This window comes from Anastrepha obliqua, chromosome 1 (genome assembly GCF_027943255.1).
Source record: "Anastrepha obliqua isolate idAnaObli1 chromosome 1, idAnaObli1_1.0, whole genome shotgun sequence".
Lineage (NCBI taxonomy): Eukaryota > Metazoa > Arthropoda > Insecta > Diptera > Tephritidae > Anastrepha > Anastrepha obliqua.
This window is the reverse complement of record NC_072892.1, coordinates 119,621,321-119,765,499: the sequence shown is the minus strand read 5'-3', so window position 1 is coordinate 119,765,499 and position 144,179 is coordinate 119,621,321. Positions and strand designations below refer to the sequence as shown.

Here is a 144,179-nt window from a genome sequence, read left to right as displayed (position 1 = left end):
TATATTTTATACAGCGAGGAAAATGAAATAAATAGAATTGGTCCAGATAGTACGAAAACGTGCAGCATTCGACGCCAAGTTCATCTCACTAAGTGTAAAGCACGGGGGAGGTTTAATAATGTTGTGGGGCTGCTTTTCGTGGAACGGTATCGGGTCAATTCATCGTACTGAAGCTAACATAGATACGGTTAAGTCAGTTCAGACACTTCTTAATGTAATGCTAAGAAAATCACGGAAAAGAATTTACCGTTGATTTGGAAATTTCAACAAGACAATGATCCGAAGCATACTTCTGGTGTGGCAAACAAGTTTTTCGAAGGCAATTTGATCACTGTTCTGGATTGGTCATTTTCGAGTGCCGACTTAAATTCAATAGAATCTAAATCCAATCGAATAAAACATCTTTGGAAGGATGCAAAAAATGCACTCAGTACGCAGAATATTACAAATGCGGGTCAGTTATTCGAAAAGACCAAGGCAGCAGTGGAATCTATCCCTGCTGAACGTTGTAGGGGTTTAATGTCAATGCAAAGATGGTGTGCAGCAGTAATTAAGCAAAAAGGATTTTCATACAATATACGAGGGCGGTTCAATAAGTACCCGTGTTTGATGACAGAGGGCGTTCCTGAGGGAAGCTGGTGTTAGCATCGTGATCTGCCATCTATCAAACGACGGCAAAGCAAATTTCAGACTGATTGATTGGTAGTTTGGATTTGGCAGCTATTCGAGTAAGATGTGTTTCGTGATTTTCGCTAAGATCGAAAAGAGCGGTAATTCCTTTTTTGTTTTTGGATGCTTGCTATGGAGACGCTTCGCCATCTATGACCACAGTTAGATATTGGTTCAATGAATTTAAACGTGGGTGAACATCCGTTTTTGATGAGGATTCAGGAATCAAGTCCATGACATGATTTTCGCTGATCAACGAACGGAAGTGCGTGAAGTAACAGAGGTCATAGGTGTGTCGACGGGAACGGTAATTAATATTTTACACAATAAGTTGGCGATGAAAAAATTGTCGGCCCAATGGGTGCCGCGATAGCTCACAGCGGACAACTAGTGGATGCGGCTGTTAGCTTCGCAGCAGTGTTTGGAGCAATTCAAGCGAGATTCGAAGGAATTGTTGCGACGAGTTGTCACCGTTGATGAAACCTACCATTCATTATTACGCACCAGAAACTAACAAAAAGTCTCAAATGGAGAGCACTGGGTATCGTTCTTAAGTATTTTTCAACGGCTGTATACCTTAAATGGAGTTGGGTTGAGTTGAGCGTATGTGCCTTCCATACGGCCGAGATGTCTTTTCCTTATACTCGCCTTGGTGTTAAATTTGAGAAGCTTAAAGATTTTCCACACAAGTACTGGGAATGCTGCTGAAGTGACAGCGCTTGGCCGAATATAAATCCGGGTCGTTCCGGTTACTTAGAACCGACTGTCGTGGGAATGGACGTTTCAGCTTCTCCTTTTCAGGCGTTCTCTGTTAGCGACTCGCACTTTCTTCACTATGTGAATGGTGTTGATAAAATACTGGATTTTAACCAAAGTATTTATTTAAACAATTTTTAGCATGTTTTTGAAAAATTACCTGCACCTCAGTCGATGAGTGCTAAAATTGCAAATTTTAGAATCCAACTACTAATAGAAGCATTTTGAAATATTGAAGTATTGTGTATTATAACGCACAAATTTAGCCATTTAAAGGAGCCATAACAATATATTTTCTTTTTTTTTTTTGTTTTAGTCTATATACATTTACGTACAGGCAGAAACTTAAATAAAATAGCGTTTAACAATTTTCGCTCTCTCTCTCTCTCGTTCGCTCACGCGTGTGTTCGCTCTCTTTTTTCACTTTTTAACATTTCCATTCAAACACTCAAAGCGATCGCCAACTGTCGTCGATCACTCTTCAACTGCTTAACGCACTACAACTAATCAATTTTCATTTTAATGATATGACTTCAATAAACATACAATACATATAAATAATATAGCAATAAATCATAAACGAATCTAAACATATATATATATATTTATGTATATATTAACTTGTATGTGTAACACATTATCAACATAGCGTTGTCCAATATAAGCTAAGTAATGCACATTTCAGCATTAGAATTGTTTCACTAAAACACGACGTGAAAATTAATCTTCGATAACAGAACACAAAAAACAGAACAAAAAAATTTATTAAAATAACGTCCGAAATCAGTGTCTATGCAAATCTATTAAATTCAAGTGACAAACAAAACACAAACTTAAACTCAGCATTGAGTAGAAGCGTTAGCTTTTCGTGAATAGTTTTATAATGTGAATTTTTGCGGTGAAGGAGGCTTTATTTGAGTTGCGAGCGTAGGGTAGGACTCACACGTGAAGTGGCATACATGCATTGAATACAGCTATGGAAAAATAAACAGCAGCATAGGAAGTGGAAGTATTAATTGGATATTATTTTTGATATTTTTGCTTTTAATATAAACTTAGTTAACATAAAATGTGTTTGAATGTTTTGGTTTAGTTCTTTATGAAGCCAAACTAAAAAAACAATTAAAAAAAAAACAAAAAAAAATAAAATAAAAAAAGAAAAAAGAACATTTTTACTTTCATAGCATTTTCAAATTTGAAGTACTACTTAAGATTTGCGTTTCACGATTTCAATGTGCAGTTCTTCATACTAAGCCTAAAGTAATTAAGATTTTGTAAAGAAATGGGATGTTGTTGTTGTTGTAGCTCAAACATTCCCCATACATGTATGGAGAATGTTGCTGAAGCGACAGTCCGTGTTCGGATATAAATACACGTGGAACCGACTGTCGTGGGAGCGAAAAAATGGGATATGGAAAACACTTTTCTTTTTCAAAAATGTTAAGAAAATTTCAAGAATTTTGTGATCAGAAATGACTGAATTTAATTTTAATATATCCAGGCAGGTTCATTCAAATCAGCAAGGAAAAGTATTTTTGAAACATCACAGAATAGGGTTTGAAGGGTTCTACTAAGCTTTGTGGAATACGCCACAATTAAGTCAATCGCCAGTAAGTTCCATATAGTCGGAACGATACGGAGGCTTTGTACCGTGAAAGGCTATCACTTCATCAGAAAAAAATACAGGCAAATATGTGTGGATAATGTTTTAAGCTATTACAATAAGAACAAAAACAGCAATAGCAAAAAATCACAACTCCTTGCGCGTAATAGCCGAACGGAATAATGACTGCAGCAAAAAAAAAAAGAAAATACAGACGAAAGTAATGAAGTTTGCGAAAGTACAAACTAAGGCTAATCTATTCAAGGTGGTGTCATTCGAGCAACAACAACATTTTTCAAATAAGGCTTGTCAAAGGAAAGCGAATAGCAGAATGACAAACAGATAAAATTCGTTTGTCACGCATTCACAAACAACAACAACTTCCCGTCATTCCGTTTTACTGGCATTCTAATCACACCACCTTCTATGGATACGCCTTGGTTTTATGCAGTTACAATAAAAACAACAACAACAGCAAAAATCACAACTCTTTTTCTGGTAATACCAAAATGGAACAATTGATGCAAAAACTAAATATATAAAAAACGAGTGACGTTTGCGAAAGAACAGACAAAAAAAATAAAACAAGAAAAAAAAGACAAAAAAAGCAAACAACAAAAAAAAGAAAAAACAAAAAAACAAAAAAGAAAAAAAAAGCAAAAAAGAAAGAGAAAAAAATCAGAAAAAATAGGAAAAAGAAAAAAACAAAAAAAATGGAACAAAATGTATATAGAAAAAAAAGAACAGAAAACCCCAAAGCATTATAACAGAAAAGGAAAAAAAACAGAAAAAATATATAATAGAAAAGGAAAAAAGAAAACCAAAAACTAGCAAATAAAAAACAAAATAAATAGAAAAAGAAGAAGTAAAAACAAGAACAAATATAGGGGGGGGGGGGGGGGGGGGGGGGGGGGGGGGGAACGATCTACAAATTAACAGATTTCATCTATTTGAATATCTGCCAAGGAAGTGGACATTTTTGCAAGCCACTGACCCGAAACACAAAGCAAGAGCCGTTAAGAATATCTATAGAAAAAAAACAAGTTTGGATCGACCTGCGATCATTAAGCGCCAACCTTAGTCTCGTAAAAAATTTGAAAGTGACGTAAAGAGTAAATTACAAATACAAATTGCAAAAACAAAAAAAAAATAAATAAATAAATAAAAAACAAAACAAAAAAAAAAAAAATTAAATAAAATAAACAACAAAAAAATAAAAAACAAAACAATATATATATGTATATATAAATAAAAAAAATATACATAGATAAAAAAACAAATATAGGGGTTTTCAATAAGGGCGGGAAGATGTTGAAATGGAATAAAATGGCGTTTGCTGTGTGGCACGTAGCGCCGTCCTGCTGGAACCACATGTCGTCTAGGTCTATATGGTTCAATATGGGCCATAAGAAATTGGAAGGGCCACCACGTCTACCGAAAAATGGGCGCAATGCGCGCAACGTTTGCGTTAATGAACACTCATTTTGATAATAAAGTTTTATCATTTGAACGTGCTGTTCAATCGTGTAACTTGCCATGATGATTTCGCATAAACAACTGAATAATAAACAAAAGATTTGACAGATGTCACCAAAACAAAATGGCTGCCACAGGGCGCCAAAATCGACCCGCGCTAATTGAAAAACCCTTTATATATAAAAAAAACAACAACGAAAAATATATATAAAACACAAACAGAAATAAAAATAAATTAATACAAAAAAAAAAAAAATAATAAAATAAAAAAAAATATATATATATATAAATAAGAAACAAATATATATAAAAAACAAAAACGGAAAATATATATAAAAAACAAAAACGGAAAATATATATAAAAAACAAACAGAAATAAAATACAAAAAAAATTATTAAAAACAATTAAAAATATTAAAAAAATATATAAAAAGAATTAAAAACACTTAAAAAATGGCTCTGCGATCGCTAAGCTCCATAGAAAATTTGCGAAGTGATACAAAGGGGTAAATTATAAATTCAGATGTAATAAACATGCAGAAATGCAATAAAAAAAATAATAAAAAAAAAAAATATATATATATATATATAAATAGAAAAAAATTAAAAATAAACAAATAAAAAATTATTTTTGTTTCCAAAAATTCAGCGCGCTATTTATGTGCCCATGGCTGTATCATGGTGTATGTACACTTATGTAGTCAACCGAAATTTTTCGCACTTATTTGTCTGCCTCTATTTGTCTATTTGATTCGCGAAATTTTATCTTCATATTTTCATGAATTTGCCTTCAAATGTAAGCGCTTATTTAATGTGTATGGTTGTGTATGCGGCTTGTAATTACTTGTGAAATCTATTATGTGCACTATAATAAATTTTTACTATGATTTTATTTTTATATAGCTTTTCAAGTTTCAGTTTCATAGCAATTTTCATACAAACAAGATAACAAAGTTTACTTTACTAACGTCTCAAATCTATAGACATATGCACACATACGAATGTGTGCACAAGAGAGTATGCGCCGGAGATTTCCTAGTGCTCTAATGCTTCTCTGAACTGCTCGATCGGATTTGTTACGATTTTTTGTTTGATTTTTCTTTTTTTGTATTGCTGCCGTTGGTTGTTTGGTGTTGTTTTTTTATTGTTTTTGTGGTTTTCTCTTGTTTGCAATGCGTTTCGACTACTCTATTGCATATTAAATAAATGTATTATTTGTTTTTGTATTCCTGTTTTGTTGTTTCTTTCCTTTTTTTACTTTTAACAAGTTGACTTAATCATTACTAAAAATATTTAATATATTTATATGCATAATAGTATTGTTTTACATACTTTGCTTGTATATATTTATGCTAATTACAGTGGAATATTTGAAAATAGTTTTATAGTTTTCATTCAGCGTCATTTTAAATGGCGCTTTATTTTTTTTGCTTTTGTTTTTGTTTTTGTTTATGTTTTTTCTCTTGTATCTGTTCATATGAATTTTGTTTATGTGTTTCGCAAGTGTAATTTTCCTGCATTCATTTCACTCATTTACTGCATCAGCTTCTATTTACCCACTGATCAATTTGTTGTATACGCAGCTTTTCGATTTATTATGAAAATTCATTCCGGCGCTTCCAACGATCTGCGGCGGCTGCACTTCATCCGATTCTGTTCGTAGTTGTTTATATTTATTTTATCGAACTATATTACCGTGCCACCTGGAGGCGCCGCTTGACTTGGCGATAAATGCTGCGGTATATTTTGCTGCAAAAACACAGACACAAAGAGAAACACATGAAAGTTTTCATTATAAATTTTTAATTCCAACAGACTTACGGTGGCATAACCGGGTCGCGCCCATGTGTAGACGAAGCCATCCTGGCACGCTGTTAGAAAACAATCTTCTCGAAATATCAGAGCCGAGAGTCGTTCGTGCGCGATTTTCTTGCATATAAGTGGCTCTAGTAGTGGGCATTCATCGAAACGCGGACACGAAGGTGTGCCGATCAGTTTCATGGGATCGTAGGACGTCACCACCGCATTTGAGGCTGCACTCAGCGATGAGCTGTGTGAATGTGTCGTTGATTTACCCAGTTTAAGTGAGCCGAAGCTATGCGCTGTCGTGCTGCTGCTATTGCCCACAATTGCGCCACCGCCCCCGCTGCTACAGAGATCCGTGGCGCCGCCGGTTGACGTGCTGCTGCTAGCCGCACCGTATGGTTGGTGGTTATGATTGCTGTTGGTTTGGTTGTTGGACTTGAGCAGGCTCATGCCCTTGCGATGTGTGCGATGCGTCGCCGCAATTTGCGATGCATCGAAGGAACCGGAGATTGAGGTGGTCTTCTTTTCGGAATTGCTCAGAAAACTGAAATTCGATAGGCGCTGCGTGAGACTGTTGAACGCGGATACGCTCGAGTCTGAAGACTTGGTGGAACTGTTTGAGTTCTTGCTGTTGTAGCCGGACGTGGAGAAGGTCGATGCGCTGCCCTTGGTGTTGCCTTCAATTGAGTCCGATTTGGTGGCACTAATGCAGTTGGCAAATTTTATAGAATTACCTGTTGCGTTCGCCTTATTTGAGTTGTTCGCTTTGCTGCTGTTGCTATTCGCATTGGCGCCGGCGCCGGCTGGACCTGCCTCATCCGGTGGTGTGTTGGCATTCGACGATTGTGATGATATGGTGCAGTTCGCTGTTGAGAATTTACTTGAGCTGCTGTTGCTATTGTTCTCAGGACCTACAGTTTCTTTCGTTGGACTGCTGGCATGCTGTGATGGCGGAAATGTGCCCGATATATTACCTATGGCTATTGGCCGTATCACTTTGATGCCGTCCGCATCTATACCGCCGTTCATATAACTAGTGTCATTCAAATTTACGCTATTGACTCGCTGACGCAGCGACAATGGATGACGCAGCACATCTTCCGTTATGTCCCACAGGCAAATCTGTGTATCCTGACTGACGGAACCAAGACGGTAGCTAATGGCCAGTTTATCCGGTGCTAACGCCGCCGATGACGACGCGTCTGAACGAAAGGATGCTGAATGAGGCCGTTGTCGGGAATGATTTGGTGTAGAATTTTTATCATGCGCAACACCGCTCGCACCGATGGGGAAGTCAAACCCATTGCCAGTTGAATCGGCAGAGAAACGTGCCTCACGTCCAACGCCATATTCATTCATTTGATTTTCGTCGTCTGAAAAGTCACCGCCATCCCAGTTGGTATACGATGTGGTGTAGGGATCGAATGCCACCACAGACACCCACGACCGATGGCCTTGTCCGCGTGCTACCACACGGCGCTCGTGCAACGACCACACCGTCACCAGGTCATCTTCACCGCCCACCACAATGTATTTACCATCTGGCGACCAACAGACACATAAAAAGCCGCCAAAGTAGGAACGCGCAATGCCGAGCAGCTCCATGGTGTCGTAGTGAAAAACACGTAGAAAACCATCCTGCGATACGATAGCCAAATTGGAGCCACATGGCGAAAAGCAAAACTCGTTAATGCAACAATTCTCTGTGTTGAATATCCACTTATAGAGGGGATTACGCGTCGATTTCGATTTGCAGGTGAGTATTGTGTAGCCATCGCCCATCTTGAAGGGCTGATAGTTGGGCGCAGTCGGCGTGCAGGGGAGGTCCTCGTTGTATAAATACAGATTGCCCGAAGCGTGCGATGCCAGAAATAAGTTCGGTGAATTCGGCAACCATTTTAAACATGTCACTTTGGTCTTATCAATGAGCCGCTAAAGACAAATGTAAAACAATGGTCAGTTTGTATTTAAGGTTTAATTGAAAATGATGTTGTTTGTTAAATACTTCTTCATTGTATAGCTTCCGTAGTTCGCGAGGTCCTAGCTGTGGTGAGACGAGCTGAATTTGCCCTGTGGTGAAACCTACGAGTAGCGGCGCACCAGTTGGTGTGGCTGATGTCGCATTGAAGTCGTGGCAACTTGGATTAGTGCCTTTGTAGAATTTCTTGTCAATCGGTTTTGTCATTTCTGCGCCCTACAGAGGGAAGAAACAATATTTTAATATAAAATAAAATATTCAGTATATATATTGGAATTTCTCCGGAATTTATTTTGTGTGGTCATAATAACAAAATTAATTTTTAAATCGAAAGAAAGAAAAAAGAGTGACCAAGTAGCAACGTTAGTATTTCCATTTTAATGTTACATCCATCTGCCACGCTTATCGAACTCGTGGAAATGATGAAGAAATATTATCGAAATTTCGGCTCAGTTGAACGCAACGTGAATTTCGTAATCAGGTCGGTCATCATTAGACCGACTGTGTGTCCGCAATTCGTCGCAGCGTGGAAAAGTTATTAAAGCGTGAATACACACTGCTGCACCTTAAGCCTCCAACAAAACAGAGATTGGTCCGAAGTAGTAGAAGAAAAGTTGGCCTCTAATGTAGCGGCCAGGATCGCAGAAGACCCAGAAATGTTGACTATTTGAGGCGTGCGTCTTGATATTGTTCCACAAATAGAGGCACCTACAGTTTTAAGTCGACCTGGAATGGTTGATGGCTTAGCATGAGGCGCTTTTTCATGACAGAAATACAGTTGGAGGTTTGCTATTGTTAGCCAAGGGCATTTCATGACCGGAGATTCGACCCTCGACACTTCCGAATGATAGTGACGTACCAACCCATTAGGCTATGGGGAAGTAGCACACAAGAGTAAAATTTCTAGGCTCTCTATTTGAAGAACTACATCTCTCTATACTACGCATCTCGCCAAAGGCTTTAGAAAAAACCTTTCATTAGGTGGTTCATGCTCACGTTGGATTTCGAGTCCGGGCTCTCCCGAGTGATAGTTACGCAGAAATCCATTCGGCTGCGGCGGATACAGATTCGATAATAAATAATTTTTAATAAAATAATACTTAGTGAACCATATTTTTTATAGCGAGCTCTGATTTCACCAAGATAGCGTGGTTTCACAAGTCGCCTAACAATCGATCCATTTCCTAACTAGATCGATAATCGTCTCATCTGCCACTTTGATGATGTCATACGACATGCGCAGAACTACAATTTGACACCATTATACTTTTACTTGGACTAAGTAGGAAATTGCGTAGTAAAGTCCTTTCTCAAAGAACAAAACTAACACTTTATAAGGCTCACATCATGTCCGTCCTATAGTACATATGGCGCAGAAACTTGGACGATGACAACATTCGATGAGGCGTTCCTTGGGGTGTTTAAGGGAAATATGCTGCGAAAGATTTTAGGACCTTTGCACGTTAGCAACGGCGAGTAACGCTAACGAATAAAGATCCAGCGGCTTCGTTGGCTGGGTCATATCGTCCGATTGGAAACAAACGCTCCGGCTCTGAAAGCATTCGATGCGATACCAGCTGGTGATAGCAGAGGAAGAAGGCCTCTTCTGTGTTGGAAAGATCAGGCGAAGAAGGATTTGGCTTCACTTGGTGTATCGAACTGGCCCCGGTTAGCACGAGAAAGAAACGACTGATGCGCCTTATTAAACTCGGTAAAAATCATTTAAGCGGCTATCGCGCCAATCAAGAAGAAGAAGACTTTTGCTTGCAAGGTGCAATTAAAAACATTTTCGAGCTTTTTTTGGAAATGGGGCCAAAGGCATAGGGAATGTGCTGCAAAATTGGGTTGTGGGAATGGGCTTCTATAGGGCTGCACGAGGCAGCCATTTGAATGAGGCTCACAATTGATTGGCATAAGTGAGAGAATACAGAAGGTTGCGCATATAAGGGTACCGCTAATCGGCTCTCAGATACGTTAACGGGATCAGCTGTGATGTTGACGTAATTGTAGATTTTCGTTAAAAGCTTTTGGTTTATAAATAACTTCTTTCTTTTATCTTTTTTACATTAACCTAAGCTAACTTTTCATTTTTGTTTATAAATTTTCGCCATTTTGATTGTCTTTCAAACATTTCATCTATAACTGCATCACAGCAAAGTTATGTTTCTTTTGTTAAATCTTAAATCTGCACAATCTTAATACTTATGGTTAATTGAAAGATTAATTATTTTCAGTAAAGCAATATTTTTTTTATTTTTTATAGCAATTTTAAATTAGCTCATGGCCGACTCTTTATCTTTGAAGGAAGTGTTTCTGGTGTTGATTAAATTATTTCAGTTTAATGCTAATTTTTCCAAGAAAGAGAAAAGGTTTTTGTTCTTCAGAAAGAGTTTGAAAGAACCATACAGGGCTTTTCAAATACTTATGGCACAAATCTTATGATATCTCCATTTCCATACCAATTCTGCAAATTTCTCTCTAAGAAGAACTTGATACAACAATTTCGATATTAGTTCTAAGTATTCTCTTATTCAAAAAAAAAAAAAAAATATAAAAATAAAAATAAAGAATTTAAGAATTCACTCCCCATAGTGAACAACATAAACACAGGCAGGACGTCGGACATTCCCCTGCCGCTCCAGCACGCGTAACATATAAATAGGCTTTTTTAACGTGAACCTACTGGATATTGTAATCGCAAACACGCAACTTAAATTCATTAATCTCTGACGCACTCGTGAAATAGCTGCCAGTATTATCGCTCCCGAAATAGAAAAATGCGCCTATAATACACCCATACAGTCATACAGTACTTAAGTAGTGTTTCAGCAGCAATTATGAAATACGAGAATAACCATAACAAAGAAAGTAGATATAGGAAAAGCAAAAAAGTATGAGGTATGAGTATAAAATGATTAAATAGAACCGCTCAAATATAATTAGAACCAGCAAAATATGGCGGTGAGCAGCTGACTTCAAATGCTTAATTAGTTTACGGGATTTGCGATGGCAAATAAAACAAATAAAAAATAGAAATAAACTAAATGTGTGAACGAAAATAACAACGAATAATAAAAAAGTTAAACAGTTTACATTTTGGTATATTTATAATATTTGCATTAGGGTTGTCCTTATGTAAATTGTGCTGCTGTTATGTCTATCTAATCTAGGTACGGCTAGAATGGTTGCCCATGTCAAAGAATTCGGATGCGATCGAAAGTAAATCCAGTTATTCCCTGATCAGTTTCGAATGCGCCGCTATTGAGCATGGGGCCCTAATTGCCTCATGGCTATCGGAGTAAATATTTACTTTCTAAGTCGATCTAACGTGCGCAAAATAAAAAATCTGCAGGGAAATTTATTCAGAAATCAGGCTGAAGAATTTTTTAAATAAATATTATAATTATTAATGAAATAAACAAAAATAGTGCTAAACATTCAGTCGGTTCTACGGAACGACCCGTATTTATATCCGATCAAGGACTGTCACTCCGGCATATGTATATATATATAATTGGCGCGTACACCCTTTTTGGGTGTTTGGCCGAGCTCCTCCTCCTATTTGTGGTGTGCGTTTTGATGTTGTTCCACAAATGGAGGGACCTACAGTTTCAAGCCGACTCCGAACGGCAGATATTTTTATGAGGAGCTTCTTCATGGAAGAAATACACTCGGAGGTTTGCCATTGCCTGCGAGGGGCGACCGCTATTAGAAAAATGTTTTTCTTAATTTTGCTGTTTCACCGAGATTCGAACCAACGTTCTCTCTGTGAATTCCGAATGGTAGTCACGCACCAACCCATTCGGCTACGGCGGCCACCCAGCAGCATTCCCAAAAAATATGTAGAGAATGTTTATGCTGTTACAACAACAACAACTAAACATTTCACTAGCCCAAAATAACAAATTGCCCACAGTATTGAGGCCGTGATGATATAACAAAACGGAGAAGAGCAAGTCATTAATGGCAATGACTCTTCGTTGAGATTTTGATCTCCTCTCTGAGATAAGTTAACTGTTGCAGGTGTTCGCTAGCCAGACATTGAGTAATCTCCTTTGGTTTTTGGCATCTACTGATTGTGTTCTGATTAAGCGCTACGTCAAATATTGGGAAAATGACGCGAAGGGTACCCCGTGGACGTTGAAAGCTAAGCCGAGCGTAAAACAGATACCGATAGGCGCTGATCAAGATTGGGTATAGCAAAGTGAATGCGAGAATCAGTGCGTTTTCAATCGTCAGTGTATGGGGTCAAGGGCATACCCTCTGACGATTGAGGAAACTTCGAAATATAGCAGTTGAAAAGCTATGATTCCCCCTGGGAGAGTCAGCACTGTTCAAACCGACGATACTAGGACTGCTCTCTCCTTCCATTTTAGCAACACATATTTGAGTTTCCAAAATCTTTCGGAAAATATTAAGTAAGACCTTGCCATTTATTTCAAATTGATATAGGTTTGATAATATACTCAGCACAGAATGCAGAGAAGTTCCGCCCTTGGAACCACATGCTTTGATGCAAGCAGTTAGATAGTTATTCTACTATGTACACAGTTTTTCAATAAGGGCGAGTAGATGTTTAAATGGAATAAAATGGCGTTTGCTGTGTGGCACCTAGCGCCATCCTGCTGGAACCACATGTCGTCTAAGTCCATATGGTTCAATATGGGCCATAAGAAATTGGAAGGGCCACCACGTCTACCGAAAAATGGGCGCAATGCGCGCAACGTTTGCGTTAATGAACACTCATTTTGATAATAAAGTTTTATCATTTGAACGTGCTGTTCAATCGTGTAACTTGCCATGATGATTTGGCATAAACATCTGAATAATAAACAAAAGATTTGACAGATGTCACCAAAACAAAATGGCTGCCACAGGGCGCCAAAATCGACCCGCGCCAATCTATCGTTACGGATTTGAACTAGGTATTGTTTGAAGAATGGTAACACTTAGCTATCCTCTGATTTGACAGAAAATTAGTTTTATTCTTCCGCTGAACGAAAATGGTTGTATATACGCTCAAAGAACGCTGGGAAATTTTGCGACATTACTTTGAAAATCATGGTAATGTTGCAGAATGTGTACGAAAAGTACGTACGGCAATGGGAAGAAAAGCACCGAATGAAGCGTATGTGCGTTACTTTGCAAAAAAAATAAGAGAAAGTGGGTTGTTTATTGACAAACCAACGCGTGACCGACCAAAAACCGTGCGTACACCCGAAAATATTGCTAGTGTGACCGAGAGTGTTCGTGAATCACCAGAAACATCAGTTCACCGTAGTTCTCAACAATTGGACATTTCGGAGACATCATTGAGACGAATTTTGCGTAAAGACCTTGGTATGGTAGCCGAGGCAGCCATATGAATGAAGTTGTGTTCCATCATTAACCGGAAGGATTGTACTTTAAAATAAATAAAACAGTTTGGAAAAATATTGAGTAGTTTCTTTTTTATAGCATTTTTAATTCCGTAAAGTTATATGGCGGACCCTATATTATGATTAAGACAACAGGTAGGAATGTTCGAAGTATTGAAGTTTTTTATACTATCGATAATTTTTTTGACAAAATTATTGAATGATGTTTTCAAAGTAGGAATCTTTGAAATTTGTTTAATATTAAATGCTGGAATATCATATTGTGCACAGAATGTTTCGTGTCTTTGTCGTGCTCTGTGAAAGCGGGGCAGTCGTGCAAAAGATGATGCATAATCTGCACAGTGACTTGGTCACACGGGCACCAGTCTTCGTCAATGATTTTGAATCGCTTGGGAAGGTTATGTTAGGTTAGGTTAGGTTAACTCGGCTGGCATTAAGCCACGCATAGATCTTTTGGTCCCTACCAGGTGGAGACTGTCCTTTATTACGATTTAAAGTACGATGTCAACGCTTTTAGCGAACCTAATCAGCGAAGAAGTATGTATCTATTTTTGAGACCCTCAAACTGTGGGGCTCCCAAGCATTTCGAGCGCGTTTTTGATAGTACCGGACAAAAACACAGAAGATGCTCTAAAGTTTGCCTCTATATCCGGCATTTGTCGTTGCTAGCAATCCCTATTTTTTACTCAGGTGCAGCCAGTAGATTATGACCTGTCAGCATAACTGATAGTTCTGCAGTCTTTTTTTGGCGAGACCGTTAAATTAAATATAGTCAGTTTTTTGTCGTTAGTTTTACACATAACTTTTGCAGTTTTGCATGTGATCAGATTAGCCCACCTAGCGTCTGCTTTATATACGATAGTCCATTTCGTTGTAGGTGATAGTTATTTAGCGGTCTTTGTATGTCGTTCTCGTGTTCAAAAGGTGGGTTAACAGCACTTTTAGCTATCTCATCCACTATTTCGTTTCCTATGATGCCTTTGTGATTTGGTAATCAATAGATGTGCAGTAGGCCGGGTTGATTTGTGGGGAGGCAAAAAAATCGTCCATTGCTCTGTGAAAATCATATTCTAGGGATCAAAATGAGAAATTTTGCCGAAGGAACCATACCTCTAAAACGAATTCTGATGTCCCCCAATTTGGGTAGAACTTTTAGTGTCTTTTGTGGGGAGGCAAAAAAATCGCCCATTGCTCTGTGAAAATCATATTCTAGGGATCAAAATAAGAAACTTTGCCGAAGGAACTATACCTTTAAAACGAATTCTGATGTCCCCCAATTTGGGTCGAACTTTTTAGTTTCTTTTCTCAGTTTCAGTTTTGGTGTAGGCTAGCTCCGCGGGTTTCCTAATAGCAAAAATTTCCGCTTGGAAAATACTGCTCTGATCCGGTAGCTTGATTGGCTGCCTAATCCCTAGCTTTGAACAGTAAATACCCGCTCCCACTCCGTGTAAAGTCTTAGAGCCATCTGTGTAAATGTGAGAAGTTCTACGGCCAGGCTTCATGCCTTTGTGACCTCCTCCCTCTTCAATCGTAGTGTGAAACCTTCTTTCCCAATTAAAGCGTGGAGTCATATAATCTGTGGAACCTGCACTCCTCTTCCGTATTGAGCTATATCCGAATATTCTTTAAGTAAATACTCCAGCAGCCACTAACCTTCCCGCGGAACTTGGGAAGAATGCTACAAAAATAATAAGCCTTTCCTTAGAGGGCTAACTAATATTTTAACTATATTCCATATTCGTTCAAATACCATATTTCGGTATTTCGGGTGGTGATAGCACTTGAAAGTCTTACCAATCGTAAGAGGGTTTGAATCATAATAATGAGATAACGATAATAATACGAGATTTCGTAGACCGAAATTGAGAAGTTGCACAACTTCGTCGAGACGTAATTTTGGATGAGGTGGGTGAGAGATCTAAGAATTGACGCTTTTCTAAAGGTAAGGTTGCTAAGCAAAAATTAAAAATTGGGTTAGGTGAATGTAAACAAAGAAAATAATAGTGTGAAACAAGTGAGGATGCCAAAATTCTATCCGGACCGAACTTTATATACCCACGAACATTTAGGAAAATTTAATATTTTTGGAATCAAAGAAACTCACAGACTATGAGAGTTATATCTGCTAACGACAGAGGGTCGGACGGAACTTTCTCACCTTAACACTGAAAGACCGCCCATGAGATTTCTCGTGTTTCAGTGCCAAAACGTAAAAGACCGGCAACGAGATTTCTCAATTTTATCTCTTTTCTCTGCTAATTACCATTCTAAAGGTAATTAATAAATATTACAAAATATTGTAACGACTTCACATGCAGCAGGATTTAGTGCGTATATATAGTACATCTTGAACTTGCTGGAAACTGTTCCGTATTCTGTTAATAATTTCAGTTTAAAGAAAATTAAATTACCTGGAATAATGTCAACAAAAAAACTACTTTGTAGGAAAGCAATTCCTTGTCTCGGTAAAAAAAAGTCCAACAAGGGCATGTTGAATCTGTGCAATCCATAAAAGGAGCGAATCAAGGTATACTTTTATTTGTAACTTTTGTGCTGTACCTTTGCATAAAGGAATTTACTTTCAAAGATATCATAACCTGAGGAATTATTCAACTTATTTTAACAGCTATATTTATATATATTAGTTATAAGGTTAATAAATATGTAGATTTTTAATTTCCTAGATGTATTAATTTTTCACTCCAAATAAAAGCAAAATCTTTGGATTAAAGATCAGTGAAAGCAAAACGAAATACCTCGCAAGACTTAACACGTTGAGAAAACGCCAGACCATACAATTGGTGATCATAAATTTGGAAGCGAGGCTCAAATTAAATATCTAGGACTGCTTTTCAATAGAAGGGATGCTATAGAAGCATAGCGACCAACTACCGTAGTATGGCTATGGACCGAGATGCATGGAGAAAAATTGTGGGGGAAGTTAAGGTTCACACCGAGCTGTGGTGCTATGCATGATGGTGATTTATTTTTTGTATTCAAACGAGAAAATAGCCGGTCTTAGAGTAAACCTACGGGAAATAATATGGGGTCATTTGAGTGTTAATGACTTTCGATCTCAATAATATTTCGGCGGGTCTAAATATGATGGGAGCAATAAACGCACCAAGTTGGAGTAAAAGTTAATTAGAAGAAGGCATATCAGCAGAGTTTGTTCACAAATTGTCGTGTTGTCCAAAAAAAACATCACACATACCCTATGACCAGAAAGTACCGGGAAAGTTTAAATAAAACAAAACAGAGTCAATTTTCAGGCAAATTTATTTTATCTCCTGCAAAATATAACTGGTCTGAAGCAACACACATGTGCCGACGAAGGAATGGCCTTCAGCTCCTTCGACGCATTCTCTTTGATCTCGTCTATCGACTGAAATCTCCTTCCACGATGTGGTAACTTCAACTTGGGAAACAAAAAGAAGTCGCACGGGGCCATATCAGGAGAACACGGTGCTTGCACCATGGTATTTACTTGGATGTTGGTCAAATAATCCAGCACAATTTGGGCTCGCTGCGATGGCGCGTTATCATCATGCAAAATCCAAGAATTGCAAATCGACATTTCCGACCGGTCAGCCAGACAATAATGATCCGATGGCGCTAAAAAGTGACAGATGTGTGTCTTACAGTCCTACCAACATAATAAAAAATATGGGCCGGTTCCCACGTGAGCAATTTGTTTAAATTAAGCATTCCCGGTACTTTTTGATCTTAGGGTATACTTTATATTTTTCAGGTTTTTATTGATACATTTTCTTTTTTATTTATTTTTCCTGTCTATAAACTGCAAATTTCGAACCAACGCAAGGGCAAAAGTGCACAAACTACATATCGGATACCACAAAAAACAAAAATTGTTTGTTTGCAAAAAGTTCCATTATATGGAAAGTATTCAACGTCTTGGTGCACTCACAGGGGAAATTAAAACTACTCCTACGGCAGCACTTGAAAGAATACTCAACCTACCACCGATTGACATTGCGGCAGAAGGTCTAGCAGTTAGATTTGCCGCAAGACTTAACGCAACGTGTGAATCTATCTGTAAAACATACGGACATAGCCCAAAAGGTATGAGTTATCGGACCAATACGGATTAGGTGAAGAGATTTCGAACAACAATAGAAGAAGAAGGATGGAAAAGAGGTATAAAACCTAGCCCCAATATGCTTAATATGTTTACGGATGGCTCGAAAATTATGGAGTAGGTGCAGGGATTTATTCCGCAGAGTTAGACATCAGGCGGCCAATTAAACTCCCTGACCACTGCAGTATTTTTCAAGCAGATGTCTTTGCTGTAGGTAAGGCTGCGGAAAAAGCTTTCGCAAAGACATCAAGCAACGCCAAAATAAATATATACGTCGACAGCCAAGCGGCGATAAAAGCAGCAATAAACTCATATGAAATTTCAGCTAAAAATGGGAAGCCATAGAGAGATTAGTCGCAGACAGACGGTTACACATCTATTGGGTACCCGGACAGAAGGACATTGCAGGAAACGAAATTGTAGATGAGATTGCCAAAAGCGCTGTTTACATGTAATTCGAACAAGAAAACGACATACTGAAACCTTTAAATAGGTATACAATGACATCGCTGCGGACATGAAAATAAGGATAGACAGGAGGTGGAATAATCTAGCAAAACCGCGAAAAATATGTGTACTCAGAGTGCAGATAAATACGCCAGATTCCTACTAGCCCTGCTTAGAAAGGAAAGCAGAACTATCGTAGGTATACTGACAGGTCACAATTTGTTAGCGGCACACGCATACAAGATGGGAATTACAAACATTGATAGCTGCAGATTTTGCAATGAACTAGAAGAGAGGGAAACTTCCCACGACAGGCGGTTATACGTTATCGGAACGACCCGGATTTATATCCGGCTACGGACTGTCACTTCAGCAACATTCCCTCTATATGTATGATTGTTTATGCTGCTACAGCAACAACACAGGGATACTCGAGAACACTTTTTTTGTTCTTGCCCTGCATTAGCTAGAACCCGAATGAAATGTTTAGGAGCTCTACAATATGAGAGTTAGAAAGTATCTCGGGGTTAGAGATTCAGAGCTTAATTAGATTCGGCAAAGACGCTGGGTTATTACAAAAAGCCTACTACAAGGAAACATAAGGGTCAAGCTCCACTTGGTACCACTAAGGACCAATAGGTCTATTTGATGGCTTTCAGCCAGCCAGGTCAACCTAACTTAACCGAATCATATATTTTTGTCTCTAGCCTTTCGAACTGCCCTTTGCTCCCCCAATTTTTAAGTGATGGATACTTTTATGGCGTTAACGATCTCCTACTTCCAAAATATAGCTATATTATTAAAAATTCTTCTTTTATGGACCACGACTATATACATATATGTTTATGGTTCGATTCCTTTATGCTGCCACATCCAACCGTTATGTGAAAAAAATTATAACACGCTTGAGTAGAAGAGCGCGGACATAATTAGTGGTTTGCAAATAAAAATTTAGTATTATACCACCCCAACAACGGATTCTATCAAATTCACTGGGAGTCGGGCAGTAGGCCGCTGAATGCGTATTGTATTCTCCCAACGGCGGAAACAACTACACCAAATGCGAGGGTGGAGTACGGTACACTAGACAGGGCTAGTTTACTGAGGCGGCAGCCCTTGGTCGGGAAAAACCTGAGTCATTCCGGTAACGTAGAGCCGACTGTCATGGGAAAATAAAGCAAGGAGTTCCGTAGGGTGGTGTCCTTTCACCCTTGCTTTTAAACTTCTATGTCTCGAAACTCCCCCAAGCGCCACAGGGAGCCTCCCTGGTCTCCTACGCCGACGACTGCGCGATAATGGCGTCGGGCAATGACATTGATGGCCTGTTCGTTAAGGTAATCGACTACCTCGCCTGCCTTTCTCGCTTCTTCGCTGCGAGGAGTCCACAACTTTTCCCCATGAAGTCCACGGCGACCCTCTTCACCACAACTACTGGATCGGACAGTGTACAGACAGACAATCAACGAGATTCACCGGGAGACTCTTGCCACCTTCTTAAGCTCCCGACTCCCGACCCCCGAATGCCGTCATCGGAGTCCAACCACCACCCCACATACTAAACATTTGTCCGGTCTGTGAAGCCTACTCGCACAACACTAACAGTATGCAGTACATACATATATACATACACACATCTGTAGTAAAGACAAATTTGAGTTGGATAAGTGAAATCTTACAGGTTTTGTTTGTCAAACGACATGATGAAATTTGCTTATTCAAATCGCAATTCCATAGAACATTTACGTGCACGCATATAGCCATCTGCATACGCAAATATGTATGTCTGAATGAATTTGGAAGTGCACACACGTACAGACGGCACCCAACATGTGCTATGGCGATAATCTTGTTCACTTCGGAATGATATATAATATGTAATTAAGATATTGTATTATTTGTTAACGGTTCTTCGCGATCAGCTGTTACAGTTTACAGCCGGCTTTTTCGATCGCACCAAGTATTATCATTGTCAAAAGTCGTGATATTGCTGAGCAAGACATTGGCGACGTCATCCTTTTTAATCAGCCTCAACTGAAGTACCTATTTCGTCATCACTGCACCCGCGCTATCGTAAGAAGCGTCAATTTTATAGTTGAGTCGTGGCGATTATCTTCATAATTGTTGCATAAGAGTTCAGTGTGACACTGTATTGTCGCTGCTGATTTGACTGCCATTGCTGCGGATTGCTGTAGTTGTGTAGCTACATACGTTTACATTTACACAAGTGCATTGTGTTTAAAGATGTGTGTGTATGAATGTATATATAGGTGAATGTAGTTGTGACAATTGGCGTTTTTGCTGGCGCAACTACTTTTGTATACGTTTGTCACTTTTATTGTTGTTATAATTCAGAGCTAAATTGTTGTTGATGGCAACGGAGTGCTATGGACACGGTTTACAATGCCTCAAACACGCGCCAGCTATTAATACTCGTATGCTCACACATACCAGTACATATTTGCATGGAATCGGATGTGTGATATGGGGCATCGCTTTTCACGTCTCACTCCGTTTTCTCCAACCAATTGCAACGTGCAGTCAAGCCTTTTTTCCCCCATAGGGAACACTAAACGAAGTTTACTTTGGCACCTTTGTTTAGACCTTTTTTGATTGCATGTTTCTATTGCCTTTAATTTCTATAGAAAACAAAATTTGTCAGTCGATCGATTGAAGATTGAGAGCGGCTGGGCTGCGGCATTATTTTACGGTACGTACGTAAAACTACGTGAGGGCTAGTGCAGAGAACAGTTCAGAGAAATTCGCATTGATTCGTCGGTGACTGAAATGCATTTTTTGAAATGCTAACAATATTTTGGAATGATACAAATGTACCGAAGTGCACCTGGAAATAAAGGGTATTTCCAAAGTGGCGCCTAGATGTCAGTAGTAAATAATCCCTAGACGGACCTGTTTTTATGTCACCTTTGACATCTGTCAAGTAGACAGAGGTACAATTTTACGTTATAGAATAATGAAAATCGTCGATCTGTAAGAACGACATAATCATCCAAATGAGTCGGCAATTTAAAGGTTGGTGAACAAATTTAAAGAAACTCGTTCTGTAGAGGACAGAAAAAGGGCTGACAGGCCAAAAACTGAACGTTCTTGGGTGTTGGGCTGAGCTCCTTTTCTTATTTGTTGCGTGATTTTTGATGTTGTTCTACAAATAGAGGGGCCTACAGTTTTAAGTCTTACATTCTGCCCCACAAAATATATGTAGAGTTTTATTAGAACTAAGAGGAGATTTGCAATGCGACCTGAAGGTTTTTATGCCCGTACGCTTTTGTTTACTTTAAAGGTTGGTGAAATAATTTAAAGAAACTTCTTCGGTACAGGATAGAAAAAGAGCTGACAGACCCAGACTGGACGTGCTGTTGGGAACATTGCTGCTGCAGTGCAAAGGGTTGCTGAGCAACCTTCAACATCAATATCTCGACGTTATCCATCTCAACAATTAGACATTCATGAATCGACTTTTCGGCGAATGTACCTGTAGAAGTGCTTATGGTGGACATTTAAATGATGCCTTTTTCACATATGTATACATAATTGTTAATAGCATTATTTTGAATAAAAATTGTACGGGGAGTGCTGCTGGAGTGGCAGTCCTTGGGCGGATATAAAGTAAATTCAGATCGTTCCGGTAACGTAGAACCGACTGAGTTCTGCTACTCCGGTAGCCAAATCGCGAAGATGGCGCAGTTGCAGATATGGCAGATCGTATTTGTAAACCACCAAACCCATTCGCTTTGCCTCTTTATCCAGTTTGGAGAAGGCAGAACTAACAGCGCGGTTGTTAAGGCCGATGATATCGATATCATCGGCATACGTCAACAATTGTACGCTCTTATAAAATATTGTGCCTGAGCGATTAAGTTCTGCGGCTCGTACGATGCTCTCCGACATCAGGTTAAAGAAGTCACACGAGGGAGTCACCCTGTCTGAAATCTCGTTTGGTATCAAACGGCTCGGAGTGGTCCTTCCCAATTCTGACGGCGCTGCTGGTCTTGAGCAACGTCATCTTGCATAGCCGTATTAGTTTTGTGGGGATACCAAATTCAGATATCGCGGCATACAAGTAACTCTTTTCCGTACTGTCGAATGCAGCTTTGAAGTCGACGAAAAGATGGTGCGTGTCCATTCTCCTTTCGTGGGTCTTTTCCAAGATTTGGCGTATTGTAAATATTTGGTCGGGTTGGTAAAATCCTCAATACCAGTGTAAAATCTGTACTTCCATATGGTTCTCAGACCTGACTTATGTCGATATATTATTCTTTACTTCTAAACTTTCCTCCCACAACCAAATTGTGTGACACATATTCTATCATATATTTGTGAGTCTCGAAGTGCAGAAACTAAAGAAAAGATAACAGCAATGCAGAAATTCACAAGTCAACTGGTTGTGGTTATGGCGAAAAATCTAAATTCAATTGGCCTCTATGGTTATAGTTACGACTATGGAATTATGGCAAGTCACCTCTAATCAATCTGGGACCTGGACGTAGACGCATAGGTATAGACCTTTGTAATGAGGAAGATGGAACGCCACTCTGAAGTAATGCGAAAGCGGTTCCTGAGTGGACGACGGGTCCAAGCGAGGGGGAGTTTTTTTAGTCCCCAGACATACCATTACTGCGACGGCAGTATTTTAAACTCCCTCATCCGCCAAAAAAACCCTAAACCCTTGCCCATTTGTTGGTTCGATCAGCAAATTTATGGCGTTATGGTTATGGTACCTCTACTTTGGGCTTAAGAAATGACACTGAATGCAATTTGAAGTAGCCGAACATGTGCCTTGAATAAAGAATCATAAGGCTTCTTCGATTCCCCAAGCGGTAGCAAATGGCGAATATATGAAGCAACTGATATAAAGAAACATATCTTGGTAGCGTTGGAAAAGAGCTGCCAAAAATGTAAAAAATATTGAGTTATACCAGTTTTCTGAGGTGTAATCATACTCGATAGCGGCTAATCTTGCTCGATAACTTTGCTATTGCTTTCACATGCAAATTTTCCGTCAAGTGAGCAAAGCCCAGAGATAGCGAGCAGAGAAGTGACGAATTGAAGGCGCCTATAATATGATTATAAAATATTATAAAGATAAGGCTATGAAATGTGTATCTTCCCAACTGGGCACGTTGAACTATCGACGTTCACCCAACAGTGGATTTGGATTTATAACTGAGCACAGACAGCATTTCAAAAGCATTCACAAAAATTGTATGCGAAATATTTTATGCTGCTGCAACAACAGCGAACTATCCACAGATTTTGAACATAATTCAACTAAAAGCAATTAACACCTTCAGAGGGCTCACGTCATATGAGTGCCGTTATCGGAAAAACCACTTCTACTGCAGCCGAAGAGCCTAAATTTTCTGGTAAAAGCCATAGCGAGTTGAATTCCTGCTTACAATACCTCAAATAGACCGCGGCAGTGCCTATACTACTGTGTCCAAAAAATAAGGTGACATTGTATTTATTTTGAAAATTCTTTATTTATTCTTCCAAATCAATTTCATCCCCTTCAAAGTAATCCCCTCCCGACACAATGCACTTATGCCAACGTTTTTTCCAATTTTCGAAACACTGGTTGTAGTCACTTTCCGGGATGGCCTTCAGTTCCGTCTTCGTTGCAGCTTGAATCTCCTCTATCGTGTCAAAACGGTGTCCCCGGAGCGGTCTTTTGAGCCTGCTGAACAGCCAGAAGTCGCACGGTGCCAGATCAGGTGAATACGGTGGTTGCGGAACGATATGGGTTGAGTTTTTGATGAAATGATCACGAATTACGAGTCCAAAAAATTCAATGTTTTCGGTACCAGTCGAGATTTGACGCGCTTGAGGCCCAAAACATCCTTCAAAATGGTATTGACTGAGCCTTTCGATATGCCAACATCATCAGCAAGGTCTCTAATCGTTAATCGACGGTTTTTCAACACCAAATCTTTGATTTGTTGGACGTGAGCTTCGTCAGTTGAGGTTGATGGTCGCCCAGGACGCTCTTCGTCTTCGACACGTTCACGACCGGCTTGGAACTCACTATACCACTTGTAAACATTTTTTTTAGACATAGCCTCATCACCTAAGGCTTTCTGCACCATCCTCAACGTATCCGAAAATTGATTCCGCAAACAAAATTTAATGCAAATTCTTTGCTCAACAAATTTCGACATTGCAAAAAACGAGAAACTCACTTTTAGCAGCTCACAAAACGACGCGTATCTCAAACAGTAAATGAATATTTCACATGAAATTTGACATAGATGTCACTCACAGTACTACCAACCTAAAAAAAAAAAGAATTCTCCTAATCCTTCAAAGCGCGCAGTTTAAAATCAAATGTCACCTTATTTTTTGGACACAGTAGTATATGTATTGGAGAAAAGCACCGCCTATTTACTTTGACCTCTTAGGTGGTTCCCCTGCAGCACCTACACAATGAGGCATAAATGCTTCCAGTCAAGGAGAACAAAAAATGCTCCGCTAGCAGTTTTTCCTAGGGTGATACCTTCGGTCAGACACTTGCTAGAACTTGAGCTACCCCCAAGGTACGTCAGGAGCCATCTATTCAACTACACTAACGAGATCCAGAACAAAAGACACTTATAACTACTGGACCGGCCAGTATACGGACAAACATTAAACAACATTCATCGGGAGACACTTACCACCTTCCTATGCTTCCGACCTCTGAATGCCGTTATCGGAGTCCAACCAACACCTATTGCAGACGAAGATCTTCAGCTACCCCGCGAGGCCCGCGTAACTTTGGCCCAATTGAGTTCTGGATACTGTAGCAGGTTAAACTTCTACTTATTCAGAATCGACCCAGCCATACCCAATATTGGAAAAGCATGTGAGGGGACACCGCATAACACTAACCACCTATTCACATGCCCCATCAAACCTACTTAACTAACACCCCTCTCCCTCTGGACCCAACCTGTACAACATGACATTTTCTGGGTCTATCGTTAGATGAGTTTGATGAAGACGACCGGTAACTACATCGCACTTTTAGGGTTTAGTAAGATGCTGCAGCAACAACAACAACCCCTTCTGCGTTCTCACGGTAGTCAGTTCTACGTTACCGGAACGACCCGGATTTATAACCGGCCAAGGACTGTCACTCTAGCAGCATTCCTGAAACATTTATGGGGAATGTTTATGCTGCTACAATAAAGGTGACAACGACCTCTTCTGCTACGACGTTCCCACGAAATCGATTTTACCTCTTCAGACGATCAACTTTTGTTTGTAAAATATTTCCTGACGCGATTGAAATTAGATTCTGGTATAGCCGAGATATCTCAGGTTCAAGGAAACTGCAGTACATTGGGTGGGGGTTCCCACGATTGTTGATTCCACGTTACTGGAACGACCTGGATTTATATCCGGCCAAGGACTGTCGGTCCAGCAGCATTCCTCGAACATTTATGGGCAGTATAGAGACACCCTTGGCATGATAATGAAATTTCATTAATCTACATTACTGAAAAAATTGGAAAAAGTTATGCCATGAGGAGTTTAAGCTATGTATGCACATATCTACAAATTTTATTTTCATGCGCTTCAAGTGGCAAAGATATCTTTGAGAGCTAAGTACAAAATGAAAGTATGAGCAGACATCAATAAGACAATGGAATATTCATTTATAACCGTTTAAACAATATATACTATAGGTTCGTATGTATGTATTCACGTATGAAGGCATAAGAGCGCACAAAAATTGATCGCAATTGACGGAAATACTTGAGAAGCAATTAAGTAGATGCAAAACACGAGTTGACAAAAGTAAAAACAAAATCCAATCGCTTTGGTATTTTTTGTTTCAAGCTGTTTTAGCAAATACGAGTTGTTGTTCTTGTTTTAAGAAAGTGATTAAAAAGCTGATTGTTGAATAACCTACAGGTATGGAAATGAGAACTAAATCCCCGTATTTATCATATAAAACATTTAAATTCCAACTCTTAAGCAGGTCTCCCTGATTTGGGTACCAGGACATGAGGGACACGAAGAAAACGAGAAGGCATTTAGGCCATTTATCGGACCAACCCCATTTTTCGGCTTTAGCAAAAACAACCTAAAACAGGAAACCAAAAAATAGATCCAAATAAAAACTAAGGAATACTGGAACGGCACAAACAGCCTTGATTACTCCAAAAAAAATCCTGAAATTTCATTCCAACAGAGCAAAATTTGCTCTAACCTAGATAAAAGGGGCCTAAGATTACTCAGTGGAACACTTACAGGCCATTTTGCCTGCAATAAACATTTCAATACAAAAGAACTTAGTTTATGCAGGTTCTGCTGTGATGAAAAGGAGTCCACGGAACACTTAGTCACCAATTGTGAAGCATTCGCTCACAAGAGACACATAGTTCTGGGGTCGTATCTACTAGAGGATGAAGACTTACAAATGCTCTCTCCTAAGGAGATGGTTTGATTCCTCGCAATACTAAATAATTAAAATTTAGCGCTTAGGGGCGCACAATAGATCAATCTGGGCGCAATGCCAAAGGCCTTAGCCTAACCGGTACAACTATTACGATCTACACATCAGGACCTGGATGGCTACTCCAAGAGCATTTCGCTTCAAGCACAACCTTTTAGGATATGCTGGGCGGCAATGCCACCGATTGCCTGAAATATCAATAATTATTACGAAAAAAAATTATTGATTCACAAGTACACAACACAGGCGAAAACTAAATCAGAAATGGGCATAAAGATCTCAGAGCGAGCTAAGCGTCGCAGGCAGCAAAATATGTATGAATTGTATTTGCCTTATTGCTATTATCGCTGAATACTCATTCCCATGCACACAAGCATGCCATATCGACCGACAAAGTATGCTGCTACAACAACAACAACAATAACACCAACAAAGTGTACGCTGTTTGTTTATTGTTGGCTACAAAATTTTAATTTCAATTTAGTAATTTTGAGATCATCGAAGCAATGCCCGATGCTCTATATAGTTCGGTATTTTTTACAGCCTACCGCCGCAGTGCAGCACTTGTGGGCACTCTGGTGCGCACTGCGGTGTTTACGGCTGCTCTGCTAGCTTATGTCCGGCAACAATTGCTCGACAAATTAAATGATTGTTTGCAAATCATTTCAAAGCTTGCTACACACGAAACTATAATACCTATATATTGTATTTACATATTTGTTGTAAGGTCTATGCTGCCTCGTTGCATTTTCATTATTCTTTGTCACAAGCTTGGCAGCTGTTTTCCTCCTCGAATTTTAAACCACAGCAATTCATTACATTGTGCATATGCGCGTAATGCAGCAGTTTGTTTTGCTTTTAGTTATTACAAATTGAACAGTTTTAATTCAGTTGTTTGTTTACTCATTTGTTCTGTTATTACTTGAGTTAACATATTTGTAGTCCACTAGCAATTCGACGTTATCAACGCCAGTACTAGAGGCGGCTGGCTGCAACTTGCATCAAACAGCATGTATCAACAATAACAACAGCAATATGTGTTCTCATATATGTACATACATATATCGTATGTCTGAAAACGCAGCGGTTGGCCGTGGAGTGGCTGTCAGAGCTGTGCAAAAGTGGCTACCGCTGCAGTGTTGATTGAACGTCGGTGCGCAGCTGCGTCAGACGCGCATTAGATAAGATAAGAAGTATGTTTGTTATTTATTTAAATTTGTCTTTATTTATTTTCAGACTTCAAGCAGACGTGTATATCACTGCGGTGGGGCTACTTTTGACTTGAGAGAATAAAATGGAATGTATTTTGCTATTGAATTCGCATTCAGCATTCACAGTTCTATAGCGGCAACGTAAAAAGAGCTTACAAATATTAATTTTCAGTAAAGCAGCAAAAAATGCTGCAATACGAGATCTACTTTGCATTCGTTTTTCACGTTTTACTCTAAATCAACTCACCTTTTTCACACCTCTAAAAGCGTACACGTACAATTCCCTGCCGAAGTTAAAGCAAATCCGATCGCCTCCATAAATCTGACTTGCCAAGCCATTTTGTCCATCCGAACCGCCATTGATCATTGTGTGCATTGATATGCCTGCACCGAGCCGCGCATCCATTGCGACTGGCACACTATAAGCCAATTGTTGTTGTCCATTAACTAACGAGCCAGAGCCAGAGGCATTACTTCCATTGGTAGAACCATCACCGCTTCCTTTCGTGTTGTTCGTAGTTGAATTATTTGCATTGCCGTTCCCAGGGCCGCTAGCAGTATTGCTTCCACTACTGCCATTGCCACTTGCCACATTTTGACAAGCGGTATTATTGGGCAGCGACACAATAGAAACACGTACTTGCGGCGAGCTCTGATTGCTGGTGTAGCCAACGCGATTTGGACGCGAGTACTCCGATAGCGTGAGCAGCCGGTAGGTGCCCTCGCGCGTCACAAATTGAGTCTTTAAGTCGTCCTTGACATTCGGATCGAGTTGTGCGGCCATTACTCCGTATCTATTGTTTATTTGCAACTTGCTTGCTGACTGTAATATTGGTCGACAACACTGATGGCTGACGCAAGATGTGTGCTGCAATTGTTATTTGAAGTGTGTGAAGTGGCTAGAAACTATTCGAATGCCTTTACAAACCTACCTCTACACACCAACATTCGTTGTCACTGTCACTGCGCCACCTTCTTCCCCCTAACCGTTTGTTCGCCCAACCCCCCCCAAAAAGAATTAATATGAAGGAATGTTAATACACTTGCACGTTCTATTTGTTGTTGTTGTTGCGTTTATCGGAACACTTATAATTCCTTGCTTTCGCTAGATTTAAGAATTTTATTTGGATTTTTCAATGCACTGATACGCGAGAAAAACACTATGACCACCACAGCTATTCTTGCTAGCAGCAAGTGGGCTTGGGGGCGCGGCCGATAGCGCTGCTTTGCCACTGCTGCATTTGTTGTTGGGAGGAATTTTCTTTTTCGTTTCGCTTTTCACACTGGATGCATTTTCATTCCCGTAACTTCGTAATCGGCCACACGACAAATTTCGATAGTTGCATATGCATATGACGTAAAAGTTTCCGTTTTCAATGCATTTATTTAATTTATTGTAATTGCCCAGTCCACCGCTATTTGTAAGAACTTTTTGCACTTTTTCACAATTTTCCGTCGTCTTCCTGCGTTTTTACTTTCATTCTAATTTTTTCTCATTTTCTCGTTGACATTTCTCGCTAATTTGACAGTTGAGTAGAATTATTTAAAACAACACAGGCAACATTCTTTGGAACAGGTGAGAGCAAGTGTTGTCGTTTAGGCAAGTGATGGGCTATGCACCGCCAGATGACGCATGTAAATAGTGAACTATGTGCTCACTCACATGTAGGTGGCGCGATGTAAATTGTATGAGTAAGAGTAAATATTGAATATGATTTATTAAAATTAAAATTAATGCAAAATTGGACGTGATTATTTAGCTTACGAAAAATACGACAAATCGCAAAGAATTAATATACAGAATTAATTTTGATATTCATTTAGCGCACTTTATGTACTTAGAAATCAATTCAATCTGGAAAATGTTTCACAGAGAACGTTCATACACTGAGAAATTTCAGTGACTACGAATAGTGTAAGTTGTCAAAAAGCCAATCGACTGGGGAAACTTATTCACCACAATCAGCTCGAAGTGGCCGAAATTATGAGCGTCTAGTTAACAGATTTCAGCGCAGAGTATTTTCATTAATGTATATTCAGGGAATGTTAATGAAATGAGAGGTGCAAATGCTACTTCTAAGTATTTTTAATACAATAGAGCCTAGGAAGATTCCCTTCAGCTTCTCCAAGAGAACTTCAGAAAATGTCAAATGCACTCCAGAACAGCCAATTGCACTTCGGAGACTGCAAAGGTATTTCCGATTTGTGATAGTGAAAATTGAATTACAAAAGAGATCAGTAAACTCTTCATTTTTGCTCTAGCCATGGGAAAAAACTCCTTGTCGGTGTGATGTTCTACCTCTCTGTCACTAATAGCAATTTCTTCTAAAGGGGTTTCCAAAAACAGGTGTTATTTTGAATAGATGCCACTTTTTAAGCTGTCATTTTTTGACATTTGACAAGTAGAAACTAAGCCATTACTAAAAATGGAACGATACAACGCAATGAAATTATTAAAATACACTCTAAAAATGGTGAAAATTGGGCACAGGCGGTTCGTAAAACTCGGACATTTTTGGGTCATCGTGAAGCACCTTGTCGGAAGGCAATACAGAAATTGGTGAAAAAATTCGAGCTGTTGGGACAAGTTAGTGATGTGAAAAATAAAACCCGTGCACGTCGCTCAAGAACAGCCGAAAATATTTCTGTTATAGCCGAAAGTGTTGAAGAAAACCTAGGTTTGTCCATACCTCGTCCTTCTTTGGAATTAGGCATTCCACAAACGGCATTACACCGTATTTTGCATAAAGATTTCGGTTTTAAGGCTTATAAAGTACAGTTAACACAAGAACTCTGGCCGCCCGATCACAACAACATCGTTTCTTTGCTGATTGGATGGTTGAAATTCATGAAAATGACCCGGAATTCCATCGAAAAATCATTTTGAGTGATGAGGCGCATCTCCACCTCGGTGGCTTCGTCAACAAGCAAAATTGTCGGATCTGAGGCTCAGATAATCCAAGAGTTATTGTTGAAAAGCCTCTCTATCCTCAACGTGTGACTGTTTGGTGCGGTTTATGGTCCGTCGGAGTCATTAGACCTTACTTTTTCGAAAACTAAGCTGGAGCAACAGTTATGGTGAATGGATTGCGCTATCGAGAGGATTAACGTGCCACACAAGCAACGAAACCATTGATCTGTTACGGGGAAAATACCTCCAATAACACCTCTTATTGGGGAACCCTTTAAGTGAAAAATGTATCTACTGTGCTCTAAAAGGCAAGGCAAATATTTTATTTCCACATTACAAAATGTTGTATATGCCATGCTGATAATACGCATGTATTACAGTAATAAAGTACTTGTAAGCATTGTCTTATGGGGTACCCACAAAAATATACAATATACACCAAAACAGAGTACCTTTCTAGGCGAAAAAGCAGCAGCATTCTAAAAGGTTCTACAACACAATAAAAAACTATTTCATTCATAAACGAATGAGCACATTTGTTAAGGTAAAGTTCGTTCATTCTTAAGACAAGTCCACCACATTTCCCCTCATGCACTTGAACCGTAAAAAATTAAATTTTCTTTGGATAAAGACAAATATTCTAAAACTGAAATTGCAGAAATCACTGACGACCACTCGAAAATAGTCAACATCGCAATATTTTTTATTACTTAAAATTTTTTGGGATAGTAGATAAGTAATTAATTAACATATACTTTTATACAGAGGATTCTCCAATTAATTAAAAGTGCGCAAAATAATGAAGCCGTCAAGTTAGAAAATTACTTTGAAACAAGAGTATGTTTTTTTGCATGTAGTGTATCTGTCGGCGCAGATAATTCTGATTAAATTTGTAGTGCGACAGACGGTTGTTACGCGGATTAGTGAACAGCTGATTTGTTTATTGGACAGTTGTGTTAGTAAAAGATGGCCCGCAGGCAAGAAATGCGGGTATTAGCTGCTCTGATTCTAAAAAATCTTAAATTACAATTTCGCAAACTGCTCCGAAGTCTCAAAACAAGTAAACTAACATTGCATCCAGTCATTTTTGTTCTTCGCTTTAAAAGCTTCAGTTTTTTTCATTTTCTTAGATATTCTTCTTAATTTGCGCGATAGCCGCTTACGCGATTTTGGCCGAATTTAACAAAGCACGCCAGTTGTTTCTTTCTCGTGCTAACCGGCGCCAATTGGACACACCAAGTGAAGCCAAGTCCTTCTCCACCTGATCTTTCCAACGCAGTGGAGGCCGCCCTCTTCCTCTACTACCACCATCTGGTACCGCATCGAATACTTTCAGAGCCGGAGCGTTGGTATCCATTTGGACGACATGACCCAGCCAGCGTAGCCGCTGGATCTTTATTCGCTGCGCTATGTCTATGTCGTCGTAAAGCTCATACAGCTCCTCGTTCCATCGTCTGCGATATTCGTCGTTGCCAAAGTGCAAAGGTCCAAAAATCGTACGCAGAATCTTTCTCTCAAACACTCCAAGCGTCGCTTCATCAGATGTTGTCACGCTTCTGCGCCATACGTTAGGACGGGCATGATGAGACTCTTGTAGAGTGTTAGTTTTCTTCGTCGAGAGAGGACTTTAATACTCAATTGCCTACTTAGTCCAAATTAGCACTTGGTGGCAAGAGAGATTCTACGTTGGATTTTGCAGCTTTGATTCTCATTTCATGGATCTTTTCCAAAATTTGGCGTATTGTGAATATTCGGTCGATGGTAGACTTTCCATGTCTAAATACACACTGATAAGGTCCAATCAGTTGGTTTACGGTGAGCTTCGCCCTTTCACACAATACGCTCGCTAGAACCTTGTAGGCGATATTTAGAAGACTAATCCCGCGGTAATTGGCACAAATTGCAGGATCGCCCTTCTTATGGATTGGGCAGAGCACACTTAAGTTCCAATCGGTCTTAAAACCTTCTGTAGATATTAACTGCCATTTTTCGGCAATGTAACCATTGAAAATACTCCCAATCCGTTTAAATTATGAGTTGTTACCATTGCACTTAATTCCTGAGATAATTCCGAATTAAGTCGCTAGTCCCGTTTAACACCACCGCCGCTCTAGGCTATTAGATATACATACATTGTGCTTAAGACAACGCATGCGAACTGGTGAACATTTTTTGCGAATCGCGATACTTTTGCTGTGGTATTTTTTCATATGTACAGGGTTGGCCATATTAAACTGACCCATGTGATTATTAAAAAAATATGGAAAAAGAAACATTTTTTTGTGTTTCATTGTGAAAAACATTTAATTTAGTTCAAGGAGATTCGTTTACATCACTTTTTGAATATGATATCGCGCAAGTGGTCGCCCTTAGCTCGTATAGCGTAATGTGCCCGTTTTTCGGCGTTTTCCATAGTTTTGGCCAGCGTCTCGGCCGATATGGCGGCTATTTCCCGTCGGATATTGGCCTTAAGTGCGCCTAGTGGCTTTGGCTTGTTGACGTAAACCTTAGATTTCAAATAGACCCAAAGAAAAAAGTCCGGTGGCGTCAAATCCGGTGATCGTGGCGGCCAGTCAAAATCGCCGCTTTTTGATATCAAACGGCCAGGGAACAAAGTCTTCAATAAGTTGACGGTGGCATCACAAAATCGGTTATCATGGCCCGATAACGCTCTTGATTGACGGTCAATGGTTGGTGTTGACCATTTTCAAAGAAGAACGGCCCAATGACCATATCAGCGCAAATGCCACACCAGACTGTAACTTTTTGGTCGTGGAGAGGTACCTCTTCAATAATTTGAGGGTTTTCAGTGGCGTAGAAACGGCAATTTTGCTTATTTACGGTTCCGTTCAAGGAGAAATGGGCCTCATCACTCATAACGATTTGATGCCAAAAATCCTCATCAGTTTGGGCCATTCGGACGACAAAATTGGCATATTCCAAGCGACGAGGCTTATCGGCCGGCAACAGTTGTTGATTTAGTTGTATTTTGTACGGGAATATCCCCAAATCCAAACGAATGATACGTCGTAGAGTGGTCCGAGGGATGTCCAACTGAGCAGAACGACGATTACCTGACGTTCGCGGCGATGACTCGATACTGGCTCGTACGGCCGCGATATTTTCGTTAGATCGTCTTGGCCGCTTTTTATTTGGACGTCGGGTATTAGCCACAGTGCCGGAAGACAAAAATCTTTTGTACATTTGCTTGATTGCGTTCTTTGACGGCGCACTTTTCACTTTATTTTTTTTTCTCCACGCACGTTGCGTTTTTACAATCGAGAAGGAATTTTGAATGCACAGCTGAACAATTTCAGCGCGTTCTATTGGGGTGTACTGTTCCATGGTATAAATCTCCTTCGACTGACGCTTCCAACGCGATATGTCATTAGCTGATCTGAAATTACAGTAAAAAGTTATAGGGTTACTCAATGGGTCAGTTTAATATGGCCAACCCTGTATTTCTTATTACCTCACTTTGAGCCTGTGGCGAATTGTCATAGCAATTGAACGCTTTTGCAGATATGCATGTATTTGCGTTTGTACCTTACTTTTTCGCTTCTAGGCAATAGCAAGTCACCAACACTTGTAGCACCACGATGTACAAAGATCAGCTGATTTGCTGACGTAATAACCGAAACGATTGCGATTTGTTTATAACAGAGCTCGGCAAAACTGAGACTGTGTTGGTCAAAAAAGGGTGAGATAACTGTCTTTTTCCCAAAATAAGACATTGTTTCACTTTCTTTTTTGGTCCAAATACGCGCTAGGCCTTTGTTTCGGGGGAGGACAAAAATAAAAGTATATTTATTTACATTTTTTTTTTAATATTTATTTTACACAGAATATAGAAATTTAAATTTATTCAATTACAGTCATGTCATCTTCTTCTGGAACATCGTCATAAATAAAATTCTGAATTATATTCTGATTTTTTTCCAAATCCATTTCCTGTTGAATCATTGGCCTGAATCTCTCATGTCTTGCGATATAGCTATCGTTAAATGAATACTTCTTCTCTAAGTAGCCTCTTCGTAGTGCATTGGAAACATCATCATCCCTTATTTTGTCCCATGAATTTTTTACCCAATTCACAACTTCTTGTAAGCCTGGTTTTACAAAATTACCTCGATTATTTCTCATCATTCTGTTCTCAATATATCCATTGATTTCCATCCGCAAATGATCCTTGAATGGCTTGTTTATTGCAGTGTCATGTGTCTGGAGGCAACCAGTCATTCCTGCCGGAATCATTATTTGATTAATCGTCTTCTCAACCAGAAAGTTTTTCATGTCTTTAGCGCGGTGAGTACTGACTGAATCACAAACTAGTAAACCTCTCTTCTGACCCCTCAACAGTGGTGGCAGCACAAAATCAACCCACTTTCTTATAACTGCTTGGTTGCACCAGGCTTTTTCACTAACAATGACATAAATTCCTGAAACACGTTGAATCTGGTCTTTTTTACCTTTAGTGATTAAAAATGGCGATACTTTCTTACCATTTAGACGAATCGCCAAAATACAGGTAACACGTGCACTATCGTAACCGGTAGAAGGAACGTAAATTGGCGTAGAAGCTTTGTGGTGAACTGTCGTTTCAGCTCCTTGGCCTAGGAATACCGCGCTCTCACTCATAGCAATGATGTTGGAGAGTTGGTATTTCGAAAAATTCATGCCATCAACAAAAAGCTTAAACGGAAGTGCACGCTTAAAGACTTCAATGTCTTCCAGCTTAAACAATGTTGTTGATCTCCTTAGAGACATTTCATATCGTTTAAGGAAGTTGTGTCTTTTGTGGATAAATTAAATTCAATTGTTGTTTCAAGGGCACATTTATTAATATCAGCCTTGCACACAACCAGAGCCATTGCTCTCTTGCATGGAATTCATTCCCAGGTGCAATTTTCTAACTCAGAAAATAACGACTGCCGACCTAATCCAACTCTTCGTTTTTTCTCATTTCCTTGGTCCACCAGTTGACACAGGTAATCGTAGTCTGTACGCCATTTATGAACCATACGGAGATTCAGCATCTTCTCTTTACAGAATGCTACAAAATTTACACCCCTGGAGTCTTCCACGATTCCCTTTTTGTTCTCGACGGTATAGCTCTTTCGTTTTGTACTCATTTTAACTGGGCTTAAAAATTATTCACTTTATTTTTAAATAAAATTACGTATGAGGAAATAATCAGACTTACAAGACTGAAATGAATGAACGTTATAAACCTGCACTGTCGCTCAATGTAGACTGCTGCCTTATTGTGTATTTTTAAGATAAACTCCAAGAATTAATTTGAAACGTACTGTAGAGGTAAACAATTATTTTCCCGGAATATTTTGTTTCAAACATTTCTCTGAAATACGAGTACTAGGAAAAGTAAACGTATTATTACTTATACCTTATAAATCAACAGCATTTTTTAACGAATTCTTTTTGTCACATTATTTTAACTAAGGATTATTTTCGGAGGATCTTTTATTTTCGGAAAAAGATGGTACGTGTGAAATGAGCGGCCAGAATTGCACTGCCAAGGCTGCTCGGACGTAGCATCAATAGTTATTCTCCCAATTTTGCTTCAGATGGCAAAATCTTGAAATGATAGATTCACTTTTGGCGAATCCCCTACCAGCTGATCTTCAATCTTGAATCCGGAAAAATGTTATGTTATGTTATTTAACATTAACTCCCTGTCTGTAGCAACCTTCTCTGCAGCAACTGCAGCCGATTGGGAAACTGGCTATGTACCGTCAGAGAGCGCACGCAACTATACGCTGCGCGCACACACACACGCAGGTGGCGCGATGTAGATTGTGTTGTAACTAAATGAGAGAGTCGTAATGAATATTACCTTTAATTTAAATATTGTGTTAAATTCAAGAAACTAATAAAAGAAATGAAATAAAAAATAAAATTTTCTAAATACGTAAAAAGGAAAGAATTTTAGCGGAAAAGATGCGAAAAAGAGAAAAAGTGAACTAATAAATATCGATAAATATTTCATATGAATTTAAAAACTATTTAATTGACTGAAACAAAACAAATACTGATGGAATGGTGTTCAATTTCTAATTTCCTACTTTTAATTAAATGTAATGGAAATGCAAACACGGCAAACAAAGAAACACCGAAATAATAAAAGAAATTTGCAGAGATTTAGATAAACGAAAAGCGAGTGAATGAAGAAATAATGCCAAAGTAATTAAAAATTAAATTGCGCACAAGAAACATTTTTATGGCAAATCGGAAAGTAACAAGCCCTATATACACTAGTGTGCGTAATAATGGCAGCGATACATGTGGCAAAGTTTTGATTACAGTGAAATTTTCTTTGGCTGGACACTCACCGACAGTCAACTTTTGTCTGGGCAAGCGAGATGTCCGCTCAAATGGAAGATAGCTTATTTTGGAACTTTTTAATTTTTCAATTAATCGGATAGTATTTGCTATTTGAATAAAAAATTTTGATGTTATATCATTCAAACATAAATGTGTATGTGTTTTTTCAAAAGTGCGTATTTCATTTATGTGCATATAAAAAAATAGCGAAAATAAAAATAAATATTACACTTCATCCAATAAACTTCATAAAACGTGATATAATATATTAGATCGTCTTTGGCTTTCCATCTTTTTTTTTAACAATTCCAAAGCAGTAAGAAGTTATCACGGCAAAATCGCTTGCTCCGCAAAATCAACCGCTGCGATAAACTGTATCAATACTTTTGCCGTCGAACTGAACTCAGTGCAAATAGGGGATGACTAGTTTGGGGAAACCGCGTTGTAATCCCGTCTACTCTTGTAGAGTCATTTTTGGAAGCTCTTCATGCACCACATCCTGGCATCGTCAAAATGAAGGCCATTGCTCGAAGCTAAGATTAGTGGCCGAACATCGATGCGAAAATCGAACTCGTTGTGAAGAAATGCAGTTCATGTCAGCAAAATCGCAACGAGCAACCCCAAACAACAACACACCACTGGCAATCTGCACAACGTCCATGGTCCCGCCTGCACGTGCATTTCGCAGGTCCTTTTCGACGCAAATTATTATTCGTACTCGTTGACTCCTAGTAGGAGTCTCCTACTCTAAGTGGCTTAAAGTGGCCGTTGTTAATTCAACTTCTTTAGCGGCCGCTATTAAGGCGTTACGCCAAATATTCGCCACGTATGTATATACTACCTAATGAGTTCGTGTCGGACAACGGAACAGCTTTCACGTCTAAGGAGTTCAAAAACTTTATGGAAATCAATCTAATCCGACACATCTGTTCTGCACCGTTCCATCCCTTTACAAACGGGCAGGCGGAGCGAATGGTTCAATGTACCAAAAATTATTTGAAGAAATCAGAACCTGACACAAATATCGATCTCAGCCTCGCCAGATATTTGTTCAACCAACACATCACACTGCACTCAACAACGAACCGCTCGCCTGCAAAGCTACTGCTCAATCATGAGCTAAAAACTTATTTCGACAAGATTCAAACTCACGAAATAGTGTACGGTAAGGTCACCGACCCTGTCAGTACTAAACCTTTCAGTATGGGTTCGTAATCATTCGACTGGGCCGAGATGGATCGAGATCAGACTGGGCCTATATCTTATGAGGTTCGGTGGAACGACTCTAGGGTCAACAAACGACATTAGGACCAGCTTCGTAGTCGTGTGACATCAGAAGATTCTGGCGGCGAAATACTGTCAACCGAAGACGCCGAAGCCAGCACATTCTAATCATCTGATGAAGTTGATCCAAGTACTTCTGGTCACGTCGTGAAGACTTAATCGCCAGGGTCTTCAACGAATCGCTTCACATCGCCAACACCGGAAATACCGCGCAGATCGAATCGCGACCGACAAGCTTCACAATTCTACTCCGCCTCTGGGTGTTAAGGGGTGTCATGTATGAGAGTAACGCAGTTGCAATTGAGACACCGACCTGAGCGCATCGTCCCCACGGATTCCGATCAACATAGTTAAGCACACATTACATATATAAGATTGTAATATAGTTTTACTTCAATAAAGTCCATCAGTTCGCATGCGTAACGGTTGGAAACTGCATTGAAAGCTGCTTCGTTTGAGACATTTCATTACATGCTTCGGTGTTACTCTCAGTTTCTGTACTATTATCGCCATTCCACATTTCATGTTTTCATCAGTAACAAAGTCCAACCCGAAATTTAGGATTTCGATCTATGTATGTATTACTGTCTATTGTTATAAATTCATCAGAACTTAAACTAGATTCCCCAAGTAAAGAAGCAAGCGTTGCTAGCTAATCGGGACTCTGGCAAACCATCTTTGGACTCGAACTCAGTTGATGCATTTCTATTTTGTCAAACCCTGCTTTTTGGAAACAGTTTTCTATGGTTTCCGTCTGCCCAGGCTTCTTCTACGAATGTATTAGGAAAATCCAGGCTCTGTGAAAAGTGTTCATCGCGCGCTCAGGCCAACTTATGGTGTTCACCGATGAGGCATATTTTCGGCTTAAGGCTATGTCAATAAGCAAAACTGCAGTATTTCGACTGTAGAGCCATTCAAGGGGCTGTAGGAATCATCGGCCCACATTTCTTCAAAGACGAAGCTAGCGCCAAGGCAACAGCGAATGGCGAACACTATCGTGCCATGACCATTGAAGCCCGTGATCTCCACAACATTTGGCGCCAACTAAATGGCACTACTTGTCATACAGCCCGTGAAATAACGGATTTACTGTGTCGTCGTTTCGGTAAGGAATTCATCTATCGTCTCGGACCAGTGGATAGATAGGCCATAAACATCGTGTGATATCACACCTTTGGACTTTTATTAATTTTATTTGTGAGGGTATGTAAAGTTAAAATGCTTTGTGGGTAGATAATCAGCTTCGATTGAGATATTGGAAACCAAAATTACTAAAGTTATTTATGAAATACCTACCGAAGTCCTCTCGCGAATCATCCAAAATTGGTGTTTTCGCATAGCCGAATTACAGTGCAGTTGCGGTCAACATTTGAAAGGGATTACCTTTAACCAATAAATATCATGAATGGTTCTATACAAAAATAATAAAGATTGCCCAATCAATTTGAATGATATTTTGACCGCCTAAAGTAGTTGACGTCCGCTCAAGAGAGTATTTTGTTTGATTAACTACGAAAAGAAATCTCAATGCTTTAATAAGAGATTTTTGTATAAAGTTTATCAAAAATATTTGCCTACGTCCAGCCAAGAGAGGCTTTGCTTAAGAGAGAGAGAGAGAGAGAGAAAGAGAGAGAGAGAGGGAGTAATTTGGTCCGAAATTTATACTTAAAACTTAGTATGCATAGGAAAAATGTCCAACCAAGGGAGATGTCCGTCTAATAAAGGTATCCGTTAGGAGAGGTTTCACTGTATTTGGTTTCACTTTTATTTTTTTCATAAAAATATAGTTCAAATTTGGTACAAAATTTAAATAAGTTCGACAAATTTTCATCAAAACTTTAAAAGAATTTTTCATCTTGTGCATTTGCTACAAATAAACAAATTTCATATAATATTCATATTCATAAATTTTTTGTTACATATATGGAAGAAAATATTTATATGTAATAACTAATAATATGGAATAAAATATTTATATATAATAAAATATAACTTTAAAGTGACACTTCTTTATACCAAAATTTAATGGGCTACAAAACTGCATACCCAGAATTTGTTTAGAAATTCTGACTAAAAAGTTGGTAGGGTCTATGCAAAATTGTTAAATTGTTCAATTTTTCAATATTTTGTGCAAAGTTTGAAACTTTGAGTGACATGAGTTTTCTTTAAGTATCATATAAACTATATTTTTATAAAAAAAAAAAATATAAAAAAAATAAATAAATAAGCAAAACTTTGCGCTGTGTCGTGCTGCTATTATTGTGAACACAAGTGTAGAAGCAATAAAAACAGAAAACAGATAACTCTTTGAAGGAAATACATGCAATTCCTTTGAACTTGCAACGAGCCACCGCGCCATCGCTGAATGGTCAGCGCTGGATAAGAAAATGGTCAAATGGCTAAAGGATTTGTAGACATTTGCGAAGGAGTGCATTATTTTATTGACTGCATTTATATTCCATGTATGCACTCGTATGTGTGCTTCCTCAAATATGTATGACTATGTAACTGCCCATGTACATTTGTGGCTACCTCGTAGGAAAAGTGCGCAGTTACCAACTAGAAGGATGGATTTGTGTAGATCAAATAAATGAGGTGGATTTTCTAAGCACTCTGTACTAGCTTTTGATATAAAGTTAAGGAAAACGGGCGACTACTTTATAAGTCTGAGAAATTTGGCGAAAGGGATAGAATGTAAATTAACCGTTTGCAGCGCATTAAAAATGCTTAACAAACGGGACAAAAACAGAGAAAAGACCTCTGGAGCATGAAGTGAATATTAGCTGGCCTACATATAATATAATGCAGACCTGTTTTTGTCCGGAACACCAAGTAACATGGAAAGCATAAAAGGTCAAACTCATTACGTTTCGTGAAGGAGAAATTAACTTCAACTCTCATTCTTGGACAATTTTCTATGTGGTCCGAATACTTTCTAGGCCCTTAAAACCCGTCTCTCGATATAGATTTCATCCTGTATCAAAACCAAAGCCTGTGGAAGCACTTTGAAATTATAATAACAGAAAAATACCATTATAATAGCGATGGCTCCTGACAGGCGATGGCTACCCCTAAGTGCACTTTTTCCTTCAAAAAGCATCTAATAAAAATGTCATTCAGAGGCAGCATAAAACCCCTTCCGCTTGAGAGAAAATATCAATCACACCACAGATTGAGGAAGAAGCCAAGGGCCCATTGTGTGCAATCAACCTATACCAGGTATTGATCCAATCGGCCTAAAACAGACCATTTAAATTAGTTCATCTGGTTTTATTTGCCGATTAGAGAGAATATTTGGAAGATTGAGCTGGATAGAAAAGTCTCCGATTCGATAGAAAAAACGTATAATGGATCGTAACCTTTGTTGCTAGTTGTTCTCGTAATTATGTAATGTAATTACTTATAATTATATTTCAAGTGAAAAAATAAATATACAGATCGGCTTAGTGATAATCGTCGGCTGACCGAGATATGGTCATCAACTATTTCCGTAAATTTTCTGATATATTCCCAGTCAATTCAAAATACTTTAATTAAAGTAATAGTGGAATCTAGTCAGTGGAAATATAAAAGCTCTCTCTGGGAGCAATTCACAGCCGAAAACCACAACCAGGGATTGTTCGTGGGCTCGAGCACCTTAGAGTAAATAAAGTTTTTGTTTATCGCACCATTACTCGTTACAATGATACTGGCAGCATCGCGAAACGTCGTGGAGGTGGTCATCAAAAGACTGCAACGTCACGTGAAATGGTTCAAAAGTGAAGAAGCGAAATCCTCGACGAAGTCGCAATCGAATGGCGAAAGAACTGAAAATATATGAACATAGCATCCACCGCATACTGAAAAATGAAGTCAAAGTCAAGCCTTACAAGGTGCAAAAGGCGCATGATTTCACACCAAAGCAGCAACAAGTCAGACTTGAGAGAGCGAAGGAGTTGCTTCGCTTGGCCGAAAGCGGTCAATTTCCGAACATTGTGTTTTCTGACAAGAACATTTTTCAAATTGAGCAATTCGTAAACTCCCAAAACGGTAGGGTTTATTTGACCGACCGTTCATACGAGAAATTAAGTCATCGATGGGCCACCAGGAGGCAGCACCCGCCACAGGTAATGGTTTGGGCCGCTGTAACTGCAGATGGGCGCTCTCCAATCGTTTTCATCGAGACTGGCGTCAAGGTAAATGCGAAATATTATCGGAAAAGTATTCTGGAGGTTACTTTGAAGTCGTGGGCAGACAAACATTTCGCTAAAAAATAATGTTCCGAACTTCATGACGTCCACACAATGGCTATCAAATTCCCCAGATGCGAATCCGGATTATTGCCTTTGGGCCATTTTGGAGAGCAAGGTCTGAACTAAAAGATTCACCAGTCTCTAGACACTGAAAAAAGCCATTGTCCGCAAGTGGGCCAAAATACCTGCAAGTCAAATTCGGGCAGCTTGCGATTCGCTTCTGGGTCGTCTTAAGGTCATAGTCAAGGAAAAGGTGGTCATATCGAGCAAAAGTAAATGGATTCTTAATTTTGTATTATTCTCACACATTTTTTACTTTGAATAGAATAAAAGAAATTTTCCAAACTAAATTTATGGCCTTTTTAATTCTGGTGCTTACGATACTGGTTTTGATCGAGCGTTGAATGATGTTTTCTCAAACCAAATTGATGAATGAGAAGAAGTGGTTTATTTTCAATGAGTGACTGGAGTCTAGACACTTTAAAAGTATTTTTTTTAAAAAGCTCACACTTTACTCTTAACAAAGATATTTGCCGAAAGAGGACACTTTGTTGGGCAATTTACCAGGCTTAAGTATCGAGGCCTTGAAGGACTTGGCTTAACTTAGTGTGCCCACCTGGCGCCGGTTAGTACGAGAAAGAAACGATTGGCGCACTTTATTAAACTTGGTCAAAATCGCGTAAGCGGTTATCGCGATAATCAAGAAAAAGAAGAAGAAAGTACCGTGGTAATATAGCTTCGGCAAATTTCCAATATATAGGTACGTACCTCAAGCTGGGGCACTTGTTAAATAAACTGGTCAAATAAACAATGCAATTTTTTGGCAGATTACGAAGGACTTCAGCCGTGATTAAATCAAATCTAGCAGACTTTTCAAGCTTAATTTTTTTATATTTCTTTGCCAACTTCTTCTGGTGTAACTGGAACAATATATTCATCGTACTCAGCGCAGCGTCCAATAGGTTCTATTTCATCAGCGCTTTCATTAGAGTGAAATGTTTTTTCCAAATGTTCAGCCAATACATTATCTTTTTACGCGCTTGTCTTAGCTAAATTTCTCACGTTAATTTTAAGTGGAGTCAGGTTTTAAGTGGTTACGAAATACCGTTGATTTTTGAAGTTTTTTTCGCAGTGGTGTCACACCTTTTCTTTCTTCCAAAGTACATAATCGAATTTTTTGAAAAAGTAATGTGAAAGATAAATTCATATTAGCGGCTTTGAATTCGTTTCGAGGTCACTAATACAATACCTACAGGTTATGCGCTTGCTCCAATCTGTATGCATATGCATGTATGTATGTGTGAATAACACTGGAAATGGAGTACCGAAATGCAATTGCAGTGCTTTTACAACATTACTTTTACCAGCTTTCTCCATTTATCTTTCCTTTCTACTCTTTAGGCGAATGGATGACTTGCTGGTATACGGCGAGATGTGTGTGTGTATATGTTTAGGTACTCATCCGTATGCTAGTAATTGGAAAATTTACTGTAATGCAGTTGAAAGTTTTAAGTTCCTTTATTCGCTTGGAATGCGCAGGAAAAAACCCACTCACAGATATAGTATATAAAATAGTCTTCTGTCATATACATACAAACATATGCATTAAGAATTAGTAATAATGGGAGTACAACTTCTTTTAAGAGAACGAAAATTACCTCTATTTTTCAAACAAAAGGTTAGACGGAAAGACTTTAAAGATATCTACGTGCATCCATACATATTCATCTTAAGAGTAAGAATGTAAGGAGTGCTAAAGACTTAGTTCCGATGGAAGCCTTCTCTGATGGTACCAACGGCCACGTGCTAGTGGCATAACTCTGAGCAGGATCGACCATCCTCATGGACCTTTGCGAAAGTAACTCATAAAACGGTCGATATACAATAATAATTGGTAAGGGGAACGGAATGTCGTTTAAAAGACAAGAGATTATTTCATTCAACTATTGGTGAACTTTCAGATACACCAAATCCTTCAATAACTTAATTTATTCCCATGATCTTAAATTCGACGATTTTTGCAGTACTCAAGGCATAGGAATAAAAATTGGAATAGTATGACGCAGATACCAGTTCAGAGTCTCGACTGAAAACACCTAATTATTACTCGCATTCTTTCAAAAGTATTTTTAGAACATACTGCAGCCTGTATGGAATAATATCGAAATTTGATAAAATACGGGGCGGTTGGTTGGACATCGAGAGCCGTACTCTCGACAGTGCGGGCAGTGCTAACTAAGCTTAGCGCTTAGCATGCGTGTGCATGAAAGTTAACTCCAGGAGTGTACCTGCACTGGTACACAGAAGGCATCAACAGGCATAGGCACTGGGATATATGGCCCCAGAACCAAGCGTTCTGTTCCGGACAGGAACTGCCAGTCAGGAAACATTTAAGGCTTCGCCATCCTGTGAGATTAAGTCCTCACTTGTACTTGAGTGTATTGAGAAACTGAATCTGTTAGGAACGCACAGTCACATCAGCCTAATTGGGGTCCCTGGACACAGGGCTATAACTTGGAATGAAGTAGCAGACGTATTGGCAAGAGAGGCTGCGGCATCGTCATTAATAGAACCCGAACCCATCCTTGCTATGGAACAGCACACCATCGAGGAGAAGTTTAGGAGTGAAGAGCTAAGGCTAAAGGAGGCTGGTTTAAAAATTTTATAACTCTTCCCAAGAATAAACTGAGCATGCTCACAAGCAACTTCACAGGCCATTGCAGACTGTGTAGCCATCTGCATATGATCGGGATATGGCCCATAAATTTTTTCCGTTCCCTGCAACCAATCAAAGGAGCTTCCAATGCACCATCTGCATATGATCGGGATATGGCCTATAAATTTTTTCCGTTCCCTGCAACCAATCAAAGGAGCTTCCAATGCACCTTGTCCTTGAATACAGCGCCATAGCGCGAAGAATGTTGAGACAACTCGACCAATTGCAGCCAGAAGAAAGGCGCGTACGTTCAATACAACTTAGCTCTATCTTAAGTTCAACAAGGGAACTCCGACTGGATAAGGCACTGTGAGTAGAGGGCACTAAAAGCCATGAGGTCGAAATACAAACCTCAAATACATCTAAAACTATTATGCGCCAAGACCACCCATAATGAGCAGCGGATCGTTGAATGGGATCAACGTAAATTATAAAGGACTTTGTTAGTAAAAATCAGAACATCTGCAAAATTACTAACCGTAATATTAAAAATTCGAATAGCAAAGTAGCGACATGCATTCTCATGATGGGAACTTGGTCACAATATTTCATAAATAAAAAAAACTATTAGCCAACATAAACTTAAAAATGTTCGGATTATTACAAATAATAACTTCGTAAGTCTCTTCTTGTCCTTTAAAAAATATATACATTTATATTAAAATAATATATTTTTTCATTTATTTTCAATTGCATTTTGCTCTTTCACATGCTCTTTCTAGGTATGGTATGGTATGGCCGAGATAGAAAATTGCATTGATGGTTTGGTCCGAACGTCTTCTGGACAGTTCGCTTGGACTCGTAAAAACAAATGAGCATCGACCTTAGTTTTGACATCTCCAAACGCGAGTTTTTGGGTGATGGCTCGTTTGGGGTCTTCCATTCGGCATTTTGACGCTTAGTTTCAGGTTCATGTTGGAAACACCACGTTTGATCACCAGTTACAATGTTGTAAAGGAAGTTCTCGTCTTTTCTCGCCTCTTTAATGAGGTCTTTCGAATATTAAATTCTGAGCAATTTTTGGTCCTCAGTTAACTTGTGCGGAATGAAACATGCACAGACTTTTCGTTAGCCCAAATGATCAGTTAAAATGCGATAAATCGATGTTTTAGAGATATTAAACTCCGATTCCATGAACAATGTGCATTGTTATTTATGTCCTCACAATTATCTCTGAAACGTGTAAACCACTGATGAACTCTGGCACGAGACAGACGTTTTACCGATTTTAAAATAAAATTTGTTATTAGCTCTTTGTTCGCAACTCATTTTTGTACCGATGACACAGGCATACTGACACTTTAGACGCAATAACCTCGCTTCCACTGAACCGAATGTCACCAAGCTTTCAATGGAAGTCAGCTAGGGATGTAACTTCCAACGCACTAACTCATTAAAACGATGACGCTATCAAAAACATTTTTAAGACGCCAGCCTGGTTTATTTTGGACTTCACCTTGTAAATATGTTTAGATTTGCATATAATTTTTACAGTTTTAGGTTCGAATAATAAGGTCTTGTAACTGTTTGTGCTTTGAAAAAGAGGTAAAGAGTTGATCCACTGCGCAGGGGTATGTTCGTCTAAATACGTACACATATACACATCCATTTTCATTTAACACGAATATTGTCACAACTATACAATTCTATCCCGATTTTTCGGGATTTTAAAAATGCATTCAAGTGCCAAAAACAGGCAAGACTGTACTTTATATACCTGCGCACTTTTGGGTCAAAACAAATCTATTAGAATGAGTGTTACAGCTTTTAACATCATAGGGTCGGGCGTTAGTTTTAACATACAAAAATTGAAAATCTAGTAATTTTTGCTAGAGTTATCTTGCGCATGAATGCACAGACGGACGGATCGACAAACATGTCTAAATCGACTCCTCTCATCATTCTGAGCATAACTATGTATGTCTATATCTATATCGATTCCTTTATGGGATTCGGGGTAGTCAGAGGCCCGAAAAATGATGATTTTTGTTTTTGCTAGTCAATTGCTGTATTTTACAAAAATAAAAACATAGCATTAATACATCATGCTTTGACTTGATCTTAGCAAAATTTCTAAAAAACAAAAATTAATCATTTTAACAGTTATCGCTGTTTGCGTGGAGCCCGTTTTTCCAAAAGTCTGTTGCGGTGATCATCACAAGTCCGTGGAGATTAACCTAAAACCAGTCGGACAAGAGAAATTAGTTTTATTAATAGATAATCTTGTGCCTGATCGAATATTTTTTTCAAATTTAACAATATGGCGACCTCAGGAAATATTTTTCAGATTTTCCAGAAAAAAACCGACAATTAAGTGATTAAAAAAATCGAAATTTTTGAAAAAAGTCCTTCGAATATGCACGAGTTTTTTATGTTTTTCAAAAGTAGTATAAATTTTCTTGAAATCTACCAAGCGATTTTTAAGTTACAGATATGACCAGTTCAAAAACTATAGCTTTGAGAAAACGCATTTAAAGTTTTGCTATCGAGCTCCGGAGCGCCCCAGCGCCCCACACAATATTTTTAAGATATTATACTTTAAGTAAATGCAAAACAAAAAAATCCATTTTTTCAAAATTCTGACTACCGCTAACCTCTTATGCAGCCGTTAAGTGAACGAAATTTCTTATATAATACCCCTGGGCTTAAGTGCGTACGAATAAAAATTTTGCAGATCAATGGAATTTTTGTTATTTGTGAGTGTTATTTATTTATTTATTTTTTCCTTGTTCACTCCTCTTGGGAGCATAGGTCCTTGACAAGACTCAGACTTGCTTTGGTTTCGTTTAATTGTTTTTAATTTCTGGTAGGGTAGGTGATAAGTTGGTTCGAATCTCGGTGAAGGCAAAATTAATAAAAAACATTTTTCTAATAGCGGTCGCCCCTCGGCAGGCAATGGCAAACCTCCGAGTGCATTTCTGCCATGAAAAAGCTCCTCATAAAAATATCTGCCGTTCGGAGTCGGCTTGAAACTGTAGGTCCCTCCATTTGTGGAGCAACATCAAGACGCACGCCACAAATAGGAGGAGGAGCTCGGCCAAACACCCAATTATATATGTATATATATATATATATGTACATAGGTGATAAGTCTGCCGCTACCAGTTCTAAGTAGTGGGAATGCCCACATGTCGTTGCTTAGGAACAGCGCCTTCTTACTGCTTGGAGCGCCATCTGTGTCTCACATTTTTCTGGCAGAAGGATCGTACAGATGGTTAAGGATTTCGCTAAATTTTGTGTGTTTGCGCTATTACCGCGGACGCCCGCTTCCCCTTGATGGCGCCTCTGCAATAATGTAACTTTTTTGCTTGTTTTAGCAGCTACAATGTAAAGAATGCACCAACTATTGTGCGGAAGTAAGGATGGAAAGTATAAGCTTTTGGGGTTGAGGAATGGAATTGGAGGATGTTTTTAGAAACAGGGAAAGTGGGTAAATTTGGATTACGTTGGTTTCGAACCCACAACCTCTGGGATGGCAGGCTAGTGCACTTACGCTAGACTACCAAGGCAGAGTATTATAATACTCGTATTTGTCTGATTTTGAATGATTTTACATTAGTGCATTAAAAAAATAAAATTGTGTTTTTGCACAATGAATTTCTGGATGGCGAAGTTCGAAAACTCTTTGGCCCCATCGCAATAGACGGATGACTCAGAATGAGTCTAAAGTCTCAAAAGAGCTAGGTTTACCAGTTAATCCCCATTACAGGAGCAATGGAGAATTTTCAGAGAAGGATATTGTTGAATACTTTCTCTGTAAATGTCCGAGCTTGATAGTTAAGTAATTAAAGTCACTGGTGCTTCTTTCTTCAACAGCCTGGGGCTGTGTTTCAAGCTAAATCAAATCAACCTTCTCCACTGCATCAACAGCTCTGACCGGTCACAGATATCTGCCCGCTGTAGGCCTTAAAATGGTATCAAAATGGCGCTTTAGTGCTACTTGGGAGTGCCAGACTGGTACTTTAACCATTTCAGCTACCTATCATATTTGTGTGTTGCAAATACCTAAAAAAATAAACAAAACTTGGAGAAAGGTTTATTAACGAAAGATTTACTTGCCTTTTAAAATAAATTTCATACGCATCCCGGGATCTCGGGCGTGTTCGGGCGTGGTGAGACATGGAATCCCGAATATCGGTGTTAGATGTCTACCTACAACACTTTGCTTCTTGTCCACGACTTCTATGAAACCTGTGATAATGAGCTCATAAAGGAAATGATAAATGAATAAATAATTTGCACTGCCACTTCAATGGCATTGACAAAAGCTTATCAGTCAGGTGCTACGAGTAACTTCTACAGCACAGCATACCAAAGCAGGGATTGCACCGATCATATCACTTCTCTTCGATGATAATCAAACACATATCCAACTCTTTATTTACGATTAAAGATATTTATTGGACTTTGTATAAAAGAAACAACAAATACTTGTACATCTACGGCATATAAAAGCGATTCATATGAAACATTCGCGCGTCACTTCAACTTCTACAACAGTCTGGCTACAGCTTCAAGCAGAGATGCAACTTCTCAGTAAGTTTTTGTTGTTTATTTTGAGTAAAATTTCTCTTTCACGTCAGTTGTTAATAAATTCGCATTTTGTGCTTACAGTTTGCGCTTCGATTCTACTCAGCTTTGGTATCAGCACTTGCTCTGCTGCCACTAGTATGTACGATGGGAAACCTGGCTGTAAGACCGTCGGCGAGGTTGGTTCACTTTATCGGAATTTTTGGGATCCAATGCGTTATTGGCGTTGTGTTGGCCTAAATATGGAACCGCTGCAGCAAAGTTGTCCCGATGGCACCGGTTTCCAACAAAGTTTGGGTCGTTGCATTCCTTGGAAAGTTTGGAAATGGGAGACACCACAATATCCACCAAGTTGTCCTGATGGCGTGATGTGCTTGTCAATTGAATTGCGTCCGATGGTAGCGGGAATAACAACTCAAACACAGGTACACTTACCTTCACAGGCGTTAGTGCCATCGGAGACATTGGTGCCAACGCCATTACAGGAATCTCAGACATTCGTACAACCGCAGCCAGTCATACAACCGCAGCCCTTCCTACAGCCGCAGCCATTCATACAGCCACAGCCGTTGGCTGAGTCGCGACCATTACAGTCGCCGCAAGCTTTTCTCCCAAAATGGTCATTACCAACCACACAGGCTCAACTACCGAAGCGTACTTGGCTGCCCTCACAGTCTACACCGGAACCGGCACACCCATTAACATCCTCACGGCCATTGAGTCCCAATGATCTTTATATTTAAGAAAGTTGTTGAGTGAAAATTATTTGAATGTTTTATTAAATATTTTGTTTTGTATACATACATACATACTGAAATGGTGTTGGTAAATAGTAGTTTTTATTTTATCGGAGTTTATTATATCGGAGTTTTCCATCTAAGCCAGAGCGCGGGATGGATTTTACATAAATAAATAAAAATAAGTAATCAGTAATCAAAATTTTATTACATTACGCTTATTATGCGCTACCAAACCAAATCGGCAACGTTTTTGTACTTAAATGACAGCTTCAGGCACACGTGCCGTGGTCCAAAAACCACCAGTCGACTAATATTTTCTAGAAACCATTGAAGCGACCGCTTATAAAATCAAAAGGTTTGGCTCTCGATTTTTAATTTTCGACTCTATTAAAGAGTGAACCATTGGCTGGGAAAAATAGTACAAGGTGGAACAAAATTAATCACCCTTTAGGAATATTTATAATTTTTGCGTATGGCGTCTACCAATCATGTTTGACACTTCTGAACTAGGCAGATGTGATATACAAACATTATTCCGCCTTGCTTTCGGACTGTCGGAATCGGTAGATTCCCCGAACTCAGAGCACGGGAAGATTTTGTGGTTCCTGCTTGCTGTTTATGGCAGCCGATTTCACAGCAGAGATACTTCCAATCGGTTACTAGCCCTACAAGTAGCAAATGTTATGCTTGGTAGCAACGGCAACGGTGATCACTGATGTGAACTGCTCGATTGGTAACTAACCCGACCCCTGATAGGAGTTGCTACTCTTCGAGGTTGTCCTCGTCCTTTTACTTCAGATGCTGAGTCCGTGGTGACTAGCTCATTCGATCCCAAAGCATCTAGGGCCGGTTCGGCTAAACACCACGCCTGGTAAAGGATACATCAAGTGCGCATGTTCCTCGAAGAGTGAACCTCTGCTTCCGAGAGCCACGCGGATCGGTTTTCACCCAGCTTCCTCCCTTTGCTCTTCTTATTATTGTTATTCTTGTTGTTTTTTGTTTTTTTATTCGTATTCATCTTATTCATACGATTGCCTGTTCTCCGAGATAAGCTCAATTGCTTCTAAATTATTGGGGATCTCATTTAGTCCGCCGCGCCAGTTCCCCTTGTCAAGTTAAGATTACCATAACTTCTTAAATCGGCCCGGTATAGAGGAGGCGACGTTATACTTTAATATAGCCGAACAAACCTCCTGGCCGAAAGTCATCCAACAGGCACGGTAACGCATAACACCCTGGATTAAGAGGTGGAAGGCTCTCATCATGCTCATTCTGCTCGTCTTAACGTATATCGCAGAAGCTTGCTCGATAACAATACCCGATGAGGCGTCCCGTGGAGTGTTTGACAGAAAGATTCTACGGAAGATTTTTGGACCTTTGCACGTTGGTGACGGCGAGTATCATAGGCGATGAAACAATGAGCTGTATGAGCTTTACGGCGGTATAGACATAGCGCATTGAATAAAGATCTAGCGGCTTCGTTGGCTGGGTCGTGTCGACCGAATGGATCTAAAAACTCCGGCTCTGAAAATATTCGATGCGGTACCAGCTGGTGGTAGCAGAGGAAGAGGAAAAACTCCTCTGTGTTGGAAGGAAGCTGAACCAAGTCACGATAAAGACGCAAATATGGCTTGAGGACCACGGTCTGGAACTCGCCAAACATAAAACCGAAGTCATCCTTATGACACGAGGTCACATGCCACTCGAGGTCAGCATGCAAATAGGCGACACGTCCTTAGTGATCAAAAAAGTAGTAAAATACTTAGGTATTCAACTTGACTGCAGGCTTACTTTCTGAGCCCAGATACGGCATGTGGCTACCAAAACAGCAAAGGTCACGGGAATACTAAGTAGATTAATGACAAACATCAGTGGACCAACACAGAGTAAAAGAAAGCTTATTATGGCGGCCACAAGCTCAATTCTCCTGTACAGCAGCGAAGTATGGGGAATTGTGCTAAACTGCAAAGCCAAGCGCTCGTTCTCAAGTGGTACCAGACAATGCCTAGATCCGGTTTGAGATTCGACTAAAACTCAGCACTGCGTCAATGTGCTTGCGTCAGTATATAAATAATCGGGCAAACTTCAAATGCAATGCCAATTTTAGAAAAAAAAGGAAATATTGAAATGAAAACAAAAGGAAACAAAATTACTCAAATAATTGCGACGTAAGTAAAATTGGCGGTGCCGCACACTCTCGCGACTTAATAAACCATCCACAAACTTGGTACACGTATTTCTTCCTAACGCATTTAGATCTGACATAAATAGAGTGGAGATCAGATAAAAACCGCGCCCACTTTTTATATGTTTGAACTAAATTTCCGTCCGTCCGACTGATGTTATAAGCTGTAACTATCATTTTAGGTGAGTTTTTTTATGCAAAAACTAACAGTCAGCCCACATTAGATTTTATTAAAATGTGCACGGGTATACATATAAAGTTGGATCCTAACCTAATTTAGCCTTCCTTAGTTGTTTTTTATAATTTTATTTTATAAAAGGCTTTTTCTCTGAAGTCTCATCACGAAACCGGAAAAATAACATCAGTGAAGAATGTCATATAATTTTTTTATACTGAAACATTGAAAAGCCGCGTCTGATTGCTTCTGAACACTCACAGCTTATCCTAACATTTCACTTTGGGTATAAGAGCAACAAATGCATTTGCAAAGCTCGCTGAACTTTCGAAAGCACCAACCGAAGGCATAAGGCATTTTTATTTGCCTCCTACACAATATCAAATAATTTTCGTAAGTCTGAGCTGCTTGGCGGTTAGTAAAAAGTCTCGATTAAAATATACAAATTGTATTATAAACAAATAACAGAATAAACATTAAATCAATTTACATATGTAGGTGAAAGTTATTTTTGTACTAATTGTGCTTTTTATTGTTAAAGCAAAAGTTAAGTGAGTGCTTGGCTGTATCAACATTTCTGAAGAGTTCATATATAACTATCGAATACATACATACATACATAAATATGTAAATATGTACATGCAGGTTAAAGCCTCAGGATAAACAGATGTGTGCACATTAATGAGAGTTCCACATCTAAACCAATGTGCCTGCGAGTTTGATGGGAATTAGTGTAGGTCAAGTGCAAGCTTTGTTTGTGACGTGTGCCTAATTGTATGCTTTACAATTTTCGCCAACAGTTGTGCTTGTAATTATGCGTAGAGATGCTTGTTTTTGTACCCGGCAGTGCGTTGTATGGAAGTAGGTCAGTGGGACGTGTGCTCTCCCGCTCCCCAGCTGCCTTGACTGGCTAAGCTCTTTTCGTTTGTTTGGCTGTTACGAATGCAAACGAATAAAATTTTGAAGTGTGTACATTAGTACGCACCCTGCAGGAAAAGTGTGAGTGGAATAACGTTTCTGGTGCAGAAGTGAAATTTTTTGTTGCACATTTCAATAATGGAAAGGAGAACATTTTGTGGTGTTTGTTAATTTTTTTCCCACAATTTTCACGTTTGATAAATTTTTTTCACAGTTGAATGTCATAATGTTGGCTATCCGAAAAATGCTACTTTTCTCTTTGTGAATTTGACATTTGAGTGACGTCAGCACAAAAAATAAACAAATAGTGAATATTTTAATTTCTAAATGAAGCAAAATGATAAAAAAGAAGTGCCGTGTGTTAAATTGTAAAAACACAAATAAAGGTTTCGAATACAGTTTATTTTTCTCGCTTATTCTTCCTCTTCTTTACGTTTGCCTATTTTCTATGCTGACGTTGTGGACTGGGATAGCGCAATCGTGTACTCTGTCAGTCTTGGTTGGAGGTCAGCATAAAAATTCAGAATAAAAATCTGCGCGTTTTTATCAGAGGGCATTGATTTTAGAATAGAACGCTTTTTCAAAAGCCTGACAAAGGAATGCCAAATGTTGATGGCTCTTAGAGTGTGCTATTGTTGCTGTAAACCAACTTGATAAAAGAAAAAAGTCTGAGTCTTGGTTAGAGTAAGAAAAAAAAATTAAATAAGTAGAAAGTTTTTCCAAAACGAAAAGGCTAGTAAATATTTTCTCACAAATATTTTTTTTTAATCAAAATAAATTAATTTTGCATACTTCCCCTTGTTAAGGATGCTGGTTAAAACGATTTTAATGACTTCAATCGATTTACAAGACTCTTCCTTCATCACCAGATAATAGTCGAAGGGTGCTTAATCAGGTGTATATGGCGAATGAGGCGAAAGAGAGATCGTTTTCGCTATTCCAAAAGCAGACCGTTAACGGATAGACTAACAATAAACCTGGCCCAATTTCAACAAATTCAGAACTGACCAGTTGTTATGAAAGCCACGAGCAGACATATTCAGAATTACGTCAACAGTAACCGGCCACTGGCCTTTGAGAGACGATGATAGACGAGGAAGTTGGTGTGGCCGCACAACGACAGATGTAGAAGCTGCAATCGAGAAGAATGTAAGAAAGCACTCTTCTACTATCTGTGTGAGTGTCCAAGAATAGACATATAATGCTGGGACAATTCGCGATGGTTAACTTGAAAGAAATTGCAGAAAAAAGAAATAGACGGCATAGGCAGATTCATAGTCATCTTAAAATCTTTTGACTAATAAAAGGCAGTGGTCCTACAAATAGTGTATCAAAATGTCATCATTTGTGCTTCTGGGTCTGACCTGTTTCACTCAGACTAAACCTCCACCACAATCACCACCACAGAAAATGATACAACGAAATGAGAGACAACTCTTACTCATAATTATTGGCCAGCTAACAATTTTGAGTTATTCAGACCGAATTCTTTTTCTTCTTCTTGATTGGCGCGATAGCCTTGTACGCGATTCAGACCGAATACGACTTCAAAATGCAAAACACATTTACCTGATGAGTTGCTAATTATATTTCAAAGATTTTCATAAACGATTTATTATTATTTCAACGAAATCGCGCACTTTTGTCATTTGTTTTAGGGATAATTCACTTTGTAGCGGGCAAGGTCCGGGTTTCTTTTTGCCACTTTTTGTAGTATTTCATAGGGCATAAACTATCATCGGTGAATGCTTTTGAAACATTTGAGACGTTTCGAAATCTTACTTATTATTAGAGATCGGATTTTTATGCAAATTGAATATTTTATTATGATGAGTTTCTACCTAGGTGCGAACTTCATGTGATGTTAAACAAAAATATGCACTGCATAAGAATCCGATGTCTACTTATTATGCTCGATATGAAAACCTACCAATTATTTGCTTTGGGGGTGTTGCTGACATCAGAACCAAGATTCCTAGAACCTCGTAAAGTTACGGCGGTTGCGGATCAGAAAATGAAAGAATTCCAGTTCATTACTCTGCAAGAGTGATATGAAAAACCATTACATTTCTCAGTACCCAATAAGGGTTCATAAAATTATCGAGATTTGTGGCTTTCTGTTTTCTTCTCTCCTTACAAGGCAAGTAATATAATTAGCAATTTTCCTTCAGATTTCTCGATCTTCTACTAAGCGCTGCCAGTTTTCAACTCATCTCATATCGTCGATAACTGCATCTATCCATCTTCTCTTCCGGGAATCCAAATGCCAAATTATTGTACTTCATTCAGCATTAAGTTGAAAACCAAGGACGGCATCGCATCGAAAATTTTGTGTAACTCCACCATAATTTGGCATCCATTCTAGCTTGACACGGAACCACTCAGAGGTGGCTGAGAGGAGAATCGCGTATTCTCTGACTAATTTCGAGTATCAATGAGTTTAATGACTTGATTATTGCTCGCTTGAAGTACCCCACAGCCTGCTGAAAAATCACTACTACCTTAAAAACAATTACTTACTATTTAAATTTAACAGATTGAAATTTAAAAATGGAAAGAATAAAAATAAAAAAACACCAATTGCTTCTCATATCTCATAGAATGGATTTCCCTACAGGGTATTCACATACTGGCATTCGTGACTCAAGGGCAATAGTCATGTCGGCACTCAAGGCCATACATTTTAGTGCAAATATGACTTTTAAAATATTTCGCCTTCACACATCATGATTTCATTATTTCTTCAAATATTTAGTGCACACTTTGCCAAATATATATGTGTGTATGTCTATGTGAGTATGCATATACATGACCTTTAAATTGTTATTAGAGCCTTTATAACATTCTGTGATTTTACATATGTTACAAAGGCAAAAAAAAAAATATACGAACTGTTTAAGTCACTTTGAAGAGGTCGTAGGTCTGGTCGACTAGTGCAAGAAAATGTGTTGGGAAAATTTTCAACCCCCTCAAATTCTCAACCTGATAATAAAAAATCAATTTGTCTTGACCTAATTTACACAACGACCTTTAGAGCTTTTAATTTTTTAGTAATTTTAAGTTTTATTCTAGCTTTGGAAAGAAGAATCCTGACATTTTTAAGCCAACGATGTTTTTCTGAATCAAATTTCAATATATGGAACAAATATGCAAAAAGTATGAAATTTGCACAACTCTTTTTTATGTTTTCAACTTTGGTAGTTTTTTTCTTTAAATGTTGTTTTTTTTTTATTGTATTTTTTGGTTAAGAACAAATTCCTTAAAGCAGTTAAGAATTTTTGTATTGTCTTTTCACTCTTTATAAAAAATATCATAGCTTCATAACTGCTTACTTAATTCTGTAGGTTGATGCCTGTTTCACTCAAAATAAAATGTGTTTTTAGAAATTTTCTTAAATGTGTATACTTTTTTGCAAAATTGTTGAAAAAAAGCTGCCAAAGTAGAAAATTTAAAAAAAGTTGTGTAAATTTCAGACTGATTACAAATTTTTTCCCATATTCGAACTATTTTCACAAAAGCTTTATTATTATTTAAAAAATGCCTATATATGGATACATAGATTAATTTATATATTTTATAAAAATTCTTACAAAACTGTTTACAATATTTTTTATATCATTTAAATTAAATAAATGTACGGCAATGACTTTGAAAGTCACCTGCCGGAAAAATTAGGTAGATATTTGTTAACAAAACTCTTAATTTATAATAAATTGTCTGTACTTGAAAGCATCAGCAATAAAATTGATTACCTTTTTACCTTTTTTTACGGCCGCTCCAAAGAAAGTACAGCTGTATTGTTTTCATTGTGAGCATCGTTCAAAAAAATGTTGGATTCTTTCCTTCTCATTTAAGTTACATAAAAAGCAGTTTTCATTGCAAAGGTCATGAAGCGTAATGCAATTACTTCTGGCTTTAAAAATTCATGAAATCAAAAATTTTTCTTTTTCTTTTTAAAATAACTTTTGACGTACCCTATGGCCCAGTTCTTTATATATTCTATCGCTACTGTTTAGTGCTCTATTCTATATTTTTTGTCTTTTATTAGTGTTACTAGAATTTAGAAATAGTTTGTTTTTTTCTGCCCCCTTGCTTTTTTATACCAACCTTTCGTACCTTTTCAAATTGTAAATCAAGGGTGATTTTTTAAGAGCTATAGGAAAGTTTTTCAAAAAAACACACGTAAAATTTAGAAAAATGCATGCAATTTTTATCTAAATCGATAGTACAGTCCATATAATTTAATGTTTGAACATTATTTCATGCAAATGTTGACCGCGACTGCGCTTCAAATGGTCCATCCGCTTAGTCCAATTTTGGCATACTCTTCCCAATGTTTCGGCCGGTATCTCACATATAAATGCTTTAATGTTGTCTTCCAATGCGTTAATTGAAGCAGGCTCGTCTGAATAGGCATGAGCTTTAACATAGCCCCACAAAAAATAATCTAAAGGCGTTATATCGCACGATCTGGGTGGCCAATTGACAGGTCTCGAACGTGAAATAAAATGTTCACCGAACTCGCCTCTCAACAAGTCCATTGTTACGCGTGCTGTTTGGCATGTGGCACCATGTCATACAAGTCAAGCTCTTCCATTTTGGGTAAAAAAAAAGTTGGATATCATTTCACGGTAGCGCTCACCATTCACAGTTACGTTACGCTTCGCAGCATCTTTGAAGACGTACGGTCCAATGATACCTCCAGCCCATAAACCGCACCAAACTGTGACCTTTTTTGGATACATTGATAGCTCTTGCAATTCATCTGGCTGATCTTCACTCCAAAATCGACAATTCTGCTTATTTACGCACCCATTGATCCAAAAATGAGCTTCGTCGCTGAACACAATTTTTCGATAAAAAAGTGGATCTTCGGCCAACTTTCCCATTCACCAAAAATTCTGCGTTGCGGTAGGTCGTTCAGCTTCAATTCTTGCACCAGCTGTATTTTGGAAGGCTTCACTCCTAAATGCTTTCGCAAAATTTTCCACGTTGTTGAGTAACAGAGACCCAATTGCTGCGAACGGCGACGAATCGATAATTGATGGTCATCATTAACACTGGCCGATACAGCTGCGATATTTTCTTCAGTTCGCACTCTACGTAAGCGTGTTGGTGGTTTGATGTCCAATAATGTAAATTTGGTTCTAAATTTAGTCACAATAGCTCGAATAGCCGCTTCAGTGGGTCGATTAAACTGGCCATAAAATGGAAGAAGCGCGCGATAAACTTTCTTAACAGAACACGCATTTTAATAATAAAATTCAATGATTTGCAAGCTTTGTTCGTTTGCAAGACGATTCATGGTTAAATTATAGACCAAACTGAAGATATTTGACAGTGAAACAAAACACGAAACGTGCGTCAGCTGTTTAAACCAACTGTTTAAAAAGAAAAAAATCACCCGTTATTTTTGTTAGGAGGAGTGGGAGCCTCAAGGTTTCATATGCCAAGATGGTTTTTAGCCCCCACACGAAAAATCGTTTATTGCCGATTTGGCTCTTTCATTTTTCACAGTAAGCTTCTAGATTTTTTATGAAGCGTATTTATTTCATCCACTAAAACGACTATATCATCGGCATAGAGAAGCAGCCTTATATTTAGATCGTCAACTTTCAAACCACCACCCAAATTTTCATGTAAGTCCTTTGAATATTTTTTTATACTGTTATTATTATTTATTGAATTGATTAAATAAACTTAATAATAACATTAAGGTTTCGACTCTTAACGTAAATTATACATACGGAGTGTCGTGCCTTTAAATAGGCTCTCTTCGGCGCAACATGCCTATACTAAAGGGAAGTCCACAGAAACCGCCTTACACTCACTCGTCGGGTTGGTGGAAAAAAGCTTATCAGACAAAGAGTTTGCATTGGTTGCTTTCGTAGACATAGAAGACGCCTTCAACAATATAAATGCAAACGCCATAGTAGATTCATTAGAAGATTTTGGAGTTGAACCACACGTCGTAGCCCTGATAGAAGATATACTCATCAAAAGAAAGGTAACGGCTAAATTAGGAAGCACTACTCTAAGCAGACAGGTCTGCAGAGGCACACCGCAAGGTGGAGTCCTCTCCCCTCTTCTTTGGATCCTGGCAGTAAACTCCCTGTTGCTGACCCTGGAAAGAGGGGGTTGCGACGTCACAGCTTACGCAGATGACGTAGCAATCGCCGTTAAAGGCAAATATCCTAATACCCTTATGGATATTCTGCGCTCTAACATGGCCACGCTTAGAAGCTGGACTGAGAACAGGGGACTCGATATAAACCCCTCAAAAACTCAAATAATTCTCTTTACAAAGAAACATAGGCTCCCTGCAATCTCCCCGCTAATTTTTAAGGGTGTGGAGATTCCTTTGAAAGAGAATGTCAAGTACCTAGGACTCATATTAGACAGGAAACTTACGTGGAAATCTAATATTGAGGAAAGAGTAAAGAAGGCCAACGTTGCATTATACACTTGCAAAAAAGCGGTCGGTATCAAATGGGGACTAACACCCCGTATTACGCACTGGCTCTATACTTCGGTAGTTAGGCCAATCCTAATGAACGGAATACTTGTATGGTGGCCATCTGCTCAAAAGGCGACTTACGCTAAAATCATGAGTAAGGTCCAAAGAACAGCTTTTTTATGCATCTCTGGCGCTTTAAGGACTACTCCAAACAAAGCGCTGGAAGTGCTAATCAACTTACCTGCCCTAAATCTGGTAGGAAAACACGTCGCCGCCGCCTCGGCGCTCAGACTAAAAAGTATGGCGCTATGGAAAGACCGGTGCTTTGGCCACGCTTCCATTTTGCACTCTCTGAATAGTCATAAACAAGAAATAGACTACTCTATCCCTAGACTCACCTTTGAAAGGCTCTTCAAGACGAGTATACCGTCAAGAAGTGAGTGGCATACAACAAGGCCATGGAGAAGGGGGGAATTAAACTTTTACACAGATGGCTCCAAGCTAGACGATAAGGTTGGCTACGGAGTTTTCTCGAAGGAATTAGGACTGGAACTATCCGTTCGACTACCAGACTACTGCAGCGTCTATCAGGCAGAGGTACTATAAAAGAAGTGGCTATATACCTAAATACGCACGCCGTAACAAAAACGATTATAAACATATTCTCGGATAGCCAGGCGGCCATCAAATCAATGAATGCGGCTTTACTAAGATCGAAGGTTGCACAGGAATGCCGGGCAGCCCTAAATGACATTAGTGACGTATTCAAGGTCAGCCTTATTTGGGTTCCGGGACATAGAGATATTGAGGGAAACTGTAAAGCAGATGAGCTAGCCAGAAAGGGTACTGCTCTCCAACTGCTGAGTGATAAAAGTACCATCGGAATATCCATGGCCACGAGTAAACTAATGATAAAAAACCACTTCATCCAAGAGGCCAATAGGTCATGGAGATATGAGGATACGTGTCTAACAGCTAGGCTACTATGACCGCAAATAAACAAGAAAAGAACAAAGGAATTGCTTAGTCTCTCAAGAGACAATATCTCGAAGGTCGTGGCTTGTCTAACCGGTCACTGGCTATTTGGCAGGCATTCCTCGAGACTAGGAGTTTTCTCCCATGAATATTGCAGAAGTTGTAGAGATGAGGAAGAGGAAGAAACAGTTGAGCACTTCCTTTGCAATTGTCCAGCCCTAGCTAAAATCAGAGCAGGTTGTCTAGGTAAATACTTTTTTAATTCTCTTACAGAACTGTCTGGCGTGGGGTTGGCATCAATACTACGCTTCATAAGAGCCACGAAATGGTTCCACGAAGGAAGATAAATGAGGTTCCCGTGTAGCACAGTGGTATCACAACGGACCTGTAAGGTCTAAGTGAGTTGGTCGTGCAGACCGACTACCACCATAACCTAACCTAACCTAACGTAAATTATAGTACCTACAGCTTCTTGAACAAGGTTAAGGTTGTTATAGGGGACTCAAATATGCGTGACAGGGTTGAAAAGTCAATTCTTCTGGGACGTGACGAATTGACGGTATGCAACAGGGACCGAGCCAATGGATTTGGGTGGTGTCTCAGCCTTTGCTAGTAGTTCTGTTGAATTACTGCTATTTCTGCTGCCACTAATGGAACATTTACGTCTTGATGGATATTTTCATTGGTTATGTACCACGGCGCTCCAGTAACCATTCTTAATATTTTAGATTGTTTTCGTTGTATAATTGTAATATAGCTGGTACTTGCATTTCCCCACAGTTGTGACGCATACGTCCAGATTGGCTTGATGGCTGCGGGGAACGGAAGCGGGGAACGGGCATTGATTAGCCAATGAAGATTTTTCGTTTTTAGCTTCATCTGTCCACTTTTGGCCTCAATGTGCCTTTTCCATGCCAGGCGCCTGTCCATACGAACAGCAAGGTTTGTAACTTCTTTAGAATGGGGTATGAGTGTGGAGTTCAGATACACACTGGAGCTGTCGCTTCTATTTAGCGTAAAAGTCACATGCTTACACTTTTGCTCATTCACTTGGATTTCTCAGTCTGCCAACCCTTTTATTAGGTGTTTCAGTCGACTGTTGAGTTCACCCGACGCTCTTATTGGACACTCGGAGCGACAAAAGATTTCAGTGTCGTCAGCAAACGTGGATGTAAGTATTTGCGGGTTTTTTGGAAGGTCAGCCGTGTATATTACATACATACAAAAGCGGACCCAGTACACTGCCTTGTGGTACGCCGACTTTAATATCGACTTCATCAGTTAGGCAGTTTTTATATATTACCATAAACACCAGATTTGTAAGATAAGATACTAATATTTTGTGGGAGCGTTGTGGCAGTGTGCGTTGGACTTTGTAGATAAGTTCCTCTGCCATACCCTGTCGAACGCTTGAGCTACATCAAGATATATGGCTAAGCAATTTTACCGTCGTTCAAAAGCATTCATTATTTCGGAGCTGATGCGATTGACTTGCTCAATTGTACCGTGTTTCTCACGAAAACCGAACTGATGAGCCGGAACTATGTTGTTTTGCTGCATATGGGGCATCAGTTTTCATTTTAGCAACTTTTCAAATATGTAGTTTGGACAGAGATGTCAGCAGACTCATAAGTCTGTATGAAGCTGCTTCGGCTTTATTTCTTTCTGGGACCATTATTTCGGGATCATTACAATGGTCGATTTTTTCCATTGAGAAGGAAAGTGGTCAACTTGAAGAATTGCATTAAATAGCACACTGAGAAATCTAACAGCGCAGTTTGGAGTCTCTACTATCATTTTAGGAGATATTTGATAATTTTTTAGGATTCATCTCGTTCTCAATTATTGACTTTAGGCTCATGCGGAGAATTTTTCATTGCATTGTTACTATATTCAAGTGCTGATGGAGACTCACTTCCAAATTGCGTCAAATCGGTTTCAGGCAATTCAAACCCATTAGTTGGTGGGTTCGGTTGAAACATCATCCTCAAATGCTTTGCAAACACATTGCCTATTTCTGCATCTATCCGAGCCCAGGCGCCTTGATCGTCACGAATTAGTACCTCAGATTCAGTTGATTGCCTCAATGTTTGTGCCTTCCATAAGTGCAGATTAGCTGTTTTTATACTCTTTTTCGAGCTTAAGCGCTTTTCTTAAAGCTTTTTTGGCGTTTTTGAAGCGCACCTTAGATGCAGCTCAAAAAGTGAAAGAGACATCATACACTCTTCACACTCAAACTGCTTTATAGATACCTGTAGAATATTTTTATCATTGAATATTTTTGCAAACACCTGCTTGAAACTCTATGAGTTAGTTGTTTTCCTCAATCCATTAATGCAGCCAAGAATTGAAAACACTCAGTAGAATTTATGCACTGCAATTCATAACAGATATTCCTCTGTAATTTGTGACTTCCCTTCTATCACCTTTATTGAAAATCGGATAAAGCAAATTTGTTTGAAAAATGTCTCCCACTTTACGAGTTGTTTATAACTTACTGTAAATTTCTACAAGCTGGTCCCACAACTCGCTGGCTGAATTTTTTAAAATTCATATGAAATTTAGTCAAGCCCAGGCGCCTTATTAGCTTCGTTTTATTAAGCATTTTAACTATTTTGCCTACAGTGATTGGACAGTCCAAGAAATCATTTTTTACTTCCATAGCAGCGTAGAGAATGTTATTTGCTGTCCGGTTTGGATTTAGAGATAAGAGTTTATTAAGTAGAAAAACGTTACAATACTTATGTTATCGCACAATTTACAGAATATGATATAAATCTTAATTCTACATCATTATATTTATATATTTATCACAGGTTTGGTTTTTTAAACGATTTTTTCTTTTTTCGAAGGAAAAAACTACTATGAAAAACCTCCGCTTTACATCTTACAAGCTAGGGTTAATCTATACGCATTTAAGTACCACGGCCTAATTGAACATTAAGAAAGTTCAGTTATTAGCAGATTGTCCGAAAAACTGGAACGAATTTTGAATCTTTTAGTCAAATTTTGTATTTGATCTGACAAAATCTTAGTTTTTGATTCATCATGAAGCTTTCTGGTGGAGAAATGCCATGGGAGTCGTAGCATCATTTTGAGTACCTTATTTTGGCAGATTTGCAGTTTCTTGACATGTGACTTTGCGATATTACTCCAGGCTGAACAGGCATATAATATTATTGGCTGAAATATAGACTTATAAATTATTAGTTTATTTTCATCACTTAAGCCTGAGCGTCTATTTATTAGGGAATATAACATTTTAATTGCCAAATTTACTTTCTCCTGTATGTACTTTACATGATCGCAAAAAAATACTTTTTTATCAAAAATCACCCCCAGATATCGTACGGTATTGACCCACGGGATATCATAACTACCTAACCTCAAACCTGTACTTGGTATAAAGCAATGACTTCTTTTTCTAGTGAAAAAGATAGCTTGCGTCTTACCAATGTTTAATTTTATTTTCCAAGTACACAAGTAGTCTGCCATGTTTTGTAGTGCATCTTGAAGTTTGGTTACGATTTGGTTACCAAACGCATGCGAATAAAATATGCCAATGTCGTCTGCATACATAGCATATGAACAATTAGCTAATTTGGGAAAATCAGAGCAATAAATAATGTACAGTAAAGGACCAAGTACCGATCCCTGGGGAACTCCAGCGGGTTATTCGGTCATGTCAGAGTATTCGTCATTCAGAGACACGCAAAAGTAACGATTTTTTAAAAAGCAATTTATGATTTTTATTAATTTGTAAATTTATTAATTTGTAAATAAGACCATCATGCCATATCGAATCAAAAGCTTTCTCAATGTCAAGAAGCATTAAACCGGTTGATTTCTTGGATTTAAAGTGCCAGCAAAGACGGATTTATATTTTTGAACTAAAATAGTTTGTTGACCTCTTATTTCGTTTGCCAGAGCCACCAATCTTTTCTGCAGTTAATTTAAAAAATGCCAACATTTTTTTTCCAAAGGTATATTAAAACTTAAAATTACTAAAAAAGTTAAAAGCGATAAACCTTTTTTATAGATGAGGTCATAACAAACTAATTTTCTATGAATAAGTTGAGAATTTGGGGGTGTTGGAAAATTTTCGAATACATTTTTGTGAGCTACTCCACCATATCTACGACCTCTACTAGGTTACTCAAAAAGTTCATTTTTACTGTAGCACTGTGTTGTAATTTTTGCTAAATAATTTGATTGCAAGTTTTCGCACATTTTTGCACTGAAAATTTATTGTTCGTGTACTTTTGATTGTTATTTATACTATTAAATGACTTGGCTCATTTATATAATACTTATCTCGAAGCGCACTCGTATGTAAATAGAAACCAACAGCAGCGAGTAGTTTATCGCACTATTTACAAAACATGCCTGCATGTGTGTGTGTGAAAACTCAGTTGACAACGGGCCTCTAATAGAAATGAATCAGAAGCGCAGAGATATGTATATATTCTTATATACTCGTATACGTAAATGTTTACAGTCTTGAACAAAGTTTTTGGAGCGCTACAGTTTATATCTCATATTTTTTAATCGATATCGGTATCGATAACTGTGGTTTGACAGCTGAGTATGACAAACTGTGTTGACATTTCTGTTCAGTAAGGTTTGGCAAGCCATCAAATCATTTAGCGCCAAAACAACGCTTCCAAATTTTGGAATTTTTTACTAGGAAAAAAGGAAATCTGTTCGCGTGGTTCGTATTGAAGAAGAGACCGAAATGTCGATTCGTTGTCGTTCTCAACTTGCTGGCCTTTGCTCTTTGCAAATCACCATCGGTTGCGTCGCATTTTGGCTGATTGGGCACCTTAAGATTTGTTATTCAGATTTATTGGAAAAAATTAGTCGAAAATTGAAGAGATCGAATGGACTCGTAACTCGTAGCCGTGGCGGACATACATATGTCGGATATCATATTCTAAAAATAAACACTATGTCCATGTAATCGTTTTTTTTCTCTCCAAGACCTATTGGCCTCCTGAAGATTTTTTTTTTTATCCCTAATTTGTAAGTTGCCTTAATTTTCTTCTCTCCATGACCTATTGGCCTTTCGGAGAATATTTTTTTTTATGCTTAATTTGCAAGTTGCCTTAATTTTCTTCTCTCCATGACCTATTGGCCTTTCGGAGAATATATTATAATATTATTTTTTATCCTTAATTTGCAAGTTGCCTTAATTTTCTTCTCTCCATGATCTATTGGCCCTCTGAAGAATATTTCTTTTCATCCTTAATTTGCAAGTTGCCATAAGAATTCCAATGCTGCCTCTGCTTTCAAGCAGTGAAAGAGTAGTAACTTTCTTGGCTAGCTCATCGGCCTTGCAATTTCCTTCAATATCCCGGAACCAATATAAGGCTGGCCTTGAAAATGATGCTAATATCATTTAAAGCTGCTAGGCATTACTTTGATCTTAGTATAACTGCCTCCATTGATTTGATGGCCGCCTCATTGTCTGAAAAGATATTTATCGTAGTTTTTGTTACGGCGTGTGTGTTCTTCTTCTTTTTAATTGGCGCGATAACACGATTTCGGCCGAGTTAATAAAGCGCACCAGTTGTTTTTTTCTCAAGCTAACCGGCGCCAGTTGGTCACACCAAGTCCTTCTCCACCTGATCTTTCTAACGCAGAGGAGGTCTTCCTCTCCCTCTGCTACCACCAGCTGGTATCTCATCGAATACTTTCAGAGCCGCAGCGTTTGTGTTCATTCGCACGACATGACCCAGACAACGAAGCCGCTGGATCTTTATTCGCTGCGCTAAAGCTCATACAGCTCATTGTTCAATCGCCTGCAATACTCGCAGTCGGGTGTGTGTTGAGGTAAACAATCACATTCTGACCTAAGGTTATGACTAGGACTTCTGCTTGGTAGACGATACAGCAGTCCGAAAGTAGGACATATCATTCCAATCCTAATTTTGTTGAAAAACTCCATAGCCTACTTTATTTTCTAGCTTGGATACATCTGTGTAGAAATATTTTTCCCGCCTTCTTCATGGTCTTTGAGTTTGCCACTATTTTCTTGGGGGGATGCTAGTCTTGAGAGCCTGTTGAAGGTGGGTTTAGGGAAAGAGTATCGGTGCTGCGTAAGAACGCAATAAATAAACGGATGATTCTGGGTTCTTACAGTTGTGCTGACCGGAATTAAATGCAGCTACTCATTACAAAAAAAAAAAAAAATTGAAAGAATATATACATTTTGGCATACTAAATTTATATTTATTATGAATATTACATATTATATAATATTACTTCTAAAATGTTTCGCAATACTGTACTTTGGGGAACTATCTATAAACAACTTGCCCATGCTTCAGGTGAGTAAGTAATTGCTTGTTGTTTCTCTGCATTGATAAGTTAATGTTAATTTGGGAGGAAGGTCTTGCGCAAGTCTAAAGATACAAGCATTGACACCCTCACCATTATCAATGGCAAGGCGGCTTACAAGTTAGCGCGATCACGTGAAATATTACGAAAGCTCGCTTGAGGTTTACACGTGGAAACCTTCAAAGTGACAACACATTTTCATTTCTGAGTGTTTTCTGAAGAATGTTGTTAATACCCACTCATGTGTAAACACGCCCATGCATATCTATATAAACAAGTATGCAGCTGAAGAGTGAACAGAGCGCATCAATTAAAGTAATCATTTGTAATCTTGTCTGAGTTGAGATATCTAATAGTACGAGTATGCACGGGCTGAATAATAAAAGAACGGGTGATCAACAAATATCCAAAAGTATTTTAAATATAGATATTTAATGAAGGTTTGGAAATTCATACATCTGATCATTTACATAAATAAAGGTCGGTTTGAGAATTTTACGGTCGAAGAAAAAGTGAAGAAAAAGTAAGGGCTGTTTTAATTAAAAAAAAAAAAATTTTAAGAATTGAAAAGTCAATAGGACAATTTGAAATTACAAGCACGCCTAAATAAATCGACTGCACAGCATTTGCGAATTACTATAGCTACACACACCAACATGAATTGGCGCAAATATTTGTCAATATATATATTATATATATAATATAATTGGCGCCTACACCCTTTTTGGGTGTTTGTCGAGCTCCTCCTCCTATTTGTGGTGCGCGTCTTGATGTTGTTCCACAAATGGAGGGACTTACAGTTTCAAGCCGACTACGAACGGCAGATATTTTTATGAGGTGCTTTGTCATGGCAGAAATACAGGTTTGCCATTGCCTACCGAGGGGCGACCGCTATTAGAAAAATGTTTTTCTTCATTTTGCTCTTTCACCGAGATTCGAACCTACGTTCTCGCTGAATTCCGAATGGTAGTCACGCACCAACCCATTCGGCTACGACGGCCGCCTATGTCAATACTTTTGTCAATTAATTTGAATACTTTAGAAAGTAGAAGACTTATACTTGCTCTCTCGTTTGTTTTTAATGTTATTAGGGGGTGACATTGATTGCCCACCTATGCTTCAAAGTATTAATTTTCTTACATCACCCATAACTTGTTGTTACGTTCTTCCTTTCTATCTAAATCGGTTAGGTTAGGTTGAACAGGTTGAATTGCAGTCACGTTCGCTGAGCTGACCAGTTCGGTCAGCGATACTAAATGGAGCTCATTAGTTATGCGTTTTGAAATAGTCCATGTGTTCCGGTTTCTATTGCGAATTTAAGAAGATATTTCCAACCCACTGCTGATATCTTTTCCTATCCATCAAACTGTGGGGACCCAGATATTTTAAGCGTGTTTTTAATAACGCAGGAAAACCGCAAAGGAGATGCTCTTCAGTGACCCTACTCTATACATTCCTTGCATTTCTCGCTGGCCGAGATTCCTACCTTATAAGCATACGCTGCTACTGGGCTATGCCCCGCCAGCACACCTATCATAGCTCTAAAATCTCTTCATGTGAGTGATAGTATAAATCGAGTACGACTGTGATCGTTACGTTTCCACATGATCTTTATATTCCTACAGGTGGAAGAGTCTCCCATCTTATCCTAAGTTTTCTGATTGTATTTTCGTCTAGTTTGTTGTATAATATTCGTATTGACTTTGGTATTTCTTTGGCAAAATCCGAGGATAGAGAAAAACCCAATTATTCGTTATATCATCTTCTATCTCGCTCCCTTCAATGGCCATATGGTCTGGAATTCTGTAGAAATGTAGCTTACAATGCACTGCTAACCTTTTTACTGCCTCCTGAAGAACGAGCTTGCTCATTACACTAAACTATGTAATTGCTTTAATGGCTGCCTGACTATCTATGAAAAAGCTAACCTTGGAGTTGGTCGCAGTAGTAACACAAGCTAGGTCTGCGCCTTTCCAACTGCGAAAACCTTAGCCTGAATACACTGCAGTGATTTGGAAGCTTATACGCTGGACAGTATATTCCAGCGCCTACTCCACATTTTAGAACCGTCCGTATAAAAGTTAAATGTATTGAATCTTTTTCCCCCTTTAAAAGCCGGAGCCAAATAGCCATATTGACTATATTGTTACGTTTGAGAGATCGTAAAGGATTTTTAGTCCTCCTGCAGATTTCGCCGCAAGGTTTTCTGCGAAAAGATCTATAGGTGGTAGGTCAAATAGGTCGAAGACCGCCGTTGGAGTCGATCTGAGTGCTCTTAGGGTCAATGTATGAAGAGTCACGGTCATAGTCATGGTGTGGTACCAGAGTACCATAGAGAAGTATTGGTCTGACCACTACTGTGTAGCACTAATACAACCGAGAGAGAGACATATACCCCAGGTTGCCCCAATCATCCATTTACATCCTGGGCCTTATTGGCATTTTTCACCTACATTTCGTTTCTCGAAATTTTTCTAAAATTATTTTTCTCAAAACCGTGGCATGACAGCGCTCAATAATATATCGAAAATCAGCCTTATATAAAGAAAAATACAAGTATACCCAAGAATTACTCAAGACGTGGTCATTCGAAGACGAATTGTGAGAGTAACTTTGGCTTCTACGTCTTAGGAGACTTAACAACACAATTGTGCTCGCTCATTTTACGCTCTTAGACTCGTCCAAGTACAATTGGCACGGCCTGCTGTGAAATTTTCTTACATGACCGACACAATCTCAGTCCTAACGTATGGCGCAGAAGCTTGGACGATGACAATACCCATTGAGGCGTCCCTTAGAGTGTTAAGATTTTTGGATTTTTGTACGTTAGCGACGGCGTGTATCGTAGGCGATGAAACAATGAGCTTTATGAACTTGACGACGACATAGACATAGCGCAGCGAATAAAGAGCAACTGGATCATACTGTCCGTATGGATACAAACGCTCCGGCTCTGACCACCAACTGGTGGTAGCAAAGGAAGAGAAACGCTTCGTTTGCGATGGAAAGATCAAGTGGAAGTGCTCAACTGGCACCGGTTAGCAAAAGAAACAAACGACTGGCGTACTTTGTTAAGCTCGGTCAAAATCGCGTAAGCCGTTATTGCGCCAATCAAGAAGAAGAACCTAGCCTTGATATAGGGGCAAAAATGACCAAAAAATCAATCAGCCAATTATAATAATTAAAAAGTTTGAAATAAAACGATAAACATTTTTTTATATTATGATTTTGGTTTCAAAGCGATCTAAATTTTTATAAAAAATTAATGAAAAAAATTAGTTGAAATTGTCCAAAACATCACGTTTCCAATTAAATGTATGCAACTGTAACTACTTAATTATTAATTATTTTTAAATTTCTTAAATTATTTTTTCTTTATCATTCGATTTTTTTGTATCACCCGTAAATGTTCAGCAACCAATTATTTCTATTAAATTATCTCACTTATCACATTTTGTAAAAGTATTATTGAGTTGCTTTACACCCGGGCACCTCTGCGCCGTTTTCGCGCCATTTGGTCGCGCCAAGATTACGAAACTCACACTCATAATTGATTTTTTTTAGCGAATTCTTGTGAAAAGCTTTTTTTTGCAAGCTTTCTCGTGAGATAGTACGCTACCAAATTAATACAGGGCATTCAAGGTATTTGCAAATTGGCAGCAGATATAATATTTATTTGCCTACGCTCCTTACACTGGCTGGTTTAAATATTTGTGGGTAGTTTATTTAAGTTCATCATTTGATGTCGTGAAAAGTGTCTATGTGAAAGAAATGTAAGTGTAAAAGTGTAAAGTATAAAGTTTTTAGTGTTGTTTTTGGATGTACTAGCTATTTACTTGTAAAAGTAGTGAATGAAAAAAATTAAAATCAAGTGTTGGAGGCGCGCACGAATTATGAATGTTTGTTTTTGTTAAAAATGCATATCGACAATCGGACCTAACTATTAATTTTCGATTTGAATTAGACTAGGTATCTGCAGGCAAGAATTATCGGTGGACTATACACGCTCGCCTACAGTTGCCATTTCAACGTTCAAGATCCTTCTACTCTCGATCGAACAGTGGGAACGGGACGATATAAGACAAGGCGAGTTCATCAATGTTTACTCAGTTGGCTCAAATTTTTAAGGAAGGGGGCTGAGGTGTATATTCCGAGCATCTGGGGATCTCCTTCAGTTTTCGGCTTTCTGACTACTGTAGTGTATTTCAGGTTGAACTGATGGCAATAATGAAAACTGTGACACTGGTACAGTGTGATGCGATACCTGGAGATGATATCAACATTTTCACTGATATTCAGGCGGCGATAAAATCCCTCACAAAGCAGTCGACAACCTCCAAAGTAGCCATGAAATGTCGGACATCTCTAAACGAGATGGGTGAGTCATTTTACCCAAAGGTAATATGGGTTTCTGGTCATTGTGACCTTGAGGGTAACTGCAGAGCCGCTGAACTAGCGACACTCGGCATTGAATGGACCGATGAGGGCAAAGGCAATGATATAGGCATAGCTTTACAAACATGTAAACTTCTTATCTTTGAGGAAATTGTAGGAGGAGCGAATGAAAAATGGCGTAATGAAAACACCTCCAGGATCGCTCGACAACTGTGGTCGACTCTCAATGCTAAACACATAGAATTTCAAAAAGGCGAAATATGCAAAATCTTACCATAATGATTTCCATTCTAACGGGGCACTGCCTAATAGGCATGCGAGCCCAGAGGGTGATTGTGTAAACATATGACTTCTGCAGAAGTTGTCTAGATGAGACGAAGGAAGAGACGATTCCGCCCCTTCTGTGCTATTGTTCTGCTCCATCCGGACGTGGTACATCTATATTTTAGGTAGATAATTTTTCAATGACTTGAAAGATTTCAGTTCTGTGGAAATCAGGGGTATGAGCCTGAGTTTTTCTCACAATAAACAACCACTTCAACCTAACGTAACCTAGGGTAGTTAGTCGTTTTGCTCTTGGAAAGGATTAACGTGGCGTCCACTTGGTCTCATTTTAGTTCCTCAGAAAGATGTCCTCAGTCCTATTACTGCATGCTCTCAAATTATCGTGATCTGTGGTACATCCAAACAGCTCTTTCAACGAGACTGTGCATGCGAGGTGTCGTTATATTTCTGGAACTGGCGTCGTGAGAATGAGTTATGAAGCAAGTATAGGATTTTGATCTAATTTTTAGTGCAATCTGGAAAATATTTTCCAAAAATTTTAAGAGAGGAACATGATAATATGATTAGGGAAACTCAAGGTGGCGTTATTCAGGAGGCAGAGGAAGTAGTAACCGTGGCACTGAATGGGTTAACTTTGGAAAACTACCAAGTGGGATCTATCGCGTAGAGTTGGACTGAGATTATTGCGAAGAGAAGTAATAAAATTATGCTGCGTTTTAATGGCAAATCCCTAGAACTCCTGCCTCATAGCTAAGGCTTCTAAAGGAATGCTGAACATAACGGTCATATGTCCAGTAGTTCAGTGCCACGTTAATATCTCCTGGTGAGTTGACTTTCCTTCGTGACAGCTTCTGTAAGCTCCGTGTTCTGCATTCAATGAGTGCTAAAAAAAGTGAGTGCCATACTCTGTGGATTTTCAGAATAATTCGCCAGCTGTTAACAGCTTATCCCACTCTAACTTTCTCCTCAGCTTGTGAATTTTCGCATCTCAGAGTGATTTAGATTAGATTTACCTCCTCCATCGTTGCGATATCTTTCTGTTGCACGGTTTTGTTGGTGAATTTTGCAAGCTCACTTACTTACAAAAATGTCAAACGTGCCAATGGAAGTTTCTCACGCAGAGAGGTACGACATGCCACGAGGAACTCCAAACATATATGGGTAATGTTTTATACTGCTAAATACTAGGTCCGGTTCCTCACAGGTTCCAGAGAAGCCAAATGTGCCCTTTTGTTGCCACTTGAGCGGAATCTACTTCCGTTTATTAATTAGTTTTCTAGTATAACCTTCTCGGTTACGCTGCGTTGGAGATTCCGGATGTTGACTAACTCCAAGTTTGTCCACCACGACACAAAAAAACAAAAACTACTTGCTAAGATGGAGATGCCACCTTTTTGCTAGAGCGGAGCAGTGGCAGGGATAGGAACGCTCTGCTTCTCCCTCTCATCTCTAAGTCTTCTTCTCATATGCTGCGGAAAAAGTCAAGCCCCCACTCGTTTGCCGTGCATCCTTAAAGGCAGTGCTCAGTGATGGGATCCACCACAGCCCGAATGGAGGAACGGCCAATAGGGGCTAGTGTTTTAGATCCTTTTTCTTCGAGTCAAGGTCAGATCTGTCTTATCATTTTGGTTGGTTTCTCGCCCTATCTGTAATTTACCTGTTCAATGCAAGGTCATCTAATCCAGAGTTTATACGAACATAGAGGTACTATTGTGTTATGTTCTTACAACAATAGCAGTCATAAGACCGTGTTCTAGTGAGGAGACGAGAAGTGCCACATGTTTCAACAGTAAGCGTTGTTGTTGTTGCCGGTACTTTGTAGTTACCGATCGTCAACGTCTAACTCATCTAACTATAGTAGTAAACGTGCTGTTCCGACGGGTGGGTCCAGATGGAGAGCGAGGTTGGGTGAGTAGATTTGATGGGGTATGTGAATAGGTTCACATACATCCTGGACATATATTGAGTATGCCAGGGTCCGTTCTGGATAAGTAGCAGTTAAACCTACTACAACACCCAGAACGTAATTGAGTTACGTACGTACATACGTAAAAGTTACTCGGACCTCACGATGCAGCTGAAGTTCTTCGTCTGCAATAGGTGGTGGTTAGCTTTCGATAACGGAGGAATGTCGTTTAATGTCTGTGCGTATACTGTCCCGTCCAGTAGTAGTGTTTTGTTGACGATCTCATCAGTGTAGTTGAGGAGATGCCTTCTGATACGCCTCGGAAGTAGCTCAGGCTCTAACAAATATCTGTAGGGGTGATACCTTTGGTAGCACTCAAGTAGAAATGGTTTGCTGAGCATTTACTGTGCTCCTTAACCGGGAGCATGGAAGCCTCGTTGTGAATGTGTTGCTGGGGAGACATCAGGAGGCATCCCGCGGCTTCCTTGATTGTAGTATTCCGACATATTTGGAGCTTTTTCTACTGCGTATCACTGGCGCCAGGCAACCAGTTATTGCCATCTGTTTCGTCAGGCAATGTAACATAGCCAACCCGACTGGCAAGTTAGGACGGATCTCTTTATCCGAAAACTGGAGTTTGAAGTTCGTGTCAGTGCAATCTTTCCAAGTAGACAGGATTGGAGCGAGAGGAAAATCTGGACCGAAGCTGGTACATCTCTCTTCACTGACGGCTTTCTTTAAATCAGCCCATTTATCTATCTCTTTAAAATTGCCAAATACTGATGGAGGTTTTCCGGCAGAAGTCTTTGCGATTCTGCATATGCAAAATGCTTAGGGAATGTGGGAATGTGGGAACGGGGGAGATATTAACATTTGTTCCAATAGTCAAGCCGTGATTAAGGCTCTGACGACGTCATGATGCAGATCCAAACTAGTTAAGTCCTGCAAGGAGGAGATCAAATCACTTACACACTCAGGTAACATTTTTCTGATCTGAGTTCTAGGGATCTGGGACATATTAACATAGAGAGAAATGAAATTGTTGATGAACTTGTCAAGAAGGGGTCGACTGAATTGACCCTCGAGACCTCCTACTCGCTCATCGGCATCCCTCTGACTGTTGTTGAAGGGAAATTGTACTACTTATTTATTAGAAAAGATGGAGCCCCATTTATACATAATAATATCAAAACCACGCTTTAGTGCTGCTTGTGTAGTGCCAGAGTGGTACTTTAACCATTTCACCTACACATCTACTACAGGCATCGCGAAGTCAGGTACGAGGATAGCGCCCCGCCCTATCTTAAACTCACAGAGAGAAGATGGAGTTGTCAATTTCACTGCACTTTACGGTGTGAAAGCTTAAAAGGAATTAATGCTGCTATTTTGGATGTTTGATGATGGATTTGCCTTCCTTTTTCTCAAAATTCAATTTTTTGCTTTTTGCTTCAATTTAAGGTTTTGAAGTATTCTCATTTCACATACTTTTTGTACGAGTATAATCGCCTAAATGCTGAATCCATTAAAAGTTTAATTCAATGCAAAGTGATCAGGGATTTTAGGCAGCAGAATATGTGCATCTGTAGTTGTGGGAATGTTTAATCTGAATTATTAAGATGATTTCCGCAAACGAATCAGGAGAGGATTCTCGTACAATCCAAAGATGGTTGTATGTATACGCAATTAGGTGCATATATTTGGACAAACAATCGACAGTGATGTACTTAACACTCAGCTGGTGACGTTGAGTGCGTTAGACTACTCGGAATTTTGCGAGTATCGAATATTTTCAGTAAACTTTGAACTTAAATTCGGTATACTTTCTAGAAGCAAGCACAATCAACGCCCTTTGATATCCATAACATGTTTCTTAGCATCATTGTAAGTGCAAGTGCAAACTCAATTGCAGAAAAAATTGTTAATATTGGAAAGCATAGAAATCCCTAAAAACCATCTACACAGTATTAAGACCAATCCCTGAAACCTCCTACACACCGTCTTCTCTAATGTGATGCCACTGCTAGAAGAAGGAGTAGACATCTCCGCCGGATGCGGTCGTAAGAAAAGCACATACGCTCAGCTCACCCAGCTCCATCTTAGGTATATTGAAAGAGCTGGGTTTGGATGAAGTACTCTAATGGGTAGGGGGCCCAAAAGACCATAGGGTCGAAGTGCGAAACTACTGTCTTTTCATTCATTCAAGTCAATATTCGGCTCCTGATAGAGAATGGCAAAGAATAATAATGTGAAAGCTTGATTCTGTATAGTGCTTGGCCACTCTTGTGATGCTGTGGGAGCGTGGTCCATCCAAATCCATTTCTTGCGTGTAAGCTGGCGTAAGATAGGCTCCTCGTTCTTTTGCCTCCAGAGCTCTCCGTTACTTATTATATTGGGCCGCCAGAATATTTTGTATATTATCCTCAACCATTTGTTGGTGAAGCAGTGAACTTTCTGGGTGATCGATTTAGAAACGAGTCATGCTTCACTTCCATGTAGCAGCGCCGACTTGACACATCCGTGTCGTTGGTGTTTTTAGATATGCAGTCGTGCCCGCTGGAGATCGAAAGCTATCATCCGATATCTTGGAAGTCATAGAGACAGAAGATAAAATAATAGAGCTTCATGCGATGTAGTTCTCGGTGCCCCACTTATGAAGATCATTTTTCATATCTTTATCTTAGAAAGTAGGTTGAGGTTAACCGCACTGCTCAAGGTGAATCCACATGACTATTATATAGATACAGTGGTAAGCGCTGGTGCGCGGCCTCTACTTCTTCTATCCGATTTGTGTTTTCTTTCTAGTTTAGCTTTTTATCCAGAATTATCCTATTTTTAGGCTAAGAGACATACCGTTTAGCTCCGCTCAAGCTGCTGCGTTCTCCGCATTAGATTACAATCTACGGCCGATCAGAGCTGTTGCTGTAACGGGAAATGTTTATGGGATTTAAGTTGGCGTACTCCCCCAGGCTGTCGAAGAAAGGAGCACCCAGTTACTTTAATAGCCTAGCTGCCAAACCCGGACATTTACAGAGCAAGTGCTTAATAGTTTCCTCGTCTGAAAGGTCACCACAGCTTCTAATATTGGGTTGGGGAATAAGTTCGTAGCGTTTTTAGCGAAGACTTTAATTTAAACAAAAAACAATAATAATATCAATAAGTTAATCAAGAAGTTATTTAGTCAATTTTTAAGGACCTCTCTGTTATCGAAAGTAACGCCATTCATATAGTTTGTCAGAAAGCGGAAAAGATAGTAATCGGTTGGTGCAAGGTCCGCAGTGCGTGCGTTGTCGTGAAGGAGTATGGCTCAGGTCTTTTCGAATAGCCTAATGCACGCGGTGTAGCTGGGCAATGTTGACCGTGGTATTCTTTTCGAGCATTCAGAATGCAGAAGCTGTCTAAATGAGGAGGATACGATCTCGCACCCTCTGTGTCATTGTCCTGGTCCATCGCGACGTAGATTCACCATGTTAGGTAGTCAATTTTCAGTTGAGTTCCAATCGATGAGTTGGCATATCTTAGTACCGAATGTGACTCATAGTGGAGTGTCTGGTACTGTATGTTTCTCGTAGTCGACAACCGCTACAATCTAAGCTAACCACAATCCATGCAAAACAATCGCAAATGGACTTAACGTCACTCTCTTTGTCAAAGTTCTTCACGCCACCAGTTGAGGGTTAATAACTCCAAGTATAATTGCATGTTACATTACTTGCATACATATTCGAGTATGCGTGTAAGTATATATGTATGTGCAAAACACTATTGCAGTTAGTGTGTAAGCAATTTATTCTCGGTCATAGGCAAGCACATAAGACCGATAGACCACAGCTACTTATACGGAAATGTACGAAAATCTAAGCGAACCGGTCATAGACACATCTTTGCTAATAGAAGCCAGGAGCCACATGGGCACATGTTCTGTTTGCTTTGTCGTACGTATACATACGTAAGTATGTATGCACTTACCAGCCTACATTCATGCAGCTGTTGGTTTGCACCCACAATTGCGGAAGATGTATTGTATGTTTGTATACGTACGATATGGTCGACATTGCCGAGCGGAGCAAAACCGCAAATAGCTACAAACAATGCTAATTAATTCAAAGCACAGCTCAAAGGAATTTTTGGGCAAGAAATATTTTTACCCGCAACTCTGAGCCATTAATTTCTACCGTGTGGCCGTATATTCAAGTACTCGGATAATAGAGGTGTCATAGTGAAACTACATATTTGTTGTTGTTGTTTTCGTTTTAGTTCCATTAATTTTCACTGGAGTAGCCTAAAATAGTACTAATTACAAATACTCGCATGCATCACTTTGATAAAAAAGTTCCCGGAATATATTCAGAAAATTCAAAATGCAAGTTAATTCCTAAAAAGTCATACTATCTTATTATGCCAGCGTGTGATCCAGCTCTCTCATAATTTCTGGAACACTATTTTCGGTATAGCCATCAGAACCATCGTAAATTTTTTCATTACTTCCTTCCTTTTGTTAAAACGCGTTTCCCGGTGCGGTCATTCAGGTGAATTCGATGGCTGTTGGATGGTATTCGTTTCGTATTTGGCCAACAATTCACGGGCGATGTTGGTACTATGCGACTGTGCATTATCTCGGTCGGGAATTCACCAGTTCTTTTTCACAAATACCTTCTTTTTTGGCGAATTGCTTTGCGTAAACGACTAATACCGTCCAATAATAGTCCTTATTATGTGACCTGTCAGCTCTCTGATGGTTAACTTGCGGTGAGTTATCAACTTTCTTTCACATTATTAATGTTTTTATCAGTTTTCGACGGCCTATCACTATGCTCGTCATATTCGATGGACTCACGATCTCTTCTGAACTCAATTGATGCCAATCGTAAACGGCTGGTTTCTTTAGAGTATTATCACCGAAATAGTTTTCGAACATCTATACCTGTAAGGTTTTCGCTACCTCTGTCCTCACTGACGGCTCCAAGATGGAATCGGGTTTTCTCTAAATCATCCAATTTATCTATTTCTTTAAAACTGCCGAATACTACTAATGTTTTCAGGCAGAAGTCTTTCCGACCCTTAGGCATGAAAAATATTTAAGGAACGTTGGAGTAAGGGAGATATACATATTTTTTCCGATAGTCAAGAGGCAATCAAGGCTCTGACGACGCCATTGTGCAGATCAAAATTGGTCAACTTCTGTAGGAGGAGATCAAATCTCTTGAGTGTGAAGGTAACATTTTTTCAGATATGGGAAAAAGGAAATTAAATTACTGATGAGCTTGCCATGAAGATGGAGCTCCGCAATAGGCAGGACGCATATAGTCTGGAATATTCCACGTCATTCACGCAGACAAGTTAAATGTACTATTTGAACCACGTTGTAGAGGCTGTGGGGACCTTTCACACGAGGACACTACTCAGCACTTTTTCTGTAAATGTCCGGGTTTTGCAGCCAGAGGATGAAGGACACTAGGTGGTCCTTTCTTCGACAGCTTGGGGCAGAACTCCAACCTAAACCCTATAAAACTTCCCCATTAGATAAAAAGCTCTGGCCGGCTGTGGAAATCCGTCCGCTGGTGGGCTTATAATGGCATCAAACCAGTGCTTTAGTATTACTTGGGGAGTGCCAGAGTGGTACTTTAACCATCTCACCTAACATCAATAAATGTACTTTATCCGTCCATCGGGGAAGAGCTAGAGAATTACCAAAACTTTCTTTAGTATTTTGCTGGCGCACACAAATGTCGTGCGGTTAACAAACTTTTATCAAACTTAAAGAAGCTTGTGCCGTGGGAATGGGAATGAGTTACTCCTTACGGAAGAGCTTTCAATTAATCTTTCCATAAGTTACTTGTAGCCAAATGTTACAATATTTCGAAAGTGTAATATGCTGCATACTTACAGGCGAAGAAAAAAGCAAACTAAGCTTAGCTGAAAGTCCTGCCCATCTGCCAATTTATCTATCTTTAGTGTCAATCAATCTATCCAATTTTGAAACGGAAAAACGAAACTAAATAATGGGCATCGTCGTGAAAGAATGAATTCATGGTATTGACCTCATATTGTTTGACTTAGCGTTAATGTTAATGTATTGGATCCACTCCCGCATGGAAATAGTTGTTATAGAGTGAATAAAAGGCTTTCGATGCCTCGCGGCTTCAACTCATACGAAATTAAATTACCTTTCCCAAGTAACCTTTCGAATGACTGGTTGGGCCAATCACTCTGGTTAGACAACCTACGTATTTGTTCGTATGGAAGTGCAAGTCAATAGTATCAGAGTAATAATAGAGTAGTACCCCCGTACGCCTATGGAGGCTGCTGAGTCGATGATATTAGTAAAATATTCGAGAAGCATTGCTGGTTCTGTAGGGATTTGATTTTACGATTATGTTTATACATACATGTACACATATAAGAAGCTCTATAAACCATGAGTTACCAACAGGAATTCTTAATGCCAGCATTAAATAGCATTACCCGGGCAAGAATCTTGAAGGCGATACAATATTCATGTCAAATACGGCTGCGTGCATCTACTTAGCAACAGGATGTTATGACCAGTTTTGACTCTTTTATTTTTGTAATATTCCTTAATGTAACTTCTTCTGATACATAAGATTTGGTATAGAAGAAAATGTTCGCTTAAGGGAGGTACCCGGCTAGTTTATAATAGAGAAAATTCTTTATATGGGAGTCAAAAATTTACCTTCAGGAAACAAAATACAAATTTGAACTACTTCTAGTTAAACTTTAGGTAGGTAGGTTGGTTAGACGACAACATTACCACGGGTACACTGCGCGTAGCACTAGAGGCCGTTCTGATACTATTTATAATGTAGACCATTACCTGCGAAGAGTACAACACCTAAAGGAAAAAAAACACCTACAGCCATCCAGTGCTGTTGATATAGTGGAGGAAAGAAAAGGGATCTAGGCTATAGAACTGCCCCGGGCTATCCCTAAAAGGCACAATAAGGAGCCTCAAGCCCCTAGCCGGTAGACCCAGATATTTGCAAAGAAAGCGTTCAACAGTATCTTTCTCTGCAGGATCCCCACAGCTCCTGTAGTGGGAGTTTACGGAGTGGGGGTTTGCGAGTTCCGATCAGCCAGTTACCGGTGAGCAACGCTGTGAGTATGGAAATTGAATGCCTGGGGAATCCCAGCACTTTAAGCATCCTGATTCTGTCGTACTGGACTCAAAGTGTTTTTGAGATAGTGCTCGCTAAGATAGAACTCCGTCTATCTTGCATTTTTTAGAAAGAAATTGTGCAGTTTCCTTTTAATAAGGGTTAAGGGGCACAGAGGTCCGAAATGGGGACAACTGAAATCGGTTCTGTCGACCGCTTCTGGGCAAGCTCATCCATAATTTCATTTCCTTCTATGTTCCTATTCCCTGGAGCTCAGATAAGAGAAATGTTTCCTATATGTTCGAGATGTTTGATCTCCTCTTTATAGAAGTTGACCAGAAGAGAGCTGCAATATGGCGTGGAGACGACAGGGCTTTGATTGCAACTTGACAATAGAAAAAGATATTTATGTCTCCCTCCCAACACCAATCCCAAGCATTTTGCATGCCTGCAAGATCGCGGAGATCTCTGCTTGAAAAGCACTACTAGTTTTCGGCAGTTTAAAGGAGACTGAAATATTGGCTGATTTAGAAAAAAAAAACCCGATCCAACTCCAGATTCCATCTTGGATCCGTTGGTGAAAAGAGAGGTACCTTTATCCGTGCAGACTCTTCCCTCCTTCTAATCGAGCCTGCTTGGAAAGATAGCCTTGGCACAACACTCAAATCCCAGTTTGGGGATGGAGAGATCTGTACGAAGTACAGAGAAGACAGGAGAAATCTGCCTCAAAATGCTACCATGTTCCACAGGAGATTGCCTCCAGAGGCTAATCTCCTTCAACCTAATAGCGCTCTGAACAGCAATGTATTGAACGATTCTGAAGAGCTACCCACCAAACTAAGCAGCCATATGCCAAATGCAGAACCACTAAGTTGTACATCCAGAGTACGACACGTGGCTTGACACTCCATTTTTTGACGAAAATAGATTTACAGGAGTAGAAAGCTATACCGGCCTTCTTGACGCTATTTTCGATGTGCAGCTTCCAATGGAGCATGGACTACACCAGGATAATTGACTTCCGACGAGTGTGTAAGAAAGTAGTTGTTTAATCTAGGAAGTCTAAAAGGTGGAGATTTATATTTTCTTGTGAATAACATCAACTCCAGAGTTGACCGCAACTGGCTGTAGGGTATGGCCAATGCTCCTCCCAAAATTTCTGCAATGAGCCGAGCTCCTCCTCTTATTTGTGGTGTGCGTCTTTATGTTGTTCCACAAGTGGAGGGACCTACAGTGTTAAGCTGACTCCGAACAGCAGATATTTTTATGAGGAGCTTTTTCATGTCAGAAATACACTCGGAGGTTTGCCATTGCCTGCCGATGTCCCTTTCCCTGGAGATAATCTGGTTACAGATCACTCTCTCAAACGCCTTCAACTTTATTAAATCAAAATTTGAAGCGCTATAAACTGTGTACCAAAATTTGTTTCTAGAAATTCTGATTAAAGAGTTTGAAATGTTTATGAAAATTTGTCGAATTTTAATAAATCTTGTACAAAGTTTGAAACATTGATTTATATGATATTTGCTCTAGAATGAACTATACTTTCGTAAAAAAGTAATGAAAATTAAAAAAAGCAAACGCAAAGTACTCAAAACTGTGCAAAACATAGCTTTGCTAATTATGTAGATGCCTTCAACTGTATATGTTATGCTTGCCTGGCTGTGCGTGCGTGTGTGTGTGCGGTTCATTCATTGAAATTCTCTACTCTGTGGGTGTACAATTTACGCTCTCTGTCACAGCGGCCTGTTTCTCAGACATTTGTTGTCGTTGTGGTTGTCGCCATTGCCGTTGCCATTGCCAACCCCATCCCCATTAACGTTGCCAACTTCGTCGTAACACCATCAATCCGGGTCGACTATAGCGGTTTAGTGCCTTAAGCCATTCCGTAGCATGGTAAATAGTTTGCACACTTGAGTAATTGCATGGTCGGCTATGGAAAGTAGCTGAAACGGAGATGGGAGTTGTCTGACTAGCGGTTTTGGAGCACAACAACAATTAGGCAGCCATCCATTTCAATACTTGCAGATACGAATAAGGAAAGCGTGTTTGTGTGGGCGATGTGTAAGCACATATATGAGTACATATGTATGTGTGCGGATTAAATGGAATGTGTAGCCCGTTTGCGCTGTGGCATGAAATGCCAACGCCACCGGTCTTGGTTATCTTCACAATGTTGGCTTCATATTGCTTTTGTTTTAAAATTGCTCATAAATTAATTTGAATGTTTAATGGCATGCAAAGTAGCTAGTAAGGGATAGTGATTCCATACTGTGTAAAATTTATAGCATTATACCTACATACATACATACACATGTAAGTACATTTGAGGTTTGAGCTTTTCATGCAACTACTCAGGTTTGGAGCGAAATTCCTTCAGTTGTTTAGCTGTTAAGCAAAATTCCCATTGCCGTGATTCGTTAATTTTCTGTAATAAAAGTTGTGCGATTGACAGCAAGCATTTATTTACATACCTGTCGCGAAATATGTGCAAGTGTGTGTGAGTGTGGCGCTAGTTATACCTTTAAATCCTGAGAATGCAAACAAATGAAATGGAAAAAGGGGTTACAAGATTTGTATCAGCATTCAAGGGGCTTCGCGATAGCTTTTGACTTCAAAAACTCAACGAGACCCGAGGAAAAATGCGCTTAAATTTGTTATAGCCCATTGAAAATTGCGCGATTTGTGACAGTTGAATTACCAGACATATAGCCCTAGTAGCCAGTGCTTATCTTGGGTGGATTAATTATTCATAATAAATAAATAAATAAATAAATAAAATAAAAAAATAAATAAAATAATTTTTGTCTAAAAATATATTCGAGCGCAAGGCAGATTGAACAGGCAGTATCAGCAAAGCAGCTGGTTTGTTATTTTTAATTGTTTGGTATCTAAATTATCAAATTTAAATCTGAACTGCCAATCTGTTTACAGATTTTGAGATTCTAGGCCCTAAGTATTTAAAAAATCAAAACTGTCGAAAAAAAATTAAACAGAAAAATATCAGGTCAGTCCATAAGTTCGTCCGTTTTTTAAAGGTGGTTTTAAAATTAATAAAAAAGATGTTTAAAGTATTTATTAATCAATAATATATTTTCCTTCATTATTGTCTTCCCAACGTTAAGGCAAATTTTTAATTCCCTGGTCAAAAAATGTTTTTGTCCTTGGAGGCAAAATACGTTTCGTTATTCCTTTTCATAGCTTCTTTTGAGGAGTAGTTCTTGTCACTCATATGGGATTGAAGTCCACGGAAAAGGTGATAATCACAAGGTGTAATATCCGGAGAGTATGGTGGATGCGGCATTAGCTTCCATTCGAGCTCGTTCAGCTTGCCTTGCGGTATGAGGTCTTGCGTTGTCGTGGTGAAAAAATTTTGCGTCTATTCACTAAAGACGGTCGATTTTTGTTAAGTGCCTCGTTCAGGCTTGATAGCTGATGGTAATAATAATCAGCAGTTATCGTCTGGTTTCGTTGCAGAAGTTCATAATAAACAATACCGGCCATATCCCACCAAATAGACAGGAGAATCTCCTTGGGGTGAAGGCCATCTCAAGGGGTCGGTTCTGGTGTTTCATTTTTATCTAACCATTGGCGTTTGCGAACAGGATTATTGTAAAGGACCCAGTTTTCATCACCAGAAACGATACGGTTCAAAAAACTTTCATTTCAAGCCGTTGCAGTAGCTGAGAACACACATTCACTCTCTGCTGAAGGTTGGCGATGGAAAGTCTATGCGGAACTCATTTTTCCAGCTTTTAAACCTTTCCCTTTCGCGGGGCATCTTCCACGTCGCAGTTACCACTTCGGAATTTTGAAAACCACTTCTGCGCAGTCCTTACACTCACGGTATCCTCTCCGCTAAAAAATGTCGCCAAAAAATGAAAAATGTCGCACGAAACGTGGAATTTTGGGAGTCTGGTGCGATATGTCGAAATTTAAAATGTTGAATGTAGAAAAACCGAAAAAATTTGATGGAGAATGAAGAAGGTCGAAAAAAAAAACTTTTCAAAAAATAAAATGTAAAAAAAAAAAAAATTCAACATTTTTTAAATCTCAAAATCGTATTTCGCTCAAACCGAAAATTCCAAAATCGTTTACTTTCGAAATGAAAATATCGAAAAAAATTAAAAATTTCGAAAAAAAAACTGGGAACTTTGTGGATCTGGTACGATATGTCGAAAAATAAATGGTAAATTGTAGAAACTAAAAACATCAAGAAATTATCGAAAATAATAGTTAGAACACCAGGAATGTTAAAAAAAACATTTGAAAAATAAAATTTCGAAAAAAAAATTTGGAAACAAAAATATCGAAACTAAAACTTTTTTAGATTTTTGAAACGTATTTTGCCGAAATGGAAAAGGACGTTAAAAGCATTGGATACTTATAGGGTCTGGTATGATACGTTGAGATTTAAAGTAGAACATAGAGATACTGGAAAAATTTTTGAAAAAAAAGTTCGAGTACCGAGGAAGTCGAACAAAATGCTTCGAACAATGAAATGATTTTAAAGAAAAATTTCATATCTGAACAATCAGCTACACTGAAGCTATAATTAATTTCGTAAGTTTTACTTTCTGTCCTCCAATTATGATAAGTAAAAATAGTGAGAAATCTCTTGTTACGAGTAATTATTAGAATGAAGGAATGGAAGAGCAAAGTAGAAGAAGAGGCAACGCAAAATCGTATGCCTTAGCAATCAGTTGTGTGGAAACTATAATTTACAAGGTTCCGATTTTGACGATTTTGAAAAATGATAAGTTCTTTAAAATAGGAATCGTTTAATAAAAAGACATCCCTGTACCTACTTACAATAGGATATCTCTAAAGCTGAACGACTAGTTTGTGTTCATACAGACGGGCATGTCTTACCCGAATAAACTCGTCATTCTATTCATTTTGGTATAACTTCATATGGGTTTATCTCTTCTTGTATGATATGAATGATATGTAAAATTCTTTCCTACAGGTTTCTAACAGGCTGACAACCTAAATAATTGGCGGGTACACTTCCAATTCGCAAGCCGGGCAAGCCAGCAAACGCAGCTTATAGCTACCGCCCTATTAGTCTTCTAAGCAGCTTAAGCAAGGTTTTTGAAAAAATTATCAAAAATAAAATATCCCTGTTCCTAGACACCCATAAGATTATACCAAACGAACAATTTGGATTTAGACAACATCATAGTACGACTCATCAGATTAAACGAATCTATAATCACGTCAAATCTAACTTCGATCACAAGAAATCAACCGGTTTAATGCTTCTTGACGTTGAGAAAGCTTTTGATTCGATGGTCTTATTTACAAATTAATAAATTTAAAATTTCCGTTACCACTAGTAAAAATTATAAATTGCTTTTTAAAAAATCGTTACTTTTGCGTGTTTCTGAATGACGAATACTCTGACATGATCGAATTACCCGCTGGAGTTCCCCAGGGATCGGTACTTGGTCCTTTACTGTACATTATTTATTGCTCTGATTTTCCCAAATTAGCCAATTGTTCACATGCTATATATGCAGACGACATTGGCATATTTTATTTGCATGCGTTTGGTAACCAAATCGTAACCAAACTTCAAGATGCAGCACAAAACATGGCAGACTACTTGTGTACTTGGAAAATAAAATTAAACATTGGTAAGACGCAAGCTATCTTTTTCACTAGAAAAAAAATCATTGCTTTATACCAAGTACAGGTTTGAAATTTGGTAGTTATGATATCCCGTGGGCCAATACCGTACGATATCTGGGGGTGATTTTTGATAAAAAAGTATCTTTTTGCGATCATGTAAAGTACATACAGGAGAAAGTAAATTTGGCGATTAAAATGTTATATCCCCTAATAAATAGACGCTCAAGCTTAAGTGATGAAAATAAACTAATAATTTATAAGTCTATATTTCAGCCAATAATATTATATGCCTGTTCAGCCTGGAGTAATATCGCAAAGTCGCATGTTAAGAAACTACAAATCTGCCAAAATAAGGTACTCAAAATGATGCTACGACTCCCATGGCATTTCTCCACCAGAAAGCTTCATGATGAATCAAAAACTAAGATTTTGTCAGACCAAATACAAAATTTGACTGAAAGATTCAAAATTCGTTCCGTTTTTTCGGACAATCTGCTAATAACTGAACTTTCTTAATGTTCAATTAGGCCGTGGTACTTAAATGCGTATAGATTAACCCTAGCTTGTAAGATGTAAATCGGAGGTTTTTCATAGTAGTTTTTTCCTTCGAAAAAAAGAAAAAATCGTTTAAAAAACCGAAACCTGTGATAAATATATAAATATAATGATGCAGAATTAAGATTTATATCATATTCTGTAAATTGTGCGATAACATAAATATTGTAACGTTTTTCTACTTAATAAACTCTTATCTTATCTTACTTCTGTTAGCTATTTGACCGAGCTATTCTTCCTATTTGTCGTGTGCGTTTTGATGTTCTTCCACAAATGGAGGAACCTACAGTTTTAAGCCGACTTCGAACGGCAAATGGTTTTTATGAGGAAGTTTTACAACCGCCTTCTTAGCTTAGCCAAATTACGCACTTTCCACATCATTTTTTACATAAATTTATCTCTACTGTTTTAACTAAAGATAGTGGGTAACGTTTTTGACAACAACAAGTTTGTAAGTTCTTACTAATACGAGTAAGAAAAACTCTATTTCGAATAATTTTGTTAAAATGAAGTGAAAAATTAGAATTTTTTATTTGGAAATTATCAAAGTAACGACACTAATACAATACATAGTGTAAGTTCCATAATTTTATTAAAATACAATACAATATAATATATCAATTTCAAACAATTTAACGATTTTTATTATATTTTCTACATTTTTTATTTCGGTTATGGGGTTACGGGTAGTCAGAATTTTCAAAAAAATTGATTTTTTTTTGCATCTTCTTAAAGTATAATATCTTAAAAATATTGCGTGAAAATTTGAAGTATATCCGAAAAATACTTTTCGAGTTATTCAACAATTAACAAAGGGCACTTGGGCGCTCCGGTATCGATAGCAAAACTTTAAATGCGTTTTTCTCAAAACTAAATATGTGTTTTGAACTGGTGATCACTGTAACTTAAAAACCGCATTGTAGATTTCAATAAAATTTATATTGTGTTTGAAAAACATAAACACCTCATGCCTGATCGAAAATTTTCGATTATTTTCAAACAATTAATTGTCGGTTTTTTTCTCGGAAATCTGAAAAATATTTGAAAAATATGAACTTTAAAAAACAAACTTCGATCAGGCACAAGATTATCTATTAATAAAACTAATTTCCGATTCTTATGTCCGATTGAATCTCCAAGGTCTTGTGATGATCACCGCAAGGGGCTTCTGGAGAAACGGGCTCCACACAAACAGTGATAACTTTTACAATTATTATTATTTTTTGTTTTTGAAATTTTGCTAAAGCAAGTCGAAACATGATGTATTAATGCTATGTTTTTATTTTTGTAAAATAAGCAATTGACTAGCAAAAAAAAAAGTTATTGAAAATCATAATTTTTGCGAGCCTCTGACTACCCCTAACTCCTTAATATGCGTTCAGTGTAATCAGGTTTACAATATGTCGTCATTTTAGGTTTCGATATTTTAAATTTGGAATATTTCGATATATTCCTTCACAATATTCTTATTTTCGGTATTAATTTTATTTTAATAAATTAGCTTCTTTCGACATTTTTTTCGGCGCTTTTAACTTTGACAGACCGGCCTTATTTAGTATTCCATGTTAAGCAAATTGCCATATTATTTCCCAGGAATCTCACAAATTTTCAGAAAAATAGTTATTCCATTTCCGTGAATGATTCTTCACCGGAGGTATGCGCTGTACAATTTTCAATTTAAACGAAGAGAACATTTTCTATTTTTATCAACTCTCAGCCAGACAACAAATTTGTCGTTTGTCACCCACGCAAACAGAAAATCACGCATGCACACATCAATACCACATCAGCGTGCACGCACACAAACACAGCCCCAATAATCCGTACACAGCGCTTCCGGCGATAGCTAAAGAAGCCAATAGAAAACAACTTGACTGTCAGACACCTGTAAATACAAATATGCTTGCATGCATACACACACATACATCCGCTTGCTTACTTTTGCCCTTGCGTGAGAGATCGTCGCATCCATCTGGTTGGTAGAGAGTACAAATATTTATATTGGCAACGTTAAAGCTGAGCTGCGTGATTGTTGTTGTTGCCTGTGCTGCTTTTGATTTGCGACGCAAATACAATTTCTAGTTTACAGCTTTTTAGCACGGTTATTTATTTTTTGTTGTTAGTTTGCTTTCTTTTTTGTCTCTGAAAAAGTGTCAAGTGTTAAGATGTTGAGGTGCTGAAGGAATGTGTGTGCATGTATATGTAAGTATGCATGTGGGTAACATGCAGGATGTGTTACCATATTTGTATTGCATACAAGTAGCTGGTACCACGAACGGTTTAACATCTACAAATACCCATTTATTGTCAGCTTAATACGACTTAAAGCATGTAAGAGTTTTTTTTCCAAATAAAAGCATTTGCATGTTCTTAAAAACAGTGCGTAAGTATTTTATGCAGCTCCTGCAGTTGCATGTAATGTACTTATGCATGTACGCTTTTGTTCATACTTACAAGGCGACTTGTATTGCATATTTCAGTGAATCATGGATTTTACAATTATTACTTTTTTGGCTTTTTTTGCAAACATTCATATCGGGGATTTACTTCTCTTATGGATTAGCACACATCTGCAGCAGCAGGCACATTCAAGATGAAATGTAATTACCCAGCGAGAAATTTTGTTCGTAGAAAAGGCATCGGCTGGGACAAGTTACATACAAGGTGAATCCGGTATCTCCCGAAACCATTATTTTTCTGCTTGCTCTGCTTCAGATAAGTCCGCCATGGACTACAAATTAACAAAAAAAATGAAGAGACATGCAGCTATCGTCACTAAAGCTCCCGTTCATTCGCTTATTTGGTTCGCCTTGAATTGGAAACATCAGGCCACGATTAGAATCTGTTGCAAAACTCAAACAACAGGAGGAACCTTCTGATATTGTCCAGGCTGCAGGTTTTATTCAAGAAGTCCAAACGATCATTAACGAAGTCGCTTCAAAATCAAGCTTAATGTTTCTAACGGTCTTAGCCGTCGAGTTGTCCATGAAGCTATCTGGTATAAAATCTACATAATGCAGAAGACAGTTTATGCCGGAGCAAGCGCGAGAACAGCGAGTTTTACGGCCAAAACGTCTTTAAAAAAAATAAACATCCTCTAGTCCCTGAGATATTATGGTTTTTATCTGAAGAAAAAAAATGGCGTCGAATACCAAAAAATTAACCACAGAAATTACAAATGGCGATGTTCAAATCCTACAGAGGTTCTGTTGTCGTGCACAGGAAGTTTCTAGCCATTCTTATGATTTTAGGTGTTGTGAGCTACAAAAAAAATTCATGCCACAGCACTTCTTTACTCAAGGATTTCGAGAAAATTCTGCTGCATACATCGAGGCTTCAGATACAGCAGTGAAATCCTGGATTGTTAGAGTGCGCGATGATAGCCCATAGATCTTTCAGCAATACTCTGCTATCTGCTCCTTCCCACGAAGCGATGGCGCACAAGATTGGTGCACTGAAAATTTCCATGAAGTTATGGTCTAACGCTTAACTCATCGGACCTTAGCCCCTTGGATTACTACATATGAGACGTAGTTCCCTTATTAAACTTAAGATAGAGCTCAGTTGTACTGAGCGTATGCGCCTTTCTTCTGTCTGCAAATGGCCGAGATGTCTCAACATTCTCTGCGCTATAACGTTGCATTCAAGGAGAAATTGCATTGGAGTCTCTTGGGATGGGTCGCAGAAACGATAAGAGTCAGTGGACCATATTCCAATCATGTGCAGATGACCAGATCTGACTACGCAGTCTGAAATGCTCATGAGCATTATCAGTGGGTGAACTGCCTCTTGCCAGCCCGTCGACGAACTCGGAACGCTGCAGTATATAAATTAATACATTTTTCTTGCGAAAAGCTGAAGTGTTAAACGCAATATTATTGTACTGAATTAGATGTAGATATCCGATTAAATAGAGTTTTTTGATGCGTTGGAATAAAATATGGCACTAAAAAAATATGTCACTTTGGAAACGCATTTGCTTCATAATTTTGTTTGAATACACTGAAATGTGTCATTGTGGAAATACGAATTTATTTATTTATTAATTTTCTCGCCCAAATAGGACATTGCTAAGCAAAGCTGCCTTCAAACTTTAAATTAATTTCCGCTACCCATGATTTTCTTACTATTGTTTTATGTGTCTGTTAGAATGTTTAGAAATATTTGTGTAGAAATGTTTGCAAAAATTTACTATTGACCACCGCAGAATACAATTTCCAGCTGGGTACACATTTCCATTAATCCATATGCACATACATTTAGTTCATGTTAAGTGAATGAATACCTGCTCTTATTGATGCTTTAGTATGAAAGCATACTTTTATTGCATACTTTCTGGCGAACATACGCATACACAAATACTTAACATTATGCATGGGCTTGTATGTGTTTGCGGAAGTGGTTTGCAGATTTTTTGAAATATACAATACACATTCATTGGCTTTTCTCATGAATTTTTAGGGAGCCATTTTTTTATAGAACATCGAAAATGAAAATAATTAAAAGCTTTCATATACTCCCATGTATTTGTAGCCTTTCACCAACGAGTATGTTATTGCATGTGATGTGATATGGTTCATATTTTTCCAACTAATATGGAAAAAAATCCCTGATACACCTGTTTTTTACATTCAGAAGAAGAGGAAAGGAAGCTGGAACGTTCAAGTGAAGAAGACTTTAACGTCAGTTGGTATATCTAATTAGCGAGGTGATGTGTGTGCGTGAAGAAGAAATAGCTGTAGTTCGATACCAACATTGTAACACATAGACTATTTAAATAATAATATATTAATAAGGTTATTAATGAGGTGGCAATCCTATTCAAAAATATGTCTCAAATACCTGTCGTTTGACCCCAATATATTTATATACATATTATTTGACTAGGATATTACATTTTATTTTAAATTTTGTGATAGGTGACAACTCTGTTAAAAATGTGTTTTAAACAGCTGTCTTTGACACCATATAATAATATATTTTTTTTACAAGCATATTCAATTTTATTTTAAAATTTGGGGTAGGTGGCAATCCTATCAAAACTATGTTTTAAACAGCTGTTGTTGACACCAATATTTAATATTATTATATTATTTCACTAGCATAGTTCATTGATTTTATTGTTGCGATAGTTGGCAACTCTATCAAAAATATGTCTGCGTTAAAATTTTCTCAAACAGCTAGTGCGTGTTACCAAATTTTAATATATTATTTAGCTATAATATTTAATTAATTTCACTTTTTTTATAGCTGGCAATCCTATTTAAAAATATGTCTCGAATAGCAATCGTTCGAATAAATATTGTAGTACACGCGAGTGTATTATTTAAAAACTATAATTAATTAATTTTAAATTTTTGGGTAAGGTGGCAATCCTATTCAAAAATATGTCTGAAGCAAGTGTTGTTAGATACCAACATCAAACTATGTTATTTGGATAGCATGTTTAATTAATTTTATATTTTGTCATATGTGGCAGCCCCATTCACATGTAAGTCTGTGTTAAAATTTTTTCAAACAGCAAGCGTTTGATACTAAGATTTTATTTTATTATTCAGCTCGAATGTTTAATAAATTAAAAATTTTTTTTATTTTAATTTTTTCGGTTAGGTGGTAACCCTAGTCAAAAATATGTCTCATAAAGCTGTCGGTTGACACCATTATATTAATATTATATATTATTTGACTAGCATATTAATTTTTTTCAGTTTTGTGAAGGGTGGCAACCCTATTAAAAATATGTCTGGGTTAAAATTTTTTCATGCAACTAGCGTTTGATACCAATATTTTTATATATTATTTAGGAACCATACATATATGTGTAATTAATTTTAGATTTTTCGATAGGTGGCAACCCCATTAAAAATGAATTTAAATTAACACTTACTCGAACAGTGGTAGCTAAAAACGTATATTATAATGTAGTATTTTACAAATAAATAACATTTAATCAATTGAGTTTTCCGGATTAGTGGCAACACTACTTAAAGTTATTTCTGCCTGCTGAATTCCTAAACAGCTTTTATTTGATACCCATAGTATAACATTTTAATTAACTTACATAAACAATTAGTGTTAATTTTTAAATAGCTGGCCACCCTGTTACAAAATATGTATGTATTAAATATCCGACAAAATCCTTTTAATATGTACCTGACTCTGAATTCTTATTTTCTCATTTGCCCGTGTATTCGACTTCAAAGTTGTCTGAAAACTGCATGCCAATCGACCGACTACATTTACAGTTTATACTTACGACTATGTACGATATCAATAGATGTACGCACTTATATGTATATGCTTATGTACATTTATTAAGATTATATCGATTATAACATACATACATACATACTTTTTATTATCTCTGTATATATAAAAATTACGTTGCAATCTCTCCTGTTTTTATTCAAATTATTGCCAAAACTTTCCGTTTCTCTTCTCATTTCCAGCTGAATCCATAAAAGATGGTGCGTATCGAGGATAACGGAGAACCAGGCTGCAAGACTGCTGCTGAAGTGAATCAACGATTTCGTAATTTCGAGGATCCCACCTCATATTGGCAATGCGCCATACAGGGTCAGCCAGCCAAAATAGTGCGCTGTGAACCGAATAAACTCTACTCAGAGGAGGAACAAAAGTGCATTGACTGGAAGAAATGGCATTGGACGGATCCAAAAGAGCCACCCAGCCGGCCTAGTAAAGCTAATAAATAAGCAAAAAGCTTATAATAATCAAATTATTATAAACATAAGCATAAATATGTTTGTGAATTGAGAGATTTAGATAATAATTGTTATAGTAAGTGTACATAAATTCGTCTTAGAAAAAAGGAACAACAAAAATATACAAACCATATATTCCATTGAGTTACATATGTAAGTAGGAGAAAATAAATTCCTCTACTAATTAATAAAACGAAAGCAACTAATTTTTGTTTTTCTGTGTTATAAGTAGCAATGCCACTTAAGCAGTCAATCACAATGGAACGTCATTTCTCATTATCCTGATGCTCGGCTTTTGTGAATATTTTTGCGATGCGAACTCCAACCACAACAGCGGCGCCAAAGTCAAAGTATGCAAAGTACTCTGGCTTCCATTGCTGGCGTTGTCAATTGAATGACATTTGTTTCGCACTACAAGCATTTCCAATGCATTTGAAATTACGCCAGCATACCACCAAGCATCAATTCGCATCCTATTTCGAGTTTGATGTGAATCCTCTTTCAGTTTGCGCGGCAGTTGGAGCCACAGACACTCACTCAATGGTTTGCTTTTTGTGGTAGTGTCGCCTCATTGCACAAACAATGGCTGCCATTGTGAACATCTGCACAGTGAGCTGCTTCATCTACCCCCTCGCCCTTTTTCGTGTTATTCGTACCATTTACCACATGTGGCGCATTGTTATAAGTACTTCCTCGCGAATGCAAGTGACTTTGGGTGCAGTGAGTTGATTGAGTGAGGGCAGCTCGCAATAGACAGTGCAACATCTCCACGTAAGCGGTGTGCAAAAATAGTAAACATGGTCCGACTCCGATGAAATTTCGTATATGCGCTATTTTTCACTTGCTACCATGTCATTGTTTTGTCCACGACTTTGTATGTATTCCTCTTCGATGCAGCGTCGCCAAGAGCTCCTGGGTCTGCCTTTTCTACGCTGTCCTTGGAGGTTCCAGTCCAGCGCTTGTCTGCTGATTTCAGTGCCACCTTTCCCGTAGGGTATGGCCAAGCCATCTCCATTTATGTTCTCTTATTTCACTTGCAATTGGTTTTTGATGGCATCGTCGATGCAATTCGGTGTTAGATATCCAGTTGTCGGGCCACCAGATATGTAGATTGCGTCTCAAGCAGCGGTTCACGAACACTTGAAGCTTCTGTACAACTTCAGCAGACAAACACCATGTTTCACAGGCGTAGAGCAGAACTGATTTAACATTGGAGTTGAAAATCCGTATTTTTGTTGTAATGTTCATTTGCTTGGACTGCCACAACAGACGAAGATTTACAAATGCACCTATTGCTTTTTTTTATGATCGGGTAATGGCCATGGAAAAAACTCATTTGCCCGCATTTACGACAGCGAATGCCACTGACGATTTAAAATTCCGGCCAGTAAGCTTTAGTATCCGAGGGTTATCTTTAATATTTTGTGCCTTTGCAACATTTCGTGTGATGAACTTTAATTCAAAATTTACATTGAAAATTTGGTATTTTTTTGGCATAATCGCGCATACTACGTTGTTCAATAAGTTTTGCGGTTCTCTTATCGTGGACGTAGGTGAAGTTTCATTTCCATCTGTAAATTCCTTCTTTGTTTACGAGCCATTTGGTGTCGAGGTGCCACAGTTTTTTCTACAATGGAAAAAATCAAGTATCGTGGAGACATAGAATTTTTATTTTTGGAAGGTTTAAAAGCAAAGGAAATTCATGAGCGAATCTTGAAGTGTATAAGGACTTTTCGCCATCAATTAGTCCATTAGAAAAATGTAAATAAAAAAAATTTAACGTACAAGCCGGAACAAGCCTTGAGGACGATCCACATCAGGCATGTCCAAAAACAGCAATAAACACAGAAATTGTAGACAAAACACAGGATATCGTATTGGAAAACTGTCGAGTGATTAAAAGAGATTTAGTAGAAACCCTAGGCATTTCATGGGGCAGTGTAAGCGATATTTTGAGTGAAGTACTGAATTTCAGAGTTCTGTGGGCACAATGGGTGCCGCATTCGCTATCAATGGAACAAAAACACATTCGAGTACGGCTTTTTGAGCATCCGGCAATATTTCGACCGTTTTCGAAAGGATAAAGAGGATTTTGTGCATCAGTTCATCACTATGGATGAGACTTGGGTCTATAACCATGATTCTTAATCAAAGAAAGATGCCAAAGATTGGTGTCAACCAAAAATAGGCAAAGAAGGTGTTAGCATCTGTTTTTTGTGATGCGAAAGGGATTTTTGTTTGTGGATTACTTGCAAACTGGTACAACAATAAACTCTGAATATTACTGTAACCTTTTAGACCAGCTTAAGGAAAAAAATCGTGAAAAAACCCAGTTTGAAAAAAACCATTATTTTTTATTTTGACAATGCTCCGTGTCACAATATCATTTTGACAATGGCTAAAATCCATGAATAAATCAATAAATAATAAAGTTCGAATAGTTGGAGCATCCACCGTATTCACCAGATTTGGTCTACAGCTTTCCATCTGTTTCCAGACCTGAAAAACGCATGCACGGAATGCGAGGTCATAACAGCTGTGTAAGCTTATTTGCAGTCGTCGATCCTTGTAGGATGAATTTCGTGAAGACGGTAGAAAAAATAACGCGTGATAACGATAGATCATCATGTGACATATCGCGAGACTAAGGCATACTTGGGTTTTCGTGGAACCAGCAAACATTCAAAGGAGATTTGCTCTCGCTTAATATCACATAATTCGACAATCGTCCAAAAAAGGATTCATGTCGATTGATGTAAAGAAATGTAGAAGCAGTTGAGCTGCGGAGGTTCAAACCACGTCCCTTCATTTTATTATTTCTGGTCACACGCATTACACTGTGCCACGTTGCGCCTGCGATGCACTGCTTGACATAAACCGCGGACTGTGCAAATACCCTTTTTGAGTGTATTTTTGGCGCTCTTCGATATTTTTTTTCTTGTTTTGCAAAGTAGCTTAACTGACGCGTTTGCTTTGTATGGCAAATGTTGTTGCGCTGCTGCGGTTACTTTGCTTGCCACTCTTGCTTGCGTTACTGTCGGCGTTGCAAACGCTTTTGTTGTGTTTGCATTCAATGTTCCGTGCGCTAAGTACTCTAAGTGCTGCAGCCTTTTGGGAAATTTCAAGTATTTATTGCTATTGAACTCGCGCACATTTAAGTGCATCAATCAGCACTCGACTCTTCTTCTTCTTGCCCATTCCCGTTCAATATGAGCCAGTTTCAGACACTTCATTGCTCCTTTGCGTTTGAATCTGTGTCGTCGTCGCTTTTTCAAAGGACTCATAAATGCTTTCCACTTAAGTGTGCACGCCTACGCTTATATTTGCAGAGGGGTCTCAATTGGAAGGCATGGCAATAGGGAGTATTTGAACTGGTTACACAAATTTCTGATAAATTTATAAAAAACACTTTTTTCAACATCTTTCCCATTAGACTCAGATTCTACATGAAATTTTGAGAAAAAAATTTACTAGAGCTTAGCTCTGATGACAATTTCAAGTCCGAAAATTTTGGAAGGAATTGATTTTTAATTAATATGAAATTATTAATAAAGGGTTTTCCAAAAAGAGGTGTTATGATCAATGGTTTCGTTGCTTGTGTGGCACGTAGCGTTGTCTTGTTGAAAATAAACGTTGTGCAGATCAATACCATCCAATTTCGGCGTGACTATCATTCGGAATTCACAGAGAGAACGTAGGTTCCAATCTTAGCGAAACACCAAAATTAGGAAAAAGTATTTAAAGCTACTTAATGACTCAAAATAACTATACAAGTAAATATAAAGCTTCAGACAAGTTCTTTGAAAGATCGCTGAATTAATACTCCAATTGGCAAGAAAACATCCACCCTGACCACCGTGGTCGGATGAGTTGGTGCATGACTATAATTCCGCAGTGCCCAGTCTCAAAACCCCAGGTTCGAAGCTCTTGAAAGTGCCAAGGTGAGAGCACCAGATAACGTGCTCCATATGTGATGGGGTGTTAAGTTATGCCTCTTTCCCATCACCGCAAACTAATCATCTGTTGCCGATCCATAAAAAAGACCGTGAAAGCCGATGTAAGCATTCCTTAGAGCTTATATCAAAATCTTAAGCAATAACAAAACCCAATTTTGATCAAAAAGCTTTCGGAACAAGCGCCCGGTACTTTCGATTTTCTACAATTTTAAAAATCGATTTGAATTTACAACAACGAGTTTGTATTAAATTTTGTTTTGAAAATAGACGTCATTGAATCTAAAAGCGAAAACCTTTGAAATGTTAGGAAACTGTTTCGGTAAAGATATTTTAAAGAAAATAGCCGGATGAACGCTTCAGAAAACATCATGAGTCAATCGTAGGGGTAGTTCGTCGTACTCGATTCACACCAAAAACGGATGAAAACATCAAAAAAGTGAAAGAACAGTTGAACAATAACCGCAAATTAACTAAAACTGGCATAGGAGTTGAACAGTGCTTGTGGATCCGTTCAGGACATTGTAGTTAATGATTTGGATTTGCGGTATGTTGTTGCAAAGTTGGTCGCAATGGACCTGAATTTTATGAAAAAAGAGACCGCGTTGATATCGCCAAAGACATGACATGGCATGGTTTTCAAGGTTGAGTCTGACCCAACATTCATCAAGCCCTTCATTACTGGAGACAAGGTTTATGAGTGCAATACGCAATCCAGACATCCAGCGAGAGAGTGAAGAGCTCATAATGAAACAAGACCATGAAAACCATGTTCAGCCAAAAAAGAAAGCATAGCTCACAGCTTTTATGGATTACAACGGTACACCACGAATTTTTGCCAGAAGGTTAGATAGTTAATAAGGACTATTAATTGGGTGTTAAGCGCCTCGAGACGTTTACGTGAAGCAATTCGCCAAAATAAAAGAATATGTGGGGAAACAATTGTGGATTTGCACCCCACCATCGCACAGTGCCCATCATTATCCGTGAGATTTTGACCACGAACGAAACGTAAACCATCGACCAGCCATCGAATTCAGCTGATATGGCTGCCTGCGATTTTTTCTGTTTGATCGAAACACGTTTTAACAGCTGAAAGAAAGTAATGGAAAAATCTAAGTTAACTCTGTTGGCTATACCGAAAATAGAATTCCGGAAAATATATATTATATATATATATATATAATTAAAACTAAATAAGAAGCAAATAAATTTCAAAAATTGCCAATAAGTCCATTTGCTATTGTTACGAAATGTACATCAAATATTTATTTACAAGATGGACTGAAATTAATGACCCTATCGAAAGATTTACAAATTTTGCAAATGACGTCATACATCTACATTCTGTCAAAAATGTACCGGAAATTGTTCAACAAAACGCAAAATAATTGTTTAGTCATCAAAATTTATTTTGTCGACTTCAAAATAAGCTCCATTCGAAGCAATACACATATGTCAATGGTTAGTCCAGTCATCAAAGCATCTTTTAAACACGTTTGAAGAGATCTTCATCAGCTCCTTTAGTGAATTCTCCTTAATGACCTCTATCGGCTCATAGCGGCGTCCGCGGAGTGGCAATTTAAATTTTGGGAAAAGGAAAAAGTTACAGGGGGCTAAATCCGGTGAAAACGGTGGTTGTTCGATGATATTTGTCGAGTTTTTGGTAAAAAAATTGTTCACAATATGACCCTTGTGAGACGCTGCGTTATCATGGTGCAAGGTCCATGGGTTTTCTTTCCACAAATTGGGCCGTTCCTTACGCACATTCTCTCGCCGCAAGCGCCGCATAACTTCCAAATAATATTCTTTATTTATCGTTGAATGAATTCCAGTTGGAATGAATTCCAGTTTTGACCGACTTTGAAGTGGTTTTTTGGGGTTCGGCTCTGTTTGCATGTCAAACTGATATACCCACGTCTCATCACCTGTTATAATGCGGTGGATTGGGTCCGAATTCACTTGCTCAAGCATGCTTTCAGCCACCTTCTTCCGATTAATTTTTTTGAAGAAATTCAACTCTCTTGGAACGAGTCGAGCAGTCCCGCGTCTCATGCCCAATTGGTGGTGTAAAATGGCTAAGGTCACAAGCTATCTGCCTCAAACTAAAATAATCGTTTTCCAGCACCATGATGGGCAACCAGGCAAACCTTCCACGACTTCTCGGCCCTCTGTAAAAGCCTTATACACTCGGCCGCCGTAGCCGAATGGGTTGGTGCGTGATCACCATTCGGAATTCACTGAGAGATCGTTGGTTCGAATCTCGGTGAAAGCAAAATTAATAAAAACATTTTTCTAATAGCGATCGCCCCTCGGCAGGCAATGGCAAACCTCCGAGTGTATTTCTGCCATGAAAAAGCTCCTCATAAAAATATCTGCCGTTCGGAGTCGGCTTGAAACTGTAGGTCCCTCCATTTTGTGGAACAACATCAAGACGCACACCACAAATAGGAGGAGGAGCTCGGCCAAACACCTAACAGAAGTGTACGCGCCAATTATTTATTTTATTTTACTCGTATACCCCTGTTTTGGATAAAGCACACTCGCCATAGGCGTTCTTCAACATTTATTTTCAACGATTCGGCACACGAAATCCCGCTCAAAACACAAAATTTAAGACAAATTCTTTGTTCGATATTTTTATCCAAAGTGAAAATCGCAGAGCACATCCGCGGTTGATTGCCAAAAACTAGCTACAATAATTGACAGATCTCGCTTAAACTTTGCGGCACTATAGAGGACAGTTGTAACAACATTCCAGAAAAAAAATTAGCCATACAAGCAAGGCGTATAGATATGCCTTGCATACAAGTATGTGGAACGCGCGCTTTTAAAATGAACAAACTCCGATATTTTTTTGACAGAATGTAATTGACAATTGTTAACTAAACAGCTGGAGCATACAAAGAGACAAACAAAGGTCAAAATACAGATTTCCATTACTCAAAATCATTTAATTTTTATTTAGCAAAAAAGTTGTTAAATAGTCATTCAAAGTTATACAAAATTGGATGAGACTGGTTGAGGTGTAGTGTTTTGAGTTTTTTATTGCACTAAAACTCAGATATTTATTTTTTTAATTGATTGCAAATTTCAAAATAATTATTAAATATCAATTTCGTTGATAAAACTCGTAAAGATTACGGCCAACCAAAACAACTGTTTTTATGGTTTTAATAACTTCACCATTGGAGATTTTCAAATTTTCTGCCATTAACTTGCAATTGCATGCAAAAAAGCTTTATTAATAGAGCTCCTACTCCACTCATACATTCAAACAAATGCTTAGGTATATGTTAGCACACGCTAAGCAAAAACAAAAGCAACAACAGTTGTAACATGTGACTAATTGACCACTCCTGGTTGCATTGCACTGTGGTCACAAATTTTCTGGGTACGCAGCAAATGCAATAAGGCGTTAACGAACACAAAGCAACAGTTATAATAAAAGCACAAACAAAAACAAGTTAAGAAAACAAAAAAAACAGCTGCGGTACCGAGCAACGCCTGTAATGAAAGGGTGTGCAAATATGAGCTCAAAGTTACATTCAGTGGGTGTATCAGTGTGGTGCTTTTGGTGCGGTCTTCAGCTGTAGCGCGCTGTCACATAATTATACTTGAGTATACTCGTACACATACATATACACATACATACTGCACATAACCTAAAACACTTGGTGAGACCCGAAAATGAATGAAAACAATGCTGGAGTACCTCAAAGCTCGGAAAATGAATGTGACATACGAATGACTGCATCAATGTGAGACGCTTTGATGGTTGACTGCTTGACGGGACGACTTCAGCTGTTGCTGCCATTTGGAATTTGGAACGCATAACTGCCGGCGATATTGGCAGCGTTGCGTGGTTTGTTTTTAGGTGGTGCTGCATCTGTATGTGTGAAGGCGTTTTTCTGTATGTGCCTTACATGTACACAAGTACACACATATGTACGTATGTGCGTCTGACCATCCTTGGGCTAGGTTTTGCCCACTCACGCACATACGGCTAAATAAAATTGGCGTACACTGCACTTTTGTTGAAGTTGACACGAGTAGCCAGGATTTAGGATATACCACTGGTTGAAATACTGTGCATGTAGTGGGAGGACTTTGCTAGTGGCACTCGGTTGTCACTTACACGAAATTCTAGCTGGTTAACATAGTTAGTTGACTGGTTGATTGGACACCGAGGGAGAGTACTTTTTTCCTTCGAGGATTTTTTGTTTTAGTTCTTACATGAAACTGGAGCTGCCGTTGCTACATTTAGCTTGGGAAATGAATTCGCTGGAATATTGCGTTGTTAGTTTTAAGTATTGTGACGCAAGCTCAGCTCCAAGCGAATGATTGCAACGCAATGCCGTTGCCGCCAATGCTGCTGTTGTAGCTGCTGTTTTTGTCAGCTGCTGGCGTTGGTCAACTTGATTGCTTGCATGCAACTGCTGATGGTTATATGCATGTATGGGTGTATATATGAGGAAACTTTTCTGTGTGTGTACTTTTCAAGTTGGCGCTATTTTTCTGTTCCATTTTATAGCGCAATCCGAGATACCGGAGAGATTTACAACTATCGCCAGTACTCTGCTCGTATGCCATTGTTGTAGAAGTAAAACATTGTAAAGTACGAAAATAACAATTCCTGTGCTCATATACTTTGATTTGTATGTGTATGTTTGCTCATAGAGGGTCCGTAGATTGGTTTTCAAAAGTAGCAAAGATTTTTTTGATTGGTAGGCGAATCGAACATTGGTCGATTATATTGAGTGGTGTTACATAGGGTCGATTTTAGAAAGATTTCGCTCTGCGATCTCAAAGTAAAGGTGTGGGGCCCAAGAAAAACGTTTGCAATTTCATAATTGCGTGTCGTTAGATACGCTGGAAAGACAATCATATTCTGACATACGTAAAAGACAAGTTAGGATAGGCTATGGTGATAGTTGGCCTGTACGACTAACTCACTTAGACCTCCATCCAGGTCCATTGTGATACCACAGTGCGACACGGGAACTTCATTTATTTCTCTACGTACAATCATTTTGTGGCTGTTGTGAAGCGCAGGTTTGTCCCATCCCCACACCAGACAGCATCGTCAGAAGATTGAAAAAGTAGAAAGCTGGCTGACTGAGCAGTTGAAGAGTAGGTCCTTTCCTAGCAAACTCAATATCTCTGTGCCCTAGAACCCAAATAAAGCTGACCTTGAATATTACAGTAATATCATTTAGGGTTGCGCGGCCTTCTTGTGCAATCGTTGATCTTTGTAAAGGGTTTTCCAATAACAGGTGTTATGAATGAATTAATTGCGCTATCGAGAGATGACTAACGCTTTTTATGGCCGGAATTCGATGGTATTGATCGCGTCCGATCATTTATATTAAAAAATAGCATTTTTCTTTGAATGTCAAAATAACACCTCTTATTGGGAAACCCTTTACATATAGCCGTATTCATTAATTTAATGGCCGCCTGGTTATCCGAGAATATATTTATAGTAGTTTTAGTTACGGCGTGCGTATATACGTTAAAGATAATCAAACTTGCCTCACGATTTCGATATTTACCACAGTGATGTCTGTGCCTAAAGAAAGCTCTACGAAAAGGACTAAGATCGCCACAACTGATGGATTCTATCTCTCTGGGGCTTAACCACACTAGTCTTTAGCAAATCCAGTCAAACCTTTCCGCAAAAATATGCTAACCCGTTAAATTTCTCAGAGAAGTGAGTTCTATACATCCAAGGATGATAGGTTTACAAGGTTTGCCCTTTAACTATGGTGAAAAAGAAAATTGTGAGGGCAACTTCGGCAGCCACGTCACATGGGAGATTTGGCAGCCGAATTCTGCATTATCATTTCACATGTGTTTATACATTCGTCCAACCAGACGTTGCTCAGACAGCAACGAAGTGTCATTGGTTGACTTTTTCGCATATCACCAACACAATCTCAGTTTGTTTTCGAAGTTCTCGACGACCTGATAGTCAATGGTATGGTATATTGAGCATTTGCGATCTGACGAGGGTCTAGGATGTTTCTTCTCTTCAGTCTTTGAGACTCTATTTTGGGAATATGAACAGAAATTGTAAAAATTAGAAAGTAGAACCTTTCAGAAAATATTTTATTGGAAAAATCCTGAAAACTATGAAACTGAAATATTGTGTGACTTATAATCTTTTCTACTATACCACATTTACGCAAAGCGGATGAGAAAATTTGTATATCTATGTCTTTACTAAGTCTATGCTTTAACTACTTTGCAGTAAAAGTAAAGTAATTCAAAAGATTAAAAAAAAATACCTTTGGTAGAGAAAAATCCAGCAATACAACATTGGTTAGAGTATTAAATTTTGGAATGGGTCGATAAATAGCAGTATTACTGGCACATAGTGTTCTCACATTGTTGCAATAAAATGGAATAGAGTTTTCGAAGATACCACTTGGAAACATTAAATCTAATTCGTTCTAACAAGTAAGGATAACAACAATACTGCAGGAGTCTTCAGACTTAAGAGAATGAAATCTGAAAAGTTTAAAGAGCGAAATGCGAATTTGAGAAACATTTTCTGAACACGTTATGGTCCTATTTATATGGCAATTTGATTAGAAGGTCGCCAAATGCATACCGCATACTCCAAATGCAACCGAATCACTGAGATAAAGAGTACCTTTAGTATCTGAATCTGAAAATTTAGAGACCCTATATCTTATAAAGCATAGCAAAGAGTAAGCCTTGGATGTTATATAATTAAAATAAAAATTAAAATTCACTTAAGCAAGCAAATTGTGTTGCCATTAGGTTAGGTTAGGTTAGGCTGTCCTGGCTGGCTGAAAGCCATCACATAGACCTAATGGTCCTTAGTGGTACCAGATGGAGCTTGACCCTTACGTTTCCTTGTAGTAGGCTTCTTGTAATAACCCAGCGTCTTTGGCGAATCTAAGTAAGCTCTGAATCTCTAACCCCGAGAGACATTCTAACTGTAATATTGTAGAGCTCCTAAGCATTTCATTCGGGTTCTAGCTAATGCAACGCAAGAACAAAAAAAGTGTTCTCGAGTTTCCCTGTGTTGTTGTTGTAGCAGCATAAACAATCATACATATAGAGAGAATGTTGCTGAAGTGACAGTCCTTAGCCGGATACAAATGCGGGTCATTCCGGTTATGTATAACCGATTGTCGTGGGAAGTTTCCCTCTCTTCTAGTTCATTGCAAAATCTGCAGCTATCAATGTTTGTAATTCCCATCTCGTATGCCTGTGCCGCTAACAAATTGTGGCCTGTCGGTATACCTACGATAGTTCTGCTTTCCTTTCTAGACAGGGATAGTAGTAGATTCTGGCGTATTTATCTGCATTCTGTGTACACATTTTTTGCGAGGTTTTGCAAGTGGCTAGATTATTCCACCTCCTGTTTATCCGTATTTTCATGTCCGCAGCGATGTCGTTGTATACCTATTTAAAGGTTTCAGTATGTCGTTTTCTTGTTAAATCTCATCTTCAATTTCGTTTCCTGCAATGCCCTTACGTCCGGGTACCCAATAGATGTGTAACCGTCTGTCTGCGGTTAGTCTCTCTATGGCTTCCCTGGTCCTAAGAACGTTTTGAGAGGAAATTCCATATGAGTTTATTGCCTTTATTGCTGCTTGACTGTCAACGTATATATTTATGTTGGAGCTGCTCGATGTCCTTGCTAGTGCTATTTCTGCAGCCTTTCCTACCGCAAAGACTTCTGCTTCAAAAATACTGCAATGGACTGGGAGCTTAATTGGCCGCATGATGTTCACCTCTGCGCAATAAATCCCTTCACCTACTCCGTCCATCTGTGTTGCCATTAATTTGTGACTTTTATTTAGCAATCCAATGATCGAACTCAGAGGAATTTTTGTGAGACATTTTATTTGGATAAGAACGTAAAAAATTCATATCAAACCCAAAGCTAAGAAAGCGAACTCGGGTACATTTATCGAGAGTTACAACTAGTCCTTCTAAGAGCCGCATGTGGCTCGCGAGCCATACGTTGGACAACCCAGCTTTATAGAGTAAAAAAAAAAATTGCTTGCCACTTAAAAGGCACCCTGTGCGCGTGTGTATGCCTGCAGTTTTTTGTGTATGCTTACCAACTTTCATTGCTTGACCCGGAAGTTCAGTCACAAGAAGAATAGTTAAAAAACAAAGAAAAATACATACAAACGAGAAGTTTAACTTTGCTGCTTTTGACATTTGATGGAATTTCTACCACAACTGTCTGATACATTGACAATTGCAACTGCAACACGTATATGCAACAGAATGTGGCATGCAATTATGTATACTAAATGAACAAAGTAATTAATTCTATTTATTACAAAATGGAATCACTTTGCACGGTGCAGCGCAAACTATGTGTGAAGTTTATAAATTAAGTTAGAAATTTCAAAAATTTGTTTGTGCAGTGGCTGTCTTAGCTGTTACGCTGATAACTTGACTGGCTTAATTGCCTCTTGTTTGTCACTTTTCATAGTCAAGTAGAAAAATTGTGCACACTTTATTGTACAAAATACTCATACAAATATGTATATATATCTATATATATATATATGTACAAAAACACATACATGCTTGCGAAATGAAAAGCTGTTGAATAAATGGTCTTTGGTAGACGAAGTTGAAAAGCTGTGTAAGAAATGGCAGTGATGAAGACAGCATTGGAGGGTCAGGAAGAATGGAGCGGAAGCAGTGTGAGTGAGTGAATGAGTGAGTGAGTGAGCAGAGAATATAAATAAGAGCAAAACTTTAGCCACATTATAAGCATTGTTTTGAAGGTGGCATTTTTTCCATAAGAGGAACATAACTGTATCCACAAGCGTTCTACGCTTTGCTCGGCTCTAATGACTGCACGTAGTTGCATGTAGCCAGTATCCTTTCGTGTTTATCATCTCCGTACAAACTAATGTATATCCAGTATTATTTTCTAAAGGCGTCTACTGCTATCTGGTCAACAATTCATATGTATACTAACACATGCACATATATTTAAGTCTATGTAAGCACGACTTCCACTTGGACCGCATTGCGACGCAAATGAATTGTGTATTGGCAAATGGATAACTTCCGCTCTGTGGCATTTCTCGCTTTACCAACAACAAACTGATGCTATATACATTATGTTTTGCTGTTGTTGTCTTTGCACATAGAGTGGAGCAGTAAGCAAACAAACAAACAAAAAGAAAAAATACCAAAAGCTTGAAAAAATCTAGCGTTGAAGGGTGAGTTTAATTACGTTATTTCATTACACTACGCAGCTCGGAAGTGGCTGATGAGTGCGCAGAATGGCATTGGCGACACCCGCTCCCCGTTCGTTATGTGGCAAATAGCTACGAATATCGTAACCGCAAGCAGCGTACTTACGTACATACATAAGTGGCAAGTGGCAAGTGGTAAATGGCAAGTACCAAGTGGCAAACAGTGTGGTAAGCAAAGCCAACGCAAAGTAAATGTCAAAGGAGCTGCAGCGAGGGCATGGTGCGAATTGGGTGGCTGCTACCAAGAAGTGGCAATTTAGCAAATCATTGTGGCGAAAAGGAACGTGCAAAGTGGCCACTTAAAGCCGGCTGTACAGGTTTGTCGTCTGGCATTTTCCTATTTTCCGCTTGGCGTCAGTGTAAATGACATTTTTAATTAATACTTTAAGCAATAATTAAGAATTTTTAATGTTTTACACACGTTATTAATGCATTTAATTTATTTCAGCGTGAATTCTATTTACACGAAATTTCAATGAGTGTATTTGTATGAGTGTCAAAACCGCATAAAAGATTCACACATACATAAACACGCGCAGGAAAGCACGGGGTTGGGAGTAAAAGTTAATTAGCAAATGTGTTAATAATTTCGCTGAGGGAATAACTCACAAACATAAACACTTATTAGAACAAAAATATTGGCGTGCGCTTAAAGCGGGGTTTGAGGGGTATATGTATGTACAGTAGGAACTCGATACTTGCACATCTCGATAATTGCGATAAATTTTTTTTTTTTCATTGCGCACTCAGTACTTGCGACATTAGACAACTTTTACCTCGATATTTGCAGCAGTTTTTGTTTTTCCCTTCTCATTTACTCTTTCTACGTTGTATTTTTGAGAATGAAGCTCGGGGAAGTACCGTGGATGTCATTCTGGTAGTGACATTTTTTGAATTGCATCAGCTGAATGAATTAAGAGGAGCTTCCTTCTGATTCATTTGCTGAAAATTACAGTCGTACATGGTCTCATAATGGCAAAGAGAAAATTTACGCTGCCGACAATAAAAGAAAAAGCTGGCTTCAGAACAAATTAAATACGGGAATTTGAACTAATGCATCAGCTAGAGCATAGAGTAATAATAACGCGTATTAAAAAAAATTAATATGCGATCTGAATCCAGTCCAGGTAAAATGAAAACTCTTAAGATTTCTGAGTTTCTGAAAATGGAAAAGGCATTCTTCAATTGGTTTGCGGATCAAAAGACTAAAAACTTACCAACTACAGGTGAAATGCTAAAAGACAAAGCCCAAATTCAGGTAAAGTCTGGAGGCTTCCACGCCAGCAGTGGTTGGGTTGCAATCTTTAAAAAGGGGGATGGATGAAGGCTTAAAATTTGCGGAGAAAAATTAAAAAATAAGAGCGACTCCATCAACCCAGAGAATGACGTTCTTTGTTTGCACAAATGCTGTTGGAAACCATAAAGTAAAAATATGTAATAGTTATTGGGAAAAAGGCGAAACGGCGTTCATTAAAAATTTTTTTCTGATATGACTTTTGTCTACAAAGGAAATGAAAGTGCTTGGATGTCCTTAACTTTATTGAAAGAATGGTTTGTGACGATATCTTTCCTCTTTCGGAATTACGTTTACAGATAGCTAATGAGGCACCCAATATTCAATTCGTTGCAGCTTTGCTTCGGACAGTAGAAGCAATGCAGCAAGTCTCCCAATCTAAAAGCAAGCAAGGGATTGTTGAACCTCGTTCAGAACCCACAGCTTTAAAAGAAAATACTGTAATGAAGACTACGAAACAGTCGTCGAAGGAATTAACGACGTGATGTTAAATACGAATAAAATTACATCGGACGAGGCAATATCAGCATTCAATGCATGCTTGGATTGGGCAGAGCAAAACAATGCTTGCTTAAACGATGTTATGACGCTGCAGGGACTCAGAAACAGAGTGGTACTGAACAAGCGAGTGTTATAAAGCAACCCAAAATCGAAAATTTCTTAATTTCAAATTAAACTTGTGGCTTTAAAGTATAATATATTTAATTAATAAAACAGTAATATATTATATCAGTAAAAAAAACAATTTAGATTTGTATAGAAAAAAACTTCAGTATTTGCGGCACCTCAAACTTGCATCGAACCCGGTTTTTATTACATAGAAGAAACGAGGTTTTACTGTATATGTTTTTTTTTTGCAAAGAAAATACAATTCGATTCGTACAGTGGTTCTCAGCATATTTCGTACAGTGTGAAAATGAAATTTCGAAGCTTATAGGAAGAGAACACATGTTGATATCATGGAAACGGTTGAAATACACAACTTTTATTAGGAACCGTAATCGTGAGTTTTATCAAAACAAAAAAAAAAAAAATTATATATAATCATTACTTTAAGATTTTAAAACTTTGCGATTAATAATAATAATAATAATTAATTTTACTGAATGTGATTCTTTTGGTCAGACATCTATATTTTCAATCTAATTAATTAATACAAATTTTTCCATTTTTTTTTCGCCCAGAAATACTGATTATTTGCGAGTTGCTATTTGTTTTTGTTTTTTGATCAGTCATTATTTTTGATATTTTTTTTTAAGTGAAACTTCTTTACGCGCGTCAAAGTACAGGGTGGGCCATATAGTGTTTGGTTTTTGAACCACCTATTTTTTTGAGAATGATAACACAAATGACATGTGAAATGTGTTCATAATTTACTTAAAGGTTTGACATTTACGAAATGGGACGCTATACGCTTCAACAAAATTGGGAAATAATGAAAACCGATTTCCAAAGTGGTGAGTCTTCTTCTTCTTTTCTGATTTTCACATCGGTGGCTACGTCAATAAGCAAAATTGTCGGAGTTGGGGCTCAGAAAATCCACACGTTACTGTAGAGTAGCAAGGAGTTTGTTGCGGTTTTTGGTCTGGCGGCATCATCGGGCCATTTTTTTTCGAAAATGAGCGAGTAGCCGCGGTTACAGTAAATGGCGAGCGTTACCGTGACATGCTCAACGAGTTGTTTCCAAAAATTGAAGAGGATGACATGGACGACATTTGGTTTCAACAGGACGGTGCAACTTGTCACACTGCCAAAGATACACTCGAACTTTTGGCTACCGTTTTTGAAAACCGAATAATCAGCCGAAATCAATTGGCCGCCTCGGAGCTATGATTTAAGACCGTTGGACTATTTTTTGTGGGGAGCCGTTAAGGAAAAATGCTATGCGAACCATCCAGAGACGATTGATGCCTTAAAACACGAAATCGAAGTTGCCATTCATGAAATTGGAGCGCAAGCAATCGAAAATGTGCTTAAAAATTGGGTTGATCGAATGGCCTACTGTAAAGCCAGTCGTGGCAGTCATTTGAACGATATTATTTTTTATCCATAAATGACAATGTTCAATCTTCAAAATAAAAATAAAAGTTTGAAAAAATATTGATTAGTTTTTTTTTTATAGCCGATTCAAAAAGCAAATTTTACGTAGCCCACCCTATATAATTTCAAGGCCGCGACACACGCGTTAGCGTTACGAAAAACCGTCACGAAATGTATAAGTTTCCGACATACAAGCTATTCCCTTTCCCCGATTTGTGCGGTGCTTCGTAGTCTCCCTACTCTGTTGTCGACCGCTTGCCACTCGGCGGTGCTTCGTAGTCTTTCCACTCTGTAGATACGAATTACAGAGTATACACAGACAATGCACACTAATACTATGCCATATACTGCAGCCTACGGCCTATGTCATATGGTGACATGCATGCGCATGATATTACAGGGGCGAGGAGACGCAGACGGCTAGACACGTAGAAAACGACGCGGATTTGTATAGTCCACGTGTTCCAGTTAGAACAGGTATGTATTGATAAATTTTTATAAATATACTATGTCAAATTTAGTATCTATACGAAGAAATTAAATATCAGTATATTGTGATTATGAAGGATCTATCTTACACAGTTCACAGGCACAGTTGAGGAAAAACTGCTGCATCGGGCACTTCCATTAAATTAATAGAATTTTTAGAACACCAACTGAATTTACAAATGAGTAATGACCGCTATATTTCAATAACAAAATCAGGAACAACGATAGATGCCGTATTTTCTCGCTATATATATATAATGTCGCAATATTTCCCAGCGTTCTTTGAGCGTATACACAACCATTTTCGTTCAGCGGAAGAATAAAACTAATTTTCTGTCGAATCTGATGACAGCTAAGTGTTACCATTCTTCAAATAATACCTAGTTCAAATCCGTAACGGTGGATGGCGGGCCTTGTATATCCTATTTCAGTTAGCACAAACCGATTGTATCCACTGCTGCTATTGCAGCATCAATACAAAATGTACAGGCTATTGAGGCATCGACTAATGTACAAATTTCAGAAATAAATGAATAATAATATTATCCACTATTATTGTATGTCATTTTATAACAAATCATTTCAATCCCCATTAAAATATTCCCCAGAAAGTAAGAAGTTTCACTTCTTGACCGTTATTTTTGCTCTCAGAAATAACAATTTGTTTCTGAGTTTTATTCATTTTTGGCAGATCGAAAACCTCACATCGCAGCTCAAAAAGATATCGCTATCGATAACTATGAGAATATAAATGCAAACTGTTATGACATTTCTGTTCGGTATTTTGTACTTTGAAAAAAATATATCTGTTCGCAAAGTTCAGAGAGCACTGGTTCTGAGAGCATTATCGGTCCTTACATTTTTTTCAAAATGAGAAGGAGCTGAAATGGAAAATACTGGCAGCAAAAGCAGTTGCTCACTGCCCACCTTCGCCTGCGAATGTGATCATCTGTTAGAATTAAAGAAATTATTTCAATATTAAATTAATTTTAAAATAAATTTTTAAAAATTTAAATGAACTGAAAAAAGGGCAAAACTTTGACAAAGAGTAAAATTTAGCACAGAGTATTTCAAAGTAGTCATCTTTTGTAAGAAAAAATGAGAAAATCGAGGGATATGTAAGAACAATGAATAAAACGAAAAATGTATTTGCAAGTAAAAAATATTAAGCCAAAATTCTACAATTACATTACCTAAACAGCTGGTTCTGTCAAATTCAATGCGAGTCGAGGAGCGGTGTAGCGATATAGGTATGTATGTACGCCACCCTCTGTACTTCATCAATTGTTTTTATTTTATACTTATTCTGCGTTTGAATAGCATTTCAGCTTAGCAAGAAGCGATGGCGAGATTACCAAGATTTAAATTTTCATGCCATTTTAATAATTTTCAAATATCTATAACTATTGAACGGATTACTGAATTAAGCAAAGTTTCGATGATTTTTTTATGCAGAATTTTCTCATCCTTCAAATAAACATTTTTTTTTTCTAAATAAATTTGTTTTAGTTTGTTACACGTATTTTACTCCCTTTTATCTGTGCGATTTTTTTAAGTACCCGAAACTGTTTTCCAATTTATAATCTTTCAACTTACCAAAAGGTATTTGGGTACAGCAAAGCATTTACGAGCTACAAATAATTAAATTAATCTAAATCGGAAGATTTATAATTTTTGCAAATGGCGTCGTACGTTACTCATATTTGACACTTGTCAAATAGACAGTTGCAGCATACCATACACTCATACAAGCAATAACATTAGGCAAGAATAAAGATTTTCATCACTCAAATATATTCATTTCAGTAAACAACTTATTCAAAAACTAAATAGTTAATTTTGCGCCACCTTGTATGATATATGCCTTACCCTCTGGCAATACATCAGCTCCACACTGATATATATAAGTATATAATTTAACTGATAAATCTTTCTCATCATAAATCTTTCACAAGAGTATTTAATATTCCATTTTTATGGTAAGCAGACATTTTTTAGGGGTGTTAAAGGAGCAGTGAACCATCTCCTATTCAACAGTCAACCTCTCCTACACGCTGGTACATCCTGTCGATAACAAACGAAGCACTGACGACCGAATATGGGCGGTATAACCCCATAACCACTTGGCTGAACTCCAGCTCTACTGACGTAGGGCTGACAACCCACACAGCGAAAACTTATTGTCATGAAAGCTAAACAAAAGCCTCGGATAATGTTATACGTTTCATCAAAGCGCAGCGGTTAAGATGGCTGGGTCACATTACAAGAATAGATGGACGCGAATGGGCGCAGGAGAAAATCGTAGAAGCCAGAGCGTTCAACACTAGAGCAAGAGGAAGGCGAGAACGAGATGGACCGATGAACTAGAGGACGACATCAAGAAACTTAGGATAACGAACTGGAAAAAGTCGCAAGCGTTCGAGACGTATGGAGGTCCCACGTGCAGCAGGCCAAAGCTCACAAAGAGCTGTAGAGCCAAAAGATGATGATGATGAGACATTTTTTTAATAATTTTCTTTTTTATAAATTTTTCTTTTTTTTTTTTTGGTAGCTGATTTATAGAGTCCGGCACTCGAAGTGTAAACAACTTCAGACCGCTCGCGCTGATCTCACACCAAAGCAGCAACAAGTCAGACTTTAGAGAGAGAAGTAGTTACTTCGCTTTGCTGAAAGCGGTCAATTTCCGAACATTGTGTTTTCTAATGGGAAAAATTTTCAAATTGAGAAATACATAAATTCCCAAAACAATAAGGTTTATTTGACCGACCGTTCATACGAGAATTTGAGTCATCGATTGGCCACCAGGAGGCACGACCCGCCACAGGTAATGGTTTGGGCCGCTGTAATAGCAGATGGGCGCCCATCAATCATTTTCATCGAGCCTGGCGTCAAGGTAAATACGAAATATTATCGGGAAAGTATTCAGGAGGTTGCTTTGAAGCCGTGGGCAGACAAAAATTTCAGTGGCAGACCATGAACGTTTCATCCGGACTCGGCACCGTTTCACAAAGCTCTGGTGAACCAAGAATGGCTAAAAACAACGTTTTGAACTACATAGCGTCCACACAATGGCTCTTAAATTCATCAGATGCGAATCCCATGGATTATTCTTGTTGGCCATTTTGGAGACCAAGATCCGAACTAAAAGATCCACCAGTCTTGAGGCGCTGAAAGAAACCATTGTCCGCGAGTGGGCCAAAATACCTGCAAATCACATTCGGGCAGCTTGCGATTCGTTTCTGGGCCGCCTCAAGGCCATAATCAAGGCCTTGGTCATATCGAGCAAAAGTAAATTGATTCTTAATTGTGTATTACTTCCACACATTTTTTACTTTGAATTGAATAAAGTAATCTTCCAAACTAAATTTATGACCTTTTTAATTGGTTACACTTCGAGTGCCGGACCCTGTATTGGCATACCTGATGATGACTCATGGCGCAATATTTTCTAATAGTTGGTGCGCTAATTATGCTCTCACATGGACGTCCAAAGAGTGGACGACACATGGAAGACTTCGAAATAATAATCCTTTTTGATAGTTCTCACGTAACGAATTACTGCTGCATCACATTGCGAATGCGTAAGTTTGACCACTGTATTCCCCCCTTTGATCACTCACAAAATTAAAATAATGCTTACCCAATAAAAAAAAAATTATTGCTAAAGAAATTTTAACTATTAATTGAAAACTATAAATGTTGCATGTTTTGAGTCCACTCTTAAAGTTTAAAGTATGCACAACAGAAAGTTTCAAAGGTTTATTTTATTGAACTTTAAAATCCCATTTTCGCGCGCCATTTAAATTTTAATCAGCATAAATTCTCTGAAAATGTTAATACATACATACATACATATGTGTGATTAGGTAAGTGTTAGGGTATTATAGTTACTGCAAAAAAAGGTGAAGGAAACAAAATAATAACAAGAACGTACCACTACATAGTATTACGAAAATGTGATAGGAAGAAAAATCGAGCTTTTAATGTTACCCAAGAAAAATAACACTTCCAGAAAAATCCTATTAAACTTGGCAGAATGATACTCTTACCTTAGCATATCCACGTAAGGTGCAGCTAGGCACATAAACAAAAGTAAGCGAAGTGAAAAATAAGTAGTGCGAAATAAAAGGAAAAACGAATAATAGACGAAGTTGGCGAAAGCGCACAGGAAGATCGTTTGACATGCACCTGAAAAGTACAGAGTCAGCAGCAATTACCTTTAACGAGGTGACTTCAAGTGCAACGCTACCAACAACAGCGAAACTTGGAAGTATCCTCAGCAAGTGAAACAACAACAACAACCGGGCTTATTTTACGTGTTTTTTTCCTTGTTGGTACTGCATCCGGGTGCGCCGAGTTGACAAAGTTGCAGTTGCAAATGCTCTCGAGTGCCCTTTGCCGTGAAATGTTGTTGAACAGAAGATTTCACTTGACGGCGTCGCCAATTATGGCGCTTGGCCGACAGATGTGGCAACACTGCAATACCCGACCTAAGAGTTCGTACACAGTTAGTAGGTATGTACGTGGAGCAGATGACTTGAGTTGAATGGAAAATGATAATGGTTGCCGCTGAGTGAATAAGCGAATTTGTATAAGAAATAGTTAAGTAGCTTCCTACAAAATAGCGCCAAAATTCAGGGCTCTAGGTATTAAGTGCTTTGCGTGCAAGGCGGCGAGACAATTTTCCAAGTGCCAACTGAGTTTATGAGCCAGAGGATTATTGCATTATGCTACTCAAATTGGCGATGTAATCGTTGTCATTGTTGATGTTGGAAGAGTTAAATGCAGGTCGCGTTATTCTGATGGGTTTTTTTTATTTTTTTTTGTATATTTGAGAGAATATTACAAAACACTGCCTTTTGGTTAATTTTTTTGCAAAACCGGGAAAATTGTGATTATATTTTTGGTAATAAATAGCGAAGAATAAATAATAACTAAGGCTTGAAATGCATAGTAAGAGGTATCAAATAGAAAGGGTTACCGGGAAAGTGCCCTTAGGTATTTAAGAACATTATTACATAGGACAGCTAAAGTTTTCAAAATAATTTACAACATTGCCTTCATACAGAATAGTCTTCCACGTCCATCGCTGCTCAAAGTGCAATCAGGTGAAAAGAGGTTGCTCTCTGGAGATAATCTCTCAAGAGACATTGTAGCATTTTGAGGCAGTTAATGCTGAACTTCGTAATGATCTCTCTAGCCTTAAACTGGAGTTTGAGCGTCGTGTCAGGGCAATCTTTACAAGTAGGCAGGATTGGAATGAGGGAAAATCTGTACCGAGACTGTTACCTCGGTCTTCACTGACGGCTCCAAGAGGGAATCGGGAGTCGGAGCAGAGGTTTTCTCTAAATCAGCCTTTGCGATCTTGCAGGTATGCTTAAAGAGTCCCGGTGGTCCAGAAATTAAAAAAAAATTGATTTTTTGTTTTTTAATGTTTCGAAAGTATAGTACATATGTTAAAGATATACTGCGAAATAATCATACGAAAATTCCCAACTTTATAGCTTAGACAGCTCATTAACTAGGTAGAGAGCGGTCCGCGTGCTGTATCTCAAACTTTAGTGTTGTTAAAAAAATAGTATAATAAAACTATTCAACCGAACCGTTTGAAATTTTAATACGTTGAAAAAAACAAATTGAGAAAAACTGAAAAAAACGATTTTTAGAGTGTCAAATTCGTAACCGCGCTATTTTGTCAAAATTTTTTTTATTCTAGTAGCAGGACATAGCTACAGTCATATTGATTAATCATTTGTTTGGGTTTTAAATATCGTTTTTCATTTTTTTATTGTAAAAAAAAGTTTCGGAAAATACCCTAAGTTTTTGAGTTCTAGACCACCGGTACCCCTTAAGGAACGTGAGAGCGAGGGAGATATTAACATTTTTTCCTTTAATCAAGCAGTGGTCAAGACTCTGACGACGCCATTGTGCAGAGCGATATTGGTAAACTTGTGTAGGAGGAGATTAAATCTTTTGGATGTGCAGGTACCATTTTTTTGATTTGGATTCCAGGACATTCATGGGAACATTGAGGGAAATGAAATTGCTGATAAGATTGCCAGCACGGGGTGGACTGAATTGGACTCAGAGGTATCCCACTCAGTCTTCGGCATACCCCTGACTGTTGTTGAAAGGGAATTGTAAAACTTATTTGTCAAGAAAACACAGATCAGACGGAGCTTAATTTCTTCGAGTGCTATTTCGAAAATCCTATGGCCCCAGTACAATAGACGCGGAACGCAGATAGTTCTGACGACCTTTTGCGATTCAGTTTCGAAGCTTATAGCTGTGTTTAGCAGTCATTGGTTGATCGGCTTTCACGCAGAAATGCTGAGTTTACCATTTAACCCGCATTGCAAAAGCTTTTGGCTAAATGCCCAGTCTTGGCAGCCAGACGATTAAGGTCACTAGGTGGTGTTTTCTTCGACAGCCTGGGGCAGTATTCCAACCTAAGTCCCATCAACCTTCACTGTTACAGCAACAGCTGTGTTTGGTTGTAGATATATTCTCATTGGAGGTCTCAAATATGTGCATATAGTGTAGTGAATGTGTGTGTGAAAAATAATTTTGACTCTCTAATGACCTTTCTGCCTTCTCCAATAAAGATAAAGAGGCAAATCGAATGGTGGTGAACGAGGGCAAAACGAAGTATCTTCTGTCATCAAACAATCAGTCGGCGCATTCGTGTATCGACACCCACGTCACTGTTGACAGTTATAATTTCGAAATTGTAAAAGACTTCGGGTATTTAGGAACCAGCACTAACACCTATAACAATGTCAGCCTGGAAATCCAACGTAGAATTTCTCTTGCCAACAAGTGCTACTTAGGGCTAAGTAGGCAATTGAGTAGTAAAGTCCTCTCTCGACGAACAAAACTAACACTCTACAAGACTCTCATCATGCCCATCCTAACGTATGGCGCAGAAGCGTGCACGATGACAACATCCAATGAAGCGACGCTTGGAGTGTTTGAGAGAAAAATTCTGCGCAAGATTTTTGTACTTTTTCACGTTGGCAACGGGGAATATCGCAGACGATGGAACGATGAGCAGTATGAGCTTTACGACGACATAGACATAGCGCAGCGAATAAAGATCCAGCGGCTACGTTAGCTGCGTCATGTCGTCCGAATGGATACAAACGTTCCAGCTCTGAAAGTATTCGATGCGGTACCAGCTGGAGGTAGCAGAGGAAGAGGATGGCCTCCTTTGCGTTGGAAAGATCAGGTGGAGAAGGACTTGGCTTCACTTGGTGTGTCCAACTAGCCCCGAGTAGCACGAAAAAGAATACGACTGGCGCGCTTTGCTAAATTCGGCCAAAATAGCGTAAGCGGTTATTCGGAAACAAAGAGGCCAAAACGAACCGTTCATGAGACAGCTAATTACTTATAGCCTTTCTAACGTTACCCAATTTATGAAAGTCAGCTCAGGAAATTTTGATTTATATACAATTTTAGTACCTCTTGTTAAAGACTTTTTTAATTTTTGCCACCTCCCTAACTTATGAGAAAAATTTCAAATTTTTAAACCCATTGTCGTCTGTTGGACCTACGTGCAAAATTTGAGCGAAATCAAAGATCATGTGGCAGAAGCTTTCTTCGACCTTTATAATATAGAATAAAATGTGCTGATATGTACATACATACAATCATATATATATATATAGCTATGATAATACGAGTACTACGCTAATCCTCCTCTAAACCTAAAATTAATTAGTTATGATTCAAATTGTTTTATTGACGTCCATTCATATCCAGTAGGCTAGAAATCAAATTCAAACCAAGAACAACATACCTACCATTTTGTGCTTCCTGCAGCTAGTTTCACTAATGAGGTTCTTATCTTTCACTCAGCTCGACCGGCAAATTATTGCTTATTGTTGAGTAATCATGCTTGAATAGATAACCCGCTGTTTTAGCGGAAACTAATTAATTGCATTGGAAATCAATTCTGCCAGTACACTTGCATACATACATATATGTTTACACGCACACATATACTCGTATCCGTAAATTTCCATAGTGAAAACTTCTTTTAATCAATTCCCAGCTAGTTATCTATCCCATTCATTTAATTCAAATTCCATCATTTACATAAATCACTAAACAAAATCACAGACGTATCAACAAGCGCTGGGTAATTTAAATGCTAATTTATGAGCCGCGTTGGCTATAAATTTAAAAATACTTTAATATTACTATAATAGTACATAAATGGATATACATATGTATACGCACTCTTACTCATATGAAAATCTGAATCTGTAGTAACCTAGTATTTAACTTTATCCAGCGGTTAGGTATGCAATTCAGTGGGTGCGCTATTTTTTGCAATATTTTACTTCAAAACATGCGAAAGTTTGTCACATATGAAAAACGAAAATCGCTAAATTTTATTTCTGTGGAAATATGTAATATGTAGACTAAATGGGAAATAATTTACAAGCAAAACTGGCCAAGTTCGCTGTTGCATATTTTTTTAAAAATTATTATTGAATTATCACATTTAATAATTAACTCTTCAACGCTAATAAATGGAACCAGGGCACTCATATTATCGAAGATAGACCATGTATGGCCTTCCCATTTATGGTAACTGTGCGAAAAGCAACATAAAACTAATTTACTCAGCTTACGACGCGGCTAAAATCCCTAACAAAATTTATACTGACGGAAGCCGGCCTCCCCAAAATTGAAGAGAGATTCACGACGAATACGAAGGAACTTATACCTAAGCTATTTCTTTGCTACAACAGCGCTTTATATGAAGTAGTGTCAAATCGACAATTGCACTGTGCATCAATTACGCCAAAGAGATTGGTATCACTTCCGAAGCTGCAGCGCTCCTTCGTGGTATTACCTTCGCTGAAAACTCTTTACCGAAAGCAGTAATTTGCACGGATAGCAAATCAGTCATTTACCCGATAATGAAACCAATGAACAAGACGCACATCATCTCCTGTATCCGGAGCAAATTATTAAAGACCAGCGAGCGCATAAAACTTTTGTGGGTTCCAGGCCATGCAGGCATAAGACGGAACAATCTAGCGGACGAACGGGCTAAACTCGCTGGTAAAGAACCACTAATAACTTTCGACTATATTTCGAAAAAAGACATATACAAATTTATATATCACAGGCACTATAATGCACAAATGGTCAATTGGGAATCCTTTTCCCATCATTATATCGGAAATAATCCAAACAGGATAAAACCAAACTACCCATTAAATTGCCGTTGCAACGATATCAAATCATTTGTCCGCCTTCGTCTAGGGCAGACAATAGCCACACATTCCTACGCCTATAATGGTTTCAGCTTTCCATGCTGCCAACACTGTCACTCACCATCTTTAACGGTCTGCCACCTACTCGATGACTGTCCACATTTTGAACAAATCAGGAAAAGTATCTTCCGAAACCAAGGACCTTCTACACTGCTAAGAACTACTTCCTCAGAAAATATATCAAAAATGTCAGAATTGCTAGTTAAATCAGGACTGAAAAAATTGATTTGATGTTTGTTCTTCTACCATAGTTACTATATTTTTACCATAGTCTTAATTAATTAAGTTTTCTAGTCTCGTTTTACATGTAAGACCTTTAAGCTAACTATCTGTTACTTTTACATCAGCGAGCCGAAGGTCATGGCAGCCAGTGCTCCTGTTTTACGTGTAAGAATAATTGTATTATTATTTCACGTCTGTAAATAAATAAATAAATATCACATTCATGCACCGATCAACAACTATACGAAAGAAAATTACGTGATACGCCGATCGTTTAAGTGGAATCGCATTGAAACCAACGAACGCATCGTCACTTATTTTAATTCACAATAGTTTTCAAGTTCCACAATGCTTGTGATCGTATTTTTAGGTCACAATAACGTGGACCTGTCAGACCTGTTGTAAAATTTAATAAATATAAATAATATGATATATAACGGAGCATAACTTTTTTTATTTATGAGTTCTAGCGAAAGTGATGGATATAAAAAAATAGTGCGGAGGCTTCCAAGTGAAAAGAGCAACAAAGAGCATTTCCAAACATAGCGTAAATATGTAAATGATTAATTATTCTGGCTCATTTACTCATTTTCCTTGTAGATTCCTGAAACGGTTCCGCCTGCTCAAAGAGGTTTTTGAATTTTTTCTTTTTTTTATTTTAGCCGTCGTCGGTCTTGGCCGATACCAAAATGTTGCGCCAATCGCCTCTGCATTGCGCGCATTGACATCAGTAAGAAACACCTAAGGCGGTTAGGTCGTCGTCAACCTGGTCTTGGTGGATATCGAAAAGAGCACCTGCTTTGCTGGAGCGTTATTGTCCATTCGCTCAACGTGACCTAGCCAGCGCAACCGCTGAATTTTAATGCGTGCACCTCGTACATTTTGTGGTTCCATCGTATTCGACATGCATCATTCACGCAAATTGGATCATAGATATTGCGAAGAATGTTTCCCTCGAAAGCTCCTAATAACCGTCCATCGATGTTCGTCAATGTCCAGGACTCATCGCCCTATAACAAGTCCGGGCGGATAAGTGATTGCTAGAGCTTTCTGTTCGTGTATCGAGAAAGAGATCTGCTTTTCAAGTGCCTACCTAGCCCAAAGTGGCATTTTTTGGTAAGGGTTATTCTTCGCTGGATCTCTTGCCTGACGTTGTTGTTGATGTTAATGGTGGAGTAATTGTCATCCACCACCTACTGTCAAATACGCGTAGACTTTTTGGTTATTGACGCAAGGTACTTTGGATTGCCTTCCTTTACCGTAAGACCCACTCGAAGGAATTCGTTTTCAAGACTGGAGAAAGTTTTCATTGACTGCCCGCTGACTAATGCCAACAATGTCGATATAATCAGCGTACGCGAGCAGCAGCATGACACTTTTCTAGAAAATAATGCCTGAGAAGTCGATGTTAGCGGCGTGATTAATTGTGTCCATCAATTTAATGAAAAATCGCATGGTCGCCTTGTATGGAATCCCGCTTGGTTTCAAGTGGCTCCGAAAGATCTTTGCCAATTCTCACTGCGCTGATGGTGTTTGTTAGGGTCATCCTGCAAAGCCGGATGAGCTTCTCTTAGGTCTTCTCTATGATTTGGCGTAATGTGAAAATCTGGTCGATGGTAGATTTACCAGGCCTGAAACTACACTGATAAAGCCCAATCAGTTTGTTGACGAGGGGTTACAGCCTTTCACAAAGTACGCTTGATAGAAGTAGGCTTGTATGCGATACTGAGGAGGCTTATCGCACGGTAGCTGGCGCAGTTCGTGGAGTCCCCTTTCTTCTGGATTGGACAGAGCACGCTGAGATGCCAGTTGGTGGGCATGATTTCATCCAACCATATTTTGCCTATGAGTATTTGCATACTTTTTGTTAGATCAGCACCTTTGTTGTTCCTAAGCCGGGCAACAGCTCTCAAGACCTAGTCATAGTCGGGTGGTGGAACGTCGACACCGTCTTCAGAGACTGCACTACTCTGATCAACTTCTTCATTGGTGAGGGTGTTCGCGTCATCGCCGTTTAGTAATTTTGAGAAGGGACTCCTCCATATCATCAGCATGCTATGTACGTCCGGTACCAGGTTTCCGTTTTCATCCCTGCAGGAACAGGTCCCAGTGTTGGAACCATTCTTGTTCTACAGGATATAAATTTAATGAAATCAGACGCCAAAGCGGTGCCTCCAGTGCTACAAATGGCAGCCACTCTTTCAGTTTTGGCTAGCGGTGGGTACCAGCACGGTGTTGGCACCAAGTATTTCATTGGTATGGGCACTGTTTCGAAGTTGGCATCCTACGCTCTGAAAGAAATAATATTGAAGTTATGCCGCAGTTAATACGGCTTCCGCCAGAAGATTCACTTGGTTTGTGAAGCAGTATAAAATACCAAGAGGTAAATACACCCTACTTAAGTCTTAAATTGAAATATTACTAATTATATGTAACTTTTAGTTATAGGGTGCTTCGATGGCGCTAGAAAGAGTACGAGTGCGAGTGGTTCGAGCCCAGTTTACTGAAAAGAATAACCGATCCAAGAGGGGACAAAAGGAATTTTTTGGGGTTAACTAACTTCTACTCGCATAAGTTATGAATATATATATATATATACATATATTTACATTTACAAATATTATATACCTAATATATATATGCATGGAGCATACGGTGTTTAGGTCAATTTGAGAGCTAAACCAATTAGCTTTTATTCTGAGCTAAACTTAATGAAATTTTATGCATTTTTTGCACAACATTAATTTATTATGTATCTATAAAATCATTCAATAAAATTTCCACTAGTTGCAATAACCTCGATCCGGGTCTTGAAACTATTGCATGCTTGAATCAAATTCATATTAACCATAACTAGATTAATTGCAGCCTTCAGAGAAGAAATAGTGTTATGAGAATGTTTGTTGGTTTCACGCTAAACTACGCTCCACACGTACTAATCCAGGATATTAAGGTCTGGAGAGCTGGACGGTCATTAGTTCGGTGTTATGTAGTCATGGAAATTTTCAGCCATCCAATCTTGTATCGCCTTCGCGAGCAGGTAGGAGATGTATGGGTTGTCACCGCGTACACTAACAATCCAGATTTTCGCAACTGTCTCTCCAGAGTTTCGATGTATTCAGAATAATTCACTCAAAATCCTTGCCGTAAATCCTTCTGTTTGTATGCATTGTCTACTCATAAATCATACTTAGTTTCGGGGAAAATTTCAGTTGTTAACGATGGTGTGGGGAGCTAAGGGAACTCGCATTGCAGCCATTGCATTACATAAGTGTGGGGAAAGTGCAAATGAGATTAACGAATTGCTGAAAAAACTTAATATTTCGAGAATTTTTGTCAAACGTCGGAAGTGACAGACAGAAAAAGAAGTGGTCGTGCTCCACGCGGTTCGAACCAGTGCAGCCATAAAAGCCGTTCGAGAAAGATAGGGAAATGAATGTATCGACCAGATCCATGTCAAGACTAATTAGAGACGACTCTACATGAAAGTCTTTCGTCGCTCAACTGATGAGCTTTTGTCAACGCGTTCGAAGCAACTTAGACTCGACAGATGCAAGCAGCTTCTTCGGTGGCACGCGGGCAATTGCTATGAAAATATTATTTTTACAGATGAGAAAATGTTCACTGTTGAATAAGTTGTTAATAAGTAAATCGGCAAAATCTATATAAAACTTCTAAGTAAGCCAAAAATGTTGTTCTAAGAATTTAGGGTGGCCAACACCCAGCCTCCATAATGGTTTGCTGGGAAGTGCCTTATAAAGGCGTTAAGGCCAGGGTAAAAGTGTACAAGGAGGATGTTTTAGAAGACGTGTTGGAGCAGTTGAGCAGTACTGTCTAGCAAAATTCTGCTCCAAGCCATAAGGCGAAAACCACCCACCAGTGGCTAAAAAGGCATACTTCTGGTTTCATAGCCGCAGAAGATTGACCTCTGGAAGTCCAGATCTGAATCCAGAATGTGGTCAGAATTGGAGAAAATGGCCTATCGAAGACCTCACAGAAATTTGGGGAGTCTGAAATAATATTTGGTTCAGGCAGCGATGTCAATATATCAGGTCAGTCCATAAGTTCGTGTGTTTTTAAAGGTAGATTTAAAATTAATAAAAAAGATGTTTAAAGTATTTATTAATCAATAATATATTTTCCTTCATTATTTACAATGTCTTCCCAACGTTTAGACACATTTTTAATTCCCTGCTCAACAAATTTTTTGTCCTTGCAGCCAAAATACGCTTCGATATCCCTTTTTATAGCTTCTTTTGAGGAGTAGTTCTTGTTACTCATATGGGATTGAAGTCCACGGAAAAGGTGATAATCACAAGGTGCAATATCCGGAGAGTATGGTGGATGTGGCATTAGCTCCCATCCGAGCTCGTTCAGCTTGCCTAATGTTTGCCTCGCGGTATGAGGTCTTGCGTTGTCGTGGTGAAACAAAACTTTGCGTCTATTCACTAAAGGCGGTCGATTTTTGTTAAGTGTCTCGTTTAGGCTTGATAGCTGGTGGGAATAATAATCAGCAGTTATCGTCTGGTTTGGTTGCAGAAGTTCATAGTAAACAATACCGGCCATATCCCACCAAATATACAGGAGAATCTTCTTGGGGTGAAGGCCATCTCTAGGGGTCGGTTCTGGTGTTTCATTTTTATCCAACCATTGGCGTTTGCGAACAAGATTATTGTAAAATACCTATTTTTCATCACCAGTAACGATACGGTTAAAAAAACATTCATTTTCAAGCCGTTGCAGTAGCTGAGAACACACATTCACTCTCTGCTGAAGGCTGGCGACGGAAAGTCTATGCGGAACTCATTTCCCCGCTTTGAAACCTTTTCCACCTGAACCAGGTGTCTGTGAACTGTTCCATGCGATGAATTTAATCTCTGGGCTATCATATCGACTGTCAAATTTGGCTCAGCCTCCACGAGTTCGAACAAGGGGTCGGAGTTAAAGACTTCAGGACGACTAGCGCGTGGGGCATCCTCCACGTCGCAGTTACCACTTCGGAGTTTTGAAAACCACTTTTGCGCAGTCCTTACACTCGCGGTATCCTCTCCTTGAACAGTGTTTATTTCTGCAGCAGCAGTTGTTGCATTTTTACCACTTTTATAAAAAAAATACAAAATATGCCCCTTATACGCGTTCGAAGATTCCATTTTATTTTTTAACAACACCTGCTTCTATCCGCGATTAAAATCACTTTTTGAATGCACAATATATCAAAGAAAATATAAATAGTTCTGTTATATTCCACAAATAATTTTTCATATGCAAACTTCGTACAAAAGTGAAATTATGGGTAAAATACGCACAAACTTAAAAAAGTTTTATAATTTCATATCTATAATGGACTTAACTTAACTTATATCTATAACTTGTAACAGAACTTATGGTGGACTAAGTATAATTTCCGCTCAAAGGCTTTGTCGACCATTTGGTCGAACTCCTCCTCCTATTTGTGGTATACGCCTTGATGTTGTCCCGCAAATGAAGGGATCTATGGGCGACCGCTATTAAGAAACACTTTTCTATATTAATTGATATTCCATGCACTGAACTCGCGCGTGTATTGGAACCCGTGTATTACAGAATGGTAGTCAGCAAATATAATTGAAAATGCCACAATATTAGCCGGGGAAGCTTAAAGGAGAAATGCGTCCATTATTTCCGATGGTAAGAAGAGCTCGCGGGCGCTTGAGCCCGTATAAATAAGTGATTACCCAATCTGCTCGAATAATCAAATAAGCGTAATGTAAATATTTTATCTAAAAAAATTCGAACTGTTCTAAATAATTAATACATGCCATTAACTACTGTTTACAGTTATATTTCATTTTCTTCGAATAATTATTCAGAAATGCTGCGTTTTCTTAGATTTAAATGTATTTTCATTTCAAGGAAATTAACAGATTCTTTTTATTCTGATATCTGGTTGGTGAGAGTGTAGCACTGCCGCAACTTACGCCATACCGACCAATCGAAACAACCCAAATATCCATCTTGTTTTACGAACGCTTTGCCATCCGTGCAAGACAACGCCAATGGTGTGGCTCCCTCACTCGTGCAAAGATAGAATTTATTTGGTGCCAAATTGGGTTGTGGTTGTTTGAGATTTTCGCCCGTACATGAGCCAACAGTGACATTATACACACAATTGGAACTCATCATAGATAATGGAATGCAACCAGTGACGGTTTCATTGCGCACAAAGAAAGTATCCGTGGGACACGATTGTATGATGGCTGAGCTGTTGTCCGGTAGGCAGTAATAGAATTTGGTACCATCCTCAGTGCCCCATAACTCATCTTCATATAAGCAGTCTGTAGTCGCCTTCACTTCAGCATCGTCGAGGGGTATGATGGCAGCTGTGGTTAGGCAAAAAAGGCATGCCAGTAATGCTAGAGCAACTGCAAGTAGAAAGATTGAAAGGAGTCTTTGAATATATTTATTTAGTTTATTATGTACATTTACATAGATGGAGCTCAAAAATCTTTTGCGTAACAATACATTTTTTACATCGGCAAATAATTTGAACTCAATCCTTATTTGGTATTCTCAAGCCTATGTAAACCTATTTGCCTGCCAGATCCTAAATAATTCTTTTTCATGTAAATATGCATAAATTAATCACTAAAACTAATTCCCTTAAAGATAAGTCAACTTTTATTACTCTTGTGGCCAAGCTTACAAACAGAATAGGGACTCAGAATTTTTCCTATTTGACTATTGATTTGCATTTCCCGTTTTTTAAGGGCATGTATGTATGGTACACAACTTTTGGAATATTTTTTATCTTGCACTACTATAGACTGGATTCCATTACTCTTTGAAGTAGATGGATTCTATTCTGGATAGATGGTTGAAGTACCACTCTGGCACTCCGTTTTGATACTATTATGAGACCTCCGACAGACAGATATCTACAGCCAGCCAGAGCTGTTGATGAAATGGAGAAGATTGCTTCAGGCTGTCGATGAAAGGAGAACCCAGTGACCTTAATCGCCTAGCTGCCAAACCCGGACATTTACAGAGAAAGTGCTCAACAGTCTCCGTCTCTGAAAGGTATCTACAGTTTCTACAATGGAGGTTAAATGGTAAAACTAGATTTTCCACGTTTGTGCCAATCGTCTAATGACCGATAAACGTAGCTAAAAGTTTGAAAGTTGAATGACGTGGAGTCCCCAGGAAAGGAGTGCATTGGTTAACTTGCTCCGACTCTTGGCATTGAAACACCACATTTAGCCGATTTGAAATACTGGGCAATGAGTTCCAATGTGGCTGTCAATTCTTGCAAGATGAATTTCGTAAAGGCTAAAACGGTTGTTGTGCCAGAAACAATCGTTGCTGTGAGTTGATTGACAAAAAATTGATGACGCAAGATCGACATGTGACATATTGCAAGATAGACACATCCTTGGGCATTAGTAGTACCATCATAAATTTAATATTATATGAATATCTGGTCCTTAAGAAGATTTGATCTTGTTGGATACCGCATAATTTGACAATTCTCCGAAAAAGTGCTCGTATCGTTTGGTATAGAGAATGTTGAAGAAATTTAGCCGCGGTGGTTCAAAGCACGTCTATGATATCATGACAGGTGATCTTGGATCTATGCATATGAGCTGCAAACAAAGCAGCAACATATTTCTAAACGAGCTTAATCCAACAAAAGTGCCTCAAAGCAAAAGATCGCCTCTTGCTTCAGAAAATCGGAATGTCGCAACTGTGCCACTAGAGAGACCTAAAATAGTCAATTCTGAGTGGGCCACAACCACATGTTTGCCAAAATTCTCGGAGAATTAAGAAAATCCAACCGTCGGAGACGAAACATCCTTCCCCGAGGCCATGCGAGCTCTCACAAATCAGCTCACACAAGAGAGTTTCTGAGCACTGAAAAGACCAAATTAATGGGTCATACGCCTTACAGCCCAGATTTTGCACCTAATAATTTCTTTTTGTTTCGGACTATCAAAAATATAAGGCGAAATCAACGTTTTTTAACACCTGAAGAAGTTGTTGAAGCCTTTAAATAGTTCGTTTTGCAAGCATCTGCTTCTGAGTGCCAAAAGTGACTTGAAAATTGGTTCATGTGAATGCAGAATTATATTGACTTGCGAGCAGAGTAATTCGAAAAACAATACTGCTATTTTCATTATCATATTAAAAAAATAAAATTAACTTCAATTTAGGTTGGGTTAGGTTACGACGGTTGTCAGTCCGCATGCAGCATGCAGAGGGGCCTACGTAGTCTTGTAGGCTCATTGTGATACAGCTAGCTCGAGCTCAAACTTCCTCTCTAATTCTAAATGTGGGGAAATATTTTCCCCTTTTGGAAAAATTATAAAATGCTGTGGTTGGCTCCGGATGCCAAATCAGCCATACATGCAGGAAACTCACATAAGATTTCCATGTGTTCCCATTAGGCTGTTATATCAACTAAATACATTAGTCTTCTTCTTGATTGGTGCGATAACCGCTTACGCGATGTTAACCGGCGCTAGTTGGACACACCAAGTGGAGCCAAGTCCTTCTCCACCTGATCTTTCCAACGCAGAGAAGGCCATCCGCTTTCTCTGCTATCACCAGATGGTACTGCATCGAATACTTTCAGAGCATATCGGACGACATGGGTCAGCGAGATCAGTCTCTTCCTCTTCCTCATCTAGACAGCTTTTGCAGAAGTCATTTATTTGCACAGCCGTCTACTGGACATGTCTGCCTATTAGGCAGTGCCCCGTTAGAACGGAAATCAGTGTGGTAGAATTTTGCTTTTTTTGGCTTAGCAGAGATTCTATGCGTTTAGCATTAAGTGTCGGCCACAACTGTCGGGAAATTCTTCATGTGGTTTCATTGGTTGCTCTTACAATTTTCGCAAAATTAAGTACTATACAAAGTGGCGCAAAATTAATCTCTTAATTTTACCCGACCTTGCTTATCTATTATATTATATTAGGTTGGTAGGTAAGTAGAAGTGGCAGTCGGTCTTTAAGCCAATTCACTTCGACCGTTGCGGATCCATTGTGATAACTTAGCAGCAGTTCATCTGCTACTCCTCCGCTGATACTGATAAGCGCCTTAAGTTGAACTTTCTGAAACCTGTTTCTCATCGCAGTTTTGTCGAGAGTCTTTCACCAGACTATAATACCGTAAAGGACGATAGATCTGATAATGGTTCTGTACAGCCAGTGAGTGTTCTTCGGAGAAAGACCCCACTTGCGTCCTACGGCAGCTACAGTACGTTTCCTTAAGCTGTGCTCCACATTCATATTCCAATTCAGTTTCTTGTCGACACTTAAATATTTGGCGCCGTTGCCGAATGGGTTGGTGCGTGACTACCATTCGGAATTCAGAGAGCGAACGTTGGTTCGAATCTTGGTGAAAGATAAAAAAATTGAGAAAAAGTTTTTTCTAATAGCGGTCGCCCCTCGACAGGCAATGGTAAACCTTCGAGTGTATTTCTGCCATGAAAAATGTCCTCATAAAAAATATCCGCCGTTCGGAGTCGGCTTGAAACTGTAGGTCCCTCCATTTGTGGAACAAAATCAAGACGCACACTACAAGTAGGAGGAGGAGCTCGCCCAAATACCCAAAACGAGTGTACGCGCCAATTATATATATATATATATATAGGTATACATATTTTTCGAATTACTCTGCTCGCAAGTCAATATATTGTACTTCTGCATTCACTATATACATATATATATATATATATTAGGTCGGGTCGATTTGTGGGAAGGCAAAAAAATTGCCCATTGCTCTGTGAAAATCATATTCTAGGGATCAAAATAAGAAACTTTGCCGAAGGAACCATACCTCTAAAACGAATTCTGATGTCCCCCAATGTGGGTCGAACTTTTTAGTTTCTTTTCTCATGTAAAGGTCAAAAATGGTGATATTTTGAAATGATTGTATGGGGAACCCCCCAGGAGAGTTCCAGGGGGTGTGCCACTGGCATGGGTGGATCGACCGTCCAAAGTTAGTGGGGGTCGGTCATATATTTGAACTCGATTGGCGCACTCTAAATGGGTCAAAGTGGGATTTTTCGTTCGACACAAATTGGGGGACATCAGAATTCGTTTTAGAGGTATGGTTCCTTCGGCAAAGTTTCTTATTTTGATCCGTAGAATACGATTTTCACAGAAAAACGAGCGAGTTTTAAATCGACCCGCCCTAATATATATATTATATATCTCCTATTTCTAGCCTTACACCATTTAATGTTGGCTGCGCAAATTGTGGAATTTTGTATTTCCTCGAAAATAGCACTAATCACACCCAAACCATTATTTAGATCCCCTCTATACAGCTTATTAAGAGCGGTCTGCATTAGATCACCTAGAGTTAAAAGATATTTGCCACATGTGACAACAAATATGTCATCTGCATAAGCAATTACTTTACAACCCCGATCATCGATCATTAAAAGCAGAACGTTGACGGCCAGCTTCCATAGAAGAGGAGCAAGAGCACCTTCTTGAAGCGTTCCTCTGAAAACTGTGCGTGCATTGCAAGAAGTACCTAATTTGGAAATTATTTTTTTTCTTAGGCTACGCATCAGTAGTCTAATTAAGACATCAACTCCAACCTTACAATTACTATATTACATTTGTGAATACGACTCTGGGGGACCATAACATTAAAGATAGCCAGTCGCTTTCGGATAATCTTCCAAACTGAATGAATGGCTTCTTTTTAAGTTCCGATAAATTTTGCCACACCCAAGCGAATAGTGAAGAATTTTGGGATTTAAAATAAAGCTCCTTTGCTCATTTGCCACTGATTTCTTCTTTCGTTTGATATCGATAAAATTTTACTGCTTGAAGTTAAAACCATGCTTTCGATTTTTTTTTAGTAAAGAAAAGAGAGGACTGGTAAAAATCGATTTGAAAATTTTACGTGGTATAGATCGCTGAGCTCAGTTGGTATGTTCCTAACCCATGAATTTCCTAAAATATTGATAGATTTTTCCAACACAACAGTGTTTTTTAAATATTGCTGTAGAGATAGAGTTTTCAAGCATACAGGCCGACTTAGGCAGTTATTGCTTGGGGGCACAGATTTTATAATAAAACTCTCTTTACACTTAAGCTCTGCCACTTTTTTTAACTACCGCATACGAATGTTAATTATAAAATTTCCATATATTTATTATGCACACCTTTTTTCATATTGACACTCGATTTCAGAGTTCAGCACCCACTGAATTTGTTTGTTTTGTATTTCTGTTCTTTCACGCCACGTTAGTCCGTAGTAAACAAAAATTCAACTTGAACTGTTTGCAATGCCTCCAATTTAGCTATTTTATTACTTCTTTGACGATTTTGAGTGGTCTATTAATTAGCTTATCGGTCGTTTTGATTTCTTCCAGCTATTCATTTCGCAGTGTTATCTTTGATTTATTCGGCATTTAAGACCGGAAGATGTTTGCTTGCGGTTTACTCATGCCAAATGCCAAATTGATATGGGAATATTTTGAAATTGTCTGAAGGCATGGGGAGATTATTTGGCGTGATAAAATGTGTCATAATTAAAAACAAGGATATGATAAATCGTTTTCATTAGGCTAAAGCGGTTTCGATAAGTTTCATCACTATTGAGGGAAAATTATTTAATTAGTCAGTGCCTAAGTAAGTAAATCTAATTTCCGGTCTACCACTTAAATATTAGACTTTTTTATGTAACGGTTGTTTATAGCAGCTTAGTACTACTGAAATAGAGGAATAGAGTTAACTTTATGATATACAGGGTCTGTCGCAAAAGTTCCTGGATTGGCTGTATGGTAAAAATCAACTTTTCATTTTCGTCCGATGGTTCAAAAATACTGCTACATTAGACGCTATAACTCAATTTCTATTAAACCAAATATCATACAAGTTTGACAAATCCTGCTTGATGAATGTATTGGGTTGGAGAATAAGTTCATAGCGTTTTTATATTTCCTTTTATTTTACAACGATTTGTTTGCTGTTTGGCAAAGGATAAGTATTCATTGGATAGGAAGAGTTCTTTCTGCTTTACAAAACTATGTTAATTGTATTTTTAGCTATTTAATTTTTTATTAGTTTGAAAGCTTAGAAATAGAATAACGAGGAGGCATCTGCCAAAGCAGGCCGGGACATTTGCGACGCGTGAGGAGCAGGTGTCATAGGTGAGTCTACAGCACGGAAATGGTTTGCAAAGATCAAAAATGGCGACATTGACACCGATGTCACGTCACGTAGCGGAAGGACTTCTGAATTCGATGAAAAACGTCTCAAAGCACGTTTGAAGGAGAACAGTCGCCAAACCAGTCGTGAATTGGCGGAAAAAATGAACTGGGATCATTAAATGATTCTCAATAAACTCCATTCAATGGGATTTACCGAAAAATTCGGAGCCTGAGAGCTTCAGGAGCTCAAGGAAAAAAACAAAGAGAGTCGTCTTCAAATTGCTTCTCAGCATCTCGCCCGCCATCGAGCAAAATGCGTTCATAAACAGCGCTTTTTGTACCGAATCGTCACGGGAGATGAGAAATGGTGCCTGTACATTAGACCGGAGTGAAATACATAAATTTTTTCAAATCATATCGTAATAGCAGGGAAAAGTTGCTACATATCAATACAAATTCAGGAAAAAGAAGAAATTTCAAATCGGTTAATATCTTCCGTTCGCGCATTGCATTTAAAATTTACAAATTTTATAATAAATTGAACAAATATTCGAAAAATTGTAAGAGGTGGAAATGATGTTAGATAAAGTTCATTTTTTGTAGACTATTACAACATCAGGTATAGTTTGAAAAGAAAAACGTCTACCGCTCTATCAAAGCCCCTACAGCCCCTGAAAAGAAGTGGAAAATGTCATTTTTTGTATAAATTTACGTAATTGCGGGTGGTTAGTTTCTCTATTTTAATTTTTGTATAAGTCTTCTTGAGTATATAAGTAGAATAAATTATTCCCCTCTTAGCGCGCCCACTAACCACACTATCTTAAAGAAGTTTTGTACAGCTCTTGGCCCGCCCTTTTTGGACGACTCAGAACTCACCGCTTGAAGGTGACTGTACTACGAGTTCCACCCACTCCCTTCCCAACCAACCAACCAAAGATGAAAAATTATTTATTCGGGAGTGGCAAAGTCTGCTTTAGTGTCAAATTGAGGCATAACTGTACGAGAAGTGAGTGCTGCTCTTATAAACCCATCACGTCTCTCGTTCCCATACACTTTTGAGGACGCTTGAGTTACTAGTTTTACGCAACTCTCCATAGCTTGCGTATGGCATGGAATATTTGTTAAATCTATGGTTAATTTAGGTTTTTCTTTATCAGAAATTAATTGCAAGATATCTTCAGAAGAAAGGCTGTCTAAAATTGGGGGGCAGGTAAGTTTCATTTCAGACCAATTAATTAACTCAAAATATTCATTTGCTTCAAAGTTCAGTTTAGGAACCAAAAAGTTTCTAATATTTTTGTCTTTTGAAGGGATTTCTTTTATTTTCAGAACTCGCCTCAATCCAAGATCGCGGACATGCTCTCTGTCATCTACCACCATCGAGAGAAGAATGTTTTCTGGATGGGCAAAAAAGGAATTTGTTTGAATAACCTTATGAACTACTGCCTGGACTTCTGAAGATAAGATTCTACATTTTTTAATACATTCTAAAATATGTTTAGGTCCGTCAACTATTGACGAATTTGTTTTGATTTCGAACCATAGAGGTGCGTATACAGTCAAAATGTATTTTACAATTTGAATGAGATTTTTAGATGGCTCCTGCAAAGAAATGTATAATCGTAGGAACCTGTTTGCAATTGTCAACCAACGAGAGTGTGATATTGGTCCCGGATCTCGATTTGCTAGATCTGGGGAGCAAAAACCAGCATCAATAGCAATGGCAATGTCATGTAAGTATTTCTGATCTTTACTTAAGCTTATTGCGTCAAGCGTTCGTGGAAGAGAGCATTCGATTCTCTGAAAAGCAACGATGGACAAAGATTCACATTTAGCCAGCTGTTTGCCAAGAAGCCCACTGAAAGACTGAGGACCTGTTGTTTTACCATCAAGTATTTCAACTAGATGCCTCAGAGGTAATTCATTAAAATGCAGGAGACAGATAGCCCATTGTACTGGTCTTTTTAAACGCGTTTCAATGAATTTTATTGCACCATTCTTCCACCCAGTATTTGTTGACGTACCATCACATCCAATCACTACAACATTAGATTGATTTATACCATTTTCTTCAAAATAATTTACAATGCTGTATGCTGTGTCCTTTCCACTTTTTGAAGTAGGTACTAAATGACAAAGGTACTTTGAGCCTGGTTCTGCTATTACTGAAATGTGCTCTTCTTTTTTTATAGATTGATAACGTTTGTTTCCTTTTTCAACTAAAACTAAAGTGTCATCCATCCTGCCATCAAAATACACACACATCGGATCGTTTAATTGCTCTATTGCATTCCCCGCTTCGATAAGTTTTAGTCTACATTTTTCTTTTTCTCTTCTCATTTTGCTTCGATCAACAACAAAAGAAGTATCTTTGTCCGTTATAAGACCAACGTCTTTAAATGCACTAGACACAATAGCTGCTGCTGCTCTATCAGATACTCCAAAACGATCACTTGTTAAGGCCGTTGCTGGAAGTGATAAGCGCATCTGTGCATTTTTTGAACTTGCTGACTGAGAGGAAATAGAGCGTGGGGTCTGAAAATCGGGATCATTCTTTGCATTGTCAACTTCAGGAGTTATCTCTGTTTCAGAATCAATACTACTACAAGAAGGTCCAGGTAAGTTGGTCTGACTTAAGTGACGAGCTTTTCTCTGCAATTTTAATGTAAGCTTTTGAGTTTCTTTGGTATCTACTGTCCCAATCTTTCCTTGTCCGAGATATCTTTGAGCATATAGAAATTTGATTTCTAATGGCGGTATCTTTCTATCTTTAGGGCATGTGCAGTTGATAGTTACCGGCCTGGGACAAATACACTTGTCAAAGCTTCTTTGACAAAAGCAATTGAGTGTCATCTCGCACTTGCAGGACGAAATGTCAAATAATGTACTTGAAGATTGTTCAATAAAATCATTGTACTTCTTTTGTTTCTCAGGTGTGTCTTTGTCCCTTGAATAAGATTTACGAAGAGTGTAGTATCGATCATGTAGATGTTTAATCTTTTGTACAACTCTTGTGTGGGAAACTATTGGAATCGAAGCCTTGGAATAAAGGGACTCAGTCTGATGAGCTACAGTATCTGCTACAACTGTGAAGCTTAACTTCTGACCAGAACTGGCAGCAGAAGATTCTACTGACATTTTGTACCTCACTTCTTGCCAACATTGTATAATGTCGGTATTAGTGGGAAGGACCGATGACAGCAGTGGTTTAGGTGCACCAAAAAATGGGCAGTGTATGTCCTTACGAGTAAGAGACATGAATAAAATGTTTCAAGAGATTTAATGTTAAGTAATTGTGTAAACTATGTAATTCAAAAGAACATCGAATAGAATTTTTTTTGACCAAACAGCGCTGTTCGACAAGAGTGAAAGCAGAACTGGTAATGACCAGAGTGTACTAGCTCTTCCGTGCACTTCGTTTATCGGTATGCCAGAATCAAAAGCAAAATGAAAAGAAAGACGATGGAATACAAGTAACCAAGTGGAAGACGATCTAAAGCACAGACGTGTTGTAGTAGCCGTAAGCCGCTTTCACGCAAGCCTCATTTGGCATAGGCTTCCTTAGTAGATTTGGTGTAAAATTGGTAAAAGTTAATCGCTCAGAACCACAGAAATGGATAGATTAGTAAATTAAAAATCTACTACTCAATGCTGAAAGTGCTATGTATAAAAAGGGAGCTCGATCTTTAATCATTTACAACTTCTACAAGTTTTCGTAAATCAGCTAGATTTGGGATAAAATTTGTAAATTTTAAATGCAATGCGCGAACGGAAGATATTAACCGATTTGAAATTTCTTTTTTTTCCTAAATTTGTATTGATATGTAGCAACTTTTCCCTGCTATTACGATATGATTTGAAAAAATTTACGTATTTCACTCCGGTCTACTGTACATCAATATGAAGCAAAGAAAGGAGTGGGTGGCACCAGGAGATACGCCAAAGCCTAGAGTCAAGCCGGAACTTCATCTAAAGAAGATCACGATATGAGTTTGGTGGGATTGGGAGGGCAAAGTGCACTGGGAAATGCTCGAAAAGAATGCTATGGTCAACCAGGAGCCCTACATTGCCCAGCTACATCGCGTGAATAAGGCTATTCGACTGAAACGACCTGATCAATATGGTGAAATCATACTTCTTCACGGCAACTCCAGGCCCAATCTTGCAGAAGTCGTCAAAGCCGCACTCCAAGAGCTCGAATGGGAGGTCCTTCAGCATACGCCGTATCTTCAGAACCTTGCACCGACCGATTACCATCCTTTCCTCTTCCTGTCAACCATATGAAGGGGCCCAGCAATTGGACCACAGACTGTGGTCTAAGGGTAAACCCGAGCAAAACAGAACTGATGATATTCACTAAGAAAAGCAAGATACCATACCTTGATCTCCCAAGGTACCATACCTTAAACGGAGTTAGTCTAACGCTACGAGTTATCTTGGATCCCAAACTCAGCTGGAGACCCAATGTAGAATACAGTACGAAGAAACTGATATAGCACTTTACACGTGTAAGCGAATGTTGGGTAAAAAATGGGGTCTTCACCAAACTTATCCAACTGGTCCTACAAAGCCATTTTAAGACCGATATCAACAAATGCGGCACAAGTCTGGTGGCCCGCGATGGAAAAGAAATACAATAAAACCAAGCTAAACAAGATACAAAGATCAGCATGTGTCTTAACCATAGGAGGCGCGTAGCATCATCCCTACTGAACCGCTTAACATACTAACACATCTGTTACCACTACACTTACGCATAAAAACAAGCAGCTATCAAGGCCTTAGGCTCCAACTCCATTTCATCCAAACTATATTAGTTTGACAATGTGGAGAGGAACTAGAGTTGCTTGGCCATTAGCTTCAAATTATAGAGGGTAATGAAAAAGCAAATGATCTAGCAAGAAAAGGTTCGGCACTAGACATAGCAGAGGCGGTTGCTGTCGCTACCTCCCGCTCGCTGCAATAAAAACATCCATTGCTTCTCGCTACTATTCTTTAGTCGAAAGAACGTAGAAGCAAACAAATACGTGTAGTAGTACAAGAAAAACATGGTCGTCGCACAACCTCCAGAGAACGAACTACTTGTTAGGATGATCTCGCTCAAACATTTTACGTATTACTGCAACCCTTATAAGTCACTGGAAGGTAGGGGATCATGCCGCCAGTCTCAACCTTTCTTTCAATCCCATCTGCCGAAGCTGTTCAGCGGAGGGTGTGAAAGAGAGTCTTTTTCACTACTTATGCGAATATTGGGGCTTAGCCAGAAGAAGACTTCGTTCATTCGGTAAACCTTTCCTACAGCAAATTAATGAAATCGCAGACATAGAGATACAAATTCACGAAATGGATCTGACATAAAAAAAATACATCACACGAGAACAGTGGTATTAAAATGGCGCTAATTAAGACTATTTAGTACAAATACTCAACCACCTCAATAACAACAACAACCATCGCTACTCACTTTCAAATCATATTTGCCTAGATTTTTCTTCAACAAACTACCACTTCAAATTGTTACTACGTACATGAATTGTTATACTAAACTCTAAGTAGCCTCTAATATTCTTTCTCAGTAAATTACGAAAAATGTAAATTTTTTTTTCATTCATTACAATGAAACAAATAAGTTTTAAGTTTAATATTGTACAGTTTTTATTGAATTATTTAGCATTAATCTATTTTTCATGGTCTGTAAAGACCGGCCACCGTAGCCGAATGGGTTGGTGCGTGACTACCATTCGGAATTTACAGAGAGAACGCCGGTTCGAATCTCGGTGAAACGCCAAAATTAAGAGAAACATTTTTCTAATAGCGGTCGGCCCTCGGCAGGCAATGGCAAGCCTCCGAGTGTATTTCTGCCATGAAAAAGCTCCTCATAAAAAATATCTGCCGTTCGGAGTCGCCTTGAAACTGTAGGTCCTTCAACCCACAAATAGGAGGAGGAGCTCGGCCAAACACCCAAAAAGGGTGTACGCGCCAATTATATTATATATATATATATATATATTATATATATAGAGAATACTGCATTTTTAGATTAATAAATTAATAAATAAATATGTGACAAATCCACGGGAATGGTTAAGTTAATTAATAATTAATTAATATTCATAAAATAACATCAAATGGTTTTTACGAGGAGCTTTTTCATGCCAGAAATACACTTGGAGGTTTGCCATTGCCTGTCGAAGGGCGGCCGCTATTAGAACAAAAATGTTCTATTATTTGATATTCGTGCACGGAGATTCGCACCTACGCACTCCCGAATCGTAGTCGCGCAAGAACCCATTCGACTACTATGGCGCATACCTTTTTACTTCATTTAAATACAATTTGTCTTAGTGAACAAAGCAAAAATTTGTTTAAAAAAATAAGTTGTCCTCTTTATACTTGACATGACAGCTATATATACATATAAATATAGATGTACACATACATGTGTATGTACACTGTTTCCTACAATAAACACATTTTGCATAAGAACTTTTAGTTCTTGTGCCTTTTTATCACAAAATTCAATATGTCCAGGAACAAAATGCTCATAAATTGACCTGATAAATATAAAGAGAATATTTTATGAAAGCTTTGTTTTCATGAGTACTTTGAACTCCCCAAAATTCGGTTCATTAACCTTGAACCCCTTGATTGCCATCCTAACCGTTGACTTGTTATCGATGTATATACATACATACATATGCACATTCATTGCACTTTTATGTTCACCCCAGCTGCTGCTGAAATTTCGTTTTTCTGTTTTTCGAAGAAAAGTTTCACAATAAAGCGGCAGAGTGCAAAGATCCTGCTAGAAAACGGTACTCACACATTCAATAGTACATAAAATTTGCACTATCGTTAACGATTTGAAAAGGCGGAAACGTCAACACCGCACTAACAACACTAACAACTCTAACAAGTGTTAACATAAACAAATCGGATTTGTGAGAATTTAACACGGCCTAGACGCAAGTCAATTCGACTCTTCAATGTTCATATATACCCAATGTAAAAAGATCGCTCACATCTACATGCATATGTACATATGTATGCACACCTGTGTTCACAATAATAGCAACGGGACATATTGCAAAGTTATGACAATTTATTTATTTTTTATTTAATTTTTTATGCAAATATAGTTTGTACTACAATAAAAGGCACACAACTTAAGACTTCAAATTTTATTCAAAAATTAAAAAAAAAAGATTCATCAAATGTAAAATTTTTAATCGGAGATTCTAGAAAAATTCTGGGTATGCAGTGCGCTCACTATTCACATTGATTTTCATTTCTTTATTGCCAGTTTTACAGAATTTCTGCCATATAACGAATCCTCGCTTTTTTTATGGAGAAAAAATTGTCAAAAATCAACGCGAATTTTGAGCCCCCCAAACCTGACACTTTATTTTGCCAAAATTTAATAGGCTACAAAGCAGCCTACCCGAAACTTTTGGAAAGTTTCTGATTTGATAGAAATTTTTGATTAAAAAGTTTGAAGTTTTGAGGAGCTGGTTTTTTCAATTTTATAAAAAGCGTAAAAGTTTTTAGTTATACGTTTTTTGTTGCAGTATAAATTTTTATAAAAAATAAGAAAACTTTATAAAAAATAATTAAGTAGACAAAAAAATTCAACAAATATTCATCAAAATTTTTAGCCAGAATTTTTAGAACTGTTTTTATTTTTTTTTTTTTAAATTGTATAAAAAATTATTAAATAGGCAAAACAAACAGAATTTTCAGAATTTGTTTTATAATGTAAACGAAAAAATTCAAAAAATTTTGTTCAAAGCTCCAACAAAATTTGTAGCCACTTATTAGAATTTTTATTTATAAAAAATAAAAAAATTATATAAAAAGTAATTAAATGGATAAAAAAATGTAATAAAATTTACATAAAACTTTTTAGGCAGAGTTCTTAGGATTTTTTTTTAGTTCTTTTTAAATAAAAAATAAAAAGCTTTTATAAAAAATTATTATATAGCCAAGAAAATTCAACAAATTTTCATCAAACTTTTTAGGCAGAGTTCTTAGGATTTTTTTTTAGTTCTTTTTAAATAAAAAATAAAAAGCTTTTATAAAAAATAATTATATAGCTAAGAAAATTCAACAAAATTCCATCAAACTTTTTAACCAGTTTTCAGATTTTGTTTTTTATAAAAAATATTGTACATGAAAAATAATTGAATAGAAAAAAATACAACAAATTTTCATAAAAATTTTTAGTCAGAGTGTTGGGAATTCTCGTTTTAGTTTTACTTAAAATAATTAAGTAGAAAAAAGGTTCAACAAATTTTTATAAAAATTCCATTAACATTTTTAGCCAGAGTTTTTTGAGTTTTTTCGTTAAGTTTAAACTTAAGAAAAAATTTTTTTAAACTTAAAATTTTTTTAAACTTAAAATTTTTTTTAACGTAGAAAAAAAAAGTTTGTTTTTGCCGATTCAATTTTAGTATGACATTTTATGCGTAAAATCCGCATTGATTTTTTGGTATTCTTTTTGTTGGCTTTTTACGTATTTACTTGCATCTAACAAAAGCGCGGCATTTTTTTTTTTTTGGATGAAATGCACCGCCAGCAAAACAGAAACAAGAAATTGTAATATCTCACACTGCTATTATTGTGAACACAGGTGTATATGTGAAACAGCATGTTATTGCTATTGTCAGTATTTTCATCAAAACAAGAGTATATTTATGCGTGCGTGTGTGCGTTTGTGCGGGTGTGCATTTTCGGCTCACGTAGCTCCACCAGCCTTTCCCATAAGTAACTACGCCAATACTATGTTTTACCGACATTGGCTGCGGCATCACTACTTTAACCCACCAACCGACAACAAAAACAATAAAAAAAGAACAATAAAAACCAATTACAGCAACAACAAAGCAATCAACAATCAGCAACGAACATCCGACTGGCAATCAACGCCAGCTGTCTGTCTCCTATTAACTTTTCGCCTGGCGCCCGCCAATCGACGGCGGCCTATTGAGTCAGCACTACTGTATGCTGAATTTCGGTAGCGTTTGTTAAAACGTTAGAACATGTCAAATTGCTTTATTTGCGTTGTTTGGCATTTTTGGTATTTTAGCATTTTGGCCACCTTTCGAATTGGCAAAAGCACTTGCAAGGGGATTTGCCTTTGTTGCTACATGCACCAAAAATCCAGCAAACTACTTGTGTGTGTGTATGTGTGCGTACTAGTTATATACTTCTAGTCCCCTTGGTGTGGTATGGCTTTACTGCGCGGCAACTGTATTCTGCGTTGAATGTGCAATTAATTTGAGGGCTTAGCTTTTAATCCCGTGTAACAAAAATGCGCCAATTAAGTTAGTCAAAAGTACGATTTTGGTTGTGTTGTTGTTGTGTGCTGTATGCTATGTAGTCATGGAGAAAAGTAAGGAAATCAAGCGCAGCGCGCGGTGAGGGGACGATGGGGTATATGTGCATTCGAAGGAGAGAGGTGTATTGTGAAGCACTAAAAAACTAGAATTTTGGAAAATCAGTTCGGTTGCGGGTTTAAAGGTTTAAAAGGCTTTGCTATGTAATAGCAATTGCAGAATATTCGTGGAAGCGGGTATTATTTTAATTTTATGAGGCGAATTTAGTCAACGGCAATGGTAGTATTCCATGCTCACTACCAACGGAAGAGCAAAACAAATTTACTTCCCACCTCCAGCGGATTAAAACCGTCATTAGTGCGTTCCTTTTTCTCATTTTCAATATGGCTGGATGCATTGAATGCTAAGTTCAATATGTGAGCGCATCATTATATTGTTTCTATCATCACTATTATTATAGAAAAAATTGCTTATTAGGTAAGTAATTTGTGGCAACTTTTTCTTCCTTTACAAGTAAAAAATAAACTCTTAGTGTTTAGCGTTGGAAAAAGTGGGGGAATTGAGGATTGAGTTCAGTATTGCTGGAGCTTCTGACGAAGCTCCTCTTTGGGCTTATTAATGTAGCATTCGTGTGCTTATAAAGTTTGTTAGCGTAGGTCTGTGTGGTACGTCCCAACACCTTTCGAACAAATTATTGAGTCTTGTGGATCGGTGAGGCCCTTTTGGGAGAATAGCTTGGCGGTGCGTTGCAGCTGCATCTCGAAAATTATTTAAACATCCAGGTTAGATTAAGCTAGGTTAAAAGGGTTGCCCAAAGGGTACATTTGGACGGAGGAATAAGAAGAGTATGACGAAAGCAAGGAGGGAATTCGACCTCATCCTCCATACAGGTGACGCAAAAAGGGCTCGAAGTAATGCCCAGTCTCACTGCAACATATACATATATCTTGCCGACAGTGCTCCGTAAGGGCGCCCACGAAATTCGAGAACTGAGATTTTGTTAACCTTAGAAGACCTCCCTTCCTGGAGCGCCTCCGATGCATACGTGGCCAGAATTATTTCGTGTACTTACAAGTTTACGTACTTGTCTAGAGCTCATGGAGTTGAGGCGATACCTATCCTTCCAGGGGCAGACTGCAGGTATTTAAGGCGATCCCAAACCTCTCCTTTCGCTGAAAAACTAACTCATAGGTCCCTTATCCCATCAGCTCATCTGCCTCGCAGTTTCCTGCAATGCTGCTATGACCAGGTGCACAGATGTGTCTTATATCAAAGAATTCGGATGCTATCAAAAGTAAGGTCAGGCATCTCTCAACCAGTTTCGAGTACATAGTCATCGAGCATTGGGTCCTGTTCACTGCTTCCCATTGATATTTATTTCCGCCAAGGTAGTAAGATGTTGATGTTTGTTTGGGGTTAGATTGGTCTGAGTTATGTAAAATTATAAGTCTTGACTAACAGAGCTCTAAATTCGAAGTACGTCAGTGAAACAAAGAAAATGTCCATTGCATTTGAATAAATTCGTTATTTATTTTATATTCGTTTCGGAGAGGAATTCGTGAAATACCGTCAGCGTCAAAATAAAGTGTACACCACATATTGATAAGTTTTGACTATTTATTTATTTATTTTGTAATTAAATTACAAATATAATTCATACTACAACAATAATTATATTAAAGAAAGTTTCAATCACTGCATAAAATTTGTAGAAATTCGGTACATTTTCATCAATTTTTACTGAGAATTTTTAGATAAATCTCGAGTATACAATTTTATAATATAGATCAGTAAATTTTGGTATAATGAAGTGTAAGTTCAAAAATCCTGTTCATTTTGAAAGTTTTT

General features: G+C 38.3%; 3 protein-coding genes across 7 annotated transcripts; 1 reads left to right on the top strand and 2 right to left on the bottom strand.

Annotated features, from left to right (window-relative positions):
• Positions 1 to 5,375: 5,375 nt before the first annotated feature.
• Positions 5,376 to 29,446, bottom strand: LOC129235881 (WD repeat-containing protein 20). Of its 3 annotated transcripts, XM_054869942.1 has the most exons (6): positions 28,811 to 29,446; positions 28,126 to 28,746; positions 8,316 to 8,504; positions 7,045 to 8,242; positions 6,326 to 6,987; positions 5,376 to 6,253 (listed from the first exon to the last, which is right to left on the bottom strand). In XM_054869942.1, the coding sequence occupies exons 2-6, from the start codon at positions 28,660 to 28,662 to the stop codon at positions 6,191 to 6,193; spliced, it is 2,649 nt and encodes an 882-aa protein (XP_054725917.1). In that variant the 5' UTR covers positions 28,663 to 28,746; positions 28,811 to 29,446; the 3' UTR covers positions 5,376 to 6,190. The 3 variants fall into 3 exon arrangements, with proteins under 3 accessions (XP_054725917.1, XP_054725915.1, XP_054725916.1); XM_054869940.1 differs by having other exon boundaries at positions 6,326 to 8,242; positions 28,811 to 29,445; XM_054869941.1 differs by having other exon boundaries at positions 6,326 to 8,242; positions 28,126 to 29,445.
• Positions 29,447 to 53,400: 23,954 nt separating this feature from the next.
• On the top strand, positions 53,401 to 94,449 carry LOC129253026 (uncharacterized). 3 transcript variants are annotated; one of them, XM_054891242.1, is made up of 2 exons: positions 53,401 to 53,487; positions 94,019 to 94,449. In XM_054891242.1, exon 2 carries the CDS (start codon positions 94,034 to 94,036, stop codon positions 94,280 to 94,282), a length of 249 nt encoding a protein of 82 aa, XP_054747217.1. In that variant the 5' UTR covers positions 53,401 to 53,487; positions 94,019 to 94,033; the 3' UTR covers positions 94,283 to 94,449. The 3 variants fall into 3 exon arrangements, with proteins under 3 accessions (XP_054747217.1, XP_054747218.1, XP_054747215.1); XM_054891243.1 differs by having other exon boundaries at positions 53,481 to 53,544; XM_054891240.1 differs by lacking the exon at positions 53,401 to 53,487 and adding an exon at positions 71,371 to 71,455.
• Positions 94,450 to 126,648: 32,199 nt separating this feature from the next.
• LOC129235912 (uncharacterized) lies at positions 126,649 to 132,212 on the bottom strand. Its single transcript, XM_054869986.1, has 2 exons — positions 132,007 to 132,212; positions 126,649 to 127,249 (listed from the first exon to the last, which is right to left on the bottom strand). The coding sequence occupies exons 1-2, from the start codon at positions 132,014 to 132,016 to the stop codon at positions 126,759 to 126,761; spliced, it is 501 nt and encodes a 166-aa protein (XP_054725961.1). The 5' UTR covers positions 132,017 to 132,212; the 3' UTR covers positions 126,649 to 126,758.
• Between the last annotated feature and the right edge of the window lie 11,967 nt (positions 132,213 to 144,179).

Bases quoted from the DNA above. Each gene is read 5' to 3' on its own strand.
- LOC129235881 (XM_054869941.1), bottom strand. From the start codon at position 28,662: ATGGCCGCACAACTCGATCCGAATGTCAAGGACGACTTAAAGACTCAA. The intron at 8,505-28,125 runs GTGAGTTGATTT...TTCCCTCTGTAG, and splicing joins CTTTTAGAGGTGTGAAAAAG to GGCGCAGAAATGACAAAACC. The intron at 6,254-6,325 runs GTAAGTCTGTTG...GTGTTTTTGCAG, and splicing joins CGCGACCCGGTTATGCCACC to CAAAATATACCGCAGCATTT.
- LOC129253026 (XM_054891242.1), top strand. From the start codon at position 94,034: ATGGTGCGTATCGAGGATAACGGAGAACCAGGCTGCAAGACTGCTGCT.